The sequence below is a fragment of the Pogoniulus pusillus genome, unplaced genomic scaffold (genome assembly GCF_015220805.1).
Source record: "Pogoniulus pusillus isolate bPogPus1 unplaced genomic scaffold, bPogPus1.pri scaffold_74_arrow_ctg1, whole genome shotgun sequence".
Classification (NCBI taxonomy): Eukaryota; Metazoa; Chordata; class Aves; order Piciformes; family Lybiidae; genus Pogoniulus; species Pogoniulus pusillus.
The window spans coordinates 18181-130264 of NW_026974721.1; the positions used below are offsets into that span (position 1 = coordinate 18181).

Genomic DNA, 112084 nt, shown 5'->3' on the forward strand with positions numbered 1-112084 from the left:
TGTTTCAAATGAGCATCTCCCCCCCTTTTACACTACAAGTCACACAGCTTAGCTTTAATTGCATGTGATAACCAGCAGCTCTCCCTCTTTTGTAGGTTCAGGCTCTGGCTGTGCTAGCAGCTTCCTGAGTCAAAGGTGATGACGGCATTTGTGGCTCCTCAGTAGTTCAGTGCCAACTACATCTACACGCTGCCAGCTCTGGGTCAGACACAGGCACCTGGTGATGTGTGGAGTTAGCCAGGACACAACAACGCACCAGCAGCCCAGGTAGGAGAACACACAAAACCTGATCTGGCACCAAGTTAAAGTGTAAGATTAAATCAACAAAGGACACAGATGTTTTAACATCAGGGAATACCCTAAACCTAACTTCCTTGGCTTCTTAAAGTCACACCTGGCAAGGTTAGTGGGGTTATAGAAACAAAAAAGGATTTGGAAGGAGTGTCAGGGGTTAAGGCTGTAAAAAAGATCACTGAAGTGAGAACTGGTTTTGTTCTAGCTCAAATCAGGACAAGGTGCAAGCCATGAGTGAGTTGGTCCCTATTCACCTTCACTGCCTGGTTCTTTCTGTTGATGGGAGGGTTCTTCAGAGATGCCTGGAGTGCAGCCATCATGTTCCCTGCGATAAATGGTTAAGGACCAGATACCAAGTATTTTTTAGAAGCAACAGAAGCAGCTGCAGGGTAGCAGGACCTGTAGCTGGCTTCTGTATGACTAAAAATACTGAACGGCTCAGTGGCTGCAATGATTCCCTCAACAGCCAACACAGTCAGCACTGTTCAATATCCTTCTTGATCATCTGCACCAGGAAATTAAGTCCAGCATCAGTAAGTTTGCAGATGACACCAAGCTGGGAGCAGGTGTGGAGCTGTTGGAGGGTAGGAGAGGGACGTGGCCAGGCTGGATGGGTGGGCAGAGGCCAATGGGATGAGACTGAACAAGGCTAAGAGGAAGGTTCTACACTTTGGCCACAACAACCCCAAGCAGCACTACAGGCTGGGGATGGAGTGGCTGAGAGAAGCCAGGCAGAGAGGGAGCTGGGGGTACTGGCAGATAGTAGCTGAAGATGAGCCAGCAGTGTGCCCAGGTGGCCAAGAGAGCCAATGACATCCTGGCCTGGATCAGCAATAGTGTGGCTAGTAGGGTAAGGGAGGTTATTCTGCCCCTGTACTGGTCAGGCCACACCTTGAGTGCTGTGTCCAGTTCTGGGCTCCTCAATTCAAGTGAGATGTTGAGGTACTGGAACATGTCCAGAGAAGGACGACAAGGCTGGTGAGTGGCCTGGAGCACAGCCCTGTGAGGAGAGACTGAGGGAGCTGGGGGTGTGCAGCCTGCAGAAGAGGAGGCTCAGGGCAGACCTCATTGCTGTCTACAACTGCCTGAAGGGAGGCTGTAGACAGGTGGGGTTGGGCTCTTCTCTCAGGCACCCAGTGACGGAACAAGAGGACACAGTCTCAAGTTGTGCCGGGGAGGTCTAGGCTGGATGTTAGGAGGAAGTTGTTGCCAGAGAGAGTGATTGGCATTGGAATGGGCTGCCCAGGGAGGCAAATGGAGTCACCGTGCCTGGAGGTGTTCAAGAAAAGCCTGGATGGGACACTTAGTGCCATGGTCTAGTTGATTGGACAGGGCTGGTTGCTAGGTTGGACTGGATGAGCTTGGAGGTCTCTTCCAACCTGGCTGATTTGACGATTGGTGATACTGATAGCTACAGCAGTGCTGAGATAAAACAGTGCTTTGTTTCTAGAGCCAGGGCTACCCCATGGAGGAGTGAAGTTTTTTCTGGCAGGTGCTGCACAGGGTTCCTCAGGTACTCAGCATGCCCAGCTCGAGGGCACAGCCAGTGTCACCTTGTGGGTGAGATCCCTGTGGCTGCCTGAGAGTGCCAGGGCTCTTACTGGACCTGCTGGACAGAATTCACGCTTGGCCTCCTTTTCTTCTAGCACCCCAAGAAGGATGATCTTGGAGTTCTCTTCCAACCTGGTTGATTCTATGATTCTTCATTCCAGCTAAAATGTGTACCATGTCAGGAACCGATTTAGGTAAAGAGGAAGAGAAATGCATAAAACCTCTCTGGTGTGTTGGGCTGACAGCTAAAACCTGTCTCTCTCTGCTTTTAAAACACCCACTTTTAAAACACAAGGTGATTGAGTTGCCTTTCAGAAATGAAGATGTGATTTTAAAGTTCTGCTCTCCAGGCCACTGCACATTACAAAGAGGTACATCAACCATTTCAGAACACATGCAGAAGGCACTGGTTTCTGTTCAGGGCTTAGCAAAGGAAAAGGCAAATCCCCTTGCAGTGGCACTGCCTTTGCCTTGTCCTTGAGCAAAACACGTGAGGGAATCCTCCCTTGAACAATTACATCACCTGTGATCGTGATGATTACATAAGAACCCAGAATTGTCTCAGCAAAGATAAGATCATCCTGAACAACCCACCTGAAATGTCATCTCTGTCCACCTACTGCCCACGGGGTGTGGTGGAGACTGGACAGCAAAGAGGGGCAGAGGCTACTTGGTGCCAATCTCTGCAGGCACACAGAAAGACCTTCTGGAAGTCTCCCCTGGAATGTGGCCAAGGTGTGAGCCAGACGAAGCTGCAATGAATAAACCAAGAGCAGTATAAAACGCCTGAGTTATGCCTGTGTAAGGAGAGAGAAAATATCACTAGAAACTCTATGAGCTGGAGCGATGCCACCCAGGACATCACAAGCTGAAGCAATGTCAGCCAGAGCAACAGCAGAACACTCTTCATCAGGAACATCTCTCCCCTCGTCCCCACCAAAGAAAGAACCCGGGGGTAGTAATGATCTCACTCGATCTCTCCTGCTCTGTATCTTTCTCCATTCTCTCCCTCCCTCTCTCTCCCTTTTGTCTTTCTTTCTCTGTTTTGCCTGCAAGACATAATTAACCTCACTTTGGTATATGACCTCGCCACTCTTAATTTAACCCACCGAAATGTTCAAAAGAACTGTGTCCCCTTCCCAACTTATGGGTCGAGACACTGGGGCATTCAGCCAAGAGCTAATGCAGTCCATTCTTCTTTGCAGAAAGAACAAAGCCAAAACAGGGTTAAGTTGTCTGGTGTGCAAGAAGGGCAAAAAGACGTCTGGAGGCAGGGGCGTCGCTGTAGGTAGAAATGTCCCAGGAAGCGAAGGCGGCCCAGGAGGCAGGGATGTCCCAGGACACAGGGGCAAACCAGGAGGCAAGGGCGTCCCTGGAGGCATGCGTCTCAGGAGGCAGGGACGTTGCTGGAGGCAGAAGAATCGCTAGAGACAGAAGAATCGCTAGATGCAGGGGCGTCGCTGGAAGCAAAGGAATCGCTGGAGACAGGAACATCGCTGGAGGCAGGGACGTCCCTGCAGACAGTCGTCTCAAGAGGCAGGGGCGTACCTGGAGACAGGGGCGTCGCTGGTGGCAGAGGAATCGCTAGAGGTAGGGGTGTTGCTGGAGGCAGACGAATCGCTGGAGGTAGGGGCGTCACTGGAGGCAGAGCAATCGCTGGAGGCAGAAGATTCGCTGGAGGCAGAGATGTCGCTGGAGGCAGGGACGTCGCTAGAGGCAGGGACCTCGCTGGAACAGAAGAATCGCTGGAGGCAGGGGTGTGGCTGGAGGCAGGGATGTCCCAGGACACAGAGGCAAACCAGGAGGCAGGGGCATCCCTGGAGGCAGTTGTCTCTGGAAGCAGGGGCGTCGCTGGTGGCAGAGAAATCACTAGAGGCAGAAGAATTGCTAGAGGCAGGGGCGCCAGTGGAGGCAGAGGAATCACAGGAGGCAGGGCCATTGCTGGAGGTAGAGACGACGCAGGAAACGGAGGCGGCTCAGGAGGCAGGGCCGTCCCTGAAGGCAGTCATCTCAGGAGGCAGGGGCGTCCCCGAAGGCAGGGGCGTCGCTGGAGGCAGAAGAATCGCTGGAGGCAGGGGCGTCGCTGGAGGCAGAAGAATCACTAAAGGCAGAAGAATCGCTGGAGGCAGGGGCGTCGCTGGAGGCAGAAGAATCGCTGGAGGCAGGGACGTCCCAGGAGGCAGAGGTGTCCCAGGCTGCAGGGGCGTCGCTGGTGGCAAAGGCTTCCCGGGAAGCAGAGGCAGCCCAGAAGGCTGAGGCTTCCGCAGAGGTAGAGGCGTCCCGGGAAGCAGAGGCAACGCCGGAGGCAGATTCATTGAGCTACACAACAGAAAGAAGGAAAACCACTGTGAGAAACTGGCCAGGTTGAATGCCTGCCCTGCTGGAGGGAGAAGCTAAGCAAGAGGCATGTGCCTCAGCCATCTGCATTCTCCCCAGCAGCCTGGCCCTGCTATTCCATGTCTCCAGAAAAAGTGACCTTCCTTGGTTAATGTCACTGTCTGACTGTAAACTGATTTCTGAGTGGGGGTGCTGGACTTGCTCCATCTTTCCTCTTCAGGAAGAGGAGACCAGGAGGTGGCAGCAGACACAAGGCACAGTATCAGCCTGTGGGCAACCAGCCGAGGAGTCAACAGCTCCTGCTCCAGGCCAGTGCCTTCACTGGGCTCTTTGTCTGCCACTTCTCTTGGAGCGTTCTTTAGGATCACAGAACCCTTTTGGTTGAGAGAGACCTTTCAGATCATCAGGTCTGACCGGTAACCCCACACTGCCAGGTCACCACTGAACCACGGCCCTGGGCACCACATCTACACAACTTTTCAACCCCCTCCAAGGATGGGGACTCCACCACTGCCCTGGGCAGCCTGCTCCAGGCCTTGACAACCCTTTTGGAGAAGAAATTGTTCCTCATGTCCAACCTAAACCAGCCCTGGTGCAACTTCTACGTGCAAAAGGGAAGAGCCTCCAGGAAATACATCTTTGTGGAACTCCTATCAAATCCCTTCTGCTGGTCCCTGCTTGTGTAGTTCATCCAAAGAGTGCCCCTGGGAATGCTGCAGACCTGCCTCTTCAGCTTCAAAATGACTCACCTCAGATGCCGAGATTCTGAGCGAGTCATCACTCTCCCCAGAGCTTCCCTTAGGCCTGAAGTCAGGATGTTCTTTGGCAGCCATGCTGTGGGTGAGTGCCTCAGAGCCCACCAGGAGCCTGGTGCAGAAAAGAGAGCATAAAAGCCACTCAATGAAAGCAGAGCAGAGCTGGGCTCAGAAAAGCTGCCAGGTGCTTCAAACACCTTACCTATTGCTTTGTTTTCCTCTCTCAAGTAGCCTGCTTTCATTTCCTCTGTGCTGTTTGGAGGGGTTGTTACACACTACGGGGGACAATACCTTCCTGACTCAGCACAGCCACCAGCTGCAAGGCCACAATCCCAGCTCCTGCCCCACTACCAATCCTCGCTGCTCTGTGCAATGTTCAGACCTAGCTGGAGGAAACGACTGAGCTGCTGTGTTTGCAGACACGAGAGGCAGCTCTGAGGGGTGGTGGCAGCTGAGTCCTCCTTAGGGACTCCCATACACTGCACTCACGTCCTGGTCCCTGTGACCAAGAGGCAGCTCAAGACCAACGTGGTCACCAGGAGTAAGTGAAACAGTGAGTGCAAGGCAGCAGATGGCCAAATACCACCACAGGTCTCCCCAAGGCAAATTCATTCCTTCACTCAGTGAAGGTACCACAGGTACCAGCCCCTCTCTAAGAGGCTGGATGGAGATGTGCATGACGAGGAGATCTCAGAAGGTGTCAATCACAGGCTTATCCTGCCCAAGATTCATTTCTAAGTGCAGGTCAAGCCAAGGTAATGGAGTGTCAAAGCAAACAGACTGCTCTAATGCATGGAGAACCCTGGCTGATTAGATGCTAGGTCAGCAGCAGGCAACAATCTAGAACAACTTAGAGAGAGGTCACTCACTGCTGCCAGGGTGAATTATGCAAGGCTGTTCTGCTTTATTAACTTCCAGAACACATTCTTTCTAACTTCCTATGCCAGATTGGTTCCCTTTGCTTGTTCAGCTTAAAGAGAAAGGGAAAAAAACAAGTCTTTAAATTATTTCAGGGCTCAGACACACCTGAGCCAATAATGAAGCACTTCAGTGATCAGTCTGAAGAGCTGAATTCCTGATCCTGGGTAAGTTACCAATTATGCACAGAAATCCTTACAACTGAAATGCTGTTTTCAGAAAAACAAAACAGAATACTGGAAAGCCTCCTGTCCTTCTGTTTTCAACTTAAGGAAACAATCATAACATCATAGAACCATTTTGGCTGGACGAGTCCTTTAAGATCACAGAGTACCCTCGTTAACCCAGCACTGCCAGGTCACCACTGAACCAGGTTCCTCAGCACCACATCTCCATGGCTTTGAAATCCCTCCAGGGATGGGGACCCCAATGCTACCCTGGGCAGCCTGTTTGATGCTAAGCTTGTCCTTTGAGATAACTGCACACAAATTCACATCAGATTCTTGTTGCTGAGACTACTCTTCTTTGTGAGAAAAGATTTTCATGAGCTGCATCAGAATCCAGCAGAAGATACAAGGTGTTGCGGAGAGCAGGATTCATTCGTGGCCGAGTCGAGAATTTATCAAAAATAGATATTATTTATTTTTCTCAAAACCCCGCCCCCACAACTATATATACAAAGATTAATTTAGTTTAATAAACAGGTTCAGTTGCATGAGAATTAATCTACAAGGATACCATCAATAATCTGACTATATTAGAATAAAGTCAGACATTGGAAAAGGACTCAGCTATTAATTAATAGCGGTTTCTTACTCAATTAAGCTAAGCCAAATCACTCACTCAGGCTGGCTCGTGCGGTCTGTCCCTCTCTTCCTTTCCAGCGGCTGCAGGAGTCGTTAAGGGTCGTTAAGGGTCATTAGGCACACAAAGGTGTGCCTAACAGGAATGCGAATCCTTGGTCACTCTGCAGTCCAGGCACAGGGGAGTGTGTGAGCTCAGGCAGACACATACGTCCAGGCACGGGCACATTCCAAAGCGGGAACCCCAAAGGCGGGAAGACCCCCAATAGTTATACCCTTCGCTAGACAAAGGGCAGAGTTACCACACCTTAGGCGCGAAAGCGCACGGCCAATCCCAGCCTGGCTCCAGTGCGGGAACTCACAGGGCAGTCCCCCCCTTCATGGGGCACTCCTCCCCCCGCTTCACGGCTGCAGGGCAGGCGAGGGGGGGGGGGGGGAACCAACCGGCTTTTCCCCTTTCCCCCCGAAGTCCGGCCAGGAGAGGAATTTAGGGGTACAGGACTCCAGGACACAAGGAAGGGCAGACTCAGAGCTGAACGATTCGGAGGATATTTAGGATTCAGTGATAATCACCCCAAATTACCTCCACAGTCTCGAAGGGCTGTGTCGAGCATGACAAGATCAGTGAGGAAAGCACCGAGGTAAGGTACCAGGACTTGCCCGTGGTCTTGTAAACCATGTTTTCTTTCATTCCATCATCCTCAGTACCTCATCTAGACCTTAAACCAAATTCTGAACAGGATCTTCTCACCACTATTGCCACCCTACCTTGATTTGCAACAGTGGGTCACCAGGAAACCCTGCTGGGGGAAGAAACCCTGGGGAGGGACAGGGTCCCTGGTTACCTGCTGCCAGAGAAGGAGCAATTCACTCCCCAGCCATTCCCTTCATTTTAACAGTAGTGAGTCACATTTTAAACCTTCTAGGCTACTAGAAGCTGCACTCTGAGCTCTACAGTTTGTGTTTCTACACACTTGTGAAGCAAGTCTCCACCAGCTGTCTCCACCAGCCAAAAGGAGATGTATTTTCCCCAGTCAAATTAAAAATTCTGCTCAACACTTTTGCCTCCCTGTTCCAGAATTCTCTTCCCCTGTCCTTTGCCAACTTGGAGACAAAAGCCATTTGCATCAGCAGACTGGAAAGTGGACACATTTTATGAAGCCATCTCTGGAGAAGTCTGTGTAGCTTTCAAGCTGGTACATCAGAAGCTTTGTGACCTTGTGCAAAAAGATTCTTGCTCTGACTAGAGCCAATTTTCTTTATCACAAGAATTCCAGTACTTACAGTACCTACTTTACTACACAGAACTGTCTGGGCTTCCACCTATTTCTCTTTAGCAAGAGCAGTTAATGGGATTGTTTCGTGTAGGGCAGAAAGTAGACAGCTGAGCACATGTTTGTATTCATCAATCGTTCCATAGAATCACAGACTGCCTTGGATTGGGAGGGACCTTTAGACCTCATCTAGTTCAACCCTCAGCAATCAGCAAGTTGCTCACAGCCCTGTTCAAAATCACCTGAAATGATTCCAGGGATGAGGCATCTACCACCTCTCTGGGCAACCTGGACCAGCATCTCACCACACTTTTAGTGGGAAAAGTATCCTTGTAGCCAGTCTAAATCTCTCTTCTTCAGTTTAAAACCATCACCCCTTGTCCTGTCACAACAGGCCCTGATAAAAAGTCTGTCCCCAGCTTTCTGACTGGCCCCTTCAAGTCCTGAAAGGCCACAAGAAGGTCTCCCTGGAGCTTCTCTTCTCCAGGTCAAACAACCCCAACTCTCACAGCCTGGTCTCACAGCAGAGGCCTTTCAGCCCTCCCATCATCGCAGTAGCCTCACTCCAGCAGGTCCATGTGTCTGCTGTGCTGAGGACTCCAGAGCTGGCCCTGGCACTGCAGGTGGGATCCCAGCAGAGTGAAGCAGAGAGGCAGAATCTCCTCCCTCCACCTCTTGGTTCTTTCAGGAACCACAAAATCACCTCTCAGCCCAGGAGAAAAGCCTAAGCCTTACAAGAAGAGCTTTGGCAGTTGGTTAGAGAAAGGGCTAAGCTCAGCTGTGACTGTGATCACAAGCACTGCAATTCAAGCTAAGTCTCACCTTTGCCACCAGCTCCTTAGCTGCCAAGGAATTGTTACGGTCTGCAAAGATATGGGCCAGCTCCTCTAACAGCAGCACTGCCTTTCTGTAACAGGGAAAGATCCAATCCTTTGTGTCAGCAGTAAGCTCTAAATCAGACCAGATCACTTTTTTTTCCACTATGGATCAGTTGGGCATATAAAAGAGAACACCACCAAAATGTATCCAATGAGATGCTGCATGTCTACAAGAAACCCTGCTGGGAACTTTTGGTGCCCCAAATAAATTTAGGCTTTATTTTACAGCATCACAAGGAAATGCCATCTAGGTATGCCAGGGATCTCAATCACACCGCAGGGGATGAGACTAAGCTGGTTCTAAGAAGGTGGTTAAATGGATTTGAAGGAATAGAAAAATAGCAGAGAGAGATTCTCTCAGGTGCCTTCCAAGTCAAGCCATTCCATGATGGTCCTACGATTCAAAGGAGAGAAGACAACAGGCAAGCACCATGGTGCCCTTGTGCTGGCCTTGTGAGAATGGTGGGCATGAGCTGGGTGAGTAGCTAGTCCCACAGCTGTTCAAAATAGGTTGTGGAAGACCCAGTATGCTACAAAGGACAGAAGAGAGCTGGTACCCCCAAGGGCAGGTTGCCCCCTTGGTATGAAAGAGGAGCTCACGTCTTAGCCTTACAGGAATGTCTGTGAAGGAGCAGGACAAGATGAAAAGACAGAGCACTGAGTTTTTGCCTTTCTCTGGGGCTAGGCACAGAACGGGAGACTTACTTTGGAACACGTGCCCGGGAACTCTTGAGCCAAAAGACAGCACAGGACTGCAGTGCCGAAACAACAGCCCCCAGGGCAGAAAAATTCTTCAGCGCACGACACTCCTAGGAATAGAGCGGTCAGAAACACAGCAGCTTTAAATGTCAGCATCCCCATTGCTCAAGTGCTCTTCTGCGAGAGCGCTGTCGTGCCTGGTGCACCTCCCCACTGCTAAGCAGGCAGCTGTACAAATACTGAGCATCAAAAACATCACTGCCCATCCTCAGGCACCAAACACTTTATGTGCTTTGATGCTTAGATGTCGCTGCCCTCACTTTCATGCCTTTGTGCTACAGCTTCCAGTTCTAGAGAAAAGAAAAGTGGAACAGAGAACTACTTGAAAGGAGGTTGGAGCAAGGTGGGGTTTGGTCTCTTCTCCCTATTAGTAAGTGATAGGACAAGAGGAAATGGCCACAAGTTGCACCAGGGGAGGCTTAGGTTGGACATTAGAAGAACCCTTCTCATTGAAAGGGACAGGGAGGTGGTTGGATCACTATCCCTAGAGGTGTTTAAAAGAGGCAGAGATGTGGTGCTGAGGGCCATGGTTTAACACCAGCCTTGGTAGAGTTAGAGAATGGTTGGACTTTGATTCATATTAAAGGTCTTCTTTCTAAGCAAAGCAATTCCGTAATTCTGTGGTGTATGTGAAGGTATGAAAACAGAAACACTTGTGCTGTCCTCTGCCACACCTGATTTCAGCTCCCACTGCATTCATAGACACAGCAGAAGGAGCATGATGTTCATGGACTGAATGTTAATGGCCCAAGGCAGGTGACCACAAGGCTTATTCTGCCTGCACCACTGCCAGGCCAACTCCACTCTTGTCAAATGCTCCTCTGAAAGCAGGTCTAACCTCTGGATGTTGTTAACTACCATGTCACTTCTTTCACTGCTAGCAGGGAAGTGGCTGAATATACCTGTGTCTTATAATAAATGTATTAGCAAGTGTACAGCGCTCCCCATTCACCTCACCCATTCATTAGAGATCCCAGCCCTGTGAAGACCAGCACCAACCCCCATTTCCATGGTGGGGAAGGAACAGAGGAGAGGAAGGGGAATACTTCACCTGATAGTACACAGAAAGGCAGTCAAAAATAGAAAGATTTAGCGCTAAGATGTTCACTGGCCTGGGACCAATGCACACAACCCTTTTATTCCCTCCACCTCCCACACCAGAAACACTGAAGAATACAAAATAAAAGCTTTACATGGGCAATATGGATCCATCTCTCCATGATCCTGGCTCTCTGATGTGTCTTTAGGTCCTTATTCTTCACGATGGTGCTCACAACGCAATTGCAAACGGCGTTGAACTGAGTGATGGTGGCTCTGATGCTAAGCACCAGCTCTTTGTTTTCATCCCTGTCCCTGCGTGACCAAATGCTCCCCAAACAATGCTGGGAAACAACTTTCTGGAACAATTTCTAGAGTGAAATAGAGATAAGTCAGCAGGACTCTCCTAGACCTATGCTGTCCACAAGACAGTGGACAATCTTTACAGTACAAATTGGATCTAAATCCTAGGCAATATTAAAAGGTAAAGATTTGTTTTCTCTTAGTTTAAAATAGACACTTTGGCACATTATTTATAGGCTTGATGCCCTAGAAAAACTGTCAGCTAAACAGTCCTGGGAAAAGAAGAGACAACTTCAGATCAGTTGCAGGACCAAGGGGAAACAAAAGTAAAAAAGATCAAGTGATACTCTGAAGGAGGTTAATACAGACAAACCAAACCGGAACGCTACAGACTACCTGCACATCTTGAGGCCAGGCAGCAATCTGGTCAAAATGTCCTATTTCTCAGGTGTCAAACACTGAACTTTGCCAAAAAGCCTACACAGATTTACAGTGACACCTTAGAGAAAACCAACCAAAGCTTCACAATGACTGAAGGAAGAAAGCCCAGTGAAGGAAGCTGGTTTGGATAACCAAGTAGAGCAGTGTTCTGTGTCCCAACAACCCAGGCCATCCCAGCATGGTGCGGGCTGGGAGGGACTTGTAGAGCTATCTAGTCCAACCCCCCTGCTAAAGCAGGGTCATCCACAGCAGGCTGCCCAGGAACACAACGTTCATGTGGATTTGGAATCCCTTCAGAGAAGGAGACTCCACAACCTCTCTGGGCAGCCTGCTCTTGGGCTCAAGCATCCTTACAGCAAAGAAGTTTTTCTTCATGTTGAGATGCAACCTCCTGCACTCCCATTTGTGCCCACTGATCCTGCTCTTATAAATGGGCACCACTGAAAAGAGTGTTCTACCTGCTGTGCAACACTGTACTTATACAGACAGAACTTTAAAAGAAGGGAGTGCTGCAGAAACCCAGCAGAGTTTCCCCTCGACGTACAGAGTCCATGTAGGTCAGCTGTTCTGCTACAAGGGCCTCAGGCAAAGAAGAAAATTGTAGTTCTTCTTCATATTGGACCTCCAGGACACCTGCCCAGGACAGAAAACATAACAGTAAATGTGTGCAGCAGGCAGTGAACGAAAGCACTTTGGGCACTCTGCTGCCTGACGTCATGGTCCCGCAGTGCTGCAGGTTTTAGCAAGAAAGATGTTGACCTGCAGATTAAATTGGCAAAGAAAAGGTGCAAGAAAAAGAAACAGTTAGAACTGAGCTGTTCAGGGATTCTTAGCAGAGAAATGGCTTCATCCATTTGCTAACCTTTCTTCTGCAAAAAGAAACACCACCACCCCACAACAAAAATTCCTCATTAGCACTGCTGAATTTCACTAATCTACAGTTTGGGTCTTTATACACTGTTATAATCTGCAAACAACAAAAAATAAACTGTAGAGGAATGAGATTGCAGTTATATCCCCAAGATACTGCCTTAGGAATGCTCTTAAATCCAGATTTCATCTGACACAGAGATTTTGGGTTTCAAAAAGAAGGAAATAAGAAGGCACTGGTGAGCCTCTCTGTAGAGTTAATGAAGCGTGCTCCACACCCCCCCCCTGTGGTACCACATAGTCTGGCAGAGCAGAGAGGCAGAAGGTAACTCACAGTTGTTCTCTGTTCCTTCACTCTGGAATTTTTCCAAGAGTTTCTGGGCCTTCTTCTCTGTGTCAGAGCCAGGCAGGTTCCTGTTCAGGTAGTCCAGAACCTTCAGGAGAGAAGGGTAGTTGGGAGGCTCTCAGAAGTCCTCGGAGCACTGACTGAGCCAGGCACTTAACACTGATGCTACAGCCCTAAGAGCAAACAGAGAGAAGACATGGATTGCACACAGAACATAGGGATGCAATCAGATCTTCCTGCCTCTCACACAGCTATAAAGACAGCGAGACAGTCACAAACCACCTGAACCCACTGAGCAAGGAAGTTAATTTGTCCTTTTCATGTATGCAGTCTTACTAAGATACTACTCAGGTTTTGCCAGAGACTTCAGTGAAGCTGACCCTGATTTGCACTCCCACAAGTTATAGCCTCCCAAATACAAACTAACAAAGAACCAAATCTATGTAAGCAATATTGAGATCTTCCTACTGAATTCAAGACATCAAATCCTGATGGCTAAGGCAACTACCACAACAGAATAGCTTACTTCAGTTGGAAGGACCTGCACTCATTATCTAGCCCAACTGCCCGACCACTTCAGGGCTGGCCAAAACTGAACGCCTGTTGTTAAGGGCATTGGCCAAATGCCTCTTCAACACTGAAGACTCAAGGCATTGACTACCTCTCTAGGAAGCCTGTTCCAGGGTTTGACCATCCTCCTGCTGAAGAAATGCTTCTGAATGTCCAGTCTGAACTTCCCCAGGCACACCTCCAAACCATTCCCATGCATCACAGAACATCAGTGGCCAAGCTTTTATCTGGAGCTTCGGGACCATTATTCTCAGCCAGGACAGATGTCACACAACAGCCAGTCCAGCTCCACAGCCCAAGGTGCAAGAAAGGCCACCAACAGATGTGTGCCCACAGAGAGGCTACCAAGCTCCCACTCCACCCTCTCCTTTCCTCACACTTTTAATCATCTTTTCCAGCTCAGCACACATCCAGCACCCTGTGTCACAGCACCATTTAAAAACATCACTCTCCTATGTCCAAAGTATTTCCATCTCTTTCCCTTTTCTCTCCATCAGGCTCCTTGGGGTCCATCAGCTGGCTGTGAAATGATCTTTCACATCCCCAGTATAAATCCTTAATCTGTTTTGCATGACTGGACTGACTGAGACAGGGGGAGGTCAAATGGTTTGCCCAGAGTTGGAGGTTAGAGGAGACCCTAGAGCTCATTTTGGATGGGAGTGTGGGAACCCACTGGCTGGCTCTTGTTGCCTCTACCTACTACATTATACTGTCTTCTTGCTGCTTGTGGACAAGTTTTAACTACTTGCCCTTCTTTGATGAGTTCTCATGTTAAAACAGGAGGAAAAGGCTCCAGGGAGACCCAAGGAAGAAATCTTTTAAAGGTGGTGAGACCCTGGCTTAGGTTGCCCACAGGGGTGGTACATGCCCCATCCCTGGAATCAGTCCAGGTCAGGTTGTTTGGAGCTCTGAGCAACCTGCTCTCCTTGCAGGTGTCCCTACTGACTTGCAAGGGAGTTGGGCTAGTTGACTTTTCAAGGTGCCTTCCAACCCAAACCATCCTGTGGAAATAGTCATAGCTCTCTGTTCCACCAGCCAGGAAAGAATGGAGGAGAACTGAGCTCCCTTGGTGACTCTCACAGGGCAAGAGAAAGAGCCCAAATCAGCAGAGCTTGTAGCTTTCTATCCTGCTTTGTTTCTAATTAAAGCACTTGAGAATCCTTTTACCATTTGTAGACATTAATTAAGCTCTCAAGTAGAGACAGCTACTGAAATACTCAGAGCCAAGGAGCTTCCACCCATTGCTCTCTGGGGGTTAAACACAACAGATTCTTTGCAGCTTCTTTGTCCATTCAGGCAATGGAGACAGGAAGGTGTCTGGTATGTTAATGGAAACCATTTAAAGCCAGACTTAAAATTCCCTTATCCCAACACACAAGCCATCAGAAAAACATGGGGGTAAGCAGAAGACCAAGCAAAATGTGCATGGAACAGAATGTGCTATGAGTCGACAGCCTGCTTGAACTTCAGGAATGGCAATGCTGTAGTGTACTGCTCAGTCTTGACTGCATCTCTTGATAAGGAAACTGAACATTTTTCTTCCATCTCAAAACTAAAGGTGGCTTCCTCAGGGACAGAGAAATCAGTGCACTGGCAAAAAAACAAACCTTAAGCTTTTCCTAACTGGTGGAAGTTGAGATAAATTGTTAGAAAAACAGTCTTCAGAAATGCTGAAGAAGATCCTGTAGCCAAATGTAGTGATGCCACAGTGCTGCAAACCACAGCTCCTACAGATGTCAAGCACTGATGACCTAAGGCACATTTTACACTCGGTGTCTGAAGATAAAAACACATATTCATATGATGCTATGAGGTTAACCAAACTACTTTCCCCTTGCATTTCAAAATAGCTTTGCTATCTCTCTTGAAAATTAGGATGACTTCAGACTTTAAATTTCACACCAAGAGCAGCTGTAAATCACAGAGGCGCTAATGGAAAAGACTCATGCATGCAGATGTTGCCAGAGACAACACCAGCTTTGGTTTGCAGACACTGCTGTAAGGCACAATAAAAACAGTCACAAGCAATAACCATTTACTGCCATCGATAAGGCAGGGGAAACAAACACTCCTTGTCTGTTTCAACAAAATGTTGGCCTAGATGTGTTCATCTCATGTTTAATTCTAAGATGATTTCTCTGACGAGAAGATCTCTGGCTTATATTATTGTCAACCTGCTCTAGGTGAATCTGATCACCAAAGGTCCCTTCCAAACCCTGCTATTCTGTAACTCTGTGTGATCCTTTGATATGAGACAGTTTAAGCAAGCAAACAGCACTGTGGCCTTTGAAAAGGAACAACATCTCTGCTGCCCATGTGCTCCCCGACAGCAAGTCCTGGCCAAAGCCACACTTACGTTCTAGGCAGAGCTTTGTGCTCGGAGCAGTTCTTGCTCTCTGTCTCCTCGAAGGTTGGGGTCTCCAGGTTCTCCTTTCTGAAAAATGAGATGGGTGTTTAGAGAAACCTCTACTGAATATCCCAACAGCAGAATTGATAAACTACTACCATAAACACCTAAAGAGTGTTTCTAGCTCAAAATACAAATCTGTTGAGATTATTTCATTTAGGAAGGAAAAAAAAACAGAGGCAGCAGCGGCTGGTTTCTTCCAACCTAATTTATGTGAAGCAATCCATACATGGGAAGAAGCAACCCAAATCATTTATTTGCTCACAGCTCCAAGGCAGGCAGGCTTTGGCCACCATCACCTGTGGGACACTTCAGTGGTCTCCTCTGGGCACCCAAAAACCTCCCAAAGCTTCCTCGGGCCATTGTGGCCAGTAAGCAGTGCTGCCAGGCCAGCTCAGGGACTGAGGTCAGGCTGGATTTGCCATTGTGGGCATCTTTTCTGCCCATTTTCCCTCCATCCTTTCCCAGAGCAACGTTCCAGTGACACAGTGACTGTAATACAAGCACTTTCTCCAGCACAGCTTCTGTTTCTGCAGCACCTACAGGATGGCCAAGGGATCAGGCCCAGACAGCATGGGTTTAGGAAGGGCAGGTCCTGCCTCACCAACCTGATCTCCTTTTATGATCAGGTTACCTGCCTGGTGAATGTGGGGCAGGCTGTGGATGCAGTCTACTTGGACTTGAGCAAAGCCTTTGACACTGTCTGCCACAAGAAACTCCTAGCCAAGCTGGCAGCTCATGGTTTGGACAGATTCACTCTGTGCTGGATCAAGAACTGGCTGGGTGGCAGAGCCCAGAGAGTGATGGTGAATGGTGCCCCATCCAGTTGGCAGCTGTCACTAGTGGTGTTCCCCAAGGATCAGTGCTGGGCCCAGTCCTGTTCAATATCTTTATTGATGACCTGGATGAGGGGATTGAGTCCAGCATCAGTAAGTTTGCAGATGACACCAAGCTAGGAGCAGGTGTGGAGCTGTTGGAAGGTAGAAGAGCCCTGCAGAGGGACGTGGGCAGGCTGGATGGGTGGGCAGAGGCCAATGGGATGAGATTTAACAAGGCCAAGTGCAGGATTCTGCACTTTGGCCACAACAACCCGAAGCAGCGCTACAGGCTGGGGACTGAGTGGCTGGAGAGCAGCCAGGAGGAAAGGGACCTGGGGGTACTGACAGATAGTAAGCTGAAGATGAGCCAGCAGTGTGCCCAGGTGGGCAGCAGAGCCAATGGCATCCTGGGCTGGCTCAGGAGTAGTGTGGCCAGTAGGACAAGGGAGGTTATTCTTCCCCTGTACTCAGCACTGGTAAGGCCACACCTTGAGTACTGTGTCCAGTTCTGGGCCCCTCAATTCAAGACAGATGTTGAGGTGCTGGAACGTGTCCAGAGAAGGGCGACAAAGCTGGTGAGGGGCCTGGAGCATAAACCCTATGAGGAGAGGCTGAGGGAGCTGGGGTTGTTTAGCCTGGAGAAGAGGAGGCTCAGGGATGATCTTATTACTGTCTACAACTACCTGAAGGGACATTGTAGCCAGGTGGGGGGTGGCCTCTTCTCCCAGGCAACCAGCAATAGAACAAGGGCACACAGTCTCAAGTTGTGCCAGGGTAGGTATAGGCTGGATGTTAAGAGGAAGTTCTTCACAGAGAGAGTGATTGGCATTGGAATGGGCTGCCCAGGGAGGTGGCAGAGGCACCGTCCCTGGAGGTGTTCAAGAAAAGACTGGATGAGGCACTTAGTGCCATGGTCTAGTTGACTGGATAGGTCTGGGTGTTAGGTTGGACTGGATGATCTTGGAGGTCTCTTCCAACCTGGTTGATTCTATGATTCTATGATTTGTCATCCCTCCTGGCTCCAACTGCGATTCTGCCCATTTTCCCTCCATCCTTTCCCAGAGCAACGTTCCAGTGACACAGTGACTGTCATACAAGCACTTTCTCCAGCAGCACAGCTTCTGTTTCTGCAGTATTTGTCATCCCTCCTGGCTCCAACTGTGATTTCACAGAGTTTTCTAGGTGGCAAGTGCCCACTTGTGCCAAAGATACCGAGGCAGTTGTCACATATGAGAATAGCCTGTGGAGCTGGGAAAATGCCACTGGGAAAGAGGAAAACATTGGCACAACTCCAACAGAGCAAAGCAGCATCTCTTACCTACATGGGCAGAGCATGTACCTTGAAGGTAGGACTATGAATTTCATTTTCCACAGGACAAGCAAATTTGTTTCTAAACTAGAGAGTCTATTTAAACTGGACATTAGGAAGAAGTTCCTTAATATGAGGGTGGTGGAACATTGGAACAGGTGGCCCAGGGAGGTGGTGAAGGCCTCATCCCTGAAAACATTCAAGGTCAGCTTGGGTTTCCTCAGCCCTGAGAGTGCTGGTCTAAGAACACTTGCATCATCTGAAAGTGCTCATTTCAAAGTAGCTCTTGCTGCTTCGACTGATGGCTCAGTTCTCATCATAAATGGGCTCTTACCGGTCAAGGAGAAGCTCCAGGACTCTCTTAGTGGATGTAAATGCCTTGTATGTTGAGAGGAAGATGTCTGTGTAGGCAAAATCGTGGTCTCCAAAAGATGTCAAAAGGTTTTCCACAAGCTTCTCCAGCGTGCCAGCTTTAATTGCCCGGATCTTGGTCACCTCCAGCTGGCTGACAGCATGTTTTGAAGACATGGTCCTCTGCTCCTCTTCTATCTACAACGTTAAAGCAAAAGCAAACTGCAAAAATCAGAGAGAAGTCAGACTCCTGACACAGCTTTCACAATAGAATACATTCAGTGCCATCCTTTCAAAGCCACAGTCCACCTGTGGTTACTGAACAAGTCTGTCATTTTGGTTCTCCACATTCTTTGTCTCTTCAAATCAAGCAAGGGTTTTAGTAAGTTTATCTTTAGGATGTTCCTCTGACACACCCCACAAAACATTTCACAGTCTGGCTGCTATCAAGTTTGATCCCATCGTGGATTGGAATCTAAAAGGACAATCCCGCAGAGAATACTGTTACTGCAGGGAACAAGAGTGCTCATTCGGTGTCCCACTTCAGCTCTGAAAAAACATGAAAGCCAATCCACACCTTCAGCAGCAACACTTGTGATTCCTCTCCTGAAAGTACCCATTTTGGGTTGCCACACAGAACCTAAAGTCACAAACACATTTGGATTTGCAGCATTTCAGGATACTCTTGCAAGGAGGGTGTCAAAGTCATCCTTCAAACATAGAACATGTCACTGTCACATTACAATGTCTCTTACAGTTTCTGTTTGGCACAATATTTGCCAACAAAGTCAGGTTTGCTGTTGTGGCTCTGTGTGGGTTTTAAACATTTGGTTTTAATACTTACAGCCTGTTGTATGCCTAAAATAACCAGAAACACTCCTTTGAATTGGGTCATTATTTTAGAGGACAGCTCAGACAACTATTTCTGTGACTGGTCCTTAAAGTATTTACTTCAGTGAGTGTGAAAAATGGAATTACAAATACAAAATATCAGTAAGAGCAACCTAAGAAAATTTCCCTCAGCCTTTTGAGTTGGCTGTCTCCAAGAAGGAACCCAGACCTAACATTTGGCTGTCTCTGATATGGAACCCAGACCTAACATTTGTCTGTCTCTGAGCAGGAACCCAGACCTAACATTTGGCTGTCTCTGAGAAGAAATCCAGACCTAACATTTGGCTGTCTCTGGTATGGAACCCAGACCAAATCTAAGACCACTAACACAAGAAACATGGAAATGTGCTGTGACACACCTGCTCTTTTCATAGAACAGAATCATAGAATGGTTTGGGTTGGAAGGGACCTTCCTGACCTTGAGTATCTCCAGGGATGGGGCCTCAACTACCTCCCTGTGCAACTTGTTCCAGTGCTTCACCACCCTCATGGTAGATCACTTGTTCCTGGCATCCAATCAAAATCTTCCCTAACTTTCAAACCATTTATCCTTGTCCTATCCCTGCAGGCCTTTGTAAACAGTCCCTTTACAGCCTTGTGCAAGTCCCCTCAGGTCCTGAAGGCTGTTATTAGGTCTGCCCAGAGCCCTCCCTTCCCTACCAGGCTGTTCCGAAAGAACTGTTCCGAAAGAACTGTTAAATGTTCTGGTTTCTCCGGCCAGAAGCTAAGTGCTATTTCTGCACTAAGGAACACCTGAGCCATGGCCACAACTGGGAGCATCTTTTTCACGAGTCAGAGGATGGGGCAACACAAGGAGAGAGTTATTTCAGACAACCCTGACAGATGACTTCAGTGTTCAGTTTTTAAATAGTGAGCCAGTGAGAGCTAGAAGTGGATGTTGTAATGACTGGTGTGGAATTCAGCTCCCTCTAATGCCCACGAGCAGCCTTCCCAAGTGCCAGCACAGCAGCCTCACTTACCCCAGGTTCTCTTGCTGCTGCGCCGGCATCCTCCTCAACCTGCACTGTTTTCAGGGTGACTCGATACACTGCCCCGTCTTCTACTTCCTCACCTGCATCTTGTATTATGGTCTACCGAGGCAAGGGGAAAGAAAACACGTAAGAGGGAAAGGAACACGCTCCCTCTTCTGCTAGCCACAACCTATCCCAGGTGTTCTACCGCTGAGGGCAGGAGATGAGCTGCACACTGTAAACGCAACAATCACGACAGCACAGGACTCTTTCAGATGGAGGGAACACTGGAGATGTTCTCGGCAAGCTGTCCTTTCTTATGGCATCCAGATACCCTGACTTCGCATTCAACCATTTTTCCTAGGCTAGCACCTAAATAGTTATGTAGACTCCTGCAAGGAAATAGGTTGGTTCCTCTTCCCTCCCAAACCCACTCTCCCCCACCTCCGCTTTTCCAAAGCAATTGTTGTCTTCGATCTTTTATTTACATAATAACAGCGCTCTTAAAAGCTAATTACTTAGGCAAGGCAGCCTTTAAACTCTGAAGCTACCAAGCACTTCAAATACAGGCACCCCTTATTTCTTTTGCCAGGAGGAATCTAGAGGGCTTGTGGTTGGCTTTTCCAAAATCTGTTATTTTAAGCTACAAACCAAACGCCCAAACTTGCCAAGGTCGAGGCTTTAAAACGCACAGCTAATCTAAAGTGGATGAGAAAGACAAGAAAGGGGAACGGAAGCCTCCCCAGCGTTAACCGAAGATGTGCTGCAGCAGTGCCTGCTCACTGCCGAGATGATGAACCGTACAAGAGAGCACAAAGCCGCTGCAGCACGGACACAAAACAGGCTGTGGGTATCTCCAAAAGGCAACCAACTTCCCACTCTCCACCCGCCTCTGGGCGACAAGCACCGCTGGGGAAGTGATGGAGAGCGGCGAGGCTCCGGGGAGCAGCGCGCCAGGCCACCAGCACCCCGCGGCAGGGGCAGAGCTGGCTGGGACGGGGACACGGCACGCCCGGCTGCCGTACGAACTCCCCATAGCAGCTTTGTTACGGATGCGTTCCCGGGCGCCACGGCAGGGTACGCTGCCCTCCGCCGTTGCCTCACTGCTCCGTCCAGGCCGGGCAGGGCCGCACCGTGCGGCCCCGCATCTCCCGAGGGCGGGCAGCAGCGCCAGGTGCCGCCGAGCAGCTCTCTGCGGGCCGCAGCCGCGAAGTCGCCCAGGGCTCGCTTGCTCCGTGCCGGGACCAGTGGCGGGGACGCAGCTTGTCGCGGTGGACAGCCCGAAGCGGAGCGCGGAGCCACGCTAATCCCAGTTGTCCCTGTAAGGGGAGCAGGGCTCCGGCGTCCCGCCCGGATCCCGGTGGAGCCGGGCATGAAGCAGGTGCCACCGCCAGCCGCCTCCGGCCGGCTGCAGCCCCGCTGCAGGCCCCAGTACGGGAGCCGGGAGTGGGCAGGCGGTGCAGGGCGGGGCACTGAGAGCCGACCGCCTGCCGGCACACTGCCAGCCTGAGCCCCGGGGGCACGGCAGGCGGCAGCTCCCAGCCGTGTGTGACTCTAGAGCCTCCTTTCTACAGCGTGAAAGTCAGCGTTAAAGGAAAGCCGACGCTGCACCGTGTGCTAGTCCTGCCTCTGCAAGGGCCTGGCTCTGCCTGCCCACCGCTTGCGGAGCTGTGAGATAACCTTCCTCAGCCCCCACCTCCTGCCCCTGCCAGCCAGGCTGCCCCCCTTGTGCTGGCCGGGGGTCTCCTGCAGCCTTCTGCAAGCCTGTGACCACCATCGCCTGGCCGGGAAATGCAAACAGCCGGGACAGGGGTGTGTGATAGTGGAGCGTTGGCTTTTGCACAAGGAAGTATTCACAGCACTTACTAAGCGGTAAAATAACGAGAGAGACGGAGATGTTAGGAGCTGCCAGGGCATCCAGAACCGAAGCTAAGGGCGCTGCAGTGAGCGTCGGGAGGATCCAGGAGGCCCCTCTGGTTGATGTGCGAAGGAAACACAAGAGGGCAAGTTCACCTTGTGAAGAAGAGCAGCTGTTGTTTTGATGGAAAGGACTAAGGCGTGGGGGCTAAGGGGGGTTAGGAGTAGTGCTTAAAAGACATGTAAAAGAATATTCATGAGTATGTGTCACACTCATACAGTGCTCTCTAGTCCTTATCCTATGTAAGCATTGGCACCTGTTGTTAGTGTGTGCCTCTAGCAGTGTTGTTATTTGCTATGCACCCAGCACTGTTTGCCTTTGTTTATAATAAACCTGTTACACTTAAATTTTACACTGAGTTCATTTCTCACAGATGTGCAGCTGTGTAGCAGCAGGTAAGAAACAGGTGATAAACAGAGGAGCCGTGAGGAGCAGAGCCATGGGCTGTGAAGTCAGGGATGGGAAAGAGAACAGGGCTGAGGTCCTGGTCTGAGGAGATGGAAAACAGGAGGCAAGGGGAAAGCATTCCTACGCATTTTACCATTAGCAAACAAATGCTGAGTATTTTTACCTCTGGAATAGGAAGAGAATGACTCTTCCTATTCCAGAAGAAAAGGTTCTCATATGGCTTTTGTAACCAAGAGGTTATGGCCTATCGTATTTCCCACCTACCTCCTTGGACACAGACTAAACCCACAACCCCTTCTTTTTCTTCTGTGGAGTTCTTTGCTCACAGACAAGCCTGTATGAGCCATGACCACCTTCTCAAACAAGCTGTAGACATCAGCATGTGAACATGAGGATCTCAAGCCAAGTGGTTTCAAAACCCCTTGCTTTCTGAGCTCTATCCATAGTTCAGGGTTTGGGTTTGGGGAGAGAAGTTGAGTGCAGAGATTACCATTCAAGGAGTAAGGCTTGGAGCAGAGAGTTCAGACCTGAACCTCCATGCTAACAGCCAGTGCATTACATATCTACACACAAAGTGTTCCTACCAGTTATCTCAGGAGAGGGGCTGGCTCGAGAGGCTGTTACCACTTGCAGCTGTTAACATGAGGAAGCATGTGAAAGCAAGGAACGTTATTTTAAGCTAAGAAACCAGGACTGAGCTGATGGTTTGCCCCGCCGTGTACTTAGGTTGTCTAAACCAAAATGTGCTGAAACAGAGAAAGGCTTTCAGTCTGACTGACACGTGTCATAGCATACAAATCAAGGTCTAGATTTTCCAATCTCTTGATTTCTCCTGTGAAACTGAGCAGAGCAGTTTGAATGCTTCAGATTTTGCAAAATGCCTTTCCACGTCATAATGTTGAGGTGCAAAACTAGAAGAGCCTTCACTGAATTCACGTAGCTAGCCCAGCAGGCATGTGAAGCAGTTCCAGAACAAACTGCTGTTGAAAAGGACAGACATGAAATGGGTATCCCCCCCCAAGGAATGTAACACCAAAGACAAATAATTCTTCTGTGTTGAAGTAAAAGCTTTATCGTGGTGCGGTGCACCAGGGCCACCATCATTACATGGGATGGTAGTCTCCAAAGAAGAGTTCTTGAATAATAAGAAGAAAGTGGCAGTAACTTAATGCAGTGGGATACAGTGGGAAAGAGCACATGCATTTGACTCAACTGGAGTTGTTTTTACTGCTCCTGCCTCTGAAATACCCCACACTCTGACAGACCAGCCTGTGCAATGGTGACTTGCCTTCTCCAGCCTCGCTGGACACTCCTCTTCTTGCTGCAGTTCTGCTGCAGTCTTCTGCCGTCCTTTGTGAGGCCTCCACCACCACACCTTCCGTGGCTGTTGGGAAGCAACCCACTTGAACCAATGTAGCTCAACACTTGTTAAAGACTCCCTGTTGCTATACCTGCACCTATTGTGCGCTATGTTGATTCCAGAGCCTGCCTGTCTCAACACGGGGAGATGAAATGCAAGCTGATAGACCACGAGGTGACCATGGCCACAGATGGGCCAAAGGGGCCTCAAACTGTGGAACCAGCAGCTATTTATTGAGAGGTTTATACACACTTCACTTTCCCACAGCCTACTGACCCTCAACCCTGCTGCTTCATCTTATTCCAACAGACAGTCACTTGCCCAACTGCTTTTCCCATCCACTTCAGCCATGCAGCACTTTGTTATCTCCACACTCCCATCCTGTCTCACGTCTCCAAGGTACAACAAGACCTCCCATCACTTACCACTCTTTGGGCTCCCACACAGACGTGGAGGCCAGCTAAATATTCCCTTAACTACTGCCTTGGGTTCCCTCCACTCCCAGCTTTGGGGCGCAGCATGCCCCAGCTAAACAGAAATCCCTCTGACTACTGCTCTTGCTACTTGGCTGCTCTCATAGTCCCTGCATGAATTCCTCGAGGAAGTGCTGCTTGTGACCAGAGTTGTCATTTTTTTGACTCTTTGTTGGGTAAAAAGGGAAATAATTCAAGTGAAGCAAGAATTCAGCTGATCTCCTGCTTTCCTGAATGCTACCCTCATTTGAACTGATTTCACCAAATCCTACAAGGATTTTATTACCCTGCTACAGAGGAAAGTAGGCATTACCAGATCAGACTCCTACTGCCACTTTCTTTTGAGTGCTGTTTAGATTTGCAGAGAGGAGAAGAGAATTGTAAAGAAATAGGGGACAATTAACCTGGGAAATAGATCAACTGGTCCCCATATTATGTTTCTTGAATCATACGTTCCACCGAAACAATTAACATTCCAGGGCTTTCCTGCCTGCCACAGCAACCTCTAAATGAGATTTCTATCTTTCAAGTGCAATGAAATCCAGGTTTGGGGAGGCTGGGATCTGGGGGGGGGGGGTGGGGAGGGGCTGAGTTGTTTGTGTGCTGGTTTGAGTTGTTTTTGCTACTTCTGCCTCTGAAGTACCCCATACTCCAACAGACCAGTCTGTACAATGGTGACTTGCCTTCTCCAGCCTCGCTGGACACTCCCTGTCTTGCTCAGGTGTTGTTATGCAATGGAATATCTTCCATGGCTGTTTGAAAACAAATATGAAATGTAATTAGCAATACATTGACTTCTAATGTCCATTATGTTTCCCTGTTGTGAAGCACAGTGACAGGATAAGGCTTATGCTCAGTCAGGTTCATTAGATGCAATGCAGCCCCTCACAACCGCAGCATGGTGGCACACAACCAAGCTCCCTTTCTAGTTCACTTGAATTCCTCTGTTCTCTGACGTTAGAGCTGTAGCAGTGTGCTAAACCAGTAACCTAGGCAGCATGTCTGCTTCTCCTGCTTCACTACACTACACACCCAAAGCTCCCTCAAGGAGGATACCTGTAGATGAAGAAAATCGGTGCTGCAGGTGTTTCTGGACATGACCTAGTTCAGTGCCACACCCTTCAAACCTAACCCCCCAACCTCAGCATCTTCCAGTTACCTCCTGTGATTAATTCATTTGTTGCCATTAAGCCAGCTTCTACCAGTGAAATACAAACAGCCCCAAGTTACAACCACGACTGCAGCGGGATTGTAGCTTCTCGGCTGAGGCGACTGCAGTGGAACCTAGGAGTTACTCTAAATTCCTCCTGCCAGGAAGGTGGTTAGTGCTGACACAGGAATAAAGCTTTGCCCCCAGATGTTTCCTTAACAATAGGGGGGTTATGTACACATACATATGTGTATGTGTCTGTTGTGTGCTGTTTGGTGTCTTTTCTTCCTAGGGCTGTTGCCTTCCATTGAGAGAAGCCTCACAAAGCTCTGTAATTTTCTGATGAGTAAGAAATATCTAATAGGATACCAAAGGTTGTGAAGGCCTACACAGCCCAAAGGTAACTTGATAAAGAAGCTCCTGTCCTTTAAAGCAGTGCTTTTGTTTTCACTTGGTGAGTCAATAGAGAACCACAGACTGGTTTGGGTTGGAAGGGACCTTTAAAGGTCAGCTAGTTCAATCTCCCTGCAGGCAGCAGGGGAGTCTGCAACTAGAGGAGGTTACTTACAGCCCTGTCCAACGTGACGGGGTTCCAGGAATAGGGCATCTACCACCTCTCTGGGCAACCTGGGCCAGTGTTTCATCACCTTTCTTGTCAAAAAAATGGCTGAACATCCCCAACTTTCTCAGTCTGCCCTCATAGTAGAGGTGTTTCAGCTCTCTGATCATTTCTCATGGCCCTAAATGTATTTGTTACTATACTAAAGGTCTTCATTCCCCCAAACCCAGACCAACTCCTCCGCGACAGGCAACTAAAACAAGACCATGTTGTTTCCCAGGGGTTCCTTCCCAGGTCACATTAGTTGTGTATAAACACACTGGTTCATTTTGTAACATCAGTGCTTCTACTACTTTTTCACTCTTTCTGGAGTCACAAATGCTATGTACCTGACTAAAAATGTGACAGTAGCTTGGTTCTCGTCATGACCTTAAACACCCCTCACCTCCATGTCAGTGCTTCTACTACTGTTTCACTCTTTTTGTGGTCACAGATGTTATGTACCTGACTTGTAATGTCCATTATGTTTCTCTGTTGTGAAGCATAGCAACAGGATAAGGTCATCACACAAATAAGGTAGATGCTCAGTCAGGTTCATTAGATGCAGAGCTCGCAACCAAGGGCATGGTGATACACACCCAAGCTCCCTTTCTAGCTCTGGCAACTTAAATTAGTGGTTTCAAAATGTCTACTTTAACTTGCCTCCTGAGTTCTATCCGTAGCTCAGGGTTTGGGTGTGGGGAGAGAAGTTGAGTGCAGAGATTACCATAAAGGAGTAAGGCTTGGAGCAGAGAGTTCAGACCTGAACCTCCATGCTAACAGCCAGTGCATTACATGTTTATACACAAAGTCTTACTACGTTATCTCAGGAGAGGGGCTGGTTTGAGAGGCTGTTACCACTTGCAGCTGTTAACATGAGGAAAGCAAGGAACGTGTGAAAGCAAGGAACGTTATCTTAAGCTAGGAAACCAGGACTGAGCTGTGCTGTCAGGAGTGAACTGACCTGGTTGTTTGGCTGCTGTGCATTTAGTTTGTTTGTCTAATACTGAAGTGATCCAGAATGTGCTGACTAAAAGCATGAGAATTGCTTGGTCCTCATCATGACCTTAAAAAGCCATCACCTCAACAGCTGAAGGTTTTTAAGAATGGGGCATTCTTAGCTGTCTTGGGCAGCCTGCTCCAGACCTTCACAACCCTTTTAGGGAAGAAATTTTTCCTAATGTCCAACATAAACCTCTTCTGGTGCAATGGGAGACCATTTCCTCTTGTCACACAGTATCACACAGTATCACCAAGGTTGGAAGAGACCTCACAGATCATCAAGTCCAACCCTTTACCACAGTGCCCAAGGCTAGACCATGGCACCAAGTGCCACGTCCAACCTTGCCTTGAACTGCCCCAGGGACGACGACTCCACCACCTCCCCAGGCAGCCCATTCCAGTGCCTAATGACTCTCTCAGGGAAGAACTTTCTCCTCACCTCGAGCCGAAATTTCCCCTGGCGCAGCCTGAGGCTGTGTCCTCTTGTTCTGGAGCTGGCCACCTGAGAGAAGAGAGCAACCTCCTCCTGGCCACAACCACCCTTCAGGTAGTTGTAGACAGCAATAAGGTCACCCCTGAGCCTCCTCTTCTCCAGGCTAACCAATCCCAGCTCCCTAAGCCTCTCCTCGTAGGGCTTGTGCTCGAGGCCTCTCACCAGCCTCGTCGCCCTTCTCTGGACACGCTCAAGCATCTCAATGTCCTTCCTAAACTGGGGGGCCCAGAACTGAACGCAGTACTCGAGGTGTGGTCTGACCAGTGCAGAGTACAGGGGCAGAATGACCTCCCTGCTCCTGCTGACCACACCACTCCTGATGCAGGCCAGGATGCCACTGGCTCTCTTGGCCACCTGGGCACACTGCTGGCTCATGTTCAGGCGGGTATCAATCAGTACTCCCAGATCCCTCTCTGTCTGGCTGCTCTCCAGCCACTCCGACCCCAGCCTGTATCTCTGCATGGGGTTGTTGTGGCCAAAGTGCAGCACCCTGCACTTTGAGCTATTGAACCCCATCCCATTGGCCTCTGCCCATCTGTACAGGCGGTCAAGGTCCCGCTGCAGAGCCCTTCTGCCCTCCAGCTCAGTCACATCTGCCCCCAGCTTAGTGTCATCTGCAAACTTGCTGATGACTGACTCGATGCCCTCATCCAGATCATCTATGAAGATGTTAAAGAGGATGGGGCCCAGCACTGATCCCTGAGGGACACCACTAGTGACTGGCCGCCAGCTGGATGTGGCACCATTCACCACCACTCTCTGGGTCCGGCCCTCCAGCCAGTTCCTAACCCAGCACAGAGTGTTACCATCCAAGCCGCGAGCTGACAGCTTAGCCAGCAGTTTGCTGTGGGGGACAGTGTCAAAGGCCTTGCTGAAGTCCAGATAGACCACATCCACAGGCCTCCCCACATCCACCAAGCGGGTCACCTGATCATAGAAGGAGATCAGGTTAGAAAGGCAGGATCTGCCCTTCCTAAACCCATGCTGGCTGGACCTGAGATCTTTGCCATCCCTCAGGTGCGCAGTTATTGGCCCCAAGAGAACCTGCTCCATCAGTTTCCCTGGCACTGAGGTCAGGCTGACGGGTCTGTAGTTCCCAGGTTCCTCCATCCGACCCTTTTTGTGGATGGGGACCACGTTGGCCATTTTCCAGTCTCCTGGGACCTCTCCGGTGAGCCAGGACTGCTGGAAAATGATGGAGAGTGGCTTGGCCAGCTCAGCTGCCAGCTCTCTCAGCACCCTATCATTTGTTCCTGGAGAAAAGTGCCTGACACCCACCTGGCTCCGACATCTTTTCAGGGAGTTGTAGAGAACAAGAAGGTTTCTCCTCAGCCTCCTTTTCTCCAGACTAAAAAAAAAAAAAAGTTCCCTCAGCTGCTGTGAACAGGACCTGTTCTCCAGACTCTTCACCAGCTTTGCTGACCTTCTATGGACCTGTTCCAGCACCTGAATCAGATGCCTGAGAGCCAAGCAGCTCCAGAGATTTCAGGGGAATTCCCAAAATGCCTACACAAAAATGGTGAGAGTTCTAAATCATTTGTAAAGTCACTTCTGGGAGTTAAGGGCTTCAGTTGGATACTTTGAATCCCATTAAGACTTCTTGGTATAAGATGAAGGGAAAATTCTATGTTATAATGACTCCCCTATGTTAGCAAGGGGGTTGGACTGTATGAGATCCCTTCTCACCCCTATGATCCAATGATTCTGTAACCTTGCCTGGCACAACTTGAGGCTATTTCCTCTTGTCTTATCACTAAAATGTTACCCAATTTGATCACAAGAAGCTTTCTAAGCTGAGAGCTGTAGTGAGGGGTGTGTTGGTCTCTTCTCCCCACTATGAACTGAGAGAAGGATAGAAAATGACCGCACCAGGGGAAGTTTAGATTGGCTGTTAGGAAACATTTTTGTACTGAAAGAGTGGTCAAGGCTTGGAACAGGCTGCCAGGGAAGTGTTGGAGTCACAGTACCTGGAGGTGTTCAAAGAACGTGTAGACATAGCATTTTGGGACATGGTTTATTTGGCACAGTGGTGCTGGGTTGACAGTTGGACTTGATGACCTTTGAGGTTTATTAGCAACCAAAATAATCCTGTGATGATTACTTTACTTTGTCAAAAAGTACAGAACCAGTTATGTACTGAGGTTTTGTTGCTTGGTTGGTTTATTTGGTTTACAGTCTAGTAGTAATATAGTGTTCAGTCTTCTAAATCCAGGACTAAACCATACTTACTAACCACAGGGCACTGTACTGACACTCTGTTGGGTGATATGTGAGCACTTTGTGCCCAGAAAATCAGGGGAGAGGTCGGCAGGGTCCTGCCTTGCTCATACCTTTCTGAAAAACGAGCCAACGTTGAAGCATGACATCTTGGCTTGGGACTGGTTGCGCAGAAGTTGCCGCTAGGAGATGCTGGCTTCCAAAAGATGAAAGTGGACACCGGCACACAGACTTCACACAGTGAGACTGCACAGGTGAAGCTGGGCTCGGGCCAGACAAATCACCTACCACAAACCATAAGAAGCCACCACAAACTTCAGAAACCACAAACCTCCAAACCACTCCCCGCACACCACCAAACTCCACAGCAAATCACAAGAGACCACCACAAACCACCAAAGCACTCACCACACACCACCAAACACAACAAACCACAAACCACTGGCGTAGCACTCACTACACACCACCAAACCTCACCACAAACCACCAAACCACTCACCACACACCACCAACCACAACAAACTACAAACCACTGGCGTAGCACTCACTACACACCACCAAACCTCACCACAAACCACCAAACCACTGGCAAACCACTCACCACAGAACCTCACCACAAACCAGCAAACCCCACGGCAAACCAAGGACCAAAGCCCGCCGAAAAAAAGCCACTCGGGAGCACCGCAAGTCAAGCCCGAGCAGCACGACACCGCCAGGGACGCTCGCAAGCAGAAGCCCAGACGGTGAAGGCGTTACCGGTCTCCCTGGCAGCAGGAGCCCCACCCCAGGCCAGTGATGCACATCGCGGCCGACCAATGGCAGCTCGCCTCGCGGGTGCGTGCGCGGCTCCGCCGTTGGCGGTGGTGGGCACGGCCAAGCGTGCGATGTCGGCGACGCCGTTCTGCCGGGCGGCTGTGCATGAGTGCGACGAGAAGAAGTTTGTGGACGAGGAGGAGGGAGGTGAGGGGCAAGCGGGACCTGTGCTGCTGCCTGGTATGGGAACGTCCATGCCCGGAAAGGGGCCGTGGCCTGACAGGAGGTAGGCAGCGATCGAGGCTGATTGAGGCAGTGATGGAGGCAGCGACCCAGGGCTGGCAGGAGAAAGGGCTATAAGGCTGAAAGGAGAAGCAACCGGCACTGAGAGAAGGAAGCCAGCCTCGCTTCCTCTTCATCACGGCGGCCCAGGGCTGCCGTATGTGGGAGGGGCAAGAAGGATAGAGGAAAGGTTTTTCCCGGGGAGGAAAGGAGTGCTCCATGTGCCCGCCGCTGGCTTCCTTGCCTGGCTGCTAGCTCTTGCCGACAGCCACTGCTAAGTTGCTGTCCCTGAGGCCTGATGTGGAGGGCTACGAATTGCAGTCGTGGTGGGGAATGATATATTTTACCTGGATCCTCGAGCGGTGAAAAACTTAAGAGGTATGATCCAACACTGGAAGTGTGCAGCTTCTTTTTGGTGCTGCTCCTTCCTCAGGTGGCCTGCTGATTGCAGCCTGACAGTGCTGACTGTGTTGGCTGTTGAGGGAATCATTGCAGCCACTGAGCCGTTCAGTATTTTTAGTCATACAGAAGCCAGCTACAGGTCCTGCTACCCTGCAGCTGCTTCTGTTGCTTCCTAAATACTTGGTATCTGGTCCTTAACCATTTATCACAGGGAACATGATGGCTGCACTCCAGGCATCTCTGAAGAACCCTCCCATCAACAGAAAGAACCAGGCAGTGAAGGTGAATAGGGACCAACTCACTCATGGCTTACACCTTGTCCTGATTTGAGCTAGAACAAAACCAGTTCTCACTTCAGTGATCTTTTTTACAGCCTTAACCCCTGACACTCCTTCCAAATCCTTTTTTGTTTCTATAACCCCACTAACCTTGCCAGGTGTGACTTTAAGAAGCCAAGGAAGTTAGGTTTAGAGTATTCCCTGATGTTAAAACATCTGTGTCCTTTGTTGATTTAATCTTACACTTTAACTTGGTGCCAGATCAGGTTTTGTGTGTTCTCCTACCTGGGCTGCTGGTGTGTTGTTGTGTCCTGGCTAACTCCACACATCACCAGGAGCCTGTGTCTGACCCAGAGCTGGCAGCATGTAGATGTAGTTGGCACTGAACTACTGAGGAGCCACAAATGCCGTCATCACCTTTGACTCAGGAAGCTGCTAGCACAGCCAGAGCCTGAACCTACAAAAGAGGGAGAGCTGCTGGTTATCACATGCAATTAAAGCTAAGCTGTGTGACTTGTAGTGTAAAAGGGGGGGAGATGCTCATTTGAAACAGGCAGGAAGGCTTTCTGATCGCTGGTTTCAGATTGTAGGTACCTTGACCTGGGGTAATTCCCATGTTTCTGTTTCCAGCAGGTGGAGGAGTGGGGTCTGTCGTGTGCATTCTGAGTGCCAGGAAAATGGTTCAATCCAGTAACGAGCAGCTGCTGCCCTCCAGGGCCTGGGAAGTGCCGGTGCAAAACCCAGAGGGCCAAATGCTGTTGCTGCCCTGTAGGCAGTGCCTGTCTCTTGGCTCGCCTTCTCTCTGCTGCTGTTGAATCTGACCAGTAGTGCCTATTGTGATCTCTTTTTATGTTCTCTTTTTGTTAAATTCCTGAAAAGGATGAAGGTGCAATTTTGTTTCTATCAGGAATATTTGGTACTGATAAACATTTCAGGGACAGCATCTAGTGATGTGTACAGCTTTGTCTTTAGGGTGATTGGCATTTGTGTGCAATTATGGCTGATTTCAACCTCACTTTCCAAGCAGGTGCTAAGGCACTGAGGGCAATGTCTTAATTCTCTTTGCCAGCCAAGCAATGTCTTGCCCTAAGATCTGTATTTGAGAAGTGAGTCAGCTGTTAATATAGGTAAGGGGGCTGTGCTTCCCTTGGTCAGCCTCTGAACCTACAACCTTCAACAGGACAGCAAGCAACAACTCCTTTCTGACCCCAATTTTCATTGCAGAGAGATGGGTATTTTTCTTACCCTCTCATCTCACAGCCTGCTCAGGTTCCTTTGTGATCAGTCAGGTTTCAGGTCCATAGCAGGGAGGTCATAGTTCTCCATCATGCAGCTGGGAGGATAGAACTTAAAAGGCTGATGGTCCATTTATGCTGGAGCCCAGCCCAGTGGAAGCAGCAATCCTGAAAAGAAGGAAGAACAGCTCTCACACAGCAGAGTCCTTCAGCAACTTGGTAGGGTTATTTTTCTCAAGCACAACAAAATGGCTACTGGTGTCCACTCTATCCCTGTAGAGCTCTCCCATGTTTTGTTTTCTAGTGTCTTAAGGGACACTAGAGAGTTCACATTACTGTTGGCTTGAGCCACAGTGTGTTAGCTAGAGGGCAGATTGGGTTCTAAAATAGAGGAGTACCTCACCAAGAACTGGGAAAGGCCAGGACATCCAGTGCCAGTGGCATCCTGGCCTGGATCACAAACAGTGTGGCCAGCAGGACAAGGGAGGTTATTCTTTCCCTGTACTCACAGTATCACAGTATCATCAGGGTTGGAAGAGACCTCACAGTTCATCAAGTCCAACCCTTAACCACAGAGCTCAAGGCCAGACCATGGCACCAAGTGCCACATCCAACCTTGCCTTGAACAGCCCCAGGGACGGTGACTCCACCACCTCCCTCGGCAGCCCATTCCAGTGGCCAATGACTCTCTCAGTGAAGAACTTTCTCCTCACCTCCAGCCTAAATTTCCCCTGGCACAGCCTGAGGCTGTGTCCTCTCGTTCTGGTGCTGGCCACCTGAGAGAAGAGAGCAACCTCCTCCTGGCCACAACCACCCCTCAGGTAGTTGTAGACAGCAATAAGGTCACCTCTGAGCCTCCTCTTCTCCAGGCTAACCAATCCCAGCTCCCTCAGCCTCTCCTCGTAGGGCTGTGCTCGAGGCCTCTCGCCAGCCTCGTTGCCCTTCTCTGGACACGCTCAAGCATCTCAATATCCCTCCTAAACTGGGGGGCCCAGAACTGAACACAGCACTCAAGGTGAGGTCTAACCAGTGCAGAGTACAGGGGCAGAATGACCTCCCTGCCCCTGCTGACCACACCATTCCTGATGCAGGCCAGGATGCCACTGGCTCTCTTGGCCTCCTGGGCACACTGCTGGCTCATGTTCAGGCAGGTATCAATCAGCATCCCCAGAGCCCTCTCTGGCTGCTCTCCAGCCACTCCGACCCCAGCCTGTATCTCTGCTTGGGGCTGTTGTGGCCAAAGTGCAGCACCCTGCACTTGGAGCTATTGAAGCCATCCCCTTGGACTCTGCCCATCTGTCCAGGCCGTCAAGGTCCTGCTGCAGAGCCCTTCTGCCCTCTAACTCCGTCACATCTGCCCCCAGCTTAGAGTCATCTGCAGACTTGCTGATGACTGACTCCATGCCCTCATCCAGATCATCAATGAAGATGTTAAAGAGGATGGGGCCCAGCACTGATCCTTGAGGGACACCACTAGTGACCGTCTGCCAATGGCACCATTGACCACCTCTCTCTGGGCTTGTCCCTTCAGCCAGTTCCTAACCCAGCACAGAGTGTTGCCATCCAAGCCGCGAGCTGACAGCTTAGCCAGCAGTTTGCTGTGGGGGACAGTGTCAAAGGCCTTGCTGAAGTCCAGATAGACCACATCCACAGGCCTCCCCACATCCACCAAGCGGCTCACCTGATCATAGAAGGAGATCAGGATGGAGAGGCAGGATCCGCCCTTCCTAAATCCATGTTGGCTGGACCTGAGCCCTTTGCCATCCCTCAGGTGCGCTTTTATCACCCCCAAGATAACCTTCTCCATCAGTTTCCCTGGCACTGAGGTCAGGCTGACAGGTCTGTAGTTCCCAGGTTCCTCCATCTGACCCTTCTTGTGGATGGGGATCACCTTGGCCAGTTTCCAGTCTCCTGGGACCTCTCTGGTGAGCCAGGACTGCTGGAAAATGATGGAGAGCAGCTTGGCCAGCTCAGCTGCCAGCTCTCTCAGCACCCTGGGATGGATCCCATCTGGTCCCATGGACTTGTGGGTGTCCAGGTGGCTCAGCAGGTCCTGAACTAATTCCTCAGGAATTTCCAGGGCAACACACCGCTCCCCGACCCCATCTCCCAGTTCAAGAGGCCACTTGCCCTGAACTCCTCCCTCCTTACTGCTGAAAACTGAGGTGAAGAAGGCATTCAGGACCTCAGCCTTTTCCTCGTCGTCAGTTATAGTGTTCCCCTCCTGCTCCAGTAAGCAGTGGAGCCTCTTCTGGCCCTTCTTTTTAGCACTGACACATTTATAACAGTGCTTTTTATTATCCTTCACAGCAGTGTCAGCCTAAGTTCTAGCTGGGCCTTAGCCTCTCTAATTTTTCTCCTGCATAATCTGGCTACCTCCTTAAACATGTCAGGAGAAGCCTTCCCCTCCTTCCAAAGGTGATACACCCTCTTTTTCTCCCCCAATTCCTTCAGGAGCTGTTTGCTCATCCATGCTGGTCGCCTTCCCTGCCGGCTCATCTTTCGGCACATGGGAACTGCCAGCTCCTGTGCCTTCAAGAGCTCCTGTTTAAAGTAGGTGCAACCATCCTGGACCCCTTTGTTCTCAAGGCCTGTGTGAGCAGACTCTGCCGGAGTGTAGTTGGTGTTTGTGCAGTGAAGTCTTTCGTTCTTGATTATGAAATGATGGCAGTGGAGACAAAAAACGGGAGAGTGCCAGGGGAGTTTAGCATGTGCTGGGTTAAAGGTCGAGGCTGTGCTCCCTGTAAAAGGCTTTTGGTGTGTGTTTGTGTGGTTTTTAACATCGTTTTACTTCTGAGATGTATTTAATGTGCCTTCCTTTCTACTTTCCAACTGCAGAGCTGTTGCTTCTCACTTGCAGCACTCTCTCAGAGGACAGGTAACTGGATTTTGTTTCCGTTCCAATGGTCTGTTGTAGCAGAAGGAAGCTGTGGCTGCCTGAGCCTGAGCCTCAACATCTGGAAGAGTTGGGAGATACCCTGGGTGCCTGTGAGGATAAAGGGATCTGATACACATCTTAGGGCAATGTGTGTAAGTATCTGCAGCATTCCTGAAAACTTGGTGCTAGTTAAAGCAGAGAGAGCAGTACTGGATGGTTTGTGCTGAGGGCCACGAGGATGATCAGAGGGTAGGAGCAGCTCTGCTCTGAGGACAGACTGAAAGAGTTGGGGCTGTGCAAGCTGGAGAAGAGGAGGCTCCAAGGTGGCCTTCTTGTGGCCTTCCAGTATCTGAAGCCCCCTGTGGCCTACAAAAAAGCTGGGGAGGGACTTCCTAGGCTATCAGGTAGTGAGAGGACTAGGGGGAATGGAGCAAAGCTGGAGGTGGGGAGATTCAGACTGGACGTGTGGAGGAAGTTGTTGAGCATGAGAGTGGCGAGAGCCTGTAATGGGTTGCCCAGGGAGATGGTTGAGGCCCCATCCCTGGAGGTGTTTAAGGCCAGGCTGGATGAGGCTCTGACCAGCCTGCTCTAGGGTAGGGTGTCCCTGCCCATGGCAGAGGGTTGGAACTGGATGATCTTTGTGGTCCCTTTGAGCCCTGACTGATTCTCTCTGCTATCCAGCTGCATTCTGCAATCCCTCTAAGAACAGATGCTGGCTTTGTAGAATGTCTCTGTAGGAGGTGTGAAAGGAATTGGGAGTCTCATCTGCCTGGACACAGAAACTCTGCTGTCTTTCACATGGCAGGGGAGTGATGATGCAGCAGAGGAGCAGGTGAGTGAGGCATGGGGCAGCCTCCTGAAAAGGCTGCTTGCAGCCTCAGATGTTTGCAATGCTTGAGAATCCTTGGCAAGCATTAAAAACATTAAACCCTGTAAGTGTTAGCCTGTGGTGTTTCAACAGATCAAAAGCTCTCCTTTTTAAGGTATACAAGAGTGGTATTGATGTGTAAAAGAGACTTGGAAATGCCCCCCCATCTCCTCTATGATATGTAAAGGCTTCTAGAAAATAAAACCAACTCCTAGGTAGAATTATGAAATATAACTTGTGTATATGTAAATTGAAACCAGTGGATTTTCCTTTGTGTGTCTTGGGTGTTTGGAAAGTGCTTGCCAGCAGGAGTGGGAAATAATGCTCATTAAACTTGAAAATGAAGTTTCAGCTTGCCCAGCTGCCTCTCAGCATTGCTGTCCCTACTACAGAGGGGTGGGCCGGCTGCATCCCTCTCTGGAGGAAGGGAGGGGTGGCTTGCTGTGCTTCAGAGCCTACAAAGAGGGGACTCTTGGACTGAGATGACCTTCAAGAGCAGGACAGCTGCGCAGCAGTGCTGCGCCCCTTGCTGTTTGTACCTAGCAGCAGCCCTGTGCTATGCCTTCTGCCTTATCCCCAGAAGGGATTTGCTAGGTGAAATGTTCATGTTCTTTCCCCATGTCTCAGTTTCCCTGACTAGAAAATGAGTCATGAAAGGGCAAACTGCTGTGCTATGCTCCAGCAAAGAGCAAAGGCTGCTCACCCTCCAGAGCCAAGCCGCCAGCCCATCACTGCCTTGCATACACTTCTGTCACCAGCTCCTCCTCAGCCCGCTGGGCTTTTTGTCACTCAGCAGGCATTGGGGCTTGTTTTGTCTGCTGCGTTCCCTCAGCACGCCCACCCACCTACTTCTTCCTGACTGCTGCATAATGGGCCTGAAAACACAGACCTCAAATGCACATCTGACATTGAATTTGGACATGAGAGTTTAATGAGGCTGTGGCGGTTCTGCCACTCACAGCCTCCACATCCTGCACCTTGCACTCGCATTTCCTTAATGACATGTGTCCCCACCACACGTGTGTGAGTGCACACTTAACATGCACGTGCTCCCCAACATCACCCACCCTTTGCAGAACCCTTGCTCCCAGCTGCTCTCTGCAGGGGTGTTGGACAAGATGAACTTGGAGGGTTCCTTCCAACCCGATGCAGTCTGTGATTCTGCAGACTGCTCTCTCTCTCTGTGCCTCCTCCCAGGGTGCTGAGGCCATAGGGCAGATGTGATCGATAGAGATTCAGTCTCCACATCTAGTAAATCAAAACCCTTCTGTGCTAGTTTGAAGCAAGCTAGAATGTCTTGGTGAGAAGAACTAGATCATAGGCTGTGAAAGGGAAACAATGGTGATGTCTACGCCCCTTGCTGAAGAAGAAAGGAAAACATTAGATAACACTCTCTGCCTTGGGCTTCTGACTGAGCTGCATCTCCCTAACCCACCTTTGCTTCATAACCTTTTGGCTGAACCTCTATTCTTCTTTAGGACTGGGGTAAGGTTGAGAGGGGCAGGGGGAAGGTGCGGCGGTGGTTGAGAGTCCCTCCTGGGGACTCAGGGTTCTGAGAGGGGAGTTGTGCTTCTGTATCACCTTTTATCTTGTCTATTTCTGTATATAATTGTATATACTGTAAATATCTGCTTGTATATTGTGCTAGCTGTAAATAAATAGCTTCATGTATATTCCCAGAGCCAGCTGAGTCTAGTCTGGGTGATTTCTAAAGTGTGGGGGGGTGGGGAACACCCAAACCATCACACCTTCTCACACAAAGATGGTCCTGGAAATGGGAAAGAGCAGCAACTTAGTAAATTGAAGCACAATTTTCTTCACTCCCATTAACCACTAAGCTTGGGTTCCTCCCACATGCAGCTCTGAGGAGCATGCAGGGGTACAGACAAGAGAAGGACAGCAAGAGGCAGGGTCTTCTCCTGGTGCCCTGAGGGTCTGCCGCTGTCCAGCAGTGTTGTTAAGCTCAAGTTTGGGTCCTGTCTGGCCTCCCAGCCTTAGGAGTTTAGTCTCTGCAGGCTCAAACTCCTTGCTTGTGGCCTGTCTCCCTGAACTTTTAACTCCAAGCCCATATAGACTCCTTCTCAGATTCTTGTCCCTGCAGTGACCCTGAAAAATGGACATCAGCACCTCTTCACTCACCTTCTTCCTTTCCCTGGGTCAGACCCCCCCAGGACCAAGGTCAGGGCGTCTTTCTGGACACAGAAATCTCAAGCCCAAGCATTCCTGCAAGAATTCTGGGGCTGCAGGAAGAGTAAGGAGCAGCTGCAGCTGAAAGTGCCAAGCAGGGGGAGAGATGGGAGCTGCAAGCTGCACCAAAGGACCTGGCCCAAACACCAGAAGTGGCTGTTAGGAAAAGGTGGAAGGTGCCACAAAGCTGCTGCTGCACCCCGAGCAGGAGCCAGCATTGAACACTCAGACAGGCTGATGAAAGGCTGTAGATTCCCAACCCTGCACTCCAGGAGCTGTGCAGGCTGAAATAGTCCAGCTCTGAGTCAGACCCTGGGACTCAGCTAGCTGCTCCCAGCCAAAGTAGCTGGTGGACAGGGCTCCCTCCTGGAGGCAGATGCTGGCCAAGAGGTCAGTGTTGCTCCTGACTGCAAGAGACTACAATCCAGTTGCTCTTCATTCAGAGCTGGGAATGTTCTGGTGGCTCAGTGGCTGCCTTGTCCAAGGCTGATCCTTTGTGCCAGGTGAGTGGAAACAGCAGTGGGGGCTGCTGGAGAGCCACCCTCAGCCGCAGGAGATGATGGATCTCCTCTTCTGAAGCTTTGACCATGAAGTACAGATTTTAAGCAGTGTTTGTTTAAAATATTCAGCCTGCCAGGTAAAAAAGAATACTCCTACACACCAGGAATGGAGGGAAAGATGGGGGATAGGGGCTGCATTCCCTGCTTGGAGGAGGGGGAGAGAAGCAAACAGGAGAAAGGTGTTTCCTCAGCATCCCTCCTGCTGGATGTGCAGCCCAAGACGTGTGCCACCTGCACTGCAGCTTTGCCTGCCTCTCAGGCCCCACAGCAGCCTTCAGGAGTGTTTTGCACCCTCCATCCCATGTGCAGGTCAGCCCAAAGACAGCTTAGGTGCTCAGAGGGCACAAAGAAGGTGAGGAGGTAAGGAAACACTCCCGTCTACGCCCACCTCTCCTTACCTAAAAGCACAATCCTTTCTCTAATTAAGACTTCATCTCTTCAGCTAACGTGGCCAAGGGGCACATCAGTAGCAGGTGAAATCCAGGAGTGGTGGTTGAGATCTCCCTCATCAAAGACAAATGCATCACCTCTGCTCTGGGCACATCCCTGCCCTGCCAGTCACCAGCCCCTGGATTGCCACCTGATGCTGAAGAGGCAGGTAGGCCCTGGCTGCAGTACAAAGAGATTTCTCCTCTACCTTGCAGCACTTTCCAGGCTAAGGCAGGTTTTCACTGTCTTCTGAGGTGGGTTTCAGGTGGAAGAGACTGCAGGTAGCACTGGTGAAGAGAGAGGACCCGGCTGCCCAGGGAGGTGGTGGAGTCACCGTCCCTGGAGGACTTCAAGAAAAGACTGGATGAGGCACTTAGTTGACTGGCTAGGGCTGGGGGATAGGTTGGACTGGATGATCTTGGAGGTCTCTTCCAACCTGGTTGATTCTATGATTCTATGACTCAGCATGTCCTGCCCCAAGAAGCTCATTCAAATAATTGGATACATCTCACAGCAGGGCACAGGTTGCAGAGGGATGCTCAGGAAAGCACAGCTCTCCCCCCCCCAGCAAACAGACACCAGAAGGGTGCTGCTAAGCACACATGGTGCCCTGGGCAGCTTGCTCTAGTGGAGGTGTCCCTGCTGACTGCAGGTAGTTGGACAAGATGACCCTTGAGGGTCCCCAAATCTGAGTTTGGGGAAAATGCAATGAGGCTGATTTAAAAGTTATTAAATAATTTATTAATAGACACAAAATAATTCCTCCAAACTTATTTACAACTCTCCACACAAGTTCTTGGATGCTGTTAGCAGAACTATTTTACAGAATGCCTCTGTACAATGGAATTTTGAAAGGCTTCAGAAAATGTCTTTAATAGAGAGCCTGGCAGCATCATTCACCACATGTGAGGTTGATTAAAATCCTTTAGCAACTTGAACAAAGAATGAAGAATACTCACTAGTCCTGATGGCTGTGGCCCAAAACATAAGCAGGAAAATATTCAACAGGAGTCCTGTGGCAAATTCCACACGGGCTGCAAAGTGGAATCAGCTGCTGGCTGAGGTGGCTGAGGTGAGGGGTGGGCGAGCGGCAGGTGAGCGAGGAATGAAGGAGCATGCAAGCTCCTTATTCACCTGTTCAGCCCCATTGATAGGGTAATGGCTGAGGCTAATGGTCTCATTGGCCACACGGTCACCCAATCACCTCTGGCAATCACCCAAGTAGACCCAAAAATGGAAGAACCCACAGGCTGTTGTCTGCCAAAAATGGGGGGTGCATAGGCCTTGCACACGACAGGGGCATGGTCCCCGTGGAACCCCTCTCAGGCAAGCAGACTAAACCAGACAGGGTTGCCTGGGTTTCTTTGTCCTGTTTTCCCGCCTCTGGCTGCAATGCAGACAGGCAGGTAAATAAGACAGGACATGCTTAAGCCCATTTTACATCCTTTGGGACTATTCAGCACACCAGGCACAGGGGCAGGCAGTAACCCCGAAGCTGCTCACTGTTGCCGCCCCTCTTAAGGGGGTGTGCGGGCCCCTAAATTGGGTCTGGCAGCATCCAAAGGGCCTGGGGATATGAAAGGTGGGGTGAGAGGCATCCAAAGGGCTGTGGGGCATATAGAGGCATCTGTAAGCCTCTGGAGTTTCCCCCGTGGACTCCTGGAGGTTCCCAAAGGATCTGGGCAGTGTCTCAGTGAAGATGTGTGGCCTCTGTGGGGTGTCACAGGATTTGGGCGGGATCTGAGTGGTTCCCGGTGACCTCTTTAGGGGTCTCCGTGGGGTCCCCCCACAGTACGTGGGCTCTGCTGTGGAGTCTCAAGGCTTGGGGAGCTGAGGATTTGGGGGTCTGCCCCTCTGGTTTTCAGTGTCCAGGTGTGCCTGGACCCGCCAGCCATTGCCCTGCTGGCATGTACAGGTGATCTGAGGGCATCTAAAGGGGTTTTGGGAGCAGCAAGGGGGTCTGAGGGCTATCGAAAGGTCTTTTAGGGGCATCTGAAGGGGTCTGGGGGCATCAAAATGGGGTTTGTGGGTATCTGAGGGGGGCGTGAGGCCTCTCACTCTTCCCCTGGGGGCTCCTGGGGGTGTCTGGAGGATCCCAGAGGAGTTGGGGGTGCTCTCAGTGAGGTTTGGTGTTCTCTGTGGAGCCCTCACAGTATCTGGGCTCGTCTGTGGAGCTGTGGGGTGTTGTTTTTGGGGTGCCTCAGGATTTAGGGAGGTCTTTCTCTGTATTTCAGTGTCCTCTGAGGGCCTGGGACCTGCAGCCATGCCCCGTGCAGGGTGTCAAGGCAGTCTGGGGGTGTGCAGAGGGTCTCTGAGGGTGGCAGAGAGGATCTGGGTCCTTGTATAGGGAGTCTGAGAGCATCTGGAGGGGTTATGGGCTCTCCAAAAAAGGGTCTGTAAGCCTGTGAAGGGGGTCTGTGTACATGTGAGGTGAGTCTGGGGCTATCAAAGTGGGATCTGGGTGCATCTAAAGGGTTCTGGTGTCATATAGAGGTGTCTGGGGGGGTCTCTGGGAAGCTATGCAGATGGCGTACGTGTGGCTGCTGTGACTAAGGGCAGCTACGCAAGCGGCGTAAGTCACCGCTGTGAATAACAGCACTGCTCAAACTCCTCCTTTTTCCTTTTTTTTTCTTCTTTCCCCTTCTTTTCCCTTTTTTCCCTTCTTTTTCCTTTTTAAATACGTTTTCCTTCTTTTTCCTTTTTTCCTCCCTTTATCCTCTTCTCCTTTTTTCAATCCTTTTTTCTCATTTTTTCCCTTTTCTTTTTTCCCCTTTCTTTTCTCCTTTCTTTCCTTTTCTCTTTCTTTGCTTTTTTTCCTTGTTTCCTCTTTTTTTTTTTCTCCTTTTTTCCTTTTTTTCTCTTTCCTTTTCAGACAAGCTCAAGCTCATCCAGGAGGAGCAGATCTTGAGGAACATCCCCCACGAGACGCAGGGGGCAAAAGAGGCTCAGTCAGGTAAAGCTTTCTGTAGAGTTTGTGCTCCTTCTGGCAGTCAGTTGCACATATTCAGACGAGTAGAAGCATGGAGTTGTTCCTGTTGGAGAAGAGCTTCCAAATCATCCAGTGCAGCCCTTAAGCCAGCACTGCCAGGTCGCCTCTAAACCATGTCCCTGAGCAGCACAGCTGTAGGACTTTCCGCTCCCCCTACGGATGGGGACTCCAGTACTGTGCTGGGCAGCCTGTTGCAGGGCCTAAGAACTCTTCTGGGGAGGAGACTGTTCCTCCTGTCCAATCTAAACCTTCCCTGGTGCAACCCAAGGTCATTTCCTCTCATGCTGTAATTTGTTAGCTGGGAGAAGGGATCAAGCCCAGCCTGGCTCCAGCCTCCAGAGAGAGGGCGTCCACAACCTCCCTGGGCAAGGTGTGCCAGCGTCTCCCCAGCCTCTCTGTGAAGAATTTCTTCCTAATGTCTGTTCTGACTCTCTCCTTTTCCAGTGTCAGTCCCTTCCTTTTTGACTTCCTTACCAGAGAAAGGCTTTTTTTTTTCCACAGTGTGAGCAGATCAAGAGGCTTAAATGAACATTTCTGCTCTGCTCCCCAAACTTCAGTTTGAACTCCATAAACGTGGGGGCCAAAGCCCCCAGCAGTCAGAAACTGAGGCAGTAATCCACCCCCGTCTCTTTGCTTTCTTTCGATGCTGTTTTTCTCTTGTTTTTAGTCTGGTGAAGACTCTTCAGCTTCTAGGGGGACATGTCTGAAGCTGGATGTGCACGGAAAGAGAAGTGAGCGCGGCCGGTCCTCATGGTCTGCCCCTGCCGCTCGTCCCCTTGCTGCGGTGTGGAGCATGGCAGCCAGCAGGGTGAGTGCAGCTTGGCCTTTTCCAGCTGGCAGGAGGTGAAGTTTGTCCTTCCTCGTGTGGAGCTCCTAAGTGCGTAGGACACAGGTTTGCTGCATGGCAGCACTGGAGAATGGAAGCACGCTGAGGCTCTCAGACTTGCAAGCATCTCTGCAGTCTGACTGTGCTGGTTTGCCATGGTTTGGAGCTCTGCCCCAGAGGGTTGTTCTGAGCTGCCTTTGAAGAGGTCTGCTGCAAATGAAGCCCTGCAGCTAAGCAAAGGCAGAGGCCACCAAGCTCAGCAGGAGCCAGCAGTGTGCACTTGTGGCTGAGAAGGCCAGCAGGATGCTGGGGCGCGTGCTGAGCGTGAGCAGCAGGTTGTGGGAGGTTCTCCTGCCCCTGTGCTCTGTCTTAGCGAGTCCAGACCTGGGGTGCTGAGTCCAGTTGTGGGCTCGCCAGTTGAAGAGAGACAGGAAACTACTGGAGAGAGTGCAGTGGAGGTGCCAGAGGTGCTGAGGGGCCTGGAGCAGCTGTGTGAGGAGGAAAGGCTGAGAGCCCTGGGGCTGCTGAGCCTGGAGAAGAGCAGCCTGAGAGGGGAGCTGATGAATGCTCAGGAGGAGTGAAGGGGTAGGGGCCAGGAGGATGGGGCCGGACTCTTGTGCACGGTGCTCAGTCACAGAAGATGGGGCAGTGAGCTCTAACCTGACCCCAGGAGGTTGCAGCTGAATGTGAGAAGAGACTTCTTTGTGAGGGTGCTGGAGCCCTGGAGCAGGCTGCCCAGAGAGGCTGAGGAGTCTCCTTGTCTGGAGGGATTCCAGCCCCAGCTGGCCAATGCTGGGCAAGCTGCTGTGGGTGCCCTGCTTTAGCAGCACGATTGGACCAGAGGCCCCTTCCAACCCTAAAAATACTCCAAGCCAACAAACAAAAACCCCTCCAAAATGAAACTGCCAATCGTGCCAAAAAGGTGAGAAAGTGATAGTTTTCAAGAGCTCCTCACTCTGGAGTGAGGTGGGGGTTGAGCTCTTCTCTCTATTACCCTGAGACAGAAGGAGAGGAAATGGCCTGAAATGGTGCCAGAGGAGGGTCAGGCTGCAGATTAGGAAGAATTTGTTTGCCACAAGAGTGGTCAGGGATTGGCACAGGCTGCCCAGGGAGGTGATGGAGTCCTTCTATGTCCCAGCACACATTCTCAGAGTTGTTTCATATTTCAGAAGTATTCCCAAATATGGTTAGATTTCCAACAGAATTCAGAAAATATGCATGCACCTGCATAGGCAAAGTCTTAGAATATTCCCAAACCATATCAATCATTATCCAGAAAACATGATTGTCTTGGTTCTAGTTCAAATTTCCAGAGACTCAGATAAATTGAATAGAACCAATAACAATTTTATAATGTGCCCTTCCTTCTTCCCCTTTTCTTTCCTAAAAGAAAGGAATTAGATGTGGAGAGAGAAAAGGTAAACACACCCAAATAAATGAATCTCACTCCATTTGGAAGTTAAAAAAGAAAAGTTTAACAATAACTCAAAAAGATGTCTGAGATAGGGAAGTTACAAAGGGTATAGGGAAGGGATAGCAAATACAAAACATATAAATACAACCAGATTGTGATGGTGATGGCTTTGTCTGCCTCATGGATGTGGTAAAACAAAGACAAAACAGGAACAGAATGGTGATGCTGGTATGCAGGAAGCAGGAAGTGCAGAGAGAGTGAACCAGGAAGTCCCCCTGCTTTTATGGGTCTTTAGACAGGAAGGGGGAGTAAGCTAATCATCACCTGGGGAGGGGTCAAGACCACCTAGGGTCAGGTTCAGGGTTACTCCCCCTGGAATGTTAACCCTATACAGTGATATGTTATGAGTTTACAAGTCCGTGACCAAAACAGCCATCCAAATGCTTGAATGATTAAAACTCTCAAAAGGTCCATTTTTAACTTCCAAATCTTGTCTAAAATAATTCTTTTCTATCTAGCCCCACGTTGAGATTGTGATAGGGCATAATATGTTTTGTTCACTAAAACAAGGTAATAGAAGTGTTTTAATAAGTTTTGAGTTTCAGAAGCCCAGGTCAGAGGTCTGCCCTGCCTGAGAGGATTTTCCCGCCTGCCTTGCCTGAGAGGTTTCCCGCCAAGCGATCACCAGGGGGTCGGAAGAAACCCCTCGGCAACAGCAACACACATGCGCAGAGTGCTTGTTTACCTCGAAGGGGACCTGTCAGCGGCGGTGGGCGGACTATAAAAAGGGGGGACCGGGACCAGCTGGGCGGCGGCAAGTGGGCGGAGCGGGGACTCCCCCTTGTCGTCCAGCGCTGATTCTTGCCTCTTATCCTGCTTGCTCGTTGTAATTAAATAAATTCTAATTGGACTTTGTGATTTTTGTCCTCGCAATTTATCACAATTTGGTGCCGTGACTCAGATGCAGACGGTAGGATAAAGGCTTTGGATCTACCTGGGGGACACCCCGCCACCTGTTTATCGGCGGCCCGGATAGTCCAGCTTCTATCACCGCTGCACCGACGAACCCAAATTCAGAATAAGAGGCAAAGGAGGCCGGCAGACCCTATAAACTTTGTGCACAAATGTCCGGACAAAGATGCAGGACGCGTGAGTAATCTGTGGGGATACCGTTCGGTCTGGGTCGGGTTTCCTGGAGGCGCAGCGTGTGTGTGTGTGAATGAGAGGGGGGCCGGCAGCTCGGCACTAACCCAAGTGAGTGTGACCCTCAGTAGTGCGGTTCTCATTGCCCATGAGGGCGTGAGCCACGAATCAGGGGAAGCGAGTGAATGCATGCACGGATTGATTGAGGGCGCTCCAGAAGATGGGACACGGGAAGAGCAAGCCCCTGGCTCCCATGAGACTTCCACTGGTACCCAGGGATAGTCCACTGGGATTTATGTTAGACAATTGGGAATCTTATCCTACCACAGGGGATAAGGACAAAGCTAAAATGATTCATTTCTGTGTAGTAGTGTGGGGAGGAAAGGAGGTATCTAGGAAAGTTTTTTGGCCGATGTTTGGAGCATTAGAGGATTGGGTGAGGCAGAAGTTAACCCTTTGGGTGAATAGTAAATGTCCCTTCAGTAAGGAGGAAAGTGATTATGCCAGTGTGTGGATTACTAGACCTGGCATAGACACATTCCTATTCCCTCTAAAAGAAAAACGGAAAGAGAAGAATAGGGAAGAGGAGGTTCCCCTTGTTCCCCCTCCATATGTACCCCCTGAGGAACAACCACCCCCCAATGCACCACCACCCCCGGAAGAAGATCACCATGAGCCCATAGATGACATACAGGGACCCATAACTCGGGGACGGGCTCGAGGACATAATTTATACCCTCTCCGGGAGATGCCCATGGGAGGTCCAGGCCCTGCCCCAGTTATAGGGTTTGTATCAGTTCCCTTGAGCACAGGAGATGTACGGGACTTCAAGAAAGAGATGGGAAGCCTTTTAGAGGATCCTTTGGGGGTGGCAGAAAGATTAGACCAGTTCCTGGGACCTAGTATTTACACCTGGGGGGAGTTGCAATCTATATTAAGCATCCTGTTTACTGCTGAGGAGAGAGGTATGATTAGACGAGCAGGGATGTGAATATGGGACGCCCAACATGCGCAGGGACCCTTAGCTGGTACCGAGTGGCCCTTGCAGGATCCCAACTGGAACCATCAGCAACAAGACCATCGAACCAATATGCAGGATTTAAGGGTAATAATCATACAGGGAATAAGAGAGGCAGTACCTCGGGGGCAAAATACTAATAAGGCATTTAATGAGAGACAAAAGAAAGATGAGACCCCCACTGAGTGGTTAGAACGCCTGAGGAAAAATCTACAGATGTACTCAGGCCTAGATCCCGAAACTCAGCTAGGACAGGCCTTACTAAAAACACAGTTTGTGGCCAAGTCATGGGAGGACATCCGGAGAAAGTTAGAAAAGATAGACAATTGGCAGGATAGAGGTCTGGATGAGTTGTTAAGGGAGGCACAGAAGGTATATCTCCGAAGGGACGAAGAGAATCATCGGAGACAAGTCAGAATGATGATGGCAGTAGTCAGGGAGGCAGGTAGATCTGAAAACCCTCCTAAGGCAGGACCGATGAGCCAGAGAAATGGGGGAGGAGTTCCTCAAGTGGACAGGAGAGAAGCAAATGTGTGTTTTTATTGTGGTGTTAAAGGACATTTTCGAAGGAATTGTAGGAAAAGATTGAGGGATGAGAAAACTTTTCAGGAAGATTAGAGGGGTCAGGGGCTCTATTTGCTGGGGGCACAGAAACATCCAGAGCCCTTGATAAAGTTAAAGATAGGTCCCCAGCAGCAGGAAGTTGAATTTTTGGTAGATACTGGTGCGGAGCGATCTACCGTTCAGAAATTGCCAGGAGGATGTGAATTGTCTAGAGAAACTGCCCAAGTGGTGGGAGCTAAAGGGGAGCCATTTAAGGGTCCAATAATTAAAAATGTGTCAGTAGAGGCAGAATCTAAAATTAGGGTAGGTAATTTTTTATTAGTTCCAGAGGCAGATTTTAATTTACTAGGGAGAGACCTGATCACTGAGTTAGGTGTTAATGTAGAAGTAATTGATAAGGAGATAAGGATAAAACTCTGCCCCTTGAGAATAGAAGATTAGGCAAGGATTAATCCGGAAGTCTGGTACACCCCAGACAGTGTAGGGAAACTTAACATAACTCCATTTTTGGTCACCCTCCGAGACCCTGAGGTGCCAATAAGAATTAAGCAATATCCTATCTCCTCCGAGGGAAAGGAAGGGTTGAGGCCAGAGATAGGAAGATTATTAAGTAAGGGACTTTTGGAACCATGTATGTCCCCTTTTAACACCCCCATTCTGCCTGTGAAAAAGGCAGACGGGTCGTACCGGCTGGTACATGACCTGAGGGAAATAAATAAGAGGACAGTGGCTCGATTCCCTGTAGTAGCAAACCCTCACACTCTGTTGAGTAGATTAGGCCCTGAGAAACAATATTATAGTGTGATCGATCGTAAAGATGCATTTTGGACATGTCCCCTAGATGAGAGATGTAGGGATTATTTTGCATTCGAGTGGGAAGACCCAGTCACACATAGGAGACAGCAGTTAAGGTGGACTGTACTTCCCCAGGGGTTTACTGAGTCTCCAAATTTCTTTGGACAAGCCTTAGAACAAATCTTACAGGAATACCAGACAGGAGAGGGAGTAGTCCTCCTTCAATATGTGGATGACCTCCTTATTGCTGGGGAAACAGAGGAAGAGGTACGAACTGAAAGCATTAGGTTATTGAATTTCTTAAGTGAAAAGGGATTAAAGGTGTCTAAGGCAAAGTTGCAATTTGTAGAGGAAGAAGTAAGATATTTAGGGCATTACCTTCGAAAGGGGGAAAAGAAGATCGACCCAGGAAGGGTAAAAGGGATCCTTTCCATGCCCCCTCCTAGAAGTAAGAGACAGGTTAGGCAATTATTAGGCCTTGTCGGATATTGCCGGCAATGGATAGAGAACTATAGTGCTAAGGTGAAATTTTTATATGAGAAACTAAGTCAGGATGGGTTAATGAAGTGGGACGAAGAAAATGATGAGCAGTTGAAAAGGCTACAACAGGACCTTGTTAATGCCCCAGTCTTAAGTCTGCCAGACTTAAAAAGACCCTTTTATTTGTTTATAAATACAGAAAATGGCACGGCTTATGGGGTGCTGACGCAGGAATGGGCTGGGAAGAAGAAACCTGTAGGATACCTATCCAAATTATTAGATCCTGTAAGTAGGGGATGGCCTACCTGTTTGCAAGCTGTAGTGGCCTGTGCTTTATTAATAGAGGAGGCTAATAAAATCACCCTTAATGGGGAACTGAGGGTATTATCTCCCCATAACATTCGGGGAATATTGCAGCAGAAAGCAGATAAATGGATTACAGACGCTCGGCTTTTAAAATATGAAGGGATTTTACTGGATTCTCCAAAATTAACTTGAGAGGTAACTGGTTTACAAAACTTGGCTCAATTTTTATATGGGGAACCAGACGAGGATAAATTAACCCATGAGTGTTTATCAGTTATGGAAGAGCGGACTAAAATAAGGCCTGATCTGGACGAAGAGGAGCTAGAAGACGGAGAGAGATTGTTTGTGGACGGTTCATCCAGGGTAATAGATGGAAAAAGAGTTTCTGGATATGCTATAGTTAGGGGAGAGAAATTGGAAGTTGTAGAGTCAGGGCCTCTGAGTAAATCTTGGTCGGCACAAGCATGTGAACTTTATGCTGTATTGAGGGCATTGCAGTTGCTGCAGAACAAGTCAGGCACTATTTTTACTGATTCGAAGTACGCTTATGGAGTTGTCCATACTTTCGGGAAGATATGGGAAGAAAGGGGGTTGATAAACTCACAGGGAAAAGGGTTAGTTCATCAGGAATTAATTAGGGAATTGCTAAAGGCTCTGAGAGGGCCCAGGAGAATTGTTGTGGTACATTTAAAGGGACACCAGAGGGGAATGGATTATAAGAGCAGAGGTAACAATGTAGCAGATCAGGAAGCAAAGAGGGCTGCACTGTTAGTGGTACACTCTGCCTGTGGGCAGGGGCAGGATTTAGGAGCAGAGGCCTGTTCCCCTGGAGAAAAACCTTGGCAGCCACTTAGTTTCACCACACAAGAAAAAGAAAAGATGCAGAAAATGGGGCTACAAGAAGACTCTCAAGGGAAGTGGAGACTTCCAGAGGATCATAGAACTGTTCTGCCCAAATCAGTAGCTTTAGAAATTATGAGAAGAATGCACAGCAGAACGCATTGGGGAGCACAGGCACTGATAGATCAATTTGCCGCAAATCACATGTGTATTGGGGTAGATGACTTAGCAAAGCAGGTGGTACGGGGATGTGCTACTTGTTTGAGAGTAAATAGAGTCAATTTGAGGAAACCTCTGAAAGGGGGAAGGCCAGCAGCCCAAAGGCCATTTGCAAAGATTCAGTTAGATTTTGCTGAGTTACCTAAGGTGGGGAGATACAAATATTTATTAGTAATAGTGGACCATTTGACCCATTATGTAGAGGCCTTCCCTACAGCAAGGACCACGGCACAGGTGGTAATTAAGACCCTTTTAGAGCAAATAATTCCCCGGTATGGAGTCACAGAAACCATTGACTCAGACAGGGGCCCCCATTTTGTGTCTAAAATTATTACAGAGACTATGGCAGCAATGGGGATACAGTGGGACCACCATACCCCCTGGCACCCCCAGAGTTCTGGGTGAGTAGAAAGAATGAATGGGGAAATTAAGAAACAACTAACAAAACTCATGACTAGAGACCAAATTATCCTGAGTAAAGTGTCTACCTTTGGCCTTATTAAACATTAGGACACAGCCCAGAACTGATATGGGAATATCCCCATTTGAAATGCTGTATGGAATGCCCTACAATATGGGGGAGCCCCGAGATCACCCAATCTTAAGAGATCAAAACATGAATCTGTATATAGCAAATCTAATGAAGTACAGGGAAAGCTTATGGAGGAAAGGGGTGCTAGCACAAAGACCTCCACTGGATTTAAAACTACACCGGGTGCACCCAGGAGACTGGGTGATGATAAAAACGTGGAAGGAGACAACTCTAAACCCGCAGTGGGAGGGCCCTTATCTTGTGTTACTCACTACAGAAACAGCAGTCCGGACAGCTGAAAAAGGATGGACTCATGCCAGCAGAATTAAAGGACCAGTGGAAGGGCCCGCACCTGAGTGGCAAATAATTGGAGAACCAGGGGACTTAAAGTTAAAATTACAAAGAAGAAGAGACGCTGTAAATGAATAAGAAGGATTGATTTGCAACTCAGATTGTTATTCCTTTCTGTATACCATCTTTGTAAAATTTGTAGAGACAAGTGGTGGGACATTGCGGACAGGGGATCCCACTTAGGGGAGTTTGAATCCCAGAAGGAAAATAGGGGGAAGCATGAGGGACTAATCTGATTGGCAAAATTGAACTAAAATATAGTAGGCATTGTTGGTTGCACCTGTCAGACCTGTTTGATAAAAATCCCAAGGCAGCATACGTCCCATTAAACATTAGGATTAAGAAGTTGTCCCAGAGGGCTCCTGAAGAATATCCCTGCTGCCGAGAAGATGGTACCCCTCGTGGCTCGAAGCAACCGAGTCGACGAGCGAGGCAGAGGGATAAAAGACTGTGGAGAGAAGAACCCTCAAATAGGGACATTGGAGAAATGTTTATGGGACTATATCAGAAAAGAAGATTTTAGCAGGGGGAACAGAGTGCAACCAGGGGATAGGAAAAACTCCGGGGCTTTTCCCATCTCTTGTGCCAATGGTTATCACTTGACTCTACAAATTATTGTTTTGTATTCCTTGCTGTTTGTGAAGGGGACAAAAGCAGATGAACATCTGCCTCACCAGCCACTTAAATGGACTTTAACACGACTGGAAGATCAAAGGGTTATACAAGCTACAATTACCCCTGGTGCCCCGAGCCTCACTTGTTACTTATGTGACATTGTGCCTACTGAGCCCTGCTTGAACTTGCAAAGTTTTTACTTTTGTCCTAGCTCAAACCCAGGGAAAGGATATTGTAACTATCCTGGACATTATTATTGTGCTTACTGGGGTTGTGAAACCATTGCCTCAGACTGGAGAGTCAGCAATCCAGATAAATATTTGAAGGTGGGATGGGGTCCCTATGGCTGTAAACCCCCAAGACGTCAGGGAGGCGGCATTGCAGACGCAGGAAATTGTATGTGGCTTTATATCAATGTTTCTAAACCAGAAGACCAAGCATGGTTAATAGGGAAGACCTGGGGAGTTAGGGACAGATAGAGGTAGCACTGCAAAATCGTAGAGGTTTAGATTTGCTATTCCTAAAGGAGGGTGGTCTTTGTGTGGCATTGAAAGAGGAATGTTGCTCTTATGCAGACCACACAGGGATGGTAATCGATTCTATGAATGAGTTAAAAAAGGAGATAGAGCAGAGAAAAAGAGAAAATGAGGCACATCAGAGTTGGTAGGAGAATTGGTTTAGCTACTCTCCTTGGTTGACTACTTTACTTTCAACTATTGCAGGGCCAGTGATTCTGTTAATGTTGGGACTTACTTTTGGGCCATGTATATTCAACAAGTTGATTACTATGGTAAAAAGTCGTTTAGAAGCTGCACATCTCATGTTTATAAGGGCCAAATATGAACAGTTGTCTGTAGATGAAACATTAGAGACACTAGAATTAGCTAAAGAAGAGTTACAAAGATTTAGTGAACAAAAATGAAGAAGAAGAGAAATGGGGGATTGTGATAGGGAACAATATGTTTTGTTCACTAAAATAAGGTAATAGAAGGGTTTTAATAAGTTTTGAGTTTCAGAAGCCCAGGTCAGAGGTCTGCCCTGCCTGAGAGGATTTTCCCGCCTGCCTTGCCTGAGAGGTTTCCCGCCAAGCGATCACCAGGGGGTCGGTAGAAACCCCTCGGCAACAGCAACACACATGCGCAGAGTGCTTGTTTACCTCGAAGGGGACCTGTCAGCGGCGGTGGGCGGACTATAAAAAGGGGGGACCGGGACCAGTTGGGCGGCGGCAAGTGGGCGGAGCGGGGACTCCCCCTTGTCGTCCAGCGCTGATTCTTGCCTCTTATCCTGCTTGCTCGTTGTAATTAAATAAATTCTAATTGGACTTTGAGATTTTTGTTCTCGCAATTTATCACACAGCACGGACACAAAACAGGCTGTGGGTATCTCCAAAAAGGCAACCAACTTCCCACTCTCCACCCGCCTCTGGGCGACAAGCACCGCTGGGGAAGCGATGGAGAGCGGCGAGGCTCCGGGGAGCGGCGCGCCAGGCCACCAGCACCCCGCGGCAGGGGCAGGGCTGGCTGGGATGGGGACACGGCACGCCCGGCTGCCGTACGAACTCCCCATAGCAGCTTCGTTACGGATGCGTTCCCGGGTGCCACGGCAGGGTACGCTGCCCTCCGCCGTCGCCTCACCGCTCCGTCCAGGCCGGGCAGGGCCGCGCCGTGCAGCCCCGCGGCTCCCGAGGGCGGGCAGCAGCGCCAGGCGCCGCCGAGCAGCTCTCTGCGGGCGGCAGCCGTGGAGTCGCCCAGGGCTCGCTTGCTCCGTGCCGGGACCAGCGGCGGGGACGCAGCTTGTCGCGGTGGACAGCCCGAAGCGGGGCGTGGAGCCACGCTCGTCCCAGTTGTCCCTGTAAGGGGAGCAGGGCTCCGGCGTCCCGCCCGGATCCCGGTGGAGCCGGGCACGAAGCAGGTGCCACCGCCAGCCGCCTCCGGCCGGCTGCAGCCCCGCTGCAGGCCCCAGTACGGGAGTCGGGAGTGGGCAGGCGGTGCAGGGTGTGGCACTGAGAGCCGACCGCCTGCCGGCACACTGCCAGGCTGAGCCCCGGGGGCATGGCAGGTGGCAGCTCCCTGCCGTGTGTGACTCTAGAGCCTCCTTTCTACGGTGTGAAAGTCAGCGTTAAAGGAAAGCCGACGCTGCACCGTGTGCTAGTCCTGCCTCTGCAAGGGCCTGGCTCTGCCTGCCCACCGCTTCCGGAGCTGTGAGATAACCTTCCTCAGCCCCCACCTCCTGCCCCTGCCAGCCAGGCTGCCCCCCCTGTGCTGGCCGGGGGTCTCCTGCAGCCTTCTGCAAGCCTGTGACCACCATCGCCTGGCCGGGAAATGCAAACAGCCGGGACAGGGGTGTGTGATAGTGGAGCGTTGGCTTTCGCACAAGGAAGTATTCACAGCACTTACTAAGCGGTAAAATAACGAGAGAGATGGAGATGTTAGGAGCTGCCAGGGCATCCAGAACCGAAGATAAGGGCGCTGCAGTGAGCGTCGGGAGGATCCAGGAGGCCCCTCTGGTTGATGTACGAAGGAAACACAAGAGGGCAAGTTCACCTTATGAAGAAGAGCAGCTGTTGTTTTGATGGAAAGGACTAAGGCGTGGGGGCTAAGGGGGGTTAGGAGTAGTGCTTAAAAGACATGTAAAAGAATATTCATGAGTATGTGTCACACTCATACAGTGCTCTCTAGTCCTTATCCTATATAAGCATTGGCACCTGTTGTTAGTGTGTGCCTCTAGCAGTGCTGTTATTTGCTATGCACCCAGCACTGTTTGCCTTTGTTTATAATAAACCTGTTACACTTAAATTTTACACTGAGTTCATTTCTCACAGATGTGCAGCTGTGTAGCAGCAGGTAAGAAACAGGTGATAAACAGAGGAGCTGTGAGGAGCAGAGCCATGGGCTGTGAAGTCAGGGATGGGAAAGAGAACAGGGCTGAGGTCCTGGTCTGAGGAGATGGAAAACAGGAGGCAAGGGGAAAGCATTCCTACCCATTTTACCATTAGCAAACAAATGCTGAGTATTTTTACCTCTGGAATAGGAAGAGAATGACTCTTCCTATTCCAGAAGAAAAGGTTCTCATATGGCTTTTGTAACCAAGAGGTTATGGCCCATCGTATTTCCCACCTACCTCCTTGGACACAGACTAAACCCACAACCCCTTCTTTTTCTTCTGTGGAGTTCTTTGCTCACAGACAAGCCTGTATGAGCCATGACCACCTTCTCAAACAAGCTGTAGACATCAGCATGTGAACATGAGGATCTCAAGCCAAGTGGTTTCAAAACCCCTTGCTTTCTGAGCTCTATCCATAGTTCAGGGTTTGGGTTTGGGGAGAGAAGTTGAGTGCAGAGATTACCATTCAAGGAGTAAGGCTTGGAGCAGAGAGTTCAGACCTGAACCTCCATGCTAACAGCCAGTGCATTACACATCTACACACAAAGTGTTCCTACCAGTTATCTCAGGAGAGGGGCTGGCTCGAGAGGCTGTTACCACTTGCAGCTGTTAACATGAGGAAGCATGTGAAAGCAAGGAACGTTATTTTAAGCTAAGAAACCAGGACTGAGCTGATGGTTTGCCCCGCCGTGCACTTAGGTTGTCTAAACCAAAATGTGCTGAAACAGAGAAAGGCTTTCAGTCTGACTGACACGTGTCATAGCATACAAATCAAGGTCTAGATTTTCCAATCTCTTGATTTCTCCTGTGAAACTGAGCAGCGCAGTTTGAATGCTTCGGATTTTGCAAAATGCCTTTCCACGTCATAATGTTGAGGTGCAAAACTAGAAGAGCCTTCACTGAATTCATGTAGCTAGCCCAGCAGGCATGTGAAGCAGTTCCAGAACAAACTGCTGTTGAAAAGGACAGACATGAAATGGGTATCCCTCCCCAAGGAATGTAACACCAAAGACAAATAATTCTTCTGTGTTGAAGTAAAAGCTTTATCGTGGTGCGGTGCACCAGGGCCACTATCATTACATGGGATGGTAGTCTCCAAAGAAGAGTTCTTGAATAATAAGAAGAAAGTGGCAGTAACTTAATGCAGTGGGAGACAGTGGGAAAGAGCACATGCATTTGACTCAACTGGAGTTGTTTTTACTGCTCCTGCCTCTGAAATACCCCACACTCTGACAGACCAGCCTGTGCAATGGTGACTTGCCTTCTCCAGCCTCGCTGGACACTCCTCTTCTTGCTGCAGTTCTGCTGCAGTCTTCTGCCGTCCTTTGTGAGGCCTCCACCACCACACCTTCCGTGGCTGTTGGGAAGCAACCCACTTGAACCAATGTAGCTCAACACTTGTTAAAGACTCCCTGTTGCTATACCTGCACCTATTGTGCGCTATGTTGATTCCAGAGCCTGCCTGTCTCAACACGGGGAGATGAAATGCAAGCTGATAGACCACGAGGTGACCATGGCCACAGATGGGCCAAAGGGGCCTCAAACTGTGGAACCAGCAGCTATTTATTGAGAGGTTTATACACACTTCACTTTTCCACAGCAGCACTTTGCTATCTCCACACTCCCATCCTGTCTCACGTCTCCAAGGTACAACAAGACCTCCCATCACTTACCACTCTTTGGGCTCCCACACAGATGTGGAGGCCAGCTAAATATTCCCTTAACTACTGCCTTGGGTTCCCTCCACTCCCAGCTTTGGGGCGCAGCATGCCCCAGCTAAACAGAAATCCCTCTGACTACTGCTCTTGCTACTTGGCTGCTCTCATAGTCCCTGCATGAATTCCTTGAGGAAGTGCTGCTTGTGATCAGAGTTGTCATTTTTTTGACTCTTTGTTGGGTAAAAAGGGAAATAATTCAAGTGAAGCAAGAATTCAGCTGATCTCCTGCTTTCCTGAATGCTACCCTCATTTGAACTGATTTCACCAAATCCTACAAGGATTTTATTACCCTGCTACAGAGGAAAGTAGGCATTACCAGATCAGACTCCTACTGCCACTTTCTTTTGAGTGCTGTTTAGATTTGCAGAGAGGAGAAGAGAATTGTAAAGAAATAGGGGACAATTAACCTTAGAAATAGATCAACTGGTCCCCATATTATATTTTTTGAATCATACGTTCCACTGAAACAATTAACATTCCAGGGCTTTCCTGCCTGCCACAGCAACCTCTAAATGAGATTTCTATCTTTCAAGTGCAATGAAATCCAGGTTTGGGGAGGCTGGGATCTGGGGGGGGGTGGGGAGGGGCTGAGTTGTTTGTGTGCTGGTTTGAGTTGTTTTTGCTACTTCTGCCTCTGAAGTACCCCATACTCCAACAGACCAGTCTGTACAATGGTGACTTGCCTTCTCCAGCCTCGCTGGACACTCCCTGTCTTGCTCAGGTGTTGTTATGCAATGGAATATCTTCCATGGCTGTTTGAAAACAAATATGAAATGTAATTAGCAATACATTGACTTCTAATGTCCATTATGTTTCCCTGTTGTGAAGCACAGTGACAGGATAAGGCTTATGCTCAGTCAGGTTCATTAGATGCACTGCAGCCCCTCACAACCGCAGCATGGTGGCACACACCCAAGCTCCCTTTCTAGTTCACTTGAATTCCTCTGTTCTCTGACGTTAGAGCTGTAGCAGTGTGCTAAACCAGTAACCTAGGCAGCATGTCTGCTTCTCCTGCTTCACTACACTACACACCCAAAGCTCCCTCAACGAGGATACCTGTAGATGAAGAAAATCGGTGCTGCAGGTGTTTCTGGACATGACCTAGTTCAGTGCCACACCCTTCAAACCTAACCCCCCAACCTCAGCATCTTCCAGTTACCTCCTGTGATGAATTCATTTGTTGCCATTAAGCCAGCTTCTACCAGTGAAATACAAACAGCCCCAAGTTACAACCACGACTGCAGCGGGATTGTAGCTTCTCGGCTGAGGCGACTGCAGTGGAACCTAGGAGTTACTCTAAATTCCTCCTGCCAGGAAGGTGGTTAGTGCTGACACAGGAATAAAGCTTTGCCCCCAGATGTTTCCTTAACAATAGGGGGGTTATGTACACATACATATGTGTATGTGTCTGTTGTGTGCTGTTTGGTGTCTTTTCTTCCTAGGGCTGTTGTCTTCCATTGAGAGAAGCCTCACAAAGCTCTGTAATTTTCTGATGAGTAAGAAATATCTAATAGGATAACAAAGGTTGTGAAGGCCTACACAGCCCAAAGGTAACTTGATAAAGAAGCTCCTGTCCTTTAAAGCAGTGCTTTTGTTTTCACTTGGTGAGTCAGTAGAGAACCACAGACTGGTTTGGGTTGGAAGGGACCTTTAAAGGTCAGCTAGTTCAATCTCCCTGCAGGCAGCAGGGGAGTCTGCAACTAGAGGAGGTTACTTACGGCCCTGTCCAACGTGACGGGGTTCCAGGAATAGGGCATCTACCACCTCTCTGGGCAACCTGGGCCAGTGTTTCATCACCTTTCTTGTCAAAAAAATGGCTGAACATCCCCAACTTTCTCAGTCTGCCCTCATAGTAGAGGTGTTTCAGCTCTCTGATCATTTCTCATGGCCCTAAATGTATTTGTTACTATACTAAAGGTCTTCATTCCCCCAAACCCAGACAAACTCCTCCGCGACACGCAACTAAAACAAGACCATGTTGTGTCCCAGGGATTCCTTCCCAGGTCACATTAGTTGTGTATAAACACACTGGTTCATTTTGCAACATCAGTGCTTCTACTACTTTTTCACTCTTTCTGGAGTCACAAATGCTATGTACCTGACTAAAAACGTGACAGTAGCTTGGTTCTCGTCATGACCTTAAACACCCCTCACCTCCATGTCAGTGCTTCTACTACTGTTTCACTCTTTTTGTGGTCACAGATGTTATGTACCTGACTTCTAATGTCCATTATGTTTCTCTGTTGTGAAGCACAGCAACAGGATAAGGTCATTACACAAATAAGGTAGATGCTCAGTCAGGTTCATTAGATGCAGAGCTCGCAACCAAGGGCATGGTGATACACACCCAAGCTCCCTTTCTAGCTCTGGCAACTTAAATCAGTGGTTTCAAAAGGTCTACTTTAACTTGCCTCCTGAGTTATATCCATAGCTCAGGGTTTGGGTTTGGGGAGAGAAGTTGAGTGCAGAGATTACCATAAAGGAGTAAGGCTTGGAGCAGAGAGTTCAGACCTGAACCTCCATGCTAACAGCCAGTGCATTACATGTTTATACACAAAGTCTTACTACGTTATCTCAGGAGAGGGGCTGGTTTGAGAGGCTGTTACCACTTGCAGCTGTTAACATGAGGAAAGCAAGGAACATGTGAGAGCAAGGAACGTTATCTTAAGCTAGGAAACCAGGACTGAGCTGTGCTGTCAGGAGTGAACTGACCTGGTTGTTTGGCTGCTGTGCATTTAGTTTGTTTGTCTAATACTGAAGTGATCCAGAATGTGCTGACTAAAAGCATGAGAATTGCTTGGTCCTCATCATGACCTTAAAAAGCCATCACCTCAACAGCTGAAGGTTTTTAAGAATGGGGCATTCTTAGCTGTCTTGGGCAGCCTGCTCCAGACCTTCACAACCCTTTTAGGGAAGAAATTTTTCCTAATGTCCAACATAAACCTCTTCTGGTGCAATGGGAGACCATTTCCTCTTGTCCTATCTTTTGGTCCTGGCAAAAAGTGCCTGACACCCACCTGGCTCCAACATCTTTTCAGGGAGTTGTAGAGAACAAGAAGGTTTCTCCTCAGCCTCCTTTTCTCCAGACTAAAAAGAAAAAAGTTCCCTCAGCTGCTGTGAACAGGACTTGTTCTCCAGACTCTTCACCAGCTTTGCTGACCTTCTATGGACCTGTTCCAGCACCTGAATCAGATGCCTGAGAGCCAAGCAGCTCCAGAGATTTCAGGGGAATTCCCAAAATGCCTACACAAAAATGGGAGAGTTCTAAATCATTTGTAAAGTCACTTCTGGGAGTTAAGGGCTTCAGTTGGATACTTTGAATCCCATTAAGACTTCTTAGTATAAGATGAAGGGAAAATTCTATGTTATAATTACTCCCCTATGTTAGCAAGGGGGTTGGACTGTATGAGATCCCTTCTCACCCCTATGATCCAATGATTCTGTAACCTTGCCTGGCACAACTTGAGGCTATTTCCTCTTGTCTTATCACTAAAATGTTACCCAATTTGATCACAAGAAGCTTTCTAAGCTGAGAGCTGTAGTGAGGGGTGTGTTGGTCTCTTCTCCCCACTATGAACTGAGAGAAGGATAGAAAATGACCGCACCAGGGGAAGTTTAGATTGGCTGTTAGGAAACATTTTTGTACTGAAAGAGTGGTCAAGGCTTGGAACAGGCTGCCAGGGAAGTGTTGGAGTCACAGTACCTGGAGGTGTTCAAAGAACGTGTAGACATAGCATTTTGGGACATGGTTTATTTGGCACAGTGGTGCTGGGTTGACAGTTGGACTTGATGACCTTTGAGGTTTATTAGCAACCAAAATGATCCTGTGATGATTACTTTACTTTGTCAAAAAGTACAGAACCAGTTATGTACTGAGGTTTTGTTGCTTGGTTGGTTTATTTGGTTTACAGTCTAGTAGTAATATAGTGTTCAGTCTTCTAAATCCAGGACTAAACCATACTTACTTGTGGGGAATTTTGTAGGGGCTGTTGCTTTGCAATCGATATGTAGGCGATTGGAACACAGCGGGTAAGACACTGCTCAGCCCAAGGACACTGTGTCCGCTTCGTGCTTTCTATGAAAAAAAAAGCAGAGTTGGCCTGAGGATTTTGCGTCCTTGTGATACAGCTGTGCAAAGTAAAACAAGTAATGAATCAGTCATGAATATACCTTAGAACAAAGGATCTGCACATCTGGAAATGTAGGGTTTGATATATGAGCACACGTACTGCTTATAAAAATACCTTTTTGTATCTACTAATGATTATGCTTTAAACCACAAAAATGTATTGCATGGACCAATTAGAAATCGACATGTAATCCTGTAATAGTATAAAAAGCCTTCTGATTTGTGTATTAAACGTCTTACATTTACAATCCATATTGGATTCTGTAAGTCCATTTCCTCAACTTTGGGAACAGTCAGCATGCTAACAGCGCCTAACAGCGACATCTGGTGACCCCCGACGTGATCAGCAAGAGACCTGATACCCGGGAAGAGAGCTGAGCTGACTGCAAAGCGGGGAAAAAGAAAAGAAATTCCGCGGCGGCTGCGGCCGGACGTCCGAGAGAGGCGTGAGTGGTACCACGGATTTTCGACTCAGCGGGTGAGTCGGCTGCCTTGAGCAGGGAAAAGGCGCGGAATGGGGAATACGGCCCCGGGAATAGAAAAAGCTTCTGTTGAAGCCTTGTTGAAATTTGGACAGAAAGCTGGAGACCCGCTGGATCGGGCTCTAGTGACAGATTTGTTGTCTTGGGCACGCCGTAGAGGCTTACTCAAGGAAACTGCACAAGTTTTTAAAGACGAGACGTGGAAGCATATAGGGGAGGAAATATGGGAATCTGTCCAGACTGATAATAAAGAAGCAAAAAGACTTGCTTCAACCTATCGACAGATCAGTCTCTTAGTACAAAAAATAGGGGCGGAGGCAGAAGTTGAAGCAATAATTCAGACCATCTTGAAAGACGCTAAAAATAAAGTAACATCGGGATCGGGGGCGGAGACAAAAACTGCCGCGGAGACAAAAACTGAGATAAAAACTGAGACGAAAACTGTTTGCCCTGCTACCCAAGGTCCTTACGATTATCTCATTCCTGATTGGGACCCCGATAAGGGAGCGGGAGGTTCACAAGTCCCCGAGCCTATGGAAGTGGGACAAGCGGTACCATCAGCTCCGCAAATAGATCCTGCAACTGTCCCTCTGCCTCCTGAGGAAGAGGAGTTAAAGACTCTTTTACATGAGCAGGCAGATGCAATGACTAAACTATTGAATGAGATGCAACGGTTGGATAAAGGTTCCAAATCAAGGGTGGTTAAAGAGAGTTATCGCAAGGCACATAAGTCTATTGTTGAAGGTCTGAAAAATATTGAGAAACAATTAACAAAGATTGAGTCTGGTAATTGTGTTCACCCTGCTGCTGTTACTGAAGAGAAAAATACAGATGGTAAAATGTCAGTGGAAAGGGCTCGTCAACGGGTGTTACAAAGTATCAGAGATGGTGAAATGGACATAGAGGAGGGCGATTGGTATTTGCGGTCTAAGTATGGTTCAGAAGCGAGACTGTCTGCGGAGGATAAGAGAAAGCTTGCAGATTGGTTTGCATTGTATCCTCAGTATAAAAGGAAAGAGGATTCAGCAAGTGGAATGGTGGATGATGTCTGGAAGTGGTGGAGAGGGAAAGCGAATGAGGAAAAGTCAAAGGAGACTCCTAAACAGAGAAATTCTGATTACATCCCAAAAGATCCCAACTTTGACATGTCAAACCGGTGGAAGGGAGTTGTAACCAATGCTGAAATTACTGGGGATTTTCAGTTTACAGCTGCACCAGTAACTATTGATAATAATGGACAGAGAAACTGGCAGCCTATAGATTGGACCACAGTTGCCAAAATACAGAAAGCAATTTTAGATTATGGAATAGACAATCGACTGGTCAGAAGACAGATGGAAACATTTATAAAACATCAGACACTAATACCCACAGACATTAAACATCTGTTTGAACTGATGCTGGGACCTACGAGTTATATGATGTTTGTTAACAAGTGGCAGGAAAGATTAGAGCAGAAACAGCTTGATAACTTGACACTGCCGCACGGAGATCCCTTACGGGTGGCCTCCCTAGAGCAATTGATGGGGACTGGTCAGTACGTTGACCCACAGCGGCAAGCTGCGCTAGACTTGCGAATTCTGGCTCAAAGCAAAGTGGCTGCCCTTGAAGCTTTCGCCAGTTTGCCACAGGTCGGCACTCCAAAACAACCATACTTGCAAATTAAACAGAGAGACTCTGAGTCATTTATGGCATTTGTTGACAGAATTACAGAAGGTGTTGAAATGGCACCTGACATTCCAGCCAACTTGAAAGAGACATTGGTAAAAGAGATTGCTATGCAAAATGCCAATGCTGCATGTCGGAGGTTAATTGCCACTTTACCCCCTGCTGCTTCTTTACTGCAAATGGTAGAACAATGTTCTCGAGCCCCGATGGAAGAAGAGAAGGAAAAGGCTCGAATTCATGCCTCTGCATTAGCAGCTGCATTGTCCAAATGCTCGCCACAAGGAAAGGGGGACAAGGGCTCAAATCCTGTATGTTTTAAATGTGGACAGACAGGACATTTTAAAAAGCATTGTCCTACAATTAAGGCTGTTACTAACCAAGTATCGTCGATGAGTTCTCCATTCGCAGGAACCTGCAACAAGTGTGACAAGTTCGGACACAGAGCGTCAGACTGCAAATCCCGATTTAAGAAGGATGGAACACCTCTTGTGCCCCAGCAGGGAAACGGGGGAGGCCGCGTGGGGGGCGCGGCTCAGACCTCATCTTAAGCGACCGGACCCCCCACAACGGAGGCTGCCTCGACGATCTACTCGCCGCCACCAGAGGAAGCGCTGGCCTCGATTTGGTCGTAAGTGAAACAATAACAATCACAACACAGGAGGTTACACTAATCCCTACTACCAGTAAAGGACCATTAGGGTATGGACTTTCTGCCTTGCTAATAGGAAGATCTTCAGCTACAAGAACTGGAATTTTTGTACAACCAGGATTAATCGATAGTGACTTCACAGGAGTTATTCACATTATGGTTAATGTTTTTACACCACCAATTACCATTCCAAAAGGCAGTAAGATAGCACAATTGATTCCTTTCAAAGCCTGTGTACCACATTCAACACCTAAAATCAGAGGAACAGGAGGGTTTGGGTCTACAGAGCCACTAATAGCTTTCTCTGAGGTGATAACTAACAACAAACCTACACGTTCTGTTACCATTATCCATCCCGACACTCAGATCACCCCTAAAACCATTACAGCTGAGATGATGATTGACACGGGTGCAGATGTCACTATAGTGCCAGCTGCATATTGGCCAAAAGCGTGGCCAATTGTAAATTCATCTGAGAAGGTTTTGGGAATAGCAGGACTAGCAGAAATGAGAAAAAGTGCTGTGTTATTGGACATCAAAGACAATGAGGGGAACATTGCAAAAGTAACACCTGTAATCATGAACACACCCTTATGGTTGCTAGGTCGAGATGTACTCTCCCAATGGCAACTTGTTTTGTCTACTCCTTTTCCATAGCGGCCACTGACAAAGGTGCTCTTCCCACTATTAAGCTGACTTGGAAAACTGATAAGCCTGTGTGGGTTGATCAGTGGCCGCTCACTGATGAAAAATTGGAGCACCTGAACCAGCTTGTGGATGAACAATTAGAGAAAGGCCATATAAAAGAATCTTTTAGTCCTTGGAACACTCCAGTTTTTGTTATACAGAAAAAATCAGGAAAATGGCGATTTTTGCACGATCTTCGTGCTGTTAATGAGCAAATGACGCCAATGGGAGCGTTACAACCAGGCCTACCTTCTCCAGCTGCAATACCTGTTAATTGGGCTGTCTACATTATTGATCTTAAGGATTGTTTCTTTAGTATTCCACTCGATCCTGCTGATACTCAACGATTTGCCTTTAGTATACCATCAAAGAATAACAGTGCCCCCATGAGAAGATTTGAATGGATAGTTCTGCCACAGGGAATGCGTAATAGCCCAACCATATGTCAATGGTATGTTAACCAAGCATTACAAAATTGGAAGAGTTCACACCCTACATACGTGGTATTACATTATATGGATGATATCTTGGTTGCTTCTCCCATTCCCTTAACAGAAACTGAAAAGACTACATTATCACAGACTCTTAAGCACTGGGGATTGACAATTGCAAAAGATAAGATTCAGGCCCAAGAACCATGGAATTATCTAGGACTGATAGTGACAGAAAGCAGAATCAGACCTCAAAAAATTACACTACATGTGAAAATAGAAACAGTGAACGATGTCCAAAAATTATTAGGAGAATTGCAATGGATCAGACAATGGATAGGGATTACTAATAAAGATCTTGAACCCCTTAGAGAGTTGCTAAAAGGATCAAAACATCCAGCAGAACCTAGAGTTTTGCAAAACCAGCACTATGAGGCACTTGAAAAAATTAATAACAAAATAGCTGAATTACAAGCATATCGTTACAATACTGCCTTGCCAATCAATGTTTATTTATGCCAACAAGACAATGATTACTATTTGGCAATAGGACAGGAACAGGATCAGAAGACATTCCTACTATTGGAGTGGTTATTTCCAAAAAGTCAGCCTCATGCATCACTGTTACACAAACTTGACCTTGTTGGTTCCTTGCTGTTAAAGGCAAAACGTAGAGTACGTCATGCTTTTGGGGTAGAAGTAACTAAGATTGTGTTACCATTTGCAATGAAATCAGTGGTAGAAGAATGGTGTAACATGTCATATTCTTTTGCTACTGCAGTGATTGCTACATCTATTGATAATCATTATCCTGCATTTCCTCTATTTGGTACTCAATTGATGTTAAACCAGAAAGCACTGAAATGTGAACAACCTATTGAAAATGGTGTTACAGTTTTTACTGATGCTTCTGGGAAAACACACAAATATGGCTATGCTAAATGGTGTGACACTTCCAAACAATGGAAGACTGTAGTGAAAGAACTAGAAGGAGTTTCCGTTCAATGCCTTGAACTCAAAGCAGTAACAATGGTGTTTGAAGACTTTGTAAATATCCCTGTAAATATTATTACTGATTCTATGTATGTAGCTTCTGTTGTGAATCGAGTAGAGGAGTCAATTATTGGACACATTTCTAACAAGGTTATTGAAGCTGTGATTATTCAATTGTTGAATTTGATTCTAAACAGAAAATGTTTATATTTTTGTACTCATATCCGTAGTCATACTAACTTGCCTGGATTCTTGTCAGAAGGAAACGCGAAAGCCGATGAGGTGGTGAGTGCTGGAGCCCAGCAAAATGATACTGATGAACCTTCTGTTTCTGTCAAATCAGCCACTCAGGCAATTAAGCAAGCACAAGTAAGTCATGCATTTTTTCACCAATCTGCAAAAAGTTTGTCTAAGGAATTCTCTATATCTCTGCAAACTGCTCGTGGCATTATTGCCTCGTGTCCTGATTGTGCCAAGGTCTCACCCCTACAATCAGAAGGCACTAATCCTAGGGGGACTGAGGCAAGAGAGTTATTTCAAACAGACATTACAATTGTTCCGTCATTTGGACGTCTAAAATATGTTCATGTCACAGTAGATACATATAGTTCAGCCTTGTGGGCATCTGCCATGACATCATCGGGGGCGTCAGCAACGTGTCGACATTGGAGAATGGCATTTGCTGTATTAGGAAACCCCCAAACAATTAAGACAGACAATGGTCCAAATTATAAAAGCCAAATTGTTGAAGCGTTTCTTTCAGCCTGGAATATCAAACATTTATTTGGAATTCCTTACAATAGTACAGGACAGGCAATTGTTGAAAGAAAGCATTCTGATCTCAAACGATATATTGCCATTTTTCAAAGACAGGGGGAGTTTTCCCATTCCCACTCCCCCCACGATATTCTTTCAAAGGCCATTTATGTTTTAAATTGGAAACTCTGGTCACAAAAGTCGAATCAAGAAGTTGGGTCAACCCCTATCTTTAGACATTTTACCCAAAACAATCCTTTAAAAGAAACACACGTTTCTGTGCAAGTTTGGGACCCCTCATCAGCCACCTGGAATGGACCATGGAGATTAATAACTTGGGGTCGTGGATATGCTTGTGTCATTACAGAGGACGGAGAGCGGTGGTTGCCAGCCAAGTGGGTGCGACCCTGGCTACATGCTGAAACCAAGGAAAACAAGGAGGATGATCAAACGGCGATAGAAGAAATCGCTGACTTAGAAGCTGCACACAACGTCACCAGAGACAACTGATCTGAGCTAAATGTTGAACAATATGTATTGGTTATCTGCTATTGTAATTATTTTTGTGGTGCAGGAGAATTTTGGGTGGGGTAGTGAAGACAACTTTTGGGTGAATTGGGCAAAGGAGACAAATAACCCATCCTTTTGCTTACACTTATCAGCAGCCACAGACCCATTTAAAACATGCCTGATAGGGTTGCCATTTGATGATCAACGCACTTTGGTAGCCTCCTTTTCATCTCTCACACATCAAGATTGTTCTACAGCAAAAAGTGTAAGTCATTGTATGGCATTAATAGTTGCAAGCCTCAATGACCCTTTACCATGGGATCCTCAAGAGTTCAACCTGTTAGGAAGTAGAATGCCAAATCAGTCAGGATGTCTGATATTTGGCTCGCACAATCTGACGGATCGTCAAATAACAGATCTAACATCCTATCATTTTCCTTATTGGAGTACCTCTGATTTTTGTGCTAAAGACACGGTTTATGGTTGGAACACAAATGGTATGTGCCTTAACATCACCAAAGCCTTAAGATTGCCTAGAAATGTGTTCCTGATTTGTGGTAGAAGAGCGTGGCTTGGAATCCCAAAAGAAAGTAACGGAGGGCCATGTTACATTGGTCACCTTTCTTTGCTAACTCCTACTTCAGAATTTATCCGAAATCATATTGCAAGTAGTGCAACTCTATTAAGAAATCGTAGAAATGTAGAAATGTTAACCTCTGATTGTAATGATGAAGTGGAACTTTGGTCTCATACAGCAAGAGTTTTTGGAGCATTGTTTCCTCCTATAGGAACAGCACATGCCTTGTCAGCCATTCAGAGATTAGCATGTTGGACAGCAAAACAAGCTAATGTTACTACTAGTGTTATTTCTCAGCTTGCAGTAGATCAAAATAGTTTGCGAAAGGCTACCCTGCAAAATACAGCAGCTATAGATTACTTGCTTTTAGTACAAGGAAAAGGCTGTGAAGAGGTAGAAGGAATGTGTTGTTTTAACTTGTCTGATCATAGTGATTCAATCCATAAAAAGGTAGACTGGCTTCAGCATCATACAGAGAAAATTACAGCGAATCATAACCCCTTTGATGATTGGCTAATGTCATGGGGAATTTCAGCTTGGGCAAAAGAGTTAATCAAAACTGTAGGAATAGTATTACTTATTGTTATTGTTGTGTTATTTTTAGGACCCTGCATCTTCCGATGTCTATCCTGGCAGATGCATCGGATCGCTGCTACAGTGTTTGAAAAGAAAGGGGGAGATGTGGGGAATTTTGTAGGGGCTGTTGCTTTGCAATCGATACGTAGGCGATTGGAACACAGCGGGTAAGACACTGCTCAGCCCAAGGACACTGTGTCCGCTTCGTGCGTTCTATGAAAAAAAGCAGGGTTGGCCTGAGGATGTTGCGTCCTTGTGATACAGCTGTGCAAAGTAAAACAAGTAATGAATCAGTCATGAATATACCTTAGAACAAAGGATCTGCACATCTGGAAATGTAGGGTTTGATATATGAGCACACGTACTGCTTATAAAAATACCTTTTTGTATCTACTAATGATTATGCTTTAAACCACAAAAATGTATTGCATGGACCAATTAGAAATCGACATGTAATCCTGTAATAGTATAAAAAGCCTTCTGATTTGTGTATTAAACGTCTTACATTTACAATCCATATTGGATTCTGTAAGTCCATTTCCTCAACTTTGGGAACAGTCAGCATGCTAACAGCGCCTAACAGCGACAGAACTGGATGATCTTTGTGGTCCCTTTCAGCCCTGACTGATTCTCTCTGCTATCCAGCTGCATTCTGCAATCCCTCTAAGAACAGATGCTGGCTTTGTAGAATGTCTCTGTAGGAGGTGTGAAAGGAATTGGGAGTCTCATCTGCCTGGAGACAGAAACTCTGCTGTCTTTCACATGGCAGGGGAGTGATGATGCAGCAGAGGAGCAGGTGAGTGAGGCATGGGGCAGCCTCCTGAAAAGGCTGCTTGCAGCCTCAGATGTTTGCAATGCTTGAGAATCCTTGGCAAGCATTAAAAACATTAAACCCTGTAAGTGTTAGCCTGTGGTGTTCCAACAGATCAAAAGCTCTCCTTTTTAATCTAGGTATACAAGAGTGGTATTGATGTGTAAAAGAGACTTGGAAATGCCCCCCCATCTCCTCTATGATATGTAAAGGCTTCTAGAAAATAAAACCAACTCCTAGGTAGAATTATGAAATATAACTTGTGTATATGTAAATTGAAACCAGTGGATTTTCCTTTGTGTGTCTTGGGTGTTTGGAAAGTGCTTGCCAGCAGGAGTGGGAAATAATGCTCATTAAACTTGAAAATGAAGTTTCAGCTTGCCCAGCTGCCTCTCAGCATTGCTGTCCCTACTACAGAGGGGTGGGCCGGCTGCATCCCTCTCTGGAGGAAGGGAGGGGTGGCTTGCTGTGCTTCAGAGCCTACAAAGAGGGGACTCTTGGACTGAGATGACCTTCAAGAGCAGGACAGCTGCGCAGCAGTGCTGCGCCCCTTGCAGTTTGTACCTAGCAGCAGCCCTGTGCTATGCCTTCTGCCTTATCCCCAGAAGGGATTTGCTAGGTGAAATGTTCATGTTCTTTCCCCATGTCTCAGTTTCCCTGACTAGAAAATGAGTCATGAAAGGGCAAACTGCTGTGCTATGCTCCAGCAAAGAGCAAAGGCTGCTCACCCTCCAGAGCCAAACCGCCAGCCCATCACTGCCTTGCATACACTTCTGTCACCAGCTCCTCCTCAGCCCGCTGGGCTTTTTGTCACTCAGCAGGCATTGGGGCTTGTTTTGTCTGCTGCGTTCCCTCAGCACGCCCACCCACCTACTTCTTCCTGACTGCTGCATAATGGGCCTGAAAACACAGACCTCAAATGCACATCTGACATTGAATTTGGACATGAGAGTTTAGTGAGGCTGTGGCGGTTCTGCCACTCACAGCCTCCACATCCTGCCCCTTGCACTCACATTTCCTTAATGACATGTGTCCCCACCACACGTGTGTGAGTGCACACTTAACATGCACGTGCTCCCCAACATCACCCACCCTTTGCAGAACCCTTGCTCCCAGCTGCTCTCTGCAGGGGTGTTGGACAAGATGAACTTGGAGGGTTCCTTCCACTCTGATGCAGTCTGTGATTCTGCAGACTGCTCTCTCTCTCTGTGCCTCCTCCCAGGGTGCCGAGGCCATAGGGCAGATGCGATCGATAGAGATTCAGTCTCCACATCTAGTAAATCAAAACCCTTCTGTGCTAGTTTGAAGCAAGCTAGAATGTCTTGGTGAGAAGAACTAGATCATAGGCTGTGAAAGGGAAACAATGGTGATGTCTACGCCCCTTGCTGAAGAAGAAAGGAAAACATTAGATAACACTCTCTGCCTTGGGCTTCTGACTGAGCTGCATCTCCCTAACCCACCTTTGCTTCATAACCTCTTGGCTGAACCTCTATTCTTCTTTAGGACTGGGGTAAGGTTGAGAGGGGCAGGGGGAAGGTGCGGCGGTGGTTGAGAGTCCCTCCTGGGGACTCAGGGTTCTGAGAGGGGAGTTGTGCTTCTGTATCACCTTTTATCTTGTCTATTTCTGTATATAATTGTATATACTGTAAATAGCTGCTTGTATATTGTGCTAGCTGTAAATAAATAGCTTCATTTATATTCCCAGAGCCGGCTGAGTCTAGTCTGGGTCATTTCTAAAGTGTGGGGGGGTGGGGAACACCCAAACCATCACACCTTCTCTCACAAAGATGGTCCTGGAAATGGGAAAGAGCAGCAACTTAGTAAATTGAAGCACAATTTTCTTCACTCCCATTAACCACTAAGCTTGGGTTCCTCCCACATGCAGCTCTGAGGAGCATGCAGGGGTACAGACAAGAGAAGGACAGCAAGAGGCAGGGTCTTCTCCTGGTGCCCTGAGGATCTGCCCCTGTCCAGCAGTGTTGTTAAGCTCAAGTTTGGGTCCTGTCTGGCCTCCCAGCCTTAGGAGTTTAGTCTCTGCAGGCTCAAACTCCTTGCTTGTGGCCTGTCTCCCTGAACTTTTAACTCCAAGCCCATATAGACTCCTTCTCAGATTCTTGTCCCTGCAGTGACCCTGAAAAATGGACATCAGCACCTCTTCACTCACCTTCTTCCTTTCCCTGGGTCAGACCCCCCCAGGACCAAGGTCAGGGCATCTTTCTGGACACAGAAATCTCCAGCCCAAGCATTCCTGCAAGAATTCTGGGGCTGCAGGAAGAGTAAGGAGCAGCTGCAGCTGAAAGTGCCAAGCAGGGGGAGAGATGGGAGCTGCAAGCTGCACCAAAGGACCTGGCCCAAACACCAGAAGTGGCTGTTAGGAAAAGGTGGAAGGTGCCACAAAGCTGCTGCTGCACCCTGAGCAGGAGCCAGCATTGAACACTCAGAGGGGCTGATGAAAGGCTGTAGATTCCCAACCCTGCACTCCAGGAGCTGTGCAGGCTGAAATAGTCCAGCTCTGAGTCAGACCCTGGGACTCAGCTAGCTGCTCCCAGCCAAAGTAGCTGGTGGACAGGGCTCCCTCCTGGGGGCAGATGCTGGCCAAGAGGTCAGTGTTGCTCCTGACTGCAAGAGACTACAATCCAGTTGCTCTTCATTCAGAGCTGGGAATGTTCTGGTGGCTCAGTGGCTGCCTTGTCCAAGGCTGATCCTTTGTGCCAGGTGAGTGGAAACAGCAGTGGGGGCTGCTGGAGAGCCACCCTCAGCCGCAGGAGATGATGGATCTCCTCTTCTGAAGCTTTGCCCATGAAGTACAGATTTTAAGCAGTGTTTGTTTAAAATATTCAGCCTGCCAGTTAAAAAAGAATACTCCTACACACCAGGAATGGAGGGAAAGATGGGGGATAGGGGCTGCATTCCCTGCTTGGAGGAGGGGGAGAGAAGCAAACAGGAGAAAGGTGTTTCCTCAGCATCCCTCCTCCTGGATGTGCAGCCCAAGACGTGTGCCACCTGCACTGCAGCTTTGCCTGCCTCTCAGGCCCCACAACAGCCTTCGGGAGCGTTTTGCACCCTCCATCCCATGTGCAGGTCAGCCCAAAGACAGCTTAGGTGCTCAGAGGGCACAAAGAAGGTGAGGAGGTAAGGAAACACTCCCATCTACGCCCACCTCTCCTTACCTAAAAGCACAATCCTTTCTCTAATTAAGACTTCATCTCTTCAGCTAACGTGGCCAAGGGGCACATCAGTAGCAGGTGAAATCCAGGAGCGGTGGTTGAGATCTCCCTCATCAAAGACAAATGCATCACCTCTGCTCTGGGCACATCCCTGCCCTGCCAGTCACCAGCCCCTGGATTGCCACCTGATGCTGAAGAGGCAGGTAGGCCCTGGCTGCAGTACAAAGAGATTTCTCCTCTACCTTGCAGCACTTTCCAGGCTAAGGCAGGTTTTCACTGTCTTCTGAGGTGGGTTTCAGGTGGAAGAGACTGCAAGTAGCACTGGTGAAGAGAGAGGACCCGGCTGCCCAGGGAGGTGGTGGAGTCACCGTCCCTGGAGGACTTCAAGAAAAGACTGGATGAGGCACTTAGTTGACTGGCTAGGGCTGGGGGATAGGTTGGACTGGATGATCTTGGAGGTCTCTTCCAACCTGGTTGATTCTATGATTCTATGACTCAGCATGTCCTGCCCCAAGAAGCTCATTCAAATAATTGGATACATCTCACAGCAGGGCACAGGTTGCAGAGGGATGCCCAGGAAAGCACAGCTCTCCTCCCCCAGCAAACAGACACCAGAAGGGTGCTGCTAAGCACACATGGTGCCCCGGGCAGCTTGCTCTAGTGGAGGTGTCCCTGCTGACTGCAGGTAGGTGGACAAGATGACCCTTGAGGGTCCCCAAATCTGAGTTTGGGGGAAAATGCAATGAGGCTGATTTAAAAGTTATTAAGTAATTTATTAATAGACACAAAATAATTCCTCCAAACTTATTTACAACTCTCCACACAAGTTCTTGGATGCTGTTAGCAGAACTATTTTACAGAATGCCTCTGTACAATGGAATTTTGAAAGGCTTCAGAAAATGTCTTTAATAGAGAGCCTGGCAGCTTCATTCACCACTTGTGAGGTTGATTAAAATCCTTTAGCAACTTGAACAAAGAATGAAGAATACTCACTAGTCCTGATGGCTGTGGCCCAAAACATAAGCAGGAAAATATTCAACAGGAGTCCTGTGGCAAATTCCACGTGGGCTGCAAAGTGGAATCAGCTGCTGGCTGAGGTGGCTGAGGTGAGGGGTGGGCGAGCGGCAGGTGAGCGAGGAATGAAGGAGCATGCAAGCTCCTTATTCACCTGTTCAGCCCCATTGATAGGGTAATGGCTGAGGCTAATGGTCTCATTGGCCACACGGTCACCCAATCACCTCTGGCAATCACCCAAGTAGACCCAAAAATGGAAGAACCCACAGGCTGTTGTCTGCCAAAAATGGGGGGCGCATAGGCCTTGCATGCGACAGGGGCATGGTCCCCGTGGAACCCCTCTCAGGCAAGCAGACTAAACCAGACAGGGTTGCCTGGGTTTCTTTGTCCTGTTTTCCCGCCTCTGGCTGCAATGCAGACAGGCAGGTAAATAAGCCAGGACATGCTTAAGCCCATTTTACATCCTTTGGGACTATTCAGCACACCAGGCACAGGGGCAGGCAGTAACCCCGAAGCTGCTCAGTGTTGCCGCCCCTCTTAAGGGGGTGTGCGGGCCCCTAAATTGGGTCTGGCAGCATCCAAAGGGCCTGGGGATATGAAAGGTGGGGTGAGAGGCATCCAAAGGGCTGTGGGGCATATAGAGGCATCTGTAAGCCTCTGGAGTTTCCCCCATGGACTCCTGGAGGTTCCCAAAGGATCTGGGCAGTGTCTCAGTGAAGATGTGTGGCCTCTGTGGGGTGTCACAGGATTTGGGCGGGATCTGAGTGGTTCCCGGTGACCTCTTTAGGGGTCTCTGTGGGGTCCTCCCACAGTACGTGGGCTCTGCTGTGGAGTCTCAGGGCTTGGGGAGCTGAGGATTTGGGGGTCTGCCCCTCTGGTTTTCAGTGTCCAGGCGTGCCTGGACCCGCCAGCCATTGCCCTGCTGGCATGTACAGGTGATCTGAGGGCATCTAAAGGGGTTTTGGGAGCAGCAAGGGGGTCTGAGGGCTATCGAAAGGTCTTTTGGGAGCATCTGAAGAGGTCTGGGGGCATCAAAATGGGGTTTGTGGGTATCTGAGGGGGGCGTGAGGCATCTCACTCTTCCCCTGGGGGCTCCTGGGGGTGTCTGGAGGATCCCAGAGGAGTTGGGGGTGCTCTCAGTGAGGTTTGGTGTTCTCTGTGGAGCCCTCACAGTATCTGGGCTCGTCTGTGGAGCTGTGGGGTGTTGTGTTTGGGGTGCCTCAGGATTTAGGGAGGTCTTTCTCTGTATTTCAGTGTCCTCTGAGGGCCTGGGACCTGCAGCCATGCCCCGTGCAGGGTGTCAAGGCAGTCTGGGGGTGTGCAGAGGGTCTCTGAGGGTGGCAGAGAGGATCTGGGTCCTTGTATAGGGAGTCTGAGAGCATCTGGAGGAGTTATGGGCTCTCCAAAAAGGGTCTGTAAGCCTGTGAAGGGGGTCTGTGTACATGTGAGGTGAGTCTGGGGCTATCAAAGTGGGATCTGGGTGCATCTAAAGGGTTCTGGTGTCATATAGAGGTGTCTGGGGGGGTCTCTGGGAAGCTATGCAGATGGCGTACGTGTGGCTGCTGTGACTAAGGGCAGCTACGCAAGCGGCGTAAGTCACCGCTGTGAATAACAGCTTGGGTAACAAACATGAGGAACTGGAAGTCCTGGTCCACCAGGGGGACTACGATGTAGTTGCCATTTCAGAAACTTGGTGGGACGACAGACAGGACTGGGCTGTTATACTGGAGGGATATAACCTTTTCAGGAGAGATAGGCAAGGGAGAAGAGGAGGAGGGGTGGCCCTGTATATTAGAGAGTCACTCCATGCCATTGAGCTAGAAGTGAGGGATGAAGGGGTAGAGACCCTGTGGATTAAAATCAGAGGCAGGACTAATAAATCTGACATCCTGGTTGGAGTCTGTTACAGACCACCCAACCAGGATGAGGGAACAGATGAGATATTTTACAAACAGTTGGAGGCTGTCTCAAGATCTTCAGATCTTGTCCTTGTGGGTGACTTTAACCTGCCAGATATCTGCTGGGAACTTAATTCAGCAGAGAGGAGGCAGTCCAGGAGATTTCTGGAGTGCATGGAGGACAGCTTCATGACCCAACTGTTAAACGAGCCTACCAGGGGTCAAGCTCAGCTTGACCTGCTGCTCTCCAACAGAGAAGGGCTGGTAGGAGATGTGATAGTGGGAGGCTGCCTGGGGTGTAGCGACCACGAGTTAGTGGAGTTTTCAATATACAGGGAGGTAGGGAGGCACTTCAACAAAACCTACACCTTGGACTTTAGGAGGGCAAACTTCAATTTGCTCAAGGAACTTATTTCCAATGTCCCCTGGGCAGCAGTTCTTGAGAACAAAGGGGTCCAGGATGGTTGGACTTACTTTAAACAGGAGCTCTTGAAGGCACAGGAACTGGCAGTTCCCACGTGCCGAAAGATGAGCCGCAGGGGGAGGCGACCAGCCTGGATGAGCAAAGAGCTCCTGAAGGAAGTGGGGGAAAAAAAGAGGGTGTATCGCCTCTGGAAGGAGGGGAAGGCTTCTCCTGATGTGTTTAAGGAGGTAGCCAGACTATGTAGGAGAAAAATTAGAGAGGCTAAGGCTCAGCTAGAACTTAGGCTGGCCACTTCCGTGAAAGTTAACAAAAAACACTTTTATAAATTTATCAACGCTAAAAGGAAGGGCAAGAAGAGCCTCCACTCCTTACTGGACCGGGAGGGGAACACTATAACTGATGATGAAGCAAAGGCAGAGGTCCTGAATGCCTTCTTCGCCTCAGTTTTCAACAGTAAGGAGAGAGGAGGAGGAGGCAAATGGCCTCTTAAACTGGGGGATGGGGTCGGGGAGCAGTGTGTTCCCCTGGAAATTCCTGAGGAATTAGTTCAGGACCTGCTGAGCCACCTGGACACCCACAAGTCCATGGGACCAGATGGGATCCATCCCAGGGTGCTGAGAGAGCTGGCAGCTGAGCTGGCCAAGCCACTCTCCATCATTTTCCAGCAGTCCTGGCTCACCGGAGAGGTCCCAGGAGACTGGAGAATGGCCAACGTGGTCCCCATCCACAAAAAGGGTCGGATGGAGGAACCTGGGAACTACAGACCCGTCAGCCTGACCTCAGTGCCAGGGAAACTGATGGAGCAGGTTCTCTTGGGGCCAATAACTGCGCACCTGAGGGATAGCAAGGATCTCAGGTCCAGCCAGCATGGGTTTAGGAAGGGCAGATCCTGCCTTTCTAACCTGATCTCCTTCTATGATCAGGTGACCCGCTTGGTGGATGTGGGGAGGCCTGTGGATGTGGTCTATCTGGACTTCAGCAAGGCCTTTGACACTGTCCCCCACAGCAAACTGCTGGCTAAGCTGTCAGCCCGTGGCTTGGATGGTAACACTCTGTGCTGGGTTAGGAACTGGCTGGAGGGCCGGACCCAGAGAGTGGTGGTGAATGGTGCCACATCCAGCTGGCGGCCAGTCACTAGTGGTGTCCCTCAGGGATCAGTGCTGGGCCCCATCCTCTTTAACATCTTCATAGATGATCTGGATGAGGGCATCGAGTCAGTCATCAGCAAGTTTGCAGATGACACTAAGCTGGGGGCAGATGTGACTGAGCTGGAGGGCAGAAGGGCTCTGCAGCGGGACCTTGACTGCCTGTACAGATGGGCAGAGGCCCATGGGATGGGGTTCAATAGCTCAAAGTGCAGGGTGCTGCACTTTGGCCACAACAACCCCATGCAGAGATACAGGCTGGGGTCGGAGTGGCTGGAGAGCAGCCAGACAGAGAGGGATCTGGGGGTACTGATTGATACCCGCCTGAACATGAGCCAGCAGTGTGCCCAGGTGGCCAAGAGAGCCAGTGGCATCCTGGCCTGCATCAGGAGTGGTGTGGTCAGCAGGAGCAGGGAGGTCATTCTGCCCCTGTACTCTGCACTGGTCAGACCACACCTCGAGTACTGCGTTCAGTTCTGGGCCCCCCAGTTTAGGAAGGACATTGAGATGCTTGAGCGTGTCCAGAGAAGGGCGACGAGGCTGGTGAGAGGCCTCGAGCACAAGCCCTACGAGGAGAGGCTTAGGGAGCTGGGGTTGTTTAGCCTGGAGAAGAGGAGGCTCAGGGGTGACCTTATTGCTGTCTACAACTACCTGAAGGGTGGTTGTGGCCAGGAGGAGGTTGCTCTCTTCTCTCAGGTGGCCAGCTCCAGAACAAGAGGACACAGCCTCAGGCTGCGCCAGGGGAAATTTCGGCTCGAGGTGAGGAGAAAGTTCTTCCCTGAGAGAGTCATTGGGCACTGGAATGGGCTGCCTGGGGAGGTGGTGGAGTCGTCGTCCCTGGGGCAGTTCAAGGCAAGGTTGGATGTGGCACTTGGTGCCATGGTCTAGCCTTGGGCACTGTGGTAAAGGGTTGGACTTGATGATCTGTGAGGTCTCTTCCAACCTTGGTGATACTGTGATACTGTGATACTGTGATACTGTGATACTGCTCAAACTCCTCCTTTTTCCTTTTTTTTCCTTCTTTCCCCTTCTTTTCCCTTTTTTCCCTTCTTTTTCCTTTTTAAATACGTTTTCCTTCTTTTTCCCTTTTTTCCTCCCTTTATCCTCTTCTCCTTTTTTAAATCCTTTTTTCTCATTTTTTCCCTTTTCTTTTTTCCCCTTTCTTTTCTCCTTTCTTTCCTTTTCTCTTTCTTTGCTTTTTTTTCTTGTTTCCTCTTTTTTTTTTCTCCTTTTTTCCTTTTTTCCTCTTTCCTTTTCAGACAAGCACAAGCTCATCCAGGAGGAGCAGATCTTGAGGAACATCCCCCATGAGACGCAGGGGGCAAAAGAGGCTCAGTCAGGTAAAGCTTTCTGTAGAGTTTGTGCTCCTTCTGGCAGTCAGTTGCACATATTCAGATGAGTAGAAGCATGGAGTTGTTCCTGTTGGAGAAGAGCTTCCAAATCATCCAGTGCAGCCCTTAAGCCAGCACTGCCAGGTCCCCCCTAAACCATGTCCCTGAGCAGCACAGCTGTAGGACTTTCCGCTCCCCCTACGGATGGGGACTCCAGTACTGTGCTGGGCAGCCTGTTGCAGGGCCTAAGAACTCTTCTGGGGAGGAGACTGTTCCTCCTGTCCAATCTAAACCTTCCCTGGTGCAACCCGAGGTCATTTCCTCTCATGCTGTAATTTGTTAGCTGGGAGAAGGGATCAAGCCCAGCCTGGCTCCAGCCTCCAGAGAGAGGGCGTCCACGACCTCCCTGGGCAAGGTGTGCCAGTGTCTCCCCAGCCTCTCTGTGAAGAATTTCTTCCTAATGTCCATTCTGAGTCTCTCCTTTTCCAGCGTCAGTCCCTTCCTTTTTGACTTCCTTACCAGAGAAAGGCTACTTTTTTTTTCCCATGGTGTGAGCAGATCAAGAGGCTTAAATGAACATTTCTGCTCTGCTCCCCAAACTTCAGTTTGAACTCCATAAACGTGGGGGCCAAAGCCCCCAGCAGTCAGAAACTGAGGCAGTAATCCACCCCCGTCTCTTTGCTTTCTTTCGATGCTGTTTTTCTCTTGTTTTTAGTCTGGTGAAGACTCTTCAGCTTCTAGGGGGACATGTCTGAAGCTGGATGTGCACGGAAAGAGAAGTGAGCGCGGCCGGTCCTCATGGTCTGCCCCTGCCGCTCGTCCCCTTGCTGCGGTGTGGAGCATGGCAGCCAGCAGGGTGAGGGCAGCTTGGCCTTTTCCAGCTGGCAGGAGGTGAAGTTTGTCCTTCCTCGTGTGGAGCTCCTAAGTGCGTAGGACACAGGTTTGCTGCATGGCAGCACTGGAGAATGGAAGCACGCTGAGGCTGTCAGACTTGCAAGCATCTCTGCAGTCTGTCTGTGCCGGTTTGCCATGGTTTGGAGCTCTGCCCCAGAGGGTTGTTCTGAGCTGCCTTTGAAGAGGTCTGCTGCAAATGAAGCCCTGCAGCTAAGCAAAGGCAGAGGCCACCAAGCTCAGCAGGAGCCAGCAGTGTGCACTTGTGGCTGAGAAGGCTAGCAGGATGCTGGGGCGCATGCTGAGCGTGAGCAGCAGGTTGTGGGAGGTTCTCCTGCCCCTGTGCTCTGTCTTAGCGAGTCCAGTCCTGGGGTGCTGAGTCCAGTTGTGGGCTCGCCAGTTGAAGAGAGACAGGAAACTACTGGAGAGAGTCCAGTGGAGGTGCCAGAGGTGCTGAGGGGCCTGGAGCAGCTGTGTGAGGAGGAAAGGCTGAGAGCCCTGGGGCTGCTGAGCCTGGAGAAGAGCAGCCTGAGAGGGGAGCTGATGAACGCTCAGGAGGAGTGAAGGGGTAGGGGCCAGGAGGATGGGGCTGGACTCCTGTGCGCGGTGCTCAGTCACAGAAGATGGGGCAGTGAGCTCTAACCTGACCCCAGGAGGTTGCAGCTGAATGTGAGAAGAGACTTCTTTGTGAGGGTGCTGGAGCCCTGGAGCAGGCTGCCCAGAGAGGCTGAGGAGTCTCCTTGTCTGGAGGGATTCCAGCCCCAGCTGGCCAATGCTGGGCAAGCTGCTGTGGGTGCCCTGCTTTAGCAGCAGGATTGGACCAGAGGCCCCTTCCAACCCTAAAAATACTCCAAGCCAACAAACAAAAACCCCTCCACAATGAAACTGCCAATCGTGCCAAAAAGGTGAGAAAGTGATAGTTTTCAAGAGCTCCTCGCTCTGGAGTGAGGTGGGGGTTGAGCTCTTCTCTCTATTACCCTGAGACAGAAGGAGAGGAAATGGCCTGAAATGGTGCCAGAGGAGGGTCAGGCTGGAGATTAGGAAGAATTTGTTTGCCACAAGAGTGGTCAGGGATTGGCACAGGCTGCCCAGGGAGGTGATGGAGTCCCTCTATGTCCCAGCACACATTCTCAGAGTTGTTTCATGTTTCAGAAATATTCCCAAATATGGTTAGATTTCCAACAGAATTCAGAAAATATGCATGCACCTGCATAGGCAAAGTCTTAGAATATTCCCAAACCATATCAATCATTATCCAGAGAACATGATTGTCTTGGTTCTAGTTCAAATTTCCAGAGACTCAGATAAATTGAATAGAACCAATAACAATTTTATAATGTGCCCTTCCTTCTTCCCCTTTTCTTTCCTAAAAGAAAGGAATTAGATGTGGAGAGAGAAAAGGTAAACACACCCAAATAAATGAATCTCACTCCATTTGGAAGTTAAAAAAGAAAAGTTTAACAATAACTCAAAAAGATGTCTGAGATAGGGAAGTTACAAAGGGTATAGGGAAGGGAAAGCAAATACAAAACATATAAATACAACCAGATTGTGATGGTGATGGCTTTGTCTGCCTCATGGATGTGGTAAAACAAAGACAAAACAGGAACAGAATGGTGATGCTGGTATGCAGGAAGCAGGAAGTGCAGAGAGAGTGAACCAGGAAGTCCCCCTGCTTTTATGGGTCTTTAGACAGGAAGGGGGAGTAAGCTAATCATCACCTGGTAGTGTTCAGACCCACCCCTGGGGAGGGGTCAAGACCACCTAGGGTCAGGTTCAGGGTTACTCCCCCTGGAATGTTAACCCTATACAGTGATATGTTATGAGTTTACAAGTCCGTGACCAAAACAGCCATCCAAATGCTTGAATGATTAAAACTCTCAAAAGGTCCATTTTTAACTTCCAAATCTTGTCTAAAATAATTATTTTCTATCTAGCCTCACGTTGAGATTGTGATAGGGAATAATATGTTTTGTTCACTAAAACAAGGTAATAGAAGGGTTTTAATAAGTTTTGAGTTTCAGAAGCCCAGGTCAGAGGTCTGCCCTGCCTGAGAGGATTTTCACGCCTGCCCTGCCTGAGAGGTTTCCCACCAAGCAATCACCAGGGGGTCGGAAGAAACCCCTCGGCAACAGCAACACACATGCGCAGAGTGCTTGTTTACCTCGAAGGGGACCTGTCAGTGGCGGTGGGCGGACTATAAAAAGGGGGGACCGGGACCAGCTGGGCGGCGGCAAGTGGGCGGCAGAGGAGGCCGGCAGACCCTATAAACTTTGTGCACAAAGGTCCGGACGAAGACGCAGGACGCATGAGTAATCTGTGGGGATACCGCTCGGTCTGGGTCGGGTTTCCTGGAGGCGCAGCGTGTGTGTGTGTGAATGAGAGGGGGGCCGGCAGCTCGGCACTAACCCAAGTGAGTGTGACCCTCAGTAGTGCGGTTCTCATTGCCCATGAGGGCGTGAGCCACGAACCAGGGGAAGCGAGTGAACGCACACACGGATTGATTGAGGGCGCTCCAGAAGATGGGACACGGGAAGAGCAAGCCCCTGGCTCCCATGAGACTTCCACCGGTATCCAGGGATAGTCCACTGGGATTTATGTTAGACAATTGGGAATCTTATCCTACCACAGGGGATAAGGACAAAGCTAAAATGATTCATTTCTGTGTAGTAGTGTGGGGAGGAAAGGAGGTATCTAGGAAAGTTTTTTGGCCTATGTTTGGAGTATTAGAGGATTGGGTGAGGCAGAAGTTAACCCTTTGGGTGAATAGTAAACGTCCCTTCAGTAAGGAGGAAAGTGATTATGCCAGTGTGTGGATTACTAGACCTGGCATAGACACATTCCTATTCCCTCTAAAAGAAAAACGGAAAGAGAAGAATAGGGAAGAGGAGGTTCTCCTTGTTCCCCCTCCATATGTACCCCCTGAGGGACAACCACCCCCCAACGCACCACCACCCCCGGAAGAAGATCACCATGAGCCTGTAGATGACATACAGGGACCCATAACTCGGGGACGGGCTCGAGGACATAATTTATACCCTCTCCGGGAGATGCCCATGGGAGGTCCAGGCCCTGCCCCAGTTATAGGGTTTGTATCAGTTCCCTTGAGCACAGGAGATGTACGGGACTTCAAGAAAGAGATGGGAAGCCTTTTAGAGGATCCTTTGGGGGTGGCAGAAAGATTAGACCAGTTCCTGGGACCTAGTATTTACACCTGGGGGGAGTTGCAATCTATATTAAGCATCCTGTTTACTGCTGAGGAGAGAGGTATGATTAGACGAGCAGGGATGTGAATATGGGACGCCCAACATGCCCAGGGACCCTTAGCCGATATCAAGTGGCCCTTGCAGGATCCCAACTGGAACCATCAGCAACAAGACCATCGAACCAATATGCAGGATTTAAGGGTAATAATCATACAGGGAATAAGAGAGGCAGTACCTCGGGGGCAAAATACTAATAAGGCATTTAATGAGAGACAAAAGAAAGGTGAGACCCCCACTGAGTGGTTAGAACGCCTGAGGAAAAATCTACAGATGTACTGAGGCCTAGATCCCGAAACTCAGCTAGGACAGGCCTTACTAAAAACACAGTTTGTGGCCAAGTCATGGGAGGACATCTGGAGAAAGTTAGAAAAGATAGACAATTGGCAGGACAGAGGTCTGGATGAGTTGTTAAGGGAGGCACAGAAGGTATATGTCCGAAGGGACGAAGAGAATCATCGGAGACAAGTCAGAATGATGATGGCAGTAGTCAGGGAGGCAGGTAGATCTGAAAACCCTCCTAAGGCAGGACCGATGAGCCAGAGAAATGGGGGAGGAGTTCCTCAAGTGGACAGGAGAGAAGCAAATGTGTGTTTTTATTGTGGTGTTAAAGGACATTTTCGAAGGAATTGTAGGAAAAGATTGAGGGATGAGAAAACTTTTCAGGAAGATTAGAGGGGTCAGGGGCTCTATTTGCTGGGGGCACAGAAACATCCAGAGCCCTTGATAAAGTTAAAGATAGGTCCCCAGCAGCAGGAAGTTGAATTTTTGGTAGATACTGGTGCGGAGCGATCTACCGTTCAGAAATTGCCAGGAGGATGTGAACTATCTAAAGAAACTGCCCAAGTGGTGGGAGCTAAAAGGGAGCCATTTAAGGTTCCAATAATTGAAAATGTGTTAGTAGAGGCAGAATCTAAAATTGGGGTAGGTAATTTTTCATTAGTTCCAGAGGCAGATTTTAATTTACTAGGGAGAGACCTACTCACTGAGTTAGGTGTTAATGTAGAAGTAATTGATAAGGAGATAAGGATAAAACTCTGCCCCTTGAGAATAGAAGATGAGGCAAGGATTAATCCAGAAGTTTGGTACACCCCAGACAGTGTAGGGAAACTTGACATAACTCCTTTTTTGGTCACCCTCTGAGACCCTGAGGTGCCAATAAGAATTAAACAATATCCTATCTCCTCCGAGGGAAAGGAAGGGTTGAGGCCAGAGATAGGAAGATTATTAAGTAAGGGACTTTTGGAACCATGTATGTCCCCTTTTAACACCCCCATTCTGCCTGTGAAAAAGGCAGACGGGTCATACCGGCTGGTACATGACCTGAGGGAAATAAATAAGAGGACAGTGGCTCGATTCCCTGTAGTAGCAAACCCTCACACTCTGTTGAGTAGATTAGGCCCTGAGAAACAATATTATAGTGTGATCGATCTTAAAGATGCATTTTGGACATGTCCCCTAGATGAGAGACGTAGGGATTATTTTGCATTCGAGTGGGAGGACCCAGTCACACATAGGAGACAGCAGTTAAGGTGGACTGTACTTCCCCAGGGGTTTACTGAGTCTCCAAATTTCTTTGGACAAGCCTTAGAACAAATCTTACAGGAATATCAGACAGGAGAGGGAGTAGTCCTCCTTCAATATGTGAATGACCTCCTTATTGCTGGGGAAACAGAGGAAGAGGTACGAACTGAAAGCATTAGGTTATTGAATTTCTTAAGTGAAAAGGGATTAAAGGTGTCTAAGGCAAAGTTGCAATTTGTAGAGGAAGAAGTAAGATATTTAGGGCACTACCTTCGAAAGGGGAAAAAGAAGATCGACCCAGAAAGGGTAAAAGGGATCCTTTCCATGCCCCCTCCTAGAAGTAAGAGACAGGTTAGGCAATTATTAGGCCTTGTCGGATATTGCCGGCAATGGATAGAGAACTATAGTGCTAAGGTGAAATTTTTATATGAGAAACTAAGTCAGGATGGGTTAATGAAGTGGGACGAAGAAAATGATGAGCAGTTGAAAAGGCTACAACAGGACCTTGTTAATGCCCCAGTCTTAAGTCTGCCAGACTTAAAAAGACCCTTTTATTTGTTTATAAATACAGACAATGGCACGGCTTATGGGGTGCTGACACAGGAATGGGCTGGGAAGAAGAAACCTGTAGGATACCTATCCAAATTATTAGATCCTGTAAGTAGGAGATGGCCTACCTGTTTGCAGGCTGTAGTGGCCTGTGCTTTATTAATAGAGGAGGCTAATAAAATCACCCTTAATGGGGAACTGAGGGTATTATCTCCCCATAACATTCGGGGAATACTACAGCAGAAAGCAGATAAATGGATTACAGATGCTAGGCTTTTAAAATATGAAGGGATTTTACTGGATTCTCCAAAATTAACTTTAGAAGTAACTGGTTTACAAAACTTGGCTCAATTTTTATATGGGGAACCAGACAAGGATAAATTAACCCATGAGTGTTTATCAGTTATGGAAGAGCAGACTAAAATAAGGCCTGATCTGGACGAAGAGGAGCTAGAAGACGGAGAGAGATTGTTTGTGGACGGTTCGTCCAGGGTAATAGATGGAAAAAGAGTTTCTGGATATGCTATAGTTAGGGGAGAGAAATTGGAAGTTGTAGAGTCAGGGCCTCTGAGTAAATCTTGGTCGGCACAAGCATGTGAACTTTATGCTGTACTGAGGGCATTGCAGTTGCTGCAGAACAAGTCAGGCACTATTTTTACTGATTCGAAGTACGCTTATGGAGTTGTCCATACTTTCGGGAAGATATGGGAAGAAAGGGGATTGATAAACTCACAGGGAAAAGGGTTAGTTCATCAGGAATTAATTAGGGAATTGCTAAAGGCTCTGAGAGGGCCCAGGAGAATTGCTGTGGTACATTTAAAGGGACACCAGAGGGGAATGGATTATAAGAGCAGAGGTAACAATGTAGCAGATCAGGAAGCAAAGAGGGCTGCACTGTTAGTGGTACACTCTGCCTCTGGTCAGGGGCAGGATTTAGGAGCAGAGGCCTGCTTCCCTGGAGAAAAACCTTGGCAGCCACTTAGTTTCACCACACAAGAAAAAGAAAGGGTGCAGAAAATGGGGCTACAAGAAGACTCTCAAGGGAAGTGGAGACTTCCAGAGGATCATAGAACTGTTCTGCCCAAATCAGTAGCTTTAGAAATTATGAGAAGAATGCACAGCAGAACGCATTGGGGAGCACAGGCACTGATAGATCAATTTGCTGCAAATCACATGTGTATTGGGGTAGATGACTTAGCAAAGCAGGTGGTATGGGGATGTGCTACTTGTTTGAGAGTAAATAGAGTCAATTTGAGGAAACTTCTGAAAGGGGGAAGGCCAGCAGCCCAAAGGCCATTTGCAAAGATTCAGTTAGATTTTGCAGAGTTACCTAAGGTGAGGAGATACAAATATTTATTAGTAATAGTGGACCATTTGACCCATTATGTAGAGGCCTTCCCTACAGCAAAAACCACGGCACAGGTGGTAATTAAGACCCTTTTAGAGCAAATAATTCCCCGGTATGGAGTCACAGAAACCATTGACTCAGACAGGGGCCCCCATTTTGTGTCTAAAATTATTACAGAGACTATGGCAGCAATGGGGATACAGTGGGACCACCATACCCCTTGGCACCCCCAGAGTTCTGGGCGAGTAGAAAGAATGAATGGGGAAATTAAGAAACAACTAACAAAACTCATGATTGAGACCAAATTATCCTGGGTTAAGTGTCTACCTTTGGCCTTATTAAACATTAGGACACAGCCCAGAACTGATATGGGAATATCCCCATTTGAAATGCTGTATGGAATGCCCTACAATATGGGGGAGCCCCGAGATCACCCAATCTTAAGAGATCAAAACATGAATCTGTATATAGCAAATCTAATGAAGCACAGGGAAAGCTTATGGAGGAAAGGGGTGCTAGCACAAAGACCTCCACTGGATTTAAAACTACACCGGGTGCACCCAGGAGACTGGGTGATGATAAAAACGTGGAAGGAGACAACTCTAAACCCGCAGTGGGAGGGCCCTTATCTTGTGTTACTCACTACAGAAACAGCAGTCCGGACAGCTGAAAAAGGATGGACTCATGCCAGCAGAATTAAAGGACCAGTGGAAGGGCCCGCACCTGAGTGGCAAATAATTGGAGAACCAGGGGACTTAAAGTTAAAATTACAAAGAAGAAGAGACGCTGTAAATGAATAAGAAGGATTGATTTGTAACTCAGATTGTTATTCCTTTCTGTACACCATCTTTGTAAAATTTGTAGAGACAAGTGGTGGGACATTGCGGACAGGGGATCCCACTTAGGGGAGTTTGAATCCCAGAAGGAAAATAGGGGGAAGCATGAGGGACTAATCTGATTGGCAAAATTGAACTAAAATATAGTAGGCATTGTTGGTTGCACCTGTCAGACCTGTTTGATAAAAATCCCAAGGCAGCATACGTCCCATTAAACATTAGGATTAAGAAGTTGTCCCAGAGGGCTCCTGAAGAATATCCCTGCTGCCGAGAAGATGGTACCCCTCGTGGCTCGAAGCAACCGAGTCGACGAGCGAGGCAGAGGGATAAAAGACTGTGGAGAGAAGAACCCTCAAATAGGGACATTGGAGAAATGTTTATGGGACTATATCAGAAAAGAAGATTTTAGCAGGGGGAACAGAGTGCAACCAGGGGATAGGAAAAACTCCGGGGCTTTTCCCATCCCTTGTGCCAATGGTTATCACTTGACTCTACAAATTATTCTTTTGTATTCCTTGCTGTTTGTGAAGGGGACAAAAGCAGATGAACATCTGCCTCACCAGCCACTTAAATGGACTTTAACACGACTGGAAGATCAAAGGGTTATACAAGCTACAATTACCCCTGGTGCCCCGAGCCTCACTTGTTACTTATGTGACATTGTGCCTACTGAGCCCTGCTTGAACTTGCAAAGTTTTTACTTTTGTCCTAGCTCAAACCCAGGGAAAGGATATTGTAACTATCCTGGACATTATTATTGTGCTTACTGGGGTTGTGAAACCATTGCCTCAGACTGGAGAGTCAGCAATCCAGATAAATATTTGAAGGTGGGATGGGGTCCCTATGGCTGTAAACCCCCAAGACGTCAGGGAGGCGGCATTGCAGACGCAGGAAATTGTATGTGGCTTTATATCAATGTTTCTAAACCAGAAGACCAAGCATGGTTAATAGGGAAGACCTGGGGAGTTAGGGACAGATAGAGGTAGCACTGCAAAATCGTAGAGGTTTAGATTTGCTATTCCTAAAGGAGGGTGGTCTTTGTGTGGCATTGAAAGAGGAATGTTGCTCTTATGCAGACCACACAGGGATGGTAATCGATTCTATGAATGAGTTAAAAAAGGAGATAGAGCAGAGAAAAAGAGAAAATGAGGCACATCAGAGTTGGTAGGAGAATTGGTTTAGCTACTCTCCTTGGTTGACTACTTTACTTTCAACTATTGCAGGGCCAGTGATTCTGTTAATGTTGGGACTTACTTTTGGGCCATGTATATTCAACAAGTTGATTACTATGGTAAAAAGTCGTTTAGAAGCTGCACATCTCATGTTTATAAGGGCCAAATATGAACAGTTGTCCGTAGATGAAACATTAGAGACACTAGAATTAGCTAAAGAAGAGTTACAAAGATTTAGTGAACAAAAATGAAGAAGAAGAGAAATGGGGGATTGTGATAGGGAACAATATGTTTTGTTCACTAAAATAAGGTAATAGAAGGGTTTTAATAAGTTTTGAGTTTCAGAAGCCCAGGTCAGAGGTCTGCCCTGCCTGAGAGGATTTTCCCGCCTGCCTTGCCTGAGAGGTTTCCCGCCAAGCGATCACCAGGGGGTCGGTAGAAACCCCTCGGCAACAGCAACACACATGCGCAGAGTGCTTGTTTACCTCGAAGGGGACCTGTCAGCGGCGGTGGGCGGACTATAAAAAGGGGGGACCGGGACCAGTTGGGCGGCGGCAAGTGGGCGGAGCGGGGACTCCCCCTTGTCGTCCAGCGCTGATTCTTGCCTCTTATCCTGCTTGCTCGTTGTAATTAAATAAATTCTAATTGGACTTTGAGATTTTTGTCCTCGCAATTTATCACACAGCACGGACACAAAACAGGCTGTGGGTATCTCCAAAAGGCAACCAACTTCCCACTCTCCACCCGCCTCTGGGCGACAAGCACCGCTGGGGAAGCGATGGAGAGCGGCGAGGCTCCGGGGAGCGGCGCGCCAGGCCACCAGCACCCCGCGGCAGGGGCAGGGCTGGCTGGGATGGGGACACGGCACGCCCGGCTGCCGTACGAACTCCCCATAGCAGCTTCGTTACGGATGCGTTCCCGGGCGCCATGGCAGGGTATGCTGCCCTCCGCCGTCGCCTCACCGCTCCGTCCAGGCCGGGCAAGGCCGCGCCGTGCGGCCCCGCGGCTCCCGAGAGCGGGCAGCAGCGCCAGGCGCCACCAAGCGGCTCTCTGCGGGCGGCAGCCGTGGAGTCGCCCAGGGCTCGCTTGCTCCGTGCCGGGACCAGCGGCGGGGACGCAGCTTGTCGCGGTGGACAGCCCGAAGCGGGGCGTGGAGCCACGCTCGTCCCAGTTGTCCCTGTAAGGGGAGCAGGGCTCCGGCGTCCCGCCCGGATCCCGGTGGAGCCGGGCACGAAGCAGGTGCCACCGCCAGCCGCCTCCGGCCGGCTGCAGCCCCGCTGCAGGCCCCAGTACGGGAGCCGGGAGTGGGCAGGCGGTGCAGGGTGTGGCACTGAGAGCCGACCGCCTGCCGGCACACTGCCAGCCTGAGCCCCGGGGGCACGGCAGGTGGCAGCTCCCAGCCGTGTGTGACTCTAGAGCCTCCTTTCTAAGGTGTGAAAATCAGCGTTAAAGGAAAGCCGACACTGCACCGTGTGCTAGTCCTGCCTCTGCAAGGGCCTGGCTCTGCCTGCCCACCGCTTGCGGAGCTGTGAGATAACCTTCCTCAGCCCCCACCTCCTGCCCCTGCCAGCCAGGCTGCCCCCCCTGTGCTGGCCGGGGGTCTCCTGCAGCCTTCTGCAAGCCTGTGACCACCATCGCCTGGCCGGGAAATGCAAACAGCTGGGACAGGGATGTGTGATAGTGGAGCGTTGGCTTTCGCACAAGGAAGTATTCACAGCACTTACTAAGCGGTAAAATAACGAGAGAGACGGAGATGTTAGGAGCTGCCAGGGCATCCAGAACCGAAGATAAGGGCGCTGCAGTGAGCGTCGGGAGGATCCAGGAGGCCCCTCTGGTTGATGTACAAAGGAAACACAAGAGGGCAAGTTCACCTTATGAAGAAGAGCAGCTGTTGTTTTGATGGAAAGGACTAAGGCGTGGGGGCTAAGGGGTGTTAGGAGTAGTGCTTAAAAGACATGTAAAAGAATATTCATGAGTATGTGTCACACTCATACAGTGCTCTCTAGTCCTTATCCTATGTAAGCATTGGCACCTGTTGTTAGTGTGTGCCTCTAGCAGTGTTGTTATTTGCTATGCACCCAGCACTGTTTGCCTTTGTTTATAATAAACCTGTTACACTTAAATTTTACACTGAGTTCATTTCTCACAGATGTGCAGCTGTGTAGCAGCAGGTAAGAAACAGGTGATAAACAGAGGAGCTGTGAGGAGCAGAGCCATGGGCTGTGAAGTCAGGGATGGGAAAGAGAACAGGGCTGAGGTCCTGGTCTGAGGAGATGGAAAACAGGAGGCAAGGGGAAAGCATTCCTACCCATTTTACCATTAGCAAACAAATGCTGAGTATTTTTACCTCTGGAATAGGAAGAGAATGACTCTTCCTATTCCAGAAGAAAAGGTTCTCATATGGCTTTTGTAACCAAGAGGTTATGGCCCATCGTATTTCCCACCTACCTCCTTGGACACAGACTAAACCCACAACCCCTTCTTTTTCTTCTGTGGAGTTCTTTGCTCACAGACAAGCCTGTATGAGCCATGACCACCTTCTCAAACAAGCTGTAGACATCAGCATGTGAACATGAGGATCTCAAGCCAAGTGGTTTCAAAACCCCTTGCTTTCTGAGCTCTATCCATAGTTCAGGGTTTGGGTTTGGGGAGAGAAGTTGAGTGCAGAGATTACCATTCAAGGAGTAAGGCTTGGAGCAGAGAGTTCAGACCTGAACCTCCATGCTAACAGCCAGTGCATTACACATCTACACACAAAGTGTTCCTACCAGTTATCTCAGGAGAGGGGCTGGCTCGAGAGGCTGTTACCACTTGCAGCTGTTAACATGAGGAAGCATGTGAAAGCAAGGAACGTTATTTTAAGCTAAGAAACCAGGACTGAGCTGATGGTTTGCCCCGCCGTGCACTTAGGTTGTCTAAACCAAAATGTGCTGAAACAGAGAAAGGCTTTCAGTCTGACTGACACGTGTCATAGCATACAAATCAAGGTCTAGATTTTCCAATCTCTTGATTTCTCCTGTGAAACTGAGCAGCGCAGTTTGAATGCTTCGGATTTTGCAAAATGCCTTTCCACGTCATAATGTTGAGGTGCAAAACTAGAAGAGCCTTCACTGAATTCATGTAGCTAGCCCAGCAGGCATGTGAAGCAGTTCCAGAACAAACTGCTGTTGAAAAGGACAGACATGAAATGGGTATCCCTCCCCAAGGAATGTAACACCAAAGACAAATAATTCTTCTGTGTTGAAGTAAAAGCTTTATCGTGGTGCGGTGCACCAGGGCCACTATCATTACATGGGATGGTAGTCTCCAAAGAAGAGTTCTTGAATAATAAGAAGAAAGTGGCAGTAACTTAATGCAGTGGGAGACAGTGGGAAAGAGCACATGCATTTGACTCAACTGGAGTTGTTTTTACTGCTCCTGCCTCTGAAATACCCCACACTCTGACAGACCAGCCTGTGCAATGGTGACTTGCCTTCTCCAGCCTCGCTGGACACTCCTCTTCTTGCTGCAGTTCTGCTGCAGTCTTCTGCCGTCCTTTGTGAGGCCTCCACCACCACACCTTCCGTGGCTGTTGGGAAGCAACCCACTTGAACCAATGTAGCTCAACACTTGTTAAAGACTCCCTGTTGCTATACCTGCACCTATTGTGCGCTATGTTGATTCCAGAGCCTGCCTGTCTCAACACGGGGAGATGAAATGCAAGCTGATAGACCACGAGGTGACCATGGCCACAGATGGGCCAAAGGGGCCTCAAACTGTGGAACCAGCAGCTATTTATTGAGAGGTTTATACACACTTCACTTTTCCACAGCAGCACTTTGCTATCTCCACACTCCCATCCTGTCTCACGTCTCCAAGGTACAACAAGACCTCCCATCACTTACCACTCTTTGGGCTCCCACACAGATGTGGAGGCCAGCTAAATATTCCCTTAACTACTGCCTTGGGTTCCCTCCACTCCCAGCTTTGGGGCGCAGCATGCCCCAGCTAAACAGAAATCCCTCTGACTACTGCTCTTGCTACTTGGCTGCTCTCATAGTCCCTGCATGAATTCCTTGAGGAAGTGCTGCTTGTGATCAGAGTTGTCATTTTTTTGACTCTTTGTTGGGTAAAAAGGGAAATAATTCAAGTGAAGCAAGAATTCAGCTGATCTCCTGCTTTCCTGAATGCTACCCTCATTTGAACTGATTTCACCAAATCCTACAAGGATTTTATTACCCTGCTACAGAGGAAAGTAGGCATTACCAGATCAGACTCCTACTGCCACTTTCTTTTGAGTGCTGTTTAGATTTGCAGAGAGGAGAAGAGAATTGTAAAGAAATAGGGGACAATTAACCTTAGAAATAGATCAACTGGTCCCCATATTATGTTTTTTGAATCATACGTTCCACTGAAACAATTAACATTCCAGGGCTTTCCTGCCTGCCACAGCAACCTCTAAATGAGATTTCTATCTTTCAAGTGCAATGAAATCCAGGTTTGGGGAGGCTGGGATCTGGGGGGGGGTGGGGAGGGGCTGAGTTGTTTGTGTGCTGGTTTGAGTTGTTTTTGCTACTTCTGCCTCTGAAGTACCCCATACTCCAACAGACCAGTCTGTACAATGGTGACTTGCCTTCTCCAGCCTCGCTGGACACTCCCTGTCTTGCTCAGGTGTTGTTATGCAATGGAATATCTTCCATGGCTGTTTGAAAACAAATATGAAATGTAATTAGCAATACATTGACTTCTAATGTCCATTATGTTTCTCTGTTGTGAAGCACAGTGACAGGATAAGGCTTATGCTCAGTCAGGTTCATTAGATGCAATGCAGCCCCTCACAACCGCAGCATGGTGGCACACAACCAAGCTCCCTTTCTAGTTCACTTGAATTCCTCTGTTCTCTGACGTTAGAGCTGTAGCAGTGTGCTAAACCAGTAACCTAGGCAGCATGTCTGCTTCTCCTGCTTCACTACACTACACACCCAAAGCTCCCTCAATGAGGATACCTGTAGATGAAGAAAATCGGTGCTGCAGGTGTTTCTGGACATGACCTAGTTCAGTGCCACACCCTTCAAACCTAACCCCCCAACCTCAGCATCTTCCAGTTACCTCCTGTGATTAATTCATTTGTTGCCATTAAGCCAGCTTCTACCAGTGAAATACAAACAGCCTCAAGTTACAACCACGACTGCAGCGGGATTGTAGCTTCTCGGCTGAGGCGACTGCAGTGGAACCTAGGAGTTACTCTAAATTCCTCCTGCCAGGAAGGTGGTTAGTGCTGACACAGGAATAAAGCTTTGCCCCCAGATGTTTCCTTAACAATAGGGGGGTTATGTACACATACATATGTGTATGTGTCTGTTGTGTGCTGTTTGGTGTCTTTTCTTCCTAGGGCTGTTGCCTTCCATTGAGAGAAGCCTCACAAAGCTCTGTAATTTTCTGATGAGTAAGAAATATCTAATAGGATACCAAAGGTTGTGAAGGCCTACACAGCCCAAAGGTAACTTGATAAAGAAGCTCCTGTCCTTTAAAGCAGTGCTTTTGTTTTCACTTGGTGAGTCAGTAGAGAACCACAGACTGATTTGGGTTGGAAGGGACCTTTAAAGGTCAGCTAGTTCAATCTCCCTGCAGGCAGCAGGGGAGTCTGCAACTAGAGGAGGTTACTTACGGCCCTGTCCAACGTGACGGGGTTCCAGGAATAGGGCATCTACCACCTCTCTGGGCAACCTGGGCCAGTGTTTCATCACCTTTCTTGTCAAAAAAATGGCTGAACATCCCCAACTTTCTCAGTCTGCCCTCATAGTAGAGGTGTTTCAGCTCTCTGATCATTTCTCATGGCCCTAAATGTATTTGTTACTATACTAAAGGTCTTCATTCCCCCAAATCCAGACCAACTCCTCCGCGACAGGCAACTAAAACAAGACCATGTTGTTTCCCAGGGGTTCCTTCCCAGGTCACATTAGTTGTGTATAAACACACTGGTTCATTTTGTAACATCAGTGCTTCTACTACTTTTTCACTCTTTCTGGAGTCACAAGTGCTATGTACCTGACTAAAAATGTGACAGTAGCTTGGTTCTCGTCATGACCTTAAACACCCCTCACCTCCATGTCAGTGCTTCTACTACTGTTTCACTCTTTTTGTGGTCACAGATGTTATGTACCTGACTTGTAATGTCCATTATGTTTCTCTGTTGTGAAGCATAGCAACAGGATAAGGTCATCACACAAATAAGGTAGATGCTCAGTCAGGTTCATTAGATGCAGAGCTCGCAACCAAGGGCATGGTGATACACACCCAAGCTCCCTTTCTAGCTCTGGCAACTTAAATTAGTGGTTTCAAAATGTCTACTTTAACTTGCCTCCTGAGTTCTATCCATAGCTCAGGGTTTGGGTTTGGGGAGAGAAGTTGAGTGCAGAGATTACCATAAAGGAGTAAGGCTTGGAGCAGAGAGTTCAGACCTGAACCTCCATGCTAACAGCCAGTGCATTACATGTTTATACACAAAGTCTTACTACGTTATCTCAGGAGAGGGGCTGGTTTGAGAGGCTGTTACCACTTGCAGCTGTTAACATGAGGAAAGCAAGGAACGTGTGAAAGCAAGGACTGTTATCTTAAGCTAGGAAACCAGGACTGAGCTGTGCTGTCAGGAGTGAACTGACCTGGTTGTTTGGCTGCTGTGCATTTAGTTTGTTTGTCTAATACTGAAGTGATCCAGAATGTGCTGACTAAAAGCATGAGAATTGCTTGGTCCTCATCATGACCTTAAAAAGCCATCACCTCAACAGCTGAAGGTTTTTAAGAATGGGGCATTCTTAGCTGTCTTGGGCAGCCTGCTCCAGACCTTCACAACCCTTTTAGGGAAGAAATTTTTCCTAATGTCCAACATAAACCTCTTCTGGTGCAATGGGAGACCATTTCCTCTTGTCCTATCATTTGTTCCTGGAGAAAAGTGCCTGACACCCACCTGGCTCCAACATCTTTTCAGGGAGTTGTAGAGAACAAGAAGGTTTCTCCTCAGCCTCCTTTTCTCCAGACTAAAAAGAAAAAAAGTTCCCTCAGCTGCTGTGAACAGGACCTGTTCTCCAGACTCTTCACCAGCTTTGCTGACCTTCTATGGACCTGTTCCAGCACCTGAATCAGATGCCTGAGAGCCAAGCAGCTCCAGAGATTTCAGGGGAATTCCCAAAATGCCTACACAAAAATGGGAGAGTTCTAAATCATTTGTAAAGTCACTTCTGGGAGTTAAGGGCTTCAGTTGGATACTTTGAATCCCATTAAGACTTCTTAGTATAAGATGAAGGGAAAATTCTATGTTATAATGACTCCCCTATGGTAGCAAGGGGGTTGGACTGTATGAGATCCCTTCTCACCCCTATGATCCAATGATTCTGTAACCTTGCCTGGCACAACTTGAGGCTATTTCCTCTTGTCTTATCACTAAAATGTTACCCAATTTGATCACAAGAAGCTTTCTAAGCTGAGAGCTGTAGTGAGGGGTGTGTTGGTCTCTTCTTCCCACTATGAACTGAGAGAAGGATAGAAAATGACCGCACCAGGGGAAGTTTAGATTGGCTGTTAGGAAACATTTTTGTACTGAAAGAGTGGTCAAGGCTTGGAACAGGCTGCCAGGGAAGTGTTGGAGTCACAGTACCTGGAGGTGTTCAAAGAACGTGTAGACATAGCATTTTGGGACATGGTTTATTTGGCACAGTGGTGCTGGGTTGACAGTTGGACTTGATGACCTTTGAGGTTTATTAGCAACCAAAATGATCCTGTGATGATTACTTTACTTTGTCAAAAAGTACAGAACCAGTTATGTACTGAGGTTTTGTTGCTTGGTTGGTTTATTTGGTTTACAGTCTAGTAGTAATATAGTGTTCAGTCTTCTAAATCCAGGACTAAACCATACTTACTAACCACAGGGCACTGTACTGACACTCTGTTGGGTGATATGTGAGCTCTTTCTGCCCAGAAAATCATGGGAGAGGTCGGCAGGGTCCTGCCTTGCTCATACCTTTCTGAAAAACGAGCCAACGTTGAAGCATGACATCTTGGCTTGGGACTGGTTGCGCAGAAGTTGCCGCTAGGAGATGCTGGCTTCCAAAAGATGAAAGTGGACACCGGCACACAGACTTCACACAGTGAGACTGCACAGGTGAAGCTGGGCTCGGGCCAGACAAATCACCTACCACAAACCAAAAGAAGCCACCACATACTTCAGAAACCACAAACCTCCAAACCATTCACCACACACCACCAAACTTCATAACAAATCACAAGAGACCACCACACACCACCAAACACAACAAACCACCAAACCACTGGCGTAGCACTCACTACACACCACAGAACCTCACCACAAACCACCAAACCACTCACCACACACCACCAAACACAACAAACCACAAACCACTGGCGTAGCACTCACTACACACCACCAAACCTCACCACAAACCACCAAACCACTGGCAAACCACTCACCACACACCACGGAACCCCACCATAAACCACCAAACCACTCACCACAGAACCTCACCACAAACCAGCAAACCCCACGGCAAACCAAGGACCAAAGCCCGCCGAAAAAAAGCCACTCGGGAGCACCGCAAGTCAAGCCCGAGCAGCACGACATCGCCAGGGACGCTCGCAAGCAGAAGCCCAGACGGTGAAGGCGTTACCGGTCTCCCTGGCAGCAGGAGCCCCACCCCAGGCCAGTGACGCACATCGCGGCCGACCAATGGCAGCTCGCCTCGCGGGTGCGTGTGGGGCTCCGCCGTTGGCGGCGGTGGGCGCGGCCAAGCGTGCGATGTCGGCAGCGCCGTTCCGCCGGGCGGCTGTGCATGAGTGCGACGAGAAGAAGTTTGTGGACGAGGAGGAGGGAGGTGAGGGGCAAGCGGGACCTGTGCTGCTCTCTGGTATGGGAACGTCCATGCCCGGAAAGGGGCCGTGGCCTGACAGGAGGTAGGCCGCGATCTAGGCTGATTGAGGCAGTGATGGAGGCAGCGATCCAGGGCTGGCAGGAGAAAGGGCTATAAGGCTGAAAGGAGAAGCGACCGGCACTGAGAGAAGGAAGCCAGCCTCGCTTCCTCTCCATCACGGCGGCCCAGGGCTGCCGTATGTGGGAGGGGCAAGAAGGATAGAGGAAAGTTTTTTTCCCGGGAAGGAAAGGAGTGCTCCATGTGCCCGCCGCTGGCTTCCTTGCCTGGCTGCTAGCTCTTGCCGACAGCCACTGCTAAGTTGCTGTCCCTGAGGCCTGATGTGGAGGGCTACGAATTGCAGTCGTGGTGGGGAATGATATATTTTACCTGGATCCTCGAGCGGTGAAAAACTCAAGAGGTATGATCCAACACTGGAAGTGTGCAGCTTCTTTTTGGTGCTGCTCCTTCCTCAGGTGGCCTGCTGATTGCAGCCTGACAGTGCTGACTGTGTTGGCTGTTGAGGGAATCATTGCAGCCACTGAGCCGTTCAGTATTTTTAGTCATACAGAAGCCAGCTACAGGTCCTGCTACCCTGCAGCTGCTTCTGTTGCTTCCTAAATACTTGGTATCTGGTCCTTAACCATTTATCACAGGGAACATGATGGCTGCACTCCAGGCATCTCTGAAGAACCCTCCCATCAACAGAAAGAACCAGGCAGTGAAGGTGAATAGGGACCAACTCACTCATGGCTTACACCTTGTCCTGATTTGAGCTAGAACAAAACCAGTTCTCACTTCAGTGATCTTTTTTACAGCCTTAACCCCTGACACTCCTTCCAAATCCTTTTTTGTTTCTATAACCCCACTAACCTTGCCAGGTGTGACTTTAAGAAGCCAAGGAAGTTAGGTTTAGGGTATTCCCTGATGTTAAAACATCTGTGTCCTTTGTTGATTTAATCTTACACTTTAACTTGGTGCCAGATCAGGTTTTGTGTGTTCTCCTACCTGGGCTGCTGGTGTGTTGTTGTGTCCTGGCTAACTCCACACATCACCAGGTGCCTGTGTCTGACCCAGAGCTGGCAGCATGTAGATGTAGTTGGCACTGAACTACTGAGGAGCCACAAATGCCGTCATCACCTTTGACTCAGGAAGCTGCTAGCACAGCCAGAGCCTGAACCTACAAAAGAGGGAGAGCTGCTGGTTATCACATGCAATTAAAGCTAAGCTGTGTGACTTGTAGTGTAAATGGGGGGGGGGAGATGCTCATTTGAAACAGGCAGGAAGGCTTTCTGATCGGTGGTTTCAGACTGTAGGTACCTTGACCTGGGGTAATTCCCATGTTTCTGTTTCCAGCAGGTGGAGGAGTGGGGTCTATCGTGTGCATTCTGAGTGCCAGGAAAATGGTTCAATCCAGTAACGAGCAGCTGCTGCCCTCCAGGGCCTGGGAAGTGCCGGTGCAAAACCCAGAGGGCCAAATGCTGTTGCTGCCCTGTAGGCAGTGCCTGTCTCTTGGCTCGCCTTCTCTCTGCTGCTGTTGAATCTGACCAGTAGTGCCTATTGTGATCACTTTTTATGTTCTCTTTTTGTTAAATTCCTGAAAAGGATGAAGGTGCAATTTTGTTTCTATCAGGAATATTTGGTGCTGATAAACATTTCAGGGACAGCATCTAGTGATGTGTACAGCTTTGTCTTTAGGGTGATTGGCATTTGTGTGCAATTATGGCTGATTTCAACCTCACTTTCCAAGCAGGTGCTAAGGCACTGAGGGCAATGTCTTAATTCTCTTTGCCAGCCAAGCAATGTCTTGCCCTAAGATCTTTATTTCAGAAGTGAGTCAGCTGTTAATATAGGTAAGGGGGCTGTGCTTCCCTTGGTCAGCCTCTGAACCTACAACCTTCAACAGGACAGCAAGCAAAAACTCCTTTCTGACTCCAATTATCATTGCAGAGAGATGGGTATTTTTCTTACCCTCTCATCTCACAGCCTGCTCAGGTTCCTTTGTGATCAGTCAGGTTTCAGGTCCATAGCAGGGAGGTCATAGTTCTCCATCATGCAGCTGGGAGGATAGAACTTAAAAGGCTGATGGTCCATTTATGCTGGAGCCCAGCCCAGTGGAAGCAGCAATCCTGAAAAGAAGGAAGAGCAGCTCTCACACAGCAGAGTCCTTCAGCAACTTGGTAGGGTTATTTTTCTCAAGCACAACAAAATGGCTACTGGTGTCCACTCTATCCCTGTAGAGCTCTCCCATGTTTTGTTTTCTAGTGTCTTAAGGGACACTAGAGAGTTCACATTGCTGTTGGCTTGAGCCACAGTGTGTTAGCTAGAGGGCAGATTGGGTTCTAAAATAGAGGAGTACCTCACCAAGAACTGGGAAAGGCCAGGACATCCAGTGCCAGTGGCATCCTGGCCTGGATCACAAACAGTGTGGCCAGCAGGACAAGGGAGGTTATTCTTTCCCTGTACTCACAGTATCACAGTATCATCAGGGTTGGAAGAGACCTCACAGATCATCAAGTCCAACCCTTAACCACAGAGCTCAAGGCTAGACCATGGCACCAAGTGCCACGTCCAACCTTGCCTTGAACAGCCCCAGGGACGGCGACTCCACCACCTCCCCGGGCAGCCCATTCCAGTGTCCAATGACTCTCTCAGGGAAGAACTTTCTCCTCACCTCCAGCCTAAATCTCCCCTGGCACAGCTTGAGGCTGTGTCCTCTCATTCTGGTGCTGGCCACCTGAGAGAAGAGAGCAACCTCCTCCTGGCCACAACCACCCCTCAGGTAGTTGTAGACAGCAAGAAGGTCACCCCTGAGCCTCCTCTTCTCCAGGCTAACCAATCCCAGCTCCCTCAGCCTCTCCTCGTAGGGCTGTGCTCGAGGCCTCTCACCAGCCTCGTTGCCCTTCTCTGGACACGCTCAAGCATCTCAATGTCCCTCCTAAACTGGGGGGCCCAGAACTGAACACAGCACTCAAGGTGTGATCTAACCAGTGCAGAGTACAGGGGCAGAATGACCTCCCTGCCTCTGCTGGCCACACCATTCCTGATGCAGGCCAGGATGCCACTGGCTCTCTTGGCCTCCTGGGCACACTGCTGGCTCATGTTCAGGCAGGTATCAATCAGCACCCCCAGAGCCCTCTCTGTTTGGCTGCTCTCCAGCCACTCCGACCCCAGCCTGTATCTCTGCTTGGGGCTGTTGTGGCCAAAGTGCAGCACCCTGCACTTGGAGCTACTGAAGGCCAACCCCTTGGACTCTGCCCATCTGTCCAGGCAGTCAAGGTCCTGCTGCAGAGCCCTTCTGCCCTCTAACTCCGTCACATCTGCCCCCAGCTTAGTGTCATCTGCAAACTTGCTGATGACTGACTCCATGCCCTCATCCAGATCATCTATGAAGATGTTAAAGAGGATGGGGCCCAGCACTGATCCTTGAGGGACACCACTAGTGACCGTCTGCCAATGGCACCATTGACCACCTCTCTCTGGGCTTGTCCCTCCAGCCAGTTCCTAACCCAGCACAGAGTGTTGCCATCCAAGCCATGGGCTGACAGCTTAGCCAGCAGTTTGCTGTGGGGGACAGTGTCAAAGGCCTTGCTGAAGTCCAGATAGACCACATCCACAGGCCTCCCCACATCCACCAAGCGGCTCACCTGATCATAGAAGGAGATCAGATTGGAGAGGCAGGATCTGCCCTTCCTAAATCCATGTTGGCTGGACCTGAGCCCTTTGCCATCCCTCAGGTGCGCTCTTATCACCCCCAAGATAACCTTCTCCATCAGTTTCCCTGGCACTGAGGTCAGGCTGACAGGTCTGTAGTTCCCAGGTTCCTCCATCTGACCCTTCTTGTGGATGGGGATCACCTTGGCCAGTTTCCAGTCTCCTGGGACCTCTCTGGTGAGCCAGGACTGCTGGAAAATGATGGAGAGCGGCTTGGCCAGCTCAGCTGCCAGCTCTCTCAGCACCCTAGGATGGATCCCATCTGGTCCCATGGACTTGTGGGTGTCCAGGTGGCTCAGCAGGTCCTGAACTAATTCCTCAGGAATTTCCAGGGCAACACACTGCTCCCCGACCCCATCCCCCAGTTCAAGAGGCCACTTGCCCTGAACTCCTCCCTCCTTACTGCTGAAAACTGAGGTGAAGAAGGCATTCAGGACCTCAGCCTTTTCCTTGTCGTCAGTTATAGTGTTCCCCTCCTGCTCCAGTAAGCAGTGGAGGCTCTTCTGGCCCTTCTTTTTAGCACTGATACATTTATAACAGTGCTTTTTATTCTCCTTCACAGAAGTGGCAGCCTATGTTCTAGCTGGGCCTTAGCCTCTCTAATTTTTCTCCTGCATAATCTGGCTACCTCCTTAAACATGTCAGGAGAAGCCTTCCCCTCCTTCCAAAGGTGATACACCCTCTTTTTCTCCCCCAATTCCTTCAGGAGCTGTTTGCTCATCCATGCTGGTCGCCTTCCCTGCCGGCTCATCTTTCGGCACATGGGAACTGCCAGCTCCTGTGCCTTCAAGAGCTCCTGTTTAAAGTAGGTGCAACCATCCTGGACCCCTTTGTTCTCAAGGACTGTGTGAGCAGACTCTGCCAGAGTGTAGTTGGTGTTTGTGCAGTGAAGCCTTTAGTTCTTGATTATGAAATGATGGCAGTGGAGACAAAAAACCGGAGAGTGCCAGGGGAGTTTAGCATGTGCTGGGTTAAAGGTCGAGGCTGTGCTCCCTGTAAAAGGCTTTTGGTGTGTGCTTGTGTGGTTTTTAACATGGTTTTACTTCTGAGATGTATTTAATGTGCCTTCCTTTCTACTTTCCAACTGCAGAGCTGTTGCTTCTCACTTGCAGCACTCTCTCAGAGGACAGGTAACTGGATTTTGTTTCCGTTCCAATGGTCTGTTGTAGCAGAAGGAAGCTGTGGCTGCCTGAGCCTGAGCCTCAACATCTGGAAGAGTTGGGAGATACCCTGGGTGCCTGTGAGGATAAAGGGATCTGATACACATCTTAGGGCAATGTGTGTAAGTATCTGCAGCATTCCTGAAAACTTGGTGCTAGTTAAAGCAGAGAGAGCAGTACTGGATGGTTTGTGCTGAGGGCCACGAGGATGATCAGAGGGTGGGAGCAGCTCTGCTCTGAGGACAGACTGAAAGAGTTGGGGCTGTGCAAGCTGGAGAAGAGGAGGCTCTAAGGTGGCCTTCTTGTGGCCTTCCAGTATCTGAAGCCCCCTGTGGCCTACAAAAAAGCTGGGGAGGGACTTCCTAGGCTATCAGGTAGTGAGAGGACTAGGGGGAATGGAGCAAAGCTGGAGGTGGGGAGATTCAGACTGGACGTGTGGAGGAAGTTGTTGAGCATGAGAGTGGTGAGAGCCTGTAATGGGTTGCCCAGGGAGATGGTTGAGGCCCCATGGCTGGAGGTTTTTAAGGCCAGGCTGGATGAGGCTCTGACCAGCCTGCTCTAGAGTAGGGTGTCCCTGCCCATGGCAGAGGGTTGGAACTGGCTGATCTTTGTGGTCCCTTTCAGCCCTGACCGATTCTCTCTGCTATCCAGCTGCATTCTGCAATCCCTCTAAGAAGAGATGCTGGCTTTGTAGAATGTCTCTGTAGGAGGTGTGAAAGGAATTGGGAGTCTCATCTGCCTGGAGACAGAAACTCTGCTGTCTTTCACATGGCAGGGGAGTGATGATGCAGCAGAGGAGCAGGTGAGTGAGGCATGGGGCAGCCTCCTGAAAAGGCTACTTGCAGCCTCAGATGTTTGCAATGCTTGAGAATCCTTGGCAAGCATTAAAAACATTAAACCCTGTAAGTGTTAGCCTGTGGTGTTCCAACAGATCAAAAGCTCTCCTTTTTAATCTAGGTATACAAGAGTGGTATTGATGTGTAAAAGAGACTTGGAAATGCCCCCCCGTCTCCTCTATGATATGTAAAGGCTTCTAGAAAATAAAACCAACTCCTAGGTAGAATTATGAAATTTAATTTGTGTATATGTAAATTGAAACCAGTGGATTTTCCTTTGTGTGTCTTGGGTGTTTGGAAAGTGCTTGCCAGCAGGAGTGAGAAATAATGCTCATTAAACTTGAAAATGAAGTTTCAGCTTGCCCAGCTGCCTCTCAGCATTGCTGTCCCTACTACAGAGGGGTGGGCCGGCTGCATCCCTCTCTGGAGGAAGGGAGGGGTGGCTTGCTGTGCTTCAGAGCCTACAAAGAGGGGACTCTTGGACTGAGAAGACCTTCAAGAGCAGGACAGCTGCGCAGCAGTGCTGCGCCCCTTGCAGTTTGTACCTAGCAGCAGCCCTGTGCTATGCCTTCTGCCTTATCCCCAGAAGGGATTTGCTAGGTGAAATGTTCATGTTCTTTCCCCATGTCTCAGTTTCCCTGACTAGAAAATGAGTCATGAAAGGGCAAACTGCTGTGCTATGCTCCAGCAAAGAGCAAAGGCTGCTCACCCTCCAGAGCCAAACCGCCAGCCCATCACTGCCTTGCATACACTTCTGTCACCAGCTCCTCCTCAGCCCGCTGGGCTTTTTGTCACTCAGCAGGCATTGGGGCTTGTTTTGTCTGCTGCGTTCCCTCAGCACGCCCACCCACCTACTTCTTCCTGACTGCTGCATAATGGGCCTGAAAACACAGACCTCAAATGCACATCTGACATTGAATTTGGACATGAGAGTTTAGTGAGGCTGTGGCGGTTCTGCCACTCACAGCCTCCACATCCTGCACCTTGCACTCACATTTCCTTAATGACATGTGTCCCCACCACACGTGTGTGAGTGCACACTTAACATGCACGTGCTCCCCAACATCACCCACCCTTTGCAGAACCCTTGCTCCCAGCTGCTCTCTGCAGGGGTGTTGGACAAGATGAACTTGGAGGGTTCCTTCCAACCCGATGCAGTCTGTGATTCTGCAGACTGCTCTCTCTCTCTGTGCCTCCTCCCAGGGTGCTGAGGCCATAGGGCAGATGCGATCGATAGAGATTCAGTCTCCACATCTAGTAAATCAAAACCCTTCTGTGCTAGTTTGAAGCAAGCTAGAATGTCTTGGTGAGAAGAACTAGATCATAGGCTGTGAAAGGGAAACAATGGTGATGTCTACGCCCCTTGCTGAAGAAGAAAGGAAAACATTAGATAACACTCTCTGCCTCGGGCTTCTGACTGAGCTGCATCTCCCTAACCCACCTTTGCTTCATAACCTCTTGGCTGAACCTCTATTCTTCTTTAGGACTGGGGTAAGGTTGAGAGGGGCAGGGGGAAGGTGCGGCGGTGGTTGAGAGTCCCTCCTGGGGACTCAGGTTTCTGAGAGGGGAGTTGTGCTTCTGTATCACCTTTTATCTTGTCTATTTCTGTATATAATTGTATATACTGTAAATAGCTGCTTGTATATTGTGCTAGCTGTAAATAAATAGCTTCATTTATATTCCCAGAGCCGGCTGAGTCTAGTCTGGGTGATTTCTAAAGTGTGGGGGGGTGGGGAACACCCAAACCATCACACCTTCTCACACAAAGATGGTCCTGGAAATGGGAAAGAGCAGCAACTTAGTAAATTGAAGCACAATTTTCTTCACTCCCATTAACCACTAAGCTTGGGTTCCTCCCACATGCAGCTCTGAGGAGCATGCAGGGGTACAGACAAGAGAAGGACAGCAAGAGGCAGGGTCTTCTCCTGGTGCCCTGAGGGTCTGCCGCTGTCCAGCAGTGTTGTTAAGCTCAAGTTTGGGTCCTGTCTGGCCTCCCAGCCTTAGGAGTTTAGTCTCTGCAGGCTCAAACTCCTTGCTTGTGGCCTGTCTCCCTGAACTTTTAACTCCAAGCCCATATAGACTCCTTCTCAGATTCTTGTCCCTGCAGTGACCCTGAAAAATGGACATCAGCACCTCTTCACTCACCTTCTTCCTTTCCCTGGGTCAGACCCCCCCAGGACCAAGGTCAGGGCGTCTTTCTGGACACAGAAATCTCCAGCCCAAGCATTCCTGCAAGAATTCTGGGGCTGCAGGAAGAGTAAGGAGCAGCTGCAGCTGAAAGTGCCAAGCAGGGGGAGAGATGGGAGCTGCAAGCTGCACCAAAGGACCTGGCCCAAACACCAGAAGTGGCTGTTAGGAAAAGGTGGAAGGTGCCACAAAGCTGCTGCTGCACCCCGAGCAGGAGCCAGCATTGAACACTCAGACGGGCTGATGAAAGGCTGTAGATTCCCAACCCTGCACTCCAGGAGCTGTGCAGGCTGAAATAGTCCAGCTCTGAGTCAGACCCTGGGACTCAGCTAGCTGCTCCCAGCCAAAGTAGCTGGTGGACAGGGCTCCCTCCTGGGGGCAGATGCTGGCCAAGAGGTCAGTGTTGCTCCTGACTGCAAGAGACTACAATCTAGTTGCTCTTCATTCAGAGCTGGGGATGTTCTGGTGGCTCAGTGGCTGCCTTGTCCAAGGCTGATCCTTTGTGCCAGGTGAGTGGAAACAGCAGTGGGGGCTGCTGGAGAGCCACCCTCAGCAGCAGGAGATGATGGATCTCCTCTTCTGAAGCTTTGCCCATGAAGTACAGATTTTAAGCAGTGTTTGTTTAAAATATTCAGCCTGCCAGTTAAAAAAGAATACTCCTACACACCAGGAATGGAGGGAAAGATGGGGGATAGGGGCTGCATTCCCTGCTTGGAGGAGGGGGAGAGAAGCAAACAGGAGAAAGGTGTTTCCTCAGCATCCCTCCTGCTGGATGTGCAGCCCAAGACGTGTGCCACCTGCACTGCAGCTTTGCCTGCCTCTCAGGCCCCACAACAGCCTTCGGGAGCGTTTTGCACCCTCCATCCCATGTGCAGGTCAGCCCAAAGACAGCTTAGGTGCTCAGAGGGCACAAAGAAGGTGAGGAGGTAAGGAAACACTCCCGTCTACGCCCACCTCTCCTTACCTAAAAGCACAATCCTTTCTCTAATTAAGACTTCATCTCTTCAGCTAACGTGGCCAAGGGGCACATCAGTAGCAGGTGAAATCCAGGAGTGGTGGTTGAGATCTCCCTCATCAAAGACAAATGCATCACCTCTGCTCTGGGCACATCCCTGCCCTGCCAGTCAGCAGCCCCTGGATTGCCACCTGATGCTGAAGAGGCAGGTAGGCCCTGGCTGCAGTACAAAGAGATTTCTCCTCTACCTTGCAGCACTTTCCAGGCTAAAGCAGGTTTTCACTGTCTTCTGAGGTGGGTTTCAGGTGGAAGAGACTGCAGGTAGCACTGGTGAAGAGAGAGGACCCGGCTGCCCAGGGAGGTGGTGGAGTCACCGTCCCTGGAGGACTTCAAGAAAAGACTGGATGAGGCACTTAGTTGACTGGCTAGGGCTGGGGGATAGGTTGGACTGGATGATCTTGGAGGGCTCTTCCAACCTGGTTGATTCTATGATTCTATGACTCAGCATGTCCTGCCCCAAGAAGCTCATTCAAATAATTGGATACATCTCACAGCAGGGCACAGGTTGCAGAGGGATGCTCAGGAAAGCACAGCTCTCCTCCCCCAGCAAACAGACACCAGAAGGGTGCTGCTAAGCACACATGGTGCCCCGGGCAGCTTGCTCTAGTGGAGGTGTCCCTGCTGACTGCAGGTAGTTGGACAAGATGACCCTTGAGGGTCCCCAAATCTGAGTTTGGGGAAAAATGCAATGAGGCTGATTTAAAAGTTATTAAGTAATTTATTAATAGACACAAAATAATTCCTCCAAACTTATTTACAACTCTCCACACAAGTTCTTGGATGCTGTTAGCAGAACTATTTTACAGAATGCCTCTGTACAATGGAATTTTGAAAGGCTTCAGAAAATGTCTTTAATAGAGAGCCTGGCAGCTTCATTCACCACTTGTGAGGTTGATTAAAATCCTTTAGCAACTTGAACAAAGAATGAAGAATACTCACTAGTCCTGATGGCCGTGGCCCAAAACATAAGCAGGAAAATATTCAACAGAAGTCCTGTGGCAAATTCCACGTGGGCTGCAAAGTGGAATCAGCTGCTGGCTGAGGTGGCTGAGGTGAGGGGTGGGCGAGCGGCAGGTGAGCGAGGAATGAACGAGCATGCAAGCTCCTTATTCACCTGTTCAGCCCCATTGATAGGGTAATGGCTGAGGCTAATGGTCTCATTGGCCACACGGTCACCCAATCACCTCTGGCAATCACCCAAGTAGACCCAAAAATGGAAGAACCCACAGGCTGTTGTCTGCCAAAAATGGGGGGCGCATAGGCCTTGCATGCGACAGGGGCATGGTCCCCGTGGAACCCCTCTCAGGCAAGCAGACTAAACCAGACAGGGTTGCCTGGGTTTCTTTGTCCTGTTTTCCCGCCTCTGGCTGCAATGCAGACAGGCAGGTAAATAAGACAGGACATGCTTAAGCCCATTTTACATCCTTTGGGACTATTCAGCACACCAGGCACAGGGGCAGGCAGTAACCCCGAAGCTGCTCAGTGTTGCCGCCCCTCTTAAGGGGGTGTGCGGGCCCCTAAATTGGGTCTGGCAGCATCCAAAAGGCCTGGGGATATGAAAGGTGGGGTGAGAGGCATCCAAAGGGCTGTGGGGCATATAGAGGCATCTGTAAGCCTCTGGATTTTCCCCCGTGGACTCCTGGAGGTTCCCAAAGGATCTGGGCAGTGTCTCAGTGAAGATGTGTGGCCTCTGTGGGGTGTCACAGGATTTGGGCGGGATCTGAGTGGTTCCCGGTGACCTCTTTAGGGGTCTCCGTGGGGTCCCCCCACAGTACGTGGGCTCTGCTGTGGAGTCTCAGGGCTTGGGGAGCTGAGGATTTGGGGGTCTGCCCCTCTGGTTTTCAGTGTCCAGGCGTGCCTGGACCCGCCAGCCATTGCCCTGCTGGCATGTACAGGTGATCTGAGGGCATCTAAAGGGGTTTTGGGAGCAGCAAGGGGGTCTGAGGGCTATCGAAAGGTCTTTTGGGGGCATCTGAAGGGGTCTGGGGGCATCAAAATGGGGTTTGTGGGTATCTGAGGGGGGCGTGAGGCCTCTCACTCTTCCCCTGGGGGCTCCTGGGGGTGTCTGGAGGATCCCAGAGGAGTTGGGGGTGCTCTCAGTGAGGTTTGGTGTTCTCTGTGGAGCCCTCACAGTATCTGGGCTCGTCTGTGGAGCTGTGGGGTGTTGTTTTTGGGGTGCCTCAGGATTTAGGGAGGTCTTGCTCTGTATTTCAGTGTCCTCTGAGGGCCTGGGACCTGCAGCCATGCCCCGTGCAGGGTGTCAAGGCAGTCTGGGGGTGTGCAGAGGGTCTCTGAGGGTGGCAGAGAGGATCTGGGTCCTTGTATAGGGAGTCTGAGAGCATCTGGAGGGGTTATGGGCTCTCCAAAAAAGGGTCTGTAAGCCTGTGAAGGGGGTCTGTGTACATGTGAGGTGAGTCTGGGGCTATCAAAGTGGGATCTGGGTGCATCTAAAGGGTTCTGGTGTCATATAGAGGTGTCTGGGGGGGTCTCTGGGAAGCTATGCAGATGGCGTACGTGTGGCTGCTGTGACTAAGGGCAGCTACGCAAGCGGCGTAAGTCACCGCTGTGAATAACAGCACTGCTCAAACTCCTCCTTTTTCCTTTTTTTTTCTTCTTTCCCCTTCTTTTCCCTTTTTTCCCTTCTTTTTCCTTTTTAAATACGTTTTCCTTCTTTTTCCTTTTTTCCTCCCTTTATCCTCTTCTCCTTTTTTAAATCCTTTTTTCTCATTTTTTCCCTTTTCTTTTTTCCCCTTTCTTTTCTCCTTTCTTTCCTTTTCTCTTTCTTTGCTTTTTTTCCTTGTTTCCTCTTTTTTTTTTCTCCTTTTTTCCTTTTTTTCTCTTTCCTTTTCAGACAAGCTCAAGCTCATCCAGGAGGAGCAGATCTTGAGGAACATCCCCCACGAGACGCAGGGGGCAAAAGAGGCTCAGTCAGGTAAAGCTTTCTGTAGAGTTTGTGCTCCTTCTGGCAGTCAGTTGCACATATTCAGACGAGTAGAAGCATGGAGTTGTTCCTGTTGGAGAAGAGCTTCCAAATCATCCAGTGCAGCCCTTAAGCCAGCACTGCCAGGTCGCCTCTAAACCATGTCCCTGAGCAGCACAGCTGTAGGACTTTCTGCTCCCCCTACGGATGGGGACTCCAGTACTGTGCTGGGCAGCCTGTTGCAGGGCCTAAGAACTCTTCTGGGGAGGAGACTGTTCCTCCTGTCCAATCTAAACCTTCCCTGGTGCAACCCGAGGTCATTTCCTCTCATGCTGTAATTTGTTAGCTGGGAGAAGGGATCAAGCCCAGCCTGGCACCAGCCTCCAGAGAGAGGGCATCCACGACCTCCCTGGGCAAGGTGTGCCAGTGTCTCCCCAGCCTCTCTGTGAAGAATTTCTTCCTAATGTCTGTTCTGAGTCTCTCCTTTTCCAGCGTCAGTCCCTTCCTTTTTGACTTCCTTACCAGAGAAAGGCTACTTTTTTTTTCCACGGTGTGAGCAGATCAAGAGGCTTAAATGAACATTTCTGCTCTGCTCCCCAAACTTCAGTTTGAACTCCATAAACGTGGGGGCCAAAGCCCCCAGCAGTCAGAAACTGAGGCAGTAATCCACCCCCGTCTCTTTGCTTTCTTTCGATGCTGTTTTTCTCTTGTTTTTAGTCTGGTGAAGACTCTTCAGCTTCTAGGGGGACATGTCTGAAGCTGGATGTGCACGGAAAGAGAAGTGAGCGCGGCCGGTCCTCATGGTCTGCCCCTGCCGCTCGTCCCCTTGCTGCGGTGTGGAGCGTGGCAGCCAGCAGGGTGAGGGCAGCTTAGCCTTTTCCAGCTGGCAGGAGGTGAAGTTTGTCCTTCCTCGTGTGGAGCTCCTAAGTGCGTAGGACACAGGTTTGCTGCATGGCAGCACTGGAGAATGGAAGCACACTGAGGCTGTCAGACTTGCAAGCATCTCTGCAGTCTGTCTGTGCCGGTTTGCCATGGTTTGGAGCTCTGCCCCAGAGGGTTGTTCTGAGCTGCCTTTGAAGAGGTCTGCTGCAAATGAAGCCCTGCAGCTAAGCAAAGGCAGAGGCCACCAAGCTCAGCAGGAGCCAGCAGTGTGCACTTGTGGCTGAGAAGGCCAGCAGGATGCTGGGGCGCGTGCTGAGCGTGAGCAGCAGGTTGTGGGAGGTTCTCCTGCCCCTGTGCTCTGTCTTAGCGAGTCCAGACCTGGGGTGCTGAGTCCAGTTGTGGGCTCGCCAGTTGAAGAGAGACAGGAAACTACTGGAGAGAGTGCAGTGGAGGTGCCAGAGGTGCTGAGGGGCCTGGAGCAGCTGTGTGAGGAGGAAAGGCTGAGAGCCCTGGGGCTGCTGAGCCTGGAGAAGAGCAGCCTGAGAGGGGAGCTGATGAACGCTCAGGAGGAGTGAAGGGGTAGGGGCCAGGAGGATGGGGCCGGACTCTTGTGCACGGTGCTCAGTCACAGAAGATGGGGCAGTGAGCTCTAACCTGACCCCAGGAGGTTGCAGCTGAATGTGAGAAGAGACTTCTTTGTGAGGGTGCTGGAGCCCTGGAGCAGGCTGCCCAGAGAGGCTGAGGAGTCTCCTTGTCTGGAGGGATTCCAGCCCCAGCTGGCCAATGCTGGGCAAGCTGCTGTGGGTGCCCTGCTTTAGCAGCAGGATTGGACCAGAGGCCCCTTCCAACCCTAAAAATACTCCAAGCCAACAAACAAAAACCCCTCCACAATGAAACTGCCAATCGTGCCAAAAAGGTGAGAAAGTGATAGTTTTCAAGAGCTCCTCGCTCTGGAGTGAGGTGGGGGTTGAGCTCTTCTCTCTATTACCCTGAGACAGAAGGAGAGGAAATGGCCTGAAATGGTGCCAGAGGAGGGTCAGGCTGGAGATTAGGAAGAATTTGTTTGCCACAAGAGTGGTCAGGGATTGGCACAGGCTGCCCAGGGAGGTGATGGAGTCCTTCTATGTCCCAGCACACATTCTCAGAGTTGTTTCATATTTCAGAAGTATTCCCAAATATGGTTAGATTTCCAACAGAATTCAGAAAATATGCATGCACCTGCATAGGCAAAGTCTTAGAATATTCCCAAACCATATCAATCATTATCCAGAAAACATGATTGTCTTGGTTCTAGTTCAAATTTCCAGAGACTCAGATAAATTGAATAGAACCAATAACAATTTTATAATGTGCCCTTCCTTCTTCCCCTTTTCTTTCCTAAAAGAAAGGAATTAGATGTGGAGAGAGAAAAGGTAAACACACCCAAATAAATGAATCTCACTCCATTTGGAAGTTAAAAAAGAAAAGTTTAACAATAACTCAAAAAGATGTCTGAGATAGGGAAGTTACAAAGGGTATAGGGAAGGGATAGCAAATACAAAACATATAAATACAACCAGATTGTGATGGTGATGGCTTTGTCTGCCTCATGGATGTGGTAAAACAAAGACAAACCAGGAACAGAATGGTGATGCTGGTATGCAGGAAGCAGGAAGTGCAGAGAGAGTGAACCAGGAAGTCCCCCTGCTTTTATGGGTCTTTAGACAGGAAGGGGGAGTAAGCTAATCATCACCTGGGGAGGGGTCAAGACCACCTAGGGTCAGGTTCAGGGTTACTCCCCCTGGAATGTTAACCCTATACAGTGATATGTTATGAGTTTACAAGTCCGTGACCAAAACAGCCATCCAAATGCTTGAATGATTAAAACTCTCAAAAGGTCCATTTTTAACTTCCAAATCTTGTCTAAAATAATTCTTTTCTATCTAGCCCCACGTTGAGATTGTGATAGGGCATAATATGTTTTGTTCACTAAAACAAGGTAATAGAAGTGTTTTAATAAGTTTTGAGTTTCAGAAGCCCAGGTCAGAGGTCTGCCCTGCCTGAGAGGATTTTCCCGCCTGCCTTGCCTGAGAGGTTTCCCGCCAAGCGATCACCAGGGGGTCGGAAGAAACCCCTCGGCAACAGCAACACACATGCGCAGAGTGCTTGTTTACCTCGAAGGGGACCTGTCAGCGGCGGTGGGCGGACTATAAAAAGGGGGGACCGGGACCAGTTGGGCGGCGGCAAGTGGGCGGAGCGGGGACTCCCCCTTGTCGTCCAGCGCTGATTCTTGCCTCTTATCCTGCTTGCTCGTTGTAATTAAATAAATTCTAATTGGACTTTGTGATTTTTGTCCTTGCAATTTATCACAATTTGGTGCCGTGACTCAGATGCAGACGGTAGGATAAAGGCTTTGGATCTACCTGGGGGGAGCCCCGCCACCTGTTTATTGGCGGCCCAGATAGTCCAGCTTCTATCACCGCTGCACCGACGAACCCAAATTCAGAATAAGAGGCAAAGGAGGGCCGGCAGACCCTATAAACTTTGTGCACAAAGGTACAGACGAAGACGCAGGACGCGTGAGTAATCTGTGGGGATACCGTTCGGTCTGGGTCAGGTTTCCTGGAGGCGCAGCGTGTGTGTGTGTGAATGAGAGGGGGGCCGGCAGCTCGGCACTAACCCAAGTGAATGTGACCCTCAGTAGTGCGGTTCTCATTGCCCATGAGGGCGTGAGCCACGAATCAGGGGAAGCGAGTGAATGCATGCACGGATTGATTGAGGGCGCTCCAGAAGATGGGACACGGGAAGAGCAAGCCCCTGGCTCCCATGAGACTTCCACTGGTACCCAGGGATAGTCCACTGGGATTTATGTTAGACAATTGGGAATCTTATCCTACCACAGGGGATAAGGACAAAGCTAAAATGATTCATTTCTGTGTAGTAGTGTGGGGAGGAAAGGAGGTATCTAGGAAAGTTTTTTGGCCGATGTTTGGAGCATTAGAGGATTGGGTGAGGCAGAAGTTAACCCTTTGGGTGAATAGTAAATGTCCCTTCAGTAAGGAGGAAAGTGATTATGCCAGTGTGTGGATTACTAGACCTGGCATAGACACATTCCTATTCCCTCTAAAAGAAAAACGGAAAGAGAAGAATAGGGAAGAGGAGGTTCCCCTTGTTCCCCCTCCATATGTACCCCCTGAGGAACAACCACCCCCCAATGCACCACCACCCCCGGAAGAAGATCACCATGAGCCCATAGATGACATACAGGGACCCATAACTCGGGGACGGGCTCGAGGACATAATTTATACCCTCTCCGGGAGATGCCCATGGGAGGTCCAGGCCCTGCCCCAGTTATAGGGTTTGTATCAGTTCCCTTGAGCACAGGAGATGTACGGGACTTCAAGAAAGAGATGGGAAGCCTTTTAGAGGATCCTTTGGGGGTGGCAGAAAGATTAGACCAGTTCCTGGGACCTAGTATTTACACCTGGGGGGAGTTGCAATCTATATTAAGCATCCTGTTTACTGCTGAGGAGAGAGGTATGATTAGACGAGCAGGGATGTGAATATGGGACGCCCAACATGCCCAGGGACCCT

The 112084-nt window shown here is 49.1% G+C and overlaps 1 protein-coding gene and 4 long non-coding RNA genes across 6 annotated transcripts in view; 3 read left to right on the plus strand and 2 right to left on the minus strand.

The window, feature by feature from the left end:
- LOC135174533 (uncharacterized) overlaps positions 1 to 3223 on the minus strand; it is a 3666-nt gene extending 443 nt beyond the window's left edge. Inside the window, exons 1-2 of the long non-coding RNA XR_010301961.1 lie at positions 2955 to 3223; positions 2440 to 2597 (exon numbers count right to left, since the gene is read on the minus strand). This is a non-coding gene — a long non-coding RNA (uncharacterized LOC135174533). The remainder of the gene's footprint in view (positions 1 to 2439; positions 2598 to 2954) is intronic.
- Positions 3224 to 8656: 5433 nt separating this feature from the next.
- Positions 8657 to 53520, minus strand: LOC135174536 (ral guanine nucleotide dissociation stimulator-like 1). The gene is given in 11 exon segments (XM_064141811.1): positions 8657 to 8662; positions 8755 to 8839; positions 9516 to 9619; positions 10763 to 10978; positions 11896 to 11984; positions 12556 to 12740; positions 15494 to 15571; positions 18006 to 18220; positions 19894 to 20004; positions 53102 to 53316; positions 53433 to 53520. Coding segments are annotated over 11 exon segments (1392 nt in total).
- On the plus strand, positions 30416 to 36235 carry LOC135174531 (uncharacterized). Of its 2 annotated transcripts, none has more exons than XR_010301959.1 (3): positions 30416 to 30463; positions 35292 to 35483; positions 36013 to 36235. It is a non-coding gene; the product is annotated as an uncharacterized LOC135174531 (long non-coding RNA). The 2 variants fall into 2 exon arrangements; XR_010301958.1 differs by having other exon boundaries at positions 30440 to 30542; positions 35371 to 35483.
- LOC135174532 (uncharacterized) lies at positions 31045 to 32308 on the plus strand. The gene is made up of 2 exons (XR_010301960.1): positions 31045 to 31222; positions 31849 to 32308. It is a non-coding gene; the product is annotated as an uncharacterized LOC135174532 (long non-coding RNA).
- A 9242-nt stretch (positions 53521 to 62762) lies between the features above and the next one.
- On the plus strand, positions 62763 to 68043 carry LOC135174530 (uncharacterized). The gene is made up of 3 exons (XR_010301957.1): positions 62763 to 64134; positions 65338 to 65476; positions 66231 to 68043. It is a non-coding gene; the product is annotated as an uncharacterized LOC135174530 (long non-coding RNA).
- Positions 68044 to 112084: the final 44041 nt, after the last annotated feature.